Source organism: Cryptomeria japonica, chromosome 8 (assembly GCF_030272615.1).
Source record: "Cryptomeria japonica chromosome 8, Sugi_1.0, whole genome shotgun sequence".
In the NCBI taxonomy this organism is placed as follows: domain Eukaryota; kingdom Viridiplantae; phylum Streptophyta; class Pinopsida; order Cupressales; family Cupressaceae; genus Cryptomeria; species Cryptomeria japonica.
Window position 1 is genome coordinate 506,213,184 of NC_081412.1, and position 144,179 is coordinate 506,357,362.

The window sequence follows — 144,179 nt, forward strand, 5'->3', positions numbered from 1 at the left end:
CCATAGCTCATTATCAACTAATTCAAAAAATCCTAAATCTACCTTGTGCCTAGATCCTTTCACTTAGATTTGTGATTGAGCCAAGAGGGTACATTCCTCTCTTTAAATGTAATCATTATGGAAATAAACTTGAGAACCCTATTTTCAACATTACAAACTAGCTAAGACCTTGTCTACTTTCATTGAGCCTAGAGAATTGCCACAAAAGTTAAACTAAATTTTCATTATAGCCATCTATTTCACACTAGATCCCCAAATCTCAACTATTCACATGAGGATATACCCCAATGTTGCTTTAATCAAATCCCAAACCTATCCTTTATCTTTCATGTGACTATAAATTTGAGCCAAACCCTAATCCTCAATCAATCCTAGTCATTAATTGTAATGCACCTCTCATTTGTAGCTTTGAAATGTATAGATCTGAATTACATATTTTGACCATGTGTGTAGGGATGTGTCAGTTGTGATTGTGTTTTTTTTTACTATATTTTGTCTTCGTGTGTTTGGTGCCTTTATGAATCATGATGTGTATGCACCACTTTCATGTTCGAGATGGAGATCCCCTAAGGTGTCAGTCATTGATGTTATTGCATTGATATTTATGAATGTGTATTATTGTACTTGGTTCTTTGTGAGGATCTAATGTGTTATTTTGTGATGATACTTCATGTGATGTGCAAGAAATCGTATTTGACTTGATTTTGCATGTTTAAATTTAATGATGATTCGAGAAATTGGCTAAATATGATTATGGCAGTAGTATTTGTGTTGAGATGAAATAATAATGTGATTTTGGTTTACTGTGTTTGAGATACTAATATTGATGTTGGATTTAAATGACAATGTTTTATAAATCAATTAAATGAAGTGAGACGATGTGTGTGATATTTGACCACATTCAAAGAAATTGGATGTTCTTTGATTATTATATGTATATTCAAGAGTACCCTTGATGTGTGTTGAATGGTTGAAAGTATAGGGTATTAACTTCACCTTGTTACATGATTCTAAGTGTAGCTCGATGAGGGTTATGAGGAGATATCTTATTGGCCAATGTTAACTATGCCTTACCCATCGTACTTAGTCGGGTATGATTTCCCATGTGATTGTCAGTTTTATACGTTGAATATTGTGATTGGTAACATTCCAAAACCCTAATCCCCTATGTGATTAATCCATCAAGAGTGTCTATATGTTTACATTAAAGTGTGTTTTTTTGTAATATTTAATGTGGAAATGAGTTCTATAGTTTGATTTAGTAATTTAATATTTGAATGAAAATTGTACCTTATTTATATTTATTTTTATATCATTGCATAATTGGGTTTAACTTTGAATATTTGGTAATTTAAAATATTATTTATTTATTTTATTTTAAAAGTGAAGTCGGTTTTATAAAGGGAATTGGTTTATTTTTTTCTCACTTAGTCTTTTTTTGGTGTTTTTGGAGAACATCAAACACTCTTTGTTCTTGAATTTTGGAATTTGGGTTGGGGAGCCATTTTTACATGGATTTGGTTGAGAAATGGGATAAGAATATGAAGGAGTTTGTGTTGCTCCATGGATCTAGGCTCTTGTTTGGCATGCTTGGAGTATTTGCATTTTCATATTTGGAGTAAATTGAAGGTAGGAACCTCATTTGTCTCTCTTTTTGTTTATAATTGGATGAAAATGATTTGTTTTATGAAAGGAATCATTTCCTTTGTTTATATAATTTCATTTGAGTTGGTATTTTATTTGTTATGAAGAATATTTATGGAATTTGAATTTTGTACACTTATCATGCCCATTTTTTTGTAGAAGGATTGAATGGGTGATTTTTTTATGGGAATGGTTTGTTGGGCACCTGATGACCAAAAGAGTTTTCTTAGTGTGTTGAATTTTGAATTTTCATTTTTTAACCAGTTTTCAAGCTATTTTAATGGAGGTTGTCACTACTCACTTTTTTTAGTGAAATTTGGAAAAGAATGAAAAAGTGGAATCTTTATCAAATTTTTATAGACTCTATAATGGATTTCCCATGATAATTTTCTATTTGGATCAATTTGGATCCTATTTCAAGTGTTTATTACATTTTAAGCAATTGTGTCTATTTAATGAAAAGTTGAACTCTTGAGAGACTTGAATTATTGATTTTGGATTTTGATTTCCATGTTTGTTGGAACATGGTGAGCCTAGGGTAGGTATTTGATAGGAGTGTCTCCCAACGTCCTTGACCCATAGTGGCTTGTAGGCTTGACCACGGTGTGGGGATTTAATCAAGTAATAACTAATGAAACATGGATAATAAAAATTAACTTATATAAAGAATATCTCTCACATGCCTTGAGTGCTTGTATAGACTAAGGATTTCTTGGGAATGCATGCCCACTCCTTGAGGATAAGAGCTTGACTTGTATGATTAGGTCTCCTCATCTATTTGAGAGGAATACTTTGTTTTGTTTGAGCCATCCTTTTGAGCTACACGATAATACTCTCCTCTCTTATTCTCTAATATCTAGCCCTACAATTTAGTGGCAACTAAAAGATGCTCATGCCTTCCCTATTGGTGTTGAGTTAAGGATGTTTATATCATTACCATGTGTGATTGGATCTATATGTCATGTGATACACCATGCTTGGATGTCACATATTCCTATGATTTGATGATATGTATTTTGCATAATTGGATGAGTGTTTTGTCTCTCCTATTGCCTTGCACATGTGAGTGTTTGTGGCCTTTGTGACTATATCCTAGAATGGAGGGAATAGATCATTTATATTTGAAAGGAAGCTAGGTAGTGGAAATAACCTCCAAACACTAATCTAAGCAAGTTAGGGATGCAAAAAATTATTATAAATATATAAATTGTTATAATTTAGATACACAATCATCTAAAACACATAAAAAAGAGAACACCAAAAAACACAGATTTACATGGAAAAACCCACATAAAAAAACACAGATATATTATATTATGAGGAACAATATCAGTTACAATACAATATCGAAGTTTATACTCTTTCATGTGTCTTCACGATGTAAATATGGAGTAATTTTGGGTAGCATAATTTAGTGTCTTAGAGAATCTTAAAATCCTTGAATGCAAAATTATCTATAATATCGTGTATTAATAAACCTCTAAGATGGGCACCCAAGACTTCCATATGTCATCTCCATAGTCTCTACATGCATAAAAACCGAAACCGACAACATGCACAAGTCCAAACAAACCTATATAGCAACATGCAAATTGTCGTGCCCAAACTTTTGGGCTAAAAACGGAACAATTTTTTTTTTTTTTAAACACCTAAACTCTCAAAACAAACTACATTTAAAATGGAATCAAATAAGTCTTGTCTTAACTAGGATGTAAATAGAATTGTTTTCTAAAGTTGGATTAATTAACCAACTCAAATAAGCGACATTAATTATTGGAGATTAATTAATCCCAAGAGGGTTGTCGCAATTTAGCTAGTTAATTTAATTATCTTAATTAAGTTGCCGCTAATTAAAGTCGAGGCATATTCAGATATCTCAAATGCATTTAAAATTATGTTAGGCTAATTGAATGATGATGAGGATATCTTAAATTAAAGATTTAATTAATCAAGCGCACGTAAATTCATTATTTAAACCTAACCAATAAGGGTTCAAATTCCACAATGTCATTTGTCAAATAAATCCAATTTTATGCTATAGTAAATTTTAATTTTCCCCTAACCCTTCAAATTTGACGATATAATTAATTTGGCCAACATTGGTCTCAAAGGCTAAAAATTCGTAAAAATAATTAATAATTTTCAATTATAATTTTTTTTTCCTAATTTAAAATATAACTTAGCGTCCATATTTAATCGAATATATCAAATAACTATATAGTTTCCTTAGTTGAATAATTTAAATCAACTATGCGATTAATGTATCCATATAACATTAATTCTTCATTTTAAATTATATAAAGTAACTATATTAAAATTAATCTTCCCCCAATTCGGATAAGGAGTTTTAAACTATTAAGCCATGTGGCTAGAATTATACAGGGGGAATCATTTTCAAAATTTGGAAAGTATTTCCCCCTCTTCTTATTTTAATTTATTCTTCTTCTTTTTTTTAAATCTCAAACCCTAACTAGGGTTGAGTAATTTTCTTATATTTTATTTAAATCCACTTAATAATCCCTTTCTTTTATTTTTATATTATTAGCTAACCCTAATATTCTTTTATCTTTTATTTGTATGCAAACCCTAATCCGGATCTAGATTAGGGTTGCATATTTTAGCCAAAGACAAATCCTAAACTTAATGTATTTCCTTTACCCTAACCCAAACTAGGTTAGGGTTTATCTCTTTTTTTTGTGTTGTGTGTGTGTGTTATGCAGGGCTGAACTAGGGCAAGGCAGCGGCCGAGATAGGGTAGGGCGGCGGTCGAGTTTGGGCGGAGGCCGAAGGGAGGTTTGGTTGCACAGCACGAGGCTCCCCCGGACGCCACTGTGTGTACACACAGTGGCGGCGGCGTCGTCCACTGTGTGCACCCACAGTGGCGGTCGGTGTCATCCACTGTGCGGACACACAGTGGCGGCCAGTGTCGTCCACTGTGTGTAAGCACAGTGGCGGCACCTCCCGTGCCGCCCACTGTGTGTAAACATAGTGGCTCAACCCGCGAGCCGTCCTTTGTTTTTATACACAGTGGTTCGGCCCTAAGGAAATGTCCTTTTTTTTTTGTTTATTTTTTTTTTTTTAATTTAAAATATATATATTTATATATATAATCAAGTTTAAACATATTCTAATGTTTTCATTTATGTGAATTTTTAAATATATATATATGCATATCAGGTTCTTAGGGTTAGGATTTTTTTTGAATAAATTTATACATTAGCATGCAATTCTTCTTTTTTTTTTACAGCAATATATATTTTTTTGACAGTTATACTAACAGCAAGCTAAAGACTATAAATAGGTTTTATTTTTATTTCTTTTATTTATAGGTTAATTTTCTACTATGTATAAACAGAAGTAAAAATGACAGAAATAAAATAGGACTGTAAGGGCATTTTTAACTTCAGTTAGATATCTTATAGGAAAAGTAGATTTACATGGTTCTAAAAGCTTTCTGCTTTCTTTTTTTTTGTTCTAAGTAAAATAAAATGACAGTAAGCAATTCAGCATGTAAATATTGCAAGAAAATACATAAATACATATTGCATGTCTTTTCCGCATCCTTCATTTCTTTACAAAAATTGCAGAGATAAATAACAACAAATTCATAAATACACACTGCATTTCTTTTCTGCATCTTTCATTTCTTTACAAAAATTACAAAGATAAATAACAACAGGTTCCATTTTAACACAGAATTAAATAAGATTAACAGCAGCATTATATTTTACAGAATTTAAATAAAATGCTTTTCTGATAAAAAAATGTGTGACTCAAGTTGTCAACTTTTACAAATGGGGAAAGACACCCAATTAGTCTCTCATCCCTAATAGATGAGGACTTAAATAAAATAATACATTTCTTTATATAGAAGTAAAAACAACATAGAGCTCCTTATTTACATTTATGCAACTAAAACATAATATTACATTTCCTATTCCTTTTCTGCAACTAAAGTAAAATCTGCATCTCCTAGCTTTCCTTTCCAAGCAACCTGCATTTAAAAAATTTAAGGTTGTGACCATGGGGTGCTCACCTCCCAACCTAGGCTTACTAGAAGCCACCCCCGAGCTTGGAGAACCAAGTCCTAGACGGGTTACACTCAAGCAAACACAAACACGCAAAAGGGGAAAAAAACATAACAAACACATTCCCTTCCCAAGCTAAAACTTCATCACATAATGTGATGTTTTACTAGGGTGGAAGTGGACCAAGTACCCTAGATGAGATCTTCTAGATAGTAACTCATAGCCAACTCATGGCATCCAAGAAACACAACAAAACTCATCTTAACCCCCATATCCTTATGACCCCCAAAGGCATACATGCCATATTTGTTCCCCTTATGACCCCCGAATGCATAAACAGAACTATGCAGCAAGGGTCACATGGACAAACCCTTGAGATCACTCTCATGATGAGAGTCTCTCACTCTAAGGTTGTCAAACTCCTTCCACCCCCAAGACCATTTTGCCCTCCCAAGGGTAAGATAGTCTTGGATACTCCCAAACACAACAAAATGCATAAACAGAAATAGGAAAAGAATCACATAAAGCTTTCACAAATACAATGCAAGGAAGGATACAACATATACATTCAAGCATCCTACATACAGATTTTCAAATAAACAAGTAAGAAAACACCAACCTTGAATCTGCCAAGGGTATTCTAGGGAAAGCTTGAAGAAGAGCAGCCCAATCCACAAGACTTTTCTGCAACACTTAGCCAAATTTTCCTATTCTCAAACTAGTTTTCCTTCAAAAATTGTCCAAAATCTCCAAAGATGGAGAGTGAGTGATTACCTCACTAAGCTTCAATCTCTAGCCTAAGAAGGCTTCTCTCACTCCTTCCAACCTCTTGGACACAGTGAGGGACTCCCATTGGTTGGTCTTCCCTAGGTCTTACATACTCCCTAACCAAGGCACCTCAAGAAGAGGAATGAAATGGGGAAGAGGAATTACACCTATCAAGAAAGTTATCTAACCAAGGATGGCACTCCTATAGATGGAATTCGTCCATCTTGGGAAAACCACTTTTTTGGGTGGTTAAACAAGCCCTAGGGGAAGGACACATGGCCAAATTTGGCCTTCACCCATAGGTACCCCATGAGGCCTAATAAAAATGCTCTAAAACTGACTCTAGGAGTTGATTTAACCCTTAGAAAGTCCACCTAAAGTTAACCTACGGGTCAACTCTGAGTTGACCCTCCTTGTGGCTCACTAACCTAGATTTCTTGGTTCCTTCAAGGATAATAAGGTAATATAACAATTAAACAAAAATGAATCTTTCCAAAAAGGTGGCATGACAATTGCCAACACAACATACAACATAGGTGTCAAGTGACACTACAAAATAATTCCACATCACAAATACACACATGGCAATTGTCCCTTGGATGATTTAAACAATTCAATAAATACAATTTACACTCATGCAAACATTTTACGTTTACAAATAAAATACAATACATATGGGGTGTTGTCTCTCCAAATAGACAACCCTTGGTTTTACGAACATACATAGGCCTAGGCTTGATTCTCCATAATATTTCCATGGTCACATGGATAATTTCTTGTGCATCTCAATTTAAATATTAGTACTTTCAAATAGCCTCATATAATATAAAACACATAATTAAGAATACAATTCAATCACTTTGCATAGAATTGACATTATACAATACAATTTGCCACATATCAAAGCAATTCACATAAGCAATTCATCATAACCCTCATAATTTAATCCATTCATAAGATATGCAACCATATTTCTAGCATCATAATAAAGTCCTGCAAATCAAATAATAACATACATCATCTCAATGTTACCCTATTCTAGGATCATATAAATTCTATATCCACAAAGCATAGAAATGAAGCATCCATATATCAATGTTATTAAATTCGTGGGATCATATAAATATCTATATCCATAATGCATAAAAATAAAGCATCCATAATAGTTCCAACATGAAAATCACTGAGAAGCTAGGATGGGTCGGGGTAGGGCCTCACACAAATCATGCAACAACATGCAACCACATGCAAGGCATCCAAATCCATATTTTATGAAAATAATAAGTCATGTTGACATGCATGGTTTCCCCACAAGATAAAATAATGCAAACTACCAATTTAGAACTACATTTGATTCCTAGTCACCCCAAGTGGTTGTTATAGTCCCATTTTAGCAACATTTCCATTCAAGTGATAACTCCAAAAGAAATTTTGCATGTCACTATAGTGCACCTTTGAGAGGTTTTCACAAACTCACCTCTCCAAATTAGTTCCCAAGTGACAAATGGCTCATTCTCATGCTCTTCACCTTGTATGTAGGAAGCCAACTCATAGTCAGGTTCCACAGAGTGTTATTGTAATTAGAAACATATCACTTTGGATTTAATTAATAAAATATGGAGAAAAGGGACTAATAAATTAATTAAATAATCTTGGGACTCTCTAATTTTGGGACACCTTAATCACAACGATATCCATGTGGTCAGTTTTGAATACATCACAGGACTTCACCAGGGGTGAATCGGTCTAGACCTCAAAAATACTTAATTTCTTATCTTCAAACCTTAAACCTCAACCATATAATCACAGCAGTACAATAAATCATGAAAGCACAAAGCACAACAAACACATGAACACCATATTTATGTGGAAAACCCAAGCAGGGAAAAACCACAGTGAGAATCACACTCACAATATGAATATGATTTATTAAAATGTTTCCTCTAGAACCCACAGCTCATAAGAGGACTTAGAGAACTAATGTGCACAACCTTAGGGAAAGATACAAATGACTTGTAATACCAAAACACATTATTTCAAGGAAAGATATAGAATGTTGCCAACAGACTCACTTTCTCCTAATAGAGAATGGAATAACTTAATTGAAAAGAATAAGATCTCTTGATCATGAAATTATCCTTGAACAACTATGTCAAGCAACCAAGATCATGGAAAACACATTTGACTTCAAACACTATCTCACAACACTGCCATACTAAAGATATCATCATAAAATCTCTTCACAATTGATTTTCTCACAACTCCAACATCAAATCTACTTGCAAAACATTAACATCCACTACTTGTCAATTTGCACTCCTCTACATACAATATTTATCATTAAAACCCTTAACTAGGTTGGTCATGGACAAAATAACTAATATTACATAAATCAGGCCACCCAAACCAAAAATATCAAATGTGGTCCACTCCAAGAGATAGAGGAACCAAATACATCACAACACATTATTTTTAAATGATTCCAATGAACTGCACATGCTAACACATCCTCCAAGGTCGATATCAAAAGAAATATGTAGCTAAATATTAAAGCACGTTAACTAGTCGATCCAAAACCATCCTTGAATGCAAATTACACAACGTGGATCTCCACATTCCATAATGAGACCCATATCAATCATCAAACTTATCCACAAAATCATATCTGAACCAAAAAGGACATGATCCAAATAGGATACATCACCACAGTCAACTTAAAACCAGACCAACTAATAGCACTAAACTCATAATATCCTAACTCCACTTGCCAATCAAATCATCACCTTAAAGATGAATTGGAACACTACACAAACCACATAAATATTTCCTCCAAACTACAACACTTGAATCCAAATATCCAGAATCCACCAAGCATTCTCCAGACTTGTTCTAGTAGATAACCTTACTATCAAAAATAGCAACAACCAACTCTACCATTTGAGCAACAAAGAACATACAAATCTGATAGCATGATATATAGATAATATAAATATTATATCCCAAACCATAACCCATAATCTTCACTTATCGAAGGAATGCAATGCATTCTTCCATAGGGAAATTAATAACTATCTCCAGCATATTGAAACTTCCACTCCATTGTCCTTCCAGAAACACCTCAACATCTTCATCAAACCATCTGCAACACATAGTGACATCAATTACAACACAAGACAAGTTGACATCAATAACAACATAGTATAACAACTCAAGCTTCCAACAAGGTGGTGTGTATGCCACCATTAGGGCCCAGAGGATAGCAAACCAAGCATGCTCTTTAGATTCTCTCATGGTTCTTTTTATACTTTATAGTTAGTTCTACAAAATGTTGTTGTGTATATGAAAGGACATTTGAGTCCTCGTGTGATATAATATATTCATTGGAACTATTGTTGAGAGGATATGTAATCTTAATTGAACTATGTATTTGGTTGAGTATATATATGTGTGTTTCGGTGTTGAAATTGAGCATGATTTCTCATGGATTACTCAGTTTATTATGTTGCAAAGAGGATATAATATTTGTAGGAATATTATTTTGGGTTAAATTAAACCTAGTATATGTTATAGATGTCTTAGATGGTAATGTAGATCCCTCATGTCCTCATCCTATCTTCTAGTGGTGAACTATAGGTCCTTTGTAGACCTTTCAAAGTGTCTTGTAAGTGTTGTAGATGTATTTTGGTGTTGTAATGTTGTGTTCTTGTATTCCCTTTCTTAGAGAAAAAGTTTAGGATGTTGGCGAGATCAATACGCATCTCCCCATCCTTTCCTTCATTCATTGGAGGCATCTAGTGTTGGAGGGAGTCGATTCCTTTCCTTCTCCCCTAAATCTTTTTGAATTTTTCATGTTCTTGTGTCTTCTTGGGCACCTTTTGTATATTCCAATGTATTTGTGATTTCCTAGTGGCCAATCCCTACTTTTGGGTTTTTCATTGGTCAATATAGATGTGCATCCAAAGCATGACAATGTGGGCACCATTCGGCTAGGGATACTAGGACCTAGATTAGACACTAGCACACCAAGAGGATAGGAGCTCACCTAGAGTACACTAATACACTATTCTAGAGCTCATTTGGCATGCTAGTTTCCTAGTTAGGTACCCAAGTCCATATAGGAACCAATGCCCTCAGTTTTGTTTTAGCAAGATTTTTGGAGGCCTCAAATGGGCATATTCATGAAGGTTTCATGTTGGGTCCTTAATTGTCTAGGGAACCTCTAAAGGGTGCATTTGTGTATCTAGTTATAGGTTGTAAAGTTTATTAGTTTAGTTTGCATGCCTTTTTCGTGGGAGGTGGATCATCATACCTAGGACTTAGGTGATTGTCAAGATTGTATGAACCAAGTCCAAAGTAATGCTAAAGGTTAATGAAGAAGTGGGAGATGAAGGCAAGAAAGGAAAAAATAATGGAGAGAAAAAAGTAAATGGAATAACAACCTAAATCAAAACTTCCCATTGAGACCTATGTTTAATAGGGAACTAGAAGGAAAAGAAGAAGGGAAAATTTGTACATAGGGCATGGGAGTATACATAGATCTATAACTTGAGGTTTCAATTCCAAAGAGGAACCTAAATCCTGTCAAGACCAAATAAAAACCCATATACTTAGCTATCTTTGGATTTTGGCAACTTAGAGGAATGAATAATGTATAAATGGGGAAATTATACAAAAGGAAGAAAACTCTCAAACATAGGGGCTCACTTAAGATCTCTTTAATTATTCATAAACAATAAGTGACAAATGGACAAGACACGCATAAAAAAAGGAATAGATTCAACAAAAAAAGGCAATACAAATGTGAGTTTGAACACTAAGTATATAGTTTGCATTCTTGTTCTCTTCGGACATGGGTTCTATTGTCATCATATCATTTAAATAATTATTGCATTCATAAATTTCACATTATAATCATACCAAAAAGTGTGGTAAGAGAAATGCTAACTAAGTACAATTCCCTAAATATTTACAAACATCCACGAAGATATTTGAATAAATATGTCATATAAAGCATTCATACATAACTCTCAAGAACATGAAATCCCACTCAAAATTTTCTAGAGTGGAAAACATTGTCCCTTAGAAAGATCTAGTAGCCACTCAAACACCTAAATACAACAAAAGAACCAATCCCTCCTTAAAAATAAAAAAAATATATACTTTAACAACAGTAGGGTGTCAAACCTAATATGTGGCATTGTATAAGCAATAAAATATATGTCTAAGGAATGTTTTTCTCAAAATGGATACCTTAGATTAAAATATAGCTAGCAAATTGATTTATAATAGTTGGGAAAACATTTTCATTGATGATGAATAGTTGGGCACAAACTTTGAGTTGTTATTTTAACAACAAAAACTATTTTAAAAAACCCACATTTTATTATGCATTCTTTGTAGGGATCAAGATTCAAGTGGAATCTAAAAATAAGAACCAAGTAGTTTCCATGTGGGTCTCAAGTTTTGAGGGGAACTTGAAAAGTAGCACATTAAAAACAAGATACTACTTAGTAGGATTTGAGTTTTTGAAGGAACCTAGAACTACGAACTAAGAAACAAACTATGAGCATCAAGCTCATAGAGGAAACTAGAAACAAGACCTAGGATTAATATAATTTGAGCTTTGGAGTGAGGAATGCATTAATATTAGAACCAAATGGGTCACAAGAGTCAATCTTTCGAATGGAAAGCAAACTATGAGAATTATGGATGGAAAGGAAATTAGAACCAAATCCTAAAGTTCTAGGTTCCAATCATGGTCTAAGGTCTAGGGAAGAAGGGTGCATTGAGGGTTAGGAGAAGAAAAAGACTTAGAATGGAAACCTAAGTTTCCTTAGTTCCAAGTCCCTTTTAGCACTCGAATCCAAAATACTTGAATATGGACACAAGGTAGCATGGGAGGAAACATAGACCTAGAACTTGGGGTTCCAAGTTTGAAGAGGAACTTATATCTTGTCAGAACAAAGAAAAACCCTTATACTCAGCTAGTTTTAAATTTTGGCAACTTAGAGGAATGAATAATGTATAAGGGGGAAAATGATACAAAAGGAAGAGAGACTCTCAAATATATGGGCTCACTTAATATCTCTTTGATTAGTCATAAACAATGAGTCACAAACGACCAAGACACAAAAAAATGAAGAGATTCGAGAAAAAAAAAAGACAATACAAATTTGAGTTTGAAAACTAAGCATATAGTTTGCATCCTAGTTTTCATTGAACATAAGTTCTATTGTTATCATATCATTTAAACAATTAAAAATTGTTTGATTTCTCTTACATAATCATTGATTATATTTATAAAATGTACATAACAAAAGAGCTTATAGGAGCTTGTATATAAAAATTATATAAATCTTCTAATTTGTATTCATTGGGCAATTTTTTCTTGGTTACATTGATTGGTCAGTAAATATGTTATCATCATAAAAACACATAAATATTAAAAAAAGTAGAAAACTCAAAATTATTGGTTATTTTATCAATCCATTCCCACATATTCATATTCCTTGACATTTAATTAGAAACTGCCAAGAATTGTAAGAAGAAGGTATTTTTCCTTCCTCATTCACCTTATCCTATATCCTTCTTAATGATATCAAAAGTAATCCTAGAGCTCTTATTACACTACTAGGACTAAGGTGTGATCATCTACCTCAAACTATACATGAACACTTTCTAATAGTGCTTCCTAAAATCACATTCTTGTTGTCTGCTCTCAATTGCCTAGAGAAACTTTTTGATCAAGGTTCTTCTACTTGACTTTATTTGACCACAAGGCATGATGTAACAATCAAACGAGCCTAGTAAATGATAATGCTTTAGGAAATCAAATATGACTTATTTTATTCACCAAGCCAACTCAACTTGTGCAAGCCATGTTTAGTTCCTTCTCTTGGATTTTGTGACTTTCTCTAGAATAACCCTAAGAAGTTGTGCAATGTAAGGAATCCCTCAAAACACTTCTTGCATACGCATAGACACAAGCCTAAAAAGTCATGCAGTTTATGTGCTTCCTCAAAATAGTTATATCATACACATAACTACAATCATAAAGTTGATACCATTTTGAGGGTTGATTTAGGAGAACTTGTCCCCTAGATATTCTGCACCACTCTAAAGATATTAATAAACACTGTCAATCTATATAACAAAAGAAGAGACAAAAAAAAAAGTGAAAAATGAATGAACACTACACATTATACTAGATCATTTTCATGGGTAAAGATTAGATCCACTTTCCTAAAAGTGAACCGAATCTACAAATTCAATTCCTTCTCAAGTTGATCGACTAGCTCAATTATATGACAAATCACAAGACGAAATATTTTATTTTATATCCCAAGACACCCAACATTAATATAATATCAAAATATTCTTATCCACCAAACATTAAACTAAATACTCTTATTTTATTTTTTCAACTTTTTATACATAACTATTAATTTAATTTATAGTTATGTGGATACATCTTATTTAATTACCTAAACTAAAAGTAGGGAAGTGCTATTTTCCCCTACAAAATTGTAGATGTCAAACAGGATGAATATCGGGCTTTAACTCTTTTAGTTTAACCTTTCTTTTAAGAGTTTTTGTTGATAGATAAAACAGTCGCCCTTTTAGGGGAAAGAATATTGAATATCAATTATATAAAGTGTAGAAAGAATTTGATTGGGTGTAGTAAAACAATAAATTTAATCTAAAAAAAAATGTATGTATGTATGAAAATAGTTTAAGAAGAATGAAGTAAGGCACACGTTACTTCAACATCAAAAACATGTTGTACTTCACCTCCCCCACTATCATAGTATTCCAATGTACTTGTTCATGCTTTATTTTCATTGACCAAAATAATTCTTCAATCCGCCCTTGTTTCCTTCTCCCATTGGAAATTGGGATAACTTCTATTTTTGTCTTTTGCAAGTAAAACATATATTCCATTAGTAATCATTTACAAGACACTCTTTATTATTATTTAATGATAGACATGAATGAAGTGATTGTCATGTCAAATCATTAGAAAAAAAAAAATCTCCAATGAATGAGTGGAAAATATCCATTCTTGTAGGCTAATTAAATAATCGAAGTAATTAGTTAACTAAATAATATAGATAAAAGAGTTGTTTTTTAAGTATTGGGTAAAAATTTTAACATGATTGGTGACATTGATAAGACACGCCCTTCAGCTCCACGTGAAACACTCTTGACTCAGAGCTATGAACCGATGAGGTTAGAAACAGGGGCCTCATCCCCATATAACAATGTTAGGCTCAAATTTGCGAGCACAATAGATCAGCAAAGGCCTGGCGGGGGTTTGAACTTTGGTGGTCACAACAACACCACCACTTAACCAACACACTATGGGAAGAATCCACAGATAAAAGAGTCAATATTAAAATTAAAAACTAAATGTGTAATTTGATTATATTTTGAATTAAGAAAATGATGTTAAAGATTCTGGGAATTGATTTTTTGTTATGCTAGAATTTTAAGATTTGATCAAATGATTGTATCAAACTCTAAAAATTAACTATGCATTGTTGAGGTTTAGATCTATATTTGCAAAAGTGAACTAACATGCAAACTTGAACCTACACTACAAAACAAAATCTAGTGGCAAACTAGATGTTAGAATGTGCTTTCCTCAAATTTTTAAAATCTAAATCTCAGTGAGAAGTGATGGTTTTCACTAATAGCTTTAGAGAATATGTTGAATTGAAAGGTTTGTGTTATCTTTACTCAAAACCCTAATGGGCCTACTTTATGGCTCTAAGAAAAAGATTGAAGACAAGCAATTGTGCAATAGACTTAAGATGATGTCACAAGTAAAAAATTTATACAATTGATTCTTCTTTAAGCTATTTAACCTTTTGTATTCTAGTATTCTTGGATGATCCTAAAATAAATACAATTTTCACCATTACATTTTACCCCCATTTTGATGTGCATGTTAACTATTAAAAAGATGCATAATAAAGTAAAAGAGGCAAGCAACATGAAAATTAAATTGTTTTGTATATACTCAAAAAAGATATAGGTATACTTAAATTATGCAAATCATTCTTGAACTATTTTTGCAATGAGTGCTCTATTTGAAACCTATGGAAAACATTAAGTATCATTTTTCACACATATAAAAAAGGCATTGACTGCAACTTGCATGAAAGGAAAGCAACATCAATAAAAATAGTAAAAGTAAAAAGGATATCCAAGTGGAAATTGATAAAGCCTTGACTATGTAGATATGTGTAAAAGAACTATAACCACATGGATAAGGTGCTAAAGGACTCTAACCAATGAAAACTTTAGTGGCTAATATTGTCAATTGGCTATTTTTTGAAATTTGGGAGTCTGAATTTGGCTAATAATTTCAACTTTTAAGGTGACTCAAATCGCCACATTTTTATAAATTTTTATTTTAATATTATTTAAAATGCCAGAGAATTTATTTTATTAATTTTTTAACTCAGATTCGCCACAATAGGCAATACATGATTGGATCAGATTCACCAACATTTTATAATTTATTGTAGAAATTCACCAATAATATATCATAATTATTAGTTACTTTGGAGTTATATCAACAATCTTTAGTTACCACCATTAAAATATAATCTAATGACCTTCATTGTATTCCATGAGGTAAAATGTACCTACAAGTTGTAATGCTCGTGGGGTTTGAAATTACTTTTGAATTGTTGACCTCAATGAAAACCAATGCTCTAAAAGCAATTTTTGGCCCCAAGAGTATTACAATTTGTTGGTACATTTTATCTCACAAAATACAAGGAGGGCTATTAGATTATTTTAAGTTAACGGTAGAAACCAAATAAGGTATAGTCTACCCCTTAAACGCATTAATGATTTCAACCTTCATGCCTTTACTTTTTTATAAAAGATTATTTTTTTAAATGAAAGAATTTGCAACAGTAATTAATGCATAAACTTATTATTTTCCAAGATTCGCCAATATTTTCTACCAAAAAAAATTGATATAAATAAATTTGCCAATAAAATTAATATTTTTCTTAAAAAAAAGGAAAGATTCGCCAATAAAAATTATTATTATTTATAGAAAAAATTAAATATTCGCCAAGATTTTATACATTTTTTTGATGGGGTCTTTCTTAAAGTTATCACTGACTCTAACCGCATGGAAAGATTGGTAAAAATATCTCTTTAGCATCTAAATGAATATAATCAATTCATTATGAAATATAATCCACAAATTTAAATGTTAATGACATATATGACCCCCTCCAATTGGTTGCATGCATAGGATGTAAGTAATTGAAAGAAATTAGAAAATGATATAATCATAATAAAGCATGCAAACATGGTAAGATGTATCATCATGTAAAGACATAGGCAAGATGTGATCATCAAAGTACATATTAAAAGAGAAAGGCAAGATGCTCTGAATGAATCAAATGCCAATAATAGCCATAAATGCTAGATAAGGATCAGATAAGAGCAAATAAGATGTAAGAGATATGAGCATGACAAGGATCATAACATGGACTCATAAGATAAGAACATGATGAGGATCACATATGTAAGCATAATAGTATGTATGTAAGTTTAAAAATATAAGATAAGATCATGATAGTTTTTTGTTTTTTTTAGCGAAAGGCCATGGCCTATAATATATTAATAATAATTGAAGATTTACATATACTTAATAAAAATAATATGACACTACCTCCTTCCCCCTACTAGATACATTTCTGAAAGAGCAGAACCCATTTATTGGATCATGGGGTCTTTGAAAAAAGCCCTGAACAAAGACTGAATGAGACAAAACCTTTCTTGATATGAACAACAACAAAACTAAACTTGTACAAACGATGAAGCAAGATTATCAAAAACAAAGAGACTACAAGGTTGAAAATGCCATGCTCAGATCTACCCTAATTCTACCAACATTAACCCGCCACCCCAGCTAGAGAAACTTTCATATTGCAATTCCTGATTCTTGAGATGAAGCGACCTCCATTGGAGTTGGAAAAGACGAATGATACCCATGAGGATCAACTTGAGCATGTTCACAAATTCCCCACACAACCCTAAATTTAGCCATTACAATTGAAGCCAATGGCTCTCCTATTTAAAATGCAAACTGTTGAACCCAGAGGAGAAAAGTGTGAGGAGATGCATAGCCCAAGCCATAGATGAAGGAGATGAAAACCGATCTTGGCACTGAGTCAAATACAAAGAGATCTCTATTTAAAAAACCTCCCCACCACACCTCCCCTGTAAACAAATCATATTTTTCCAACTGCAGGTTCAATTCCTCCCAAGTAAACAGCGTTGGATGTACAAAAGCCCCCACCACTATCTTTGTATAGTCCTGAGACTGTGTGAGGTCCATCACCATAGACACCAATCTGGAAGCCACCGGGTTTGGAGAAGCCATCGGGTTAGCTACAATCCATTCTTTCCCAAGGATAGTCCTCACCGCCCACTCACAAATTTCACACGGGATTGCCAAAGAGTCCACTAATCTCAAAGGATGAGAAATAGCATTCTATCTCTAGCCATGACGACCTCCCACCAAATAAATTCAAAGGGCCATAACTATCGCGTGAGCACAACCAGCAAGGAAAGCTTGTACTTGGTCGAGCGAAGTCCAAACCTGAAATTCTGGTGAAACATGCTACCAATGGCCAAAATATAGAGAAACCGATGAGGAAGTGATGTGATGGATTATTTGTAGCTCGTGTAAACCATCGCAGTTGCATTCATTCCTTGTCCTTGAGCTTTCATGCAAGTCCTCTGCAATGACCATAAATGATCGCATTTATTGTAAGAAATGATGTGCAAGCTTGCAGATATGTGGGAGCCCTGATATTTCCTAAAATTGAGATCCTCTGCAGGTATGAAAGGATTGGGAATGCGACAGAGAGAGAACATGTGTCATGTATGTGAGTTCCACATGCTTGAAGTACCTCTATATATCCCAAGCCAAAGGATACTCATCGTTACCCCATGTGTGAGGATATTGGAATGGTACCCAGAGCGTGTGAAATTCCAATGTCGACGGGCTGATCTCATCACGTACTACATGCCACTAAAAAAGAATGCTTAATTGACAAACCCCTTCTACTTCGCATAAAAGCCTTGCCAGGATGGAAACGTCCTTGCAGTACGATCAGCAATGACATGGCTAACCATGACACAAAGATCTTCCCACCTTTCAAGCCACAAGGCGATTATGAAAAAAAAAACCATTTAAATTTAAACCTCAAACAATTTCATAACTTGGGGCTTTGGGAGAAATTTTGAGATACTCCAATGCTACGAAGAGTAAGGAGCCCTACATCCACAACAAACCAAACATTAGTCTAATCAATCTCAATGGGACCATGTGTCACATCAGAAGTCATTTGTGCTCTGAGACACTCGTCTTCCTGAACCTATGTGGGAGAAAGGAAAAAACCTTCCTCATTTGAATCACATCCCATGTTAGCTAATAAGTCTGCTAACTGATTTGCTTCCCTATAACAATGAGTAATGTTATATCCTTGAAAACCTGAAATCTTCTCTCTAGTTTCTTGAATAATATAATCTATTTTCCAATTGGGAGCTTGGAATTTTTTTAAGGCTGATATGATGTTCAAGGAATCCCCTTCAATCTCTAAGTATTCAACCTGCTCCTTAATGGCTAAGTTAATCCCAAATAGCAAGGCTCTAGCCTCTGCTATGTTATTTGTGTCATCTGGAATTTTTGCATAACCTACTCTCAATACTTGGCCTAATTGATCCCTGAGAACACTTTCAATTCTGAACACTCCAGGATTACCCCTCGCAGCCCCATCAAAATTTAGTTTCACAAAGTTCTTCAAAGGGGATCTCCATCTAATTCCTTTTTCTATTGATTTTCTTATGAGCATTTACCATCAAACTTCCTTTAAATGGGATTTGCAGGAGTTTCCAACCTATCATTAGCTCGTTATCCCACAAGGTGAAAGGGGAGTCCGGCTTCTTAAATTTAGTTGTGTGAGCATTAACTGATACTAAAATTGTTAATTCTAATTTGATAAGCATATCCTGCACACTGTGAAATTCCTTCCTAAATATGCGCCTATTCTTTTCCCACCAAATGTTCCATATGAGAATGGTAGGAGCCATATCCCAAGTAACTGCAAAAAAAGAGTTTACAAAGAGCTTTGGCCATGATTCAAATGCTTCTAGTAAAGTAGCTTGTAATGGAGAGTTCCATTGTAGTTTGTTAAGTAGCCACTTCCAACAATCTTGTGCCACTGCACATTCTAAAAGAAGGTGATTAGTTGTTTCAATGGACTTATTACACAACACACAATCAAAGGGTTGCACAATCTTAAGTAGAGCTAACCTATCACTAGTTAGGATTCTACCCTTTAAGGCCAGCCAAGCAAAGGATCCTACCTTTGTAATCCGCATCCCTTCCAGCAAAATGAGAACTTTTTGGGTGGATTATCTATCCCCTGAGATGCCAGCTGCTTAAAACCCTCTTTTACTGAATATACCCCTAATTTAGAAGGAAGCCAAATCAGTTTGTCTCGTTTCCCTTTGTAAAAAATTAATCTATTTCTTAATTCCATCATTAACACCTATTTTTGCCGAAGAGGGGCAGGTATATTATCCAAGTCTTTCCATTTCACTTCCCAAAAGCCATTAACCAGAACCGGATGGAAATAGCCTGTAAAACTTCCTTGATGACATCCGGATTTGGAATACTATCTAAAGACGGATAGTTGTTCCATGAGTCCTCTGAAAATCTTATTGACCTACCATCATGCACAATCCAAGTTATATTATGCCGCAAGATCATGATAGTTATATGGAATAAGTAAATGTCATGAATATATAACTTGTATTATAAGATGGAAACGAGATAAGAATGAAACTAGAGCATGATAAATTTGTATCATGTAACATAAGCATGTGCAATAGTTTGGAGAACAAAAATAAAATAAAATTGAGCATAGAATATAGATATCATAAGAACTAGAGGCAACATGATCTGAAACATAGGAATCATACAAGCATAATCAATGGAACATGGTAGAACATAGCTACAATTATCATAGGAATAAATAAAACATATGCAAGCCAAAAATAGAAAAAGAGAAAGTATGACGATGAACAAGGGACATAGGAATATCATGAACATGGAATATAGGAATATACAAGTGAATAAAGAAGATGTGAAAATATAAGTGTTAGTTAGGATGTGACATAAGAGGGAATAAAACATATGGGAAAATTGTAGGATCTAACATGGAACACACCGATGATAAACATGACGAATTAATATGAAAGGTATTTGTTAGAGGGGGAATAAGCTACAAGAATATATATGCAAACAATATGGTATAACATACGGAAAAAAGTATTGAGCAAAAAAAACATACGGAAAAAAGTGTAAGGACATATAAGGTAAACGGAAGAATAAGCAAGGAGGATCACAACATACATAGTATATGTGAAATTCCAAAGTATAAAATGACATGAAACATAAAGAAGAAGTGGTATGAATGACAACAAAAAATTGAACCCACTTGTATCAACATGCACCACTAAAGATGTATTTGCATTATCCACATGTTAACTAAGAACATGGAAAAAACACAATAAAACATTATGCAAATAAATTCGGTAAGTAATAAGAAATATAAATGATGATATATAATTAATGAGATCATCCCCATTATATGTTTTTATAATACTTTTAAAATGTATTCTTGAAACTAAATTCACTATTAGACTATCAATGTCACTATAAAAGTATGCCTCGTGAACAAAATTATGATGTAAATATGCCAAGTGTCATATATACTTTGAAGGGCTAGCTAAGATGCTATACCATGTAGTTTTTCATTTTGGTGTATATATGTTTATAAAATAAGAAGCCTCATCATACAATGATACAATGATATACAATTAGTCTTAAGCCATATTATTTTGTTTTGTTTTGTTTATAAGACAATTAATTCAATTATTTAATGCAATGGAACTATTAATGGTGTATGTAAAAAATAATAGCACACAATATTCAACCAATTGTGGTGTACAAGCTTACACATGGTCATTGTCTTAATTATAGATAAAGTGATAAAATTGTATGTTTAAAAAGATGATCAAATACAATATTCATAAAGTCTCCTATAATATAATGAATTCTCTTAATATCTTTGGTTTGGTATCTATATGATTATCTTAGTTAGGTACATTCACATTTCTCTCAGTATCTAAATGTGGCAATGATATTAACTCATGAACACAGCGGAAAGGGCTACAAATACAGTCCTATAAAAAAGGATTCACTAGTAAAGAATAGTCGTATTTACATACACTAGCATATAGATCTAAAAATAAATAATAAGTCTTGTAATTCATTTGGCATTTGAAGAATGAAAGTAAACCATTGATAAATATATGTTTTCAATTTGTTTTATATAATGTAGGCTTCGAATTAGTAGTCAAAACTTGAAAACTCATTATATAGACCTTTATTGGCTCATGTTCTTTTTGCTTTCATTGCATAATCTTTCTTCAACATTTATATAAGTTGAAATTTCCCGTCCCATAATGAAAAACTAAAATTAACAATCAAGTCTCAATAAATTATGATACACTCCTAAAATGGCTTATGTTATTTTGCTTGCATTGCATATTTTGTAAAATAGATGGCTTAGGATTGACATTGTAATGAAAATGATTCATCAAAGCATTAGATAAATCCTCAAATGAAGTGATAAAAGCATGATAAAATGAATAAACCATGCAAGCACATTATTAATCAATCTTGTTGGGGCTAACTTATCAAGCAACATGTTCTAATGAGAATAATTAAAACATGTATTTTAGAAAAAAAATTCACAATGAATAAATGGATTACTTTTGCCATTATAATTTATAAGTTGCTACCAATAACTAGGTGAAAGAAAAATCAAAATATTGTCTACCAAAAGATTATTCCCTATCTCACTAATATCATATTTTTGCTTAGATATTTGCTCATAACCAATAACATTCCTATCTAGATAGATAATCCTACTAATGAGGAAGCTAAATAAATATTTTCAACATGTCTTGTACCATATATGCACACATAATGTATAATATTGGGAGAAAATGGGAATATATATCATCAACAAGTGGCACACTATTAACAAATACACCAAGTAAGAACTATAAAAGATCCCCATGTGCATATTAAACCTTTTTTTTCAATAGGAGGTGTATAAGAATGTAATCCAAAATAAACAAAGATGCATCATAATAAAGAATGAAAGGATCTAAATGAGGGCCTATATCTAAAAGTGGTATATCACCATAATGCATAGAAAAATCAACATGATCTAATAGAAGAGGAATAATGAAAATTATGAGTAACACATGTTCTAATTTTAAAAATAAAGTGATCAATATCAATAAAATTATTCTCATTTAAAATAATGGAAGGATGTATAATAAGTATGGCATGTATTAAACCATTTTTTATATCTATCAACCAAAGTAGCACCAAATACATGCATTAAATATGATCATTATGTAAATGAGAATAATACGAGCATAAAAATATTTAACATGTACATTTTCATTTTCATTTTCATTTTCATTACCACTAATAGCTCTATTAGAAGTGTCTCATAACCAAAACATCATGCATGTGAAAGATTCATCTACCTCGTCATGAGAAGATATATAAGTCCTACTATTCTCATAACTAAACATATCACTAATAGACCAAGAAATACTTTAGAAGGAAGAAGTACTAGAAAACAAAATTCGAGTTGAAACATTTATATTTATGTCACTAGGATCTTTAGGTCAAGATGAAACAAAAGAAGCATAAATAGAAAAATGCATGTCTGAACCTACAAAGCTATCATGAGATGTACACATGAAATATGTATAATATCATCACATGATGGAAGATCCGTAGATTTCTATTGTGATAAATGAGTAATAAAGTATCATCAATATGAATTGCAACATGAGGAAAGGTAGTCAAAGGTAAAACATTGCTAGATGCTTATGTACACTACTATCACTATTTATAAGAGATATGGAGGTAACATGATCTATAAAGGAGGAAAAATCACACATGATAAAATATCAACTCCATAGAAAAGACATCTAAATCCATAGGATAAAAATATATATGAGTATCACAAATGGAGGAGTCATATGCAACAAATTGTAGAAAGATATCACTTGTAACATAGATAGGGATAAAGGCTAAGGAAAATGAGCTATGAGAATATATGAAAAAGATGTAGATCAATTACTACCAAACAAGGGTGGGTAGGTTCAAATCAAAGAGAGGATCAAGCAATACAAGCCCAAATCCTAATAAAGCTAAATCAATTATAGATAAATAGATGTGAATCCAAACTTGAGTAGATCTTATATAAGAAAAATACAATTAGAAAATCAAATTTACAAACTTTAATAAAAAAAATGAATAAAAAACCTAAGGATATAAATATAAGGGGTGTAAGAAAATTAGGTGTACCCATAATTATAAAAAAATAGACTACTTACATAAATAACTAGTCTAACTAAATGTTAAAGAGATTGACTAAATAATAAACATAGATAAAAGTATACGAATTTCTACCAAAATTAAATGAATCTATATGTGATTCTTAGTTAGAATTTAGATATGGGTAAATAATGTTGAATATCGTAGGAATTGATCTATAATTGTGTTAGAATATTAGGGCTTGATAAAACTATTGCAAGGTGTGCGCCCTTGGTCTCCTTGTGTTGTGCAGCGCACCGCTCAAGTTCGTGACATGGCTTAACCGCCTCATGTGGATTCTATAAGTCTAGTGGCTGTATTGGGCATTAACAGATCGATCTTTTGGTGCAACAACAACCGCACTTGTAACAAGTGGTATCAAAGCTTGATCACAGGTTCAAACCCTTGCTCACGTTGGGGGGGATTGTTGCAATGTGTGCACCCTTGGTCGCCTTGTGTTGTGCAACGCAGCGCTCGGTTTTGTGACATGGCTTAACTACCTCCTATGGATTCTATAAGTCTAGTGGTTGTATCGAGCATTTACATGTCGATCTTTTGGTGCAACGGCAACCACACTTGTAATGAAAACAACTACCTTAGACTTTAGAAATTGAGTTCACTATTGGAGTTTAGATCCACATCTACAAGGACTTGATCTCTACATCTATGGAAGCAAATTGGAATGTGGACTTGAAGTTGAAGTTGCACATGTAGAATTGAACTAGAAGAAGATTGACTATTGGAATTCACTTACTTTGGTTTTTAAATGTTTGTACCCTAGTAAGGACTAGTGGTGTTTGCAAACACTTTTAGGAAGTCTATTGAATTGTAAGGGTTGTGTTCTCCTTAGTCAAATCCCTAGTGGAATGACTTTACAATACTAAGTGAAAATTAAGACAACAAGCAAGCATGCATTGGGCCTAGGATGATGTCACAAGCTTATATAATATATAACTATTTTTTTTTTAAGCTCTTGAACTCAAGTGTTCTTTCACATTCCAACAGTTGTGGAGATCTTAAAATGAATAAATGAATGTCTTCAAATACAACAAACTAGTACATAAATTTACACAAACTTTTAATATATCAACTCACAATAACTAACAGGTAGAAGTCCTAAATTTTATCTTGAATGGAATTTATCAAAGTTTAGGATTCATATATCTATCTACAAAGATGACCTAGGTCAAATCTACACTAACAGACAAATCATTGATGAAAAATGATGATGTGATTTTGATATAATGAAATTATGAACCAAACTCACATTAGAATATACCACTTAAAATTTTGTTATTATAATAAAAATACCTTAATCAAAATTTTTAAAAAAAAATGTACAATTATCACCATTACACAATTACAATAGGAAAAAGGGACCATCACATGCCTAAATAACCAGAGTCATATTTGTTAATTTTTCTAATTAAATATAATTAAAACCTTCCAAAACTTGTAGAGGCAAAAGAGAGATGGAATGAACTTCCCTAATTTAAAATCATAGATGGTGAGAAAATAATTAGAACATGGTTTTTTCTTATTTTTAATTATGATGTTTTATTTTAATATACAATTTCCAAAAGAAATAGTATTATTCGGTTTCATGTCCCAATAAAGTGTACTATGGTGGTAAATATGTACTTTATATTCTTCTTTCAAGATTTGCAGCGGGAAAACCCATGCAAAAAGTGGAAACACAAGATTTGCACACTTCCCAACTATTCCAATTTCAATATGCCTAAAAAAAAGCTTTGGGATATTATTTGAGTAATATTCAAGTTAAGGTGCAGCACGTTACGGAAAATTACGTAGCTGTAAAGCAACCGGCCTACGCTTTTTCGGAGCTGCTCAATGTTTAAAAATTTGGATACCCATGCAAATTGCCATTTAGTTTTGGTCCCATTTTGATGGAATGTCATATGATATTTTAGTATTTTTGGTATTGAGTGAAGTCGTTTTTTAATTCATTTATTATTTTTGGATTTGATTGTGTATGAAATTTTTATCATTAATGTTTTTAAACACATTTTTTATGAACCATCACCAAAATGAAAATGAGATATAAGATAGTTGCTAGACTCAATAAAAAAAGGGATGAAAAGATGGGAGGAGAGAGGAAGGAGTAACCACAAGGAACAAGGATAAAATGATGAAAATAATAAAACTAAAATTACATTAAAATCCAATGAAAATAATGTTTTATTATTTTTATCAATTGTTGGGAGTTGATTTGGTATACAATTGTATAATTGTTTGTTATGATTTGGTACTTAAAAATATTCATTTTGAGCATCTATGTGTCATAGCCAATAAGATAGTTCAAGTTTGTAACGCCCCGCTATGAGGCCCAGAGGACATAAACATAATAAGCAACAAAAAAAGTGAATATGTTTTTTTTTAATTTTTTTTAAAAGAAATTAAACCATACAAATGCAATGAATGTCATGATGATACAAGATAAAGATAAAATGAACATATAATTTTCAACAGGAGTCCTCAGGGCCCCACAACGATGTTACTCAAAATAACACAACCAAACATACATGAATAAATGAAACTTTTACAAATAAGATTATACTGTCCTTTACAAGGTACATGGTTCATAATACATAGCCATGAGAATATACATATGATCATTGTTTACATTACAAAGTATCCCTAAGGATATATCTCCATGAGTGCAATAATGAAGTGAGTACAAAATCTGGAACATAATGTAGGTCTTCAATCTCCTTGTGAGCTATTACGATCAAGATGCAAGTCGAACCAAAACCCAATGGGTGCGAATAGCACTCCACCCAACCATGTGGTACCATCAGGTCCACCCCCATGCTAGGAGCTATCAGCTAGACCCAAGAATTGAAAGGAAGAAACAAGATGAAACAAGGACTCACACAAAGCTCACAAGACTACTATCACAAGAGACCCACAAGACAAGATCAAAGGAACTCACAAGTACCACAACCAACTTCCAAAGGCCCAAGCAATACACAGAGGGACAAAACCAAGAGAACCCACTAGGTATTCAATTGGGAAGAGTGTCATCACTAGGTTGTCATGAATTACCCTGATAGGCCTTCACTAGGTCACGGCCCCCATCCTGGGTTATGCTAGTGACCTCTCCCAACCCCCGACCCCCATACAAACTCTAGTGGACCACACCAACCTTTTGTAGGGACAAGATTGGTGGACGCCATTCCAGGCCTTCTCAACTTACCCCGATCCTATATGAGTGTTCGGAAGTAAAAGAGGCAACAAATTAATCATAATTAATGTGAGCTAGCTACCCACCCCAATTCATTATGTTATGTTTTCACTTGATTACAAACTTTCAATGAGTTACCCTAGCGACCACTTTGGGTCTTGGCCCCCAATGAAAGCCACTCCCCCAAGATTTGCACGTAGGAATCCAAACAACACAAAAATGGCAACCGAAAATCACAAGATTGTAAACACCAAAATACCATAGCAAGGCTTGATTCTCTTGCTAGAAAAAAATTACATATAGGAGGTATCAAAGGTAGGCTAGGAAACAACATCTAGCTTCAAACACATGCAAGGCTTGAACTTTAGTCCAACAAAGAGAAACATGGCTATACAATAAAGAAACCATAAACTCCCTCCCATAGCCTCCGGAATTCCATAACATAGATCAACTCATCTGAAAATCCCCACGAGAACAGAAAAGATCCAATGTATCACAAATATCTTACCTCTTTTAAACTTTCATTTATTCACAAGTAACTAATCTTTAAGATGAAAACATGCAAATGATGAAATCAATCACACACAAAACATAACACCAAAATATACATGGAAAACCCCCAAGATGGGAAAAACCATGGTGAGAAATTGCTACTTGGAACTATTGTCCAAATCCAGCCTCACAAATAAGTCAAATGTTTAGAATTAGTTTTAAGACTCCAATCTTCTGGAGAAATTGATCCCCTTTACAATAATATCAAATTTAGGACACCAATCTAAAGAGAACCCCAATTCCCATATTACATTCAAATAGGGCACCAACCCAAATTTAGATTACAAGGCTACAACCCTAATGACTACTGGCATATCTCTGATTGAAAATTAATAAGGTTCCTAAGTGAACCTTTGCAATTTTGCTTTATCATTTATATACTCATCATACTATCTTGCACCTCTACAATTCTCCTTCTTTGTTTTTGATAAATAAAGCAGCGATAACCAAGGCGTTGACCCTTTACAAAGCTCACAGGCTAACTGAAATAAACGGACCAAGCAGGGGTGTAAACCCCAAACAAACAAAGTTAGACAGGCCAAACAAACCCACCTGTCAAACCATCAACAAACCAACCCAACTCAAGAGTGGGGAGAATCCACAACTTGATGAAGGGGGGGGGCTGGGGAAGGGGGGTAGATTTTCCTTTCCGCCTGCAACAAACAACCGTCCAAGCAACACTATCATTAGGAATATTCAAAGACAAATCAAGTGAGGGAGACCCCGCAGAGACACTGTCAGACTGCTGCAACAGAACACCAGCAGACTGTTGTTGCAGAAACACAGCAGACTACTGCTGAAGAAGAACAGAATTGCCAAGAGAAGAGCGAAGCTGAGGATTAGGAGCAACGAATGTAGGAGCCAAGGGGTAGATTCTCCTTCTTTGTTGCTTTGATTAATATTTTAAAATATGCTCATGCTCTACTCTATTACTACTTAGCCTCTCATGTTTCTTCAACACTAGACTACTATCTCCTAACATGGTGCATTGTTACTTACATATTCTTTGTATCCACCTCTGAAAAGGTTGGCCAAAATAAAAAATCTTGATTCATGTCAAAACAAGTCTACCTACCTTTCCCATACATCATCACAAATCAGACAAGTTTGTTACATCGAAATCATGCATTGTTGTGTTCTGATTTGTCAATCACTATGGCTTGCATTTAGATTTGTTCATTGTGTCGGTCTGCAATCCGTTCACATCATCACAACTCAATGAATCCACACTTCCTCAGAACTCATCATGATTTGTCCAATCATCTTCAAAAGACAATTGTCTATATCGACCTATGCATGTTCCTATACTACTTTATCTTCGCAACAAAATGAAATATTCATATACTTAGTTATTTAATTATTTTGAACCTGATTCATTGATCTTTTCATTTTAAATCTAAGCCATTGATTGATCTAGGTGTGACCAAAATTCTCCATCGTATGTGGTGGTTGTGCACGCCACGTCATCCTTTCTCATTTTCCTCCTTCGATCAATAGTGGCCAAACCTTCTTTTTAATCTCAGTAAGCATGCATGTTTGGTAGGACCCATAATGGTTTCATTATAGGGCCCCAAGGTCCTTATTAACCTCCCCCACTATCTCGCGAGTCATCATTGGATAACGTTATGTATGGTGCAAGGACGTGGGGTCTCAATCCTCTTAACCTCTTACTTGACCCACAAAGCACTTAGCAAACATTTCATCATTATTTCATTTACGGTCGGGCCCACATTGTCATGTGGCGGCTCATCTCACTTACAATTCATCATCTGGTAGGGCCCACATTGCTCTTCCCTACATACATGCGATGTCTTCTAACATCAACTCACCATACTCACAGGGGCGCAGGGTATGCTATTATTGACCTCTCCTAGCTCGCGCACATTCGCTCACCTCGACTTTTCAACTATGGGGGCATGGGGTGCATACCCATCGAGCTTGAGTGGCAAAAGACTTGAGCAACAAAACACATGAGCATTTGCTCACATTTCAACAACTCTGGGATAATACTTGTGGTATTGTTGGCCCATATAACCTTTGACATCAACGACAAAACTAATGGCTAAGATTAACAAGAGGCATCCCACTTTATAGACATCTTCTCTTCATAAAAAATTTGTTGGGTCTAGAAGATGTTAACATAGGTGGAATTATTCCTACAGTATTCAGTTTTCTAATAAGGCCTAAAACCTTTCAAATGCGTTTTTGATTTCACAAATTCTCCTTTGTATTTAGGATCACTTAATTTTCTCATCTCTTCTATCATTATACTGCCCACATTCTCTCCTTACATCTCTTTAAGCCTTGCTAAGGCAATTCTTCATTATCTCTCTTTCAAAATGCACACTTTCAAAACTTGACTCTCCTACATTCTTCCCCATGTTGTCAATGACACCCTTATGTTATGTAAAAGGGGAAAACTTGATTTGGCAATTTGCGACATAGGAAGGAGAAATCACCAAATCAATTTTCACTTGGACATTCACATTCAAAAGAGGGTTAAAATCCACTAGATTTAGTCACAAACCAAATAAGGACTAAATACTAAATGGATTGGATTGATTTGGGTTTCCTCTCTTTTGTAAGTTGAAATGCTGAAATAGGTAAAGTGCTGAAAAATGAAAGAAAATGTGTGGAAAAAGTGAGCTACATATGCAAGATTGAGTTAGGTACCTGGAATTGAGCAGTATAAGCCGAGTCAGATCTCCCTCGAAGAAGCTCCCAAAAAGTTGAGACCAGGACGCGGCACCACGGTCCTCCAAACTTTTTGCGCACCGAAAAGGGTTGATTTGCCTCTGTGAATGAAGCTCATTCTGAAGAATACATCTCCATACTTGTTTCGTGCACACAAAAAGAAGGGGAAAAAGATTGGGAATAAGGGTTTACCTAAGTCAAACCCCTGTTTGGAATCAACCTTGAATGAAATATTGCAAATGCTTGAAATAAATGATGGAAAGGTATACATCAAATCTGCAATGACTGATAATGATGCTTTGCTTCTTGAATGTAATCACATATGTTGTATGAAATGGCATGAACATGACATGTAATGTTGCTCCACAATGGATAAATGAAGGATATGCAACCTTGAAGACCTCTAGAAATGTTTGATGATGAAAACTTCAATGCTTGAACGCTTGATCGCTTCCAATTTCACCATATATCTAAAATGAGAGGGGAAGACCTCCTTATATACTTGCTCGTCGTCAATTACGTTAATTTTTCGACACAAGCTGACACAGAGGGGATTCCCATCCAAATTTTGGATAGGGCAAAAGGTTTGAAATGGGCCCCAATTAGGGAGGACCATGGTGTGGCGCCATGGTCCTAGTGAGGACCAAGGCGCCACGCCCTAGTCCTACCCCATATTTGGGCTAGGGTCAAGCTGCAATGCAAAGTATAATGTGATAATATGACATTTATTGCATGGTACAAGCATAAATGTGTCCAAATCAAGCATGAGGACGAGAACACTAAGTCTATGGCCCCAAATGTGGTCAAAATTGCAAAGGGTGCAATTTTAGGATGCTACAGGTTCATAGTTTCTATTACTGTCAACCTCCATCATATATATTTGATAATCCTTCCCAAAATGTCATATCGTTCTCTCTCGAGAATGGTGAAATTTCCCATTTTGTGTTTCTTGAAGTGGGACTTATCTAATTTTTAAAATAGCCACATAGTTTCCAAAACGACAAACCTATTAGATACAAACATGAGTAACTCATTGGGTGTTGCTAGAACACTATACACCCTTATAATAATAAATTTTTTCATAGTATAGCCATCACCCCAATTATGATTTACTTGATTTACGTGATATTTTTGAAAAAATACAAGGAATTTTAAAAAATTAATGAATTGATTAGTTAATCCTTCTATGGCTCCCAATCTTTTCAAAGAAAGAGTGACAAAGAAGTCTTTAAACATACAATAGTTATTAGAAGAACAATGCATGTACAAGTGCACAATTCACATTTGAACTAGAAATATATGTTTCTTAGGAACCAACTTTGACACAAATTTCTAACCTAATGCCTTATCACATTTTCTAGAAAAACATATAACAATATATAGGACAAAATTGAATAATCCTTTTGAAACTTACCGTTTCTTTGACCATGTGCTTTGCTATAAATGACTAGGAGTAAAATAACTTGTTCGCATGAGAATTCTATATGTCTAATATAAAAATCATCATGCCTATACTGATTTGTATTTCGTAATGAATAATTAGGACTTGACATAATTCTTGGTATGTTATCTTAAAATATTCATTAAATTGGTTAAAATAAAAGGTCTTTAATCCATCCTTTTTAATGGGTTCGAAGAGACTAACGTTTTTTTTTCTTTAAATAAATCATTTGGGAGCCATTTTACTCTATAGCTATGCCTATCTTTGTTGTATTTTCTACTAACTTGCTCATCTAGTTTATATTAGAGTTCAAGTTGAAAGTAAATTTGATCAATTCTTCATTGAATTTAAACTAAATCCTTACATAAACAACCCCAACTTCTCTAGTATTAGGGGCATAATGTTTACAAAGATACTCTAATAGGTCTTAGTTTAAGAAAAATATAGCCACTATCAATTTTGCCAATTCAAATTTCCAAAGATTATTCATAGGAATATCTTGGAAGTCTTATTAAGGAAGTATTCAAATAAAACCCATGTTGTGCTAAGAATACCAATTTCTCTAAAGTATGATATTGCATCTTCCAAGTGATTAATTAAACCCCTTTTCTCAAAATTATTAGACATTGAAAGGAATTGTTCTATTAAATCCAAGGAAACTGGCCTATTCAAAAATTTGGAAAACATTATAATTGTAGACTAGGGTTTCTCTACAATCATCAATTATCAAGTCAAAGGAAGATTACAAAGCAAAAGGCCACAAGCCCACCAAAGAACAAACAACAAAAAGAATTCCCAATTGAGACCAGCTACATATTCATCTCCTCCGTAACTAACTAAATTCCAAAGCTTGAAAATACTCTAGGAACCCAAGTCACCAACATTCCGCCTCTCTAAATTCTTAGAAGCCCATTTAGCCAAGCAATATGCCACTCTATTCCACTCTCTAGGAATATGACAAAAGAAAATAGATTCCAAAGAGCATTTCAGACTCGGAATATGTTTAACCACCAAGGCACGTTACCAATTAACTCCATCCAACATTTGGATATTCAACATATCCACCATAATCTATGAATGGGATTCACAAGTAATCTTTTTCCACCCAAGGTAGCAACCTCTTTCCACCGCATAATAATAAAAAGGGCCTCCATAAGGTTATTACTATGCTGCCCTTTACAGATAGAAAAGAAAAACACAACATATCAAGCACTATCCTTGCTAATGCCACCAATTCTTGCATGTCCAAGCTTCCCCTAGAGCCATCAATATTTACCTTCATAACTCCTTGAGGAAGCTACTTACCCTAACATTGAATATTTTTTTGGCATGTCAAGCTCTTCTACCTATAAAGGAGCCAAAACTATTTGTCAGTAATATTCAAATTCCTTATAATAGCTAAATCACTAGGATCCACTGTAACTAAAAGGTCAAATTTTGTTGAAATGGTTTCCTCAATCCAATTGATAATCTTTCACCACAAATGAACAACCATCATTTTCATATCCTAAAAGATCTTTTGATCCCTTTCTAACCAAAGATGACAAATCATGAAAGTAGGGCCAATAGCCCAAGCTACTTGAAGAAAAGAGGTCTTAGTTGTTAGCCTACTCAAAACTTTCCCAAAACCAAAGATGTGGCATGAACACAATCTTGATTCCATTGCCCTCCACCAAAGGTGCCAAATCTCCGTCGAGTAAGTATTCTAGAAGAAGAGATGTGGAGCACATTCTTCATTATTATTACAAAGAACATAGATAGAAGGACTGTCAACACCTCTTCCATAAATTCTCCTAGGTAAGGCACTTATTTTAGACCACCATCCAAAAATAAAACACATTTTTCCCAAGGAAAATTGTCTACACTTGCTTCCACTAAGGAATGCCAACCCTTCCATACAACTGTACATCCAACTCTAAATAACTTGAAGCAACCAAGAATTTGGCCTTTGAATGAAGACCCCAAGCCAAAGTACGCAGGTCTTTAAGAGAGTTACACAATGTACTAGCCAAAATCTTAGCTATCTCTTATCGAGCCTCCTCAATACCTCTCAATGGCCACTCCCAAGGATCCTTCCAACAAATTACCTCCACCTAACCCATCTTAATAGTTTTGAAGTCTTCCACCTTACTACAAACAACTTCAAGTAGATTGTTACAAAGAGGTTGTAAATGAGGAAATTTTGATATGATAGGTTGATAACCATCCCAAAGTATCATACTAAAAAAGCGCTTCAGAACCCTTATTACAAATCCAAAAAAAAAACCTCTAATAGATTAGCCCCTCTTTTAAGAGTATCCCAAATCATAGATCCCTTCCCCATAAGGCTATACCAAGGCACATTAAAGTTATTCACTCCCCAAGGTACTTGTTAGTAAGAATTATAACCCAATCTTAATCCTGGCATGTACACCATTGCCAATATAATTTGACAACTAAAGCCTTACCATTCAAACCCTCAAGCTTGAGCGTGAGACCTTCCTACTTTGGCCTACAAACAGATTCCCACTTTAATAAGCTCCACTTTAACAAAAGAAAATTGTCTGCCCATTAGAATTTATGGGCAAGGGCATCAAACTCCTCAACAAAGCTCAAAGGGGCTACCTACACAAAGAACCTGTAAATAGGGAGGGCCTAAACAATCAACTTCAAAATAGTCACTTGTCTAATAGACAAAAGCCATCTACAAGTCTCATGGCTAACCCTCCTACAAAACTTATCTAGAACATTCTACTAAAATTCTCTAAGTTGAGATCCTACAGCAAGAGGAATCCCAAGATAAACTAGAAGGAGGAAGCCCATATGAAATCTAAGAATCTAAGCAATCCTACTTTGAATAAGCTGAGCAATATTGAAGAAAAAAATAGATGACTTGTCCTCATTAATCTTTTGTCCAAAGGTAACCAAGTCTCCAAAGTTTTTACATTCATAGCTTCATTGATTTTGGCCATACCCATCAAAGCAATATCATCCACAAACTAAAGGTGAAAATGAGGAGACAACCTATTGCTCCAACTCCATCACTGAATCAAACCTTGTCATACCCATCAAAGCAATATCATTCACAAACTAAAGGTGAAAATGAGGAGACAACCTATTGCTCCAACTCCATCACTGAATCAAACCTTGTTTAACACAACTTGATAAATCTTCCTAGACCTTTGGCCATAATAATAAACGAATAAGGAGATAGAGGATCCCCTTGTTGAAGACCCCTATAAACTCCAAATAACTAAAATAACTCAGATGGATCATTATTGATAAGAAAGAAAAAAAAAAGTAAAAGTTAACACAACTCATGATCTAAATAACCCAATCATTGCCAAATCCAAAATCCAAAATCCAAAATCCAAAAGAATTTTTTGCAAAAAGGACCATTTGAACCTATCATAGGATTTTGCCATGTCAAAGTTTGATGAAGATGGCCTTCTCATTAGAGGTCTCCATAGAATGAATGGCCTCGGTAGCAATCACAATCCCATCAAGAATTTACCTACCATAAACAAATCCACCCTACTCAAAAATCAGAGGAATTCAGCCAAGGCTTAAACCTCTCTACAATCAATGAAGGGGGGAAAATGAATTTCAAACTACAAAAGAAGAAAAACCAGAGGAGCAAAGCAGCCCTCATGTCCTATCAAATTTCTTTTAATTTTGTAAAAACGAAAGTAGTTTGTGTGCCTGCAGCTATATTCTCTGAAGCTTCTTTGGATTTGATTTCAAAATATTCCTTTCATCATTTAGCTTTTTAGTTGGCAGGAAAAGCAAAATCATCTTCCAAAATTATACGACCCCCATTGATTGACGTTAAAGACAATGTTTAGAGTTCGAAAAATGCCAAGAGAAGTCTCCCGAATTGTAGGCAAGGCATCTCATCAATAGCACCTCGTCCGAAGCTAAAGCCACGAAGGCAAGAGCTAAGAATGGGTTCTAAAACAAAAGAACCCGGATTTCCCATATGTTTTTTAATTTTGTAACAAGGTTCGAGTTACCAGTTTGTACCTTGTCGACATTTGACTTGGGCTTTTGGTGCCGTTTCTTTGAAAATGTCCATGCTCATGGCAGTAATTACACTTGAATAGAATTTGCTCATAATCAATATTTTGGGGTAAAACCTTCTCTTTCAAATTCAGATCAATGGACTCTGAGAAGCTTTTAATGGGATCCACTTCCACACAAATTTTGGCTACTGGAAAAAAATGATCTTTGGATGGAACCTAAGTTGTATTTGTACTAATAGCATTACTTATTACTTTCAGAACTTCCTCATTCCAAAAAGCAGTTGTATTTGTACCAATAGCTTTACTTATTACTTGAAGAAACCCCTCCAACATAAGGTGACATCGATTTTTCCATTGACCATCTTTTATTCTCTATCAGCCCATTGTTGCAGAGTTATGAAATAGGTCAAAGCACCAATCCACCTGCCCACCAACGTGTTTTCAGAAAGCCTTAACAATCATTCCATTAATTCTTCATCAAACAAATTGACCAAGGGAATTTCTTCCCATGGTTTAACCATGCAAGATTAATTCCTAGCCTGCCCAGCAAAATGCAGTGGCAGACTTTCATAATCTAATAGGGCATAAACCCTGCTCGCACCCCAGCATGAGCATATCCCTCTAAGAACCAGAGGGCCATATAAGCAAAAATCCTACAACAAACAAGTGCAAGCAAACCACAAGCCAAAAAAATTGAACAGAAGAAAAACAACAAGATTCGCCATGAAACCAGGGATGCAAAGCATTAGAAGGATGGCTGGAGGATTTAGCAAGTGGGGCGGCTGCCTGGCAGTGGCGAAACACTAAGCACCCACAACTACCCAGAATAAGACGAGCTACTAGACTCCATCAAGACTCAACAGCTTCACCTATTTTCAACCTCAAGAGATAAGGATTTAGCAAGTGGGGCGGCTGCCTGGCAGTGGCAAAACACTAAGCACCCACAACTACCCAGAATAGGACGAGCTACTAGACTCCATCAAGACTCAGCAGCTTCATCTATTTTTCAACCTCGAGATATTTAATTATTAATCCACCATAACTTCTTTTTTTCAATCTGCAAATAACAGAATGAAAGTTAAAGGTCCATGGAAAAATCGATGTCATCTTATGTTGGAGAGGTTTCTTTATTGCAACATTTATTGATAAAGAGGAGAAAGATCTTATTTTCTGAAATGCCCCTAGTTCATGGAATAATTTAGTAAATGCCCTGGAATTAATTGGAAGCATGCTAGTTCAAGCAGTTATATGGGCAATAATCATAGGGATCAAGGACCCACAAAACACTTAGTGACCTCCAAATGTTCTTAGCTACAAAGATGAGAGCTCTCAGACATCATTGTATGTACTTGCACACGAAAATACGCTTCCAATTAGGCAGAGCTGTATAGTATCATATAAGTGTGCCTCATGTCATAATCATTATCAATGTATGAACATCTTACAGTTTCACTTTTTACACCTTAATTTAATGAATAGATAGATATTTATTGGTATATCAATTTCTCATAATTTGTAGAGCAACATTTACACTGACAATAATCACAAAGCAGTGAAACCCATAAAGCACACCCACACCTCCATTAACTGAAGCAGACAATGCAAATTCTTCAACCGAAAACTGTCAACAAGAAGTTCAGTTTCAAATTACCAAAGCTTTTGGTGCATGTACTGCTTAACAAGCTTCCTTTTCACCAATCCAGAGCAATATACCATAGCCAGGTTTCCATTCAGTGGACATGTCTTTTTCTAATAATTACACAGATGTTTCCCTTGCTCCAATCAGTGAATATTTCTTCTTGGGATAATTATACAGATGTTTTCCACACTCCATGTAAAGAGAAAGCACAATTATGTATGCATGCATCCGCTAAAACTGTTGCTTGACATTTTACCTAAACAAATTTGAATCTTTTTGACACAGCTCAAAACACTGAAGCATTACCACCATAATAAAAATCTCCTTCCTCCACTTCCCGCTAGAAAAAAACTTACTAATTGTATTCAATATTTTGAGAAGAAAAAAAAAATTAAAAGTGTCAACAGGGAAATAAAACAGAAACCAATGCACATGAATATTTGAATAAACCATTACAATTGTCCATTAGTTTGTAGGAGAGCATGAAATGTTCAAGAGGCAAAACTTATCACATATTGTCATCACTACGCTTTTATAATAAAATTCAATAAGGAAATCTATGGTAGCAGCAATTGGTTAATAATGAATTTAAAAGAGGAAAGCCTATCAGCAACTCCAAAGAAAAATTCAAGGGATGCTAAAGTAGCAGCAACAAGCTAATGATAATTCAGATCAGGAGAAAGTATGTCCATGCCACACAATATTTTCTCTAATAACAACAAAATATAAAATTGAAACCACACACCAATATCACTAGAGCCTAGCAGCTTCAGATTTTGATAGTCAAACTGAACTATAGACATCTAAAATTTACCGCCAATGCACCATACTAATCCTATCATATTCCCATAATTAACTAAATTAATCATTATTTAATTAATTATCCATTATCATTAATTTGAAATTTCCACTTCTTCACTAAGGTTAATCAATTAAACCAATTTAATCAATTAGCCTTAGTCCCCAATTCCTCCAGCTTAATAAATTAATTAATCTTTAATTAATTGATTGATTAAAACTAAGCAATTCATATTACCATTTCTTATAATATTTAAATCTACATAATCATCTATCCTTGTCATTTAATCCTAGTCATTAGATCCATCTACGTGGATTAAAATCTAAACTTGCCATCATCTCCCATGTGTCCCCTCTCCTCCTATGCTCCCACAAGTGTGAGCATGCCACCTTATCTCACTCCCTACTCACATGGGTGAGAATGCACTCTTGGAAGCACCTTTGACTTCCACCTCAACCCTCCTATGCTCCCACGTGTCAGCTTGCCAACCTTACCACACCTTGCTCGCACGTGTAAGCATGCTATCTTGGAGGCATGCTAAGCCTCCATTTCACCCATGGACTTGACTTATCAATCATTTGCTCACATGTGTGAAAATATCTTCCACACATGCCATCTTGCTCACATATATGTGAGCATGCCTAGCTCTTACACCTCATGTGACATTTGTCATATAATTACAACTTCAATCCATGCCTCTGGCTCCATCTTCCTCAAATCCTAGCCTTCCATCAACAATGCATTTTGGCCTTCCATTTCTCTCTTGGAAAATCTATAAATTAGAGGCCTTTCATCCCATTTGAACATCTTCTATTTTTATATCTATCCATTTGATCTCTCATCATTCACCCCTACTATCATGCTGCTGGTCTACTAAGTAACCACATTCCACCATTAGTCCATCATTCAAAAGAACACATCAAGCGGGGCATTGGGTCCACTCTATGTCAGCTCAATCGAAAGAGCAACAAAAAACAAGGTAAAGGGTTCCACGTGTTGCACTTGAATCCTTCATGTTTTCATCCTTAATATTTTCCGTGTCTTCATGAACAACAGATATATTTTAAAAATTAATTATTGAAGCCATTTAATAACACACAACTTGACAAAAAATTCAGTAAGCCCTCCAATATCAAGAAGAGGAGTTATCAGAGAGAAGGCAAATGCAAACAATGAAATTGGTTTCCAACATGCTGTTTTATCTGTTTACCCTTTAGAACTGATCTGTTTGTATTTTTTTCATACCTACCAACATAAGAAATGAAAATCAATTATTACTGTCCATGGCAGTGTAGTTGACACCAACCCTTTAAATGTCAAGTTTTACATGCTCCTGATTGGATAGAAATGTATTTGGACAGAAATCACTAGAACAAAGCCAAGTTCAGTAGAAGATGCAGTGGAAAAGTTATCCTGTGATGAAAATAAGACAACCGCACCACCGTCAGAAAATGTCATCATATGACAAAGATCATCTTTGCAAATGGCCATTGCCAGAGTTTTAAAAACCTGCAAAATAAGCCTGCCGCTTAACTCACATGCCTGAGGTTCCGTGATGGTCATATTCATATTTATTCATTGATAGAACTGATAGAGCTATAGTTCTTGATTTTCCAAAATCTGAGCTTTAGAACATACCCATTTTGCCCATTGGCTGTGCTTTGGACTATCACCACTGTTAAGTATGGTTTGACCATCAGAGAGATTCACAAATAGTGAGAAATTCGAACCAATTCTGACTTCTTGGAACAGAAATACATGCAAATAGAATAAATTAAGAGCAAAGTGCCAATCTTTGAAAAATTCAATACTAGACATGAGCATATAGCATGATCTAATTAAGAAGGAAAAGAGATTAAAGAACAGAGTGTAATAATAGGCTTGTACTTCATATTATATACTATATACACATCTTGTTAGAGCACAAACTATATTAGTTGTAAGACTGAATAGGCTGGAAATTAATCTCAACAAGTAACAGAATTAAGACCTCTCCATCAACAGTTGCACATCAATTCTGACAATGTGAATTTCTGTAATATATTCATGCTTCTTCTCCTTGCCTAGCATACAAAATTTGACTTAATATCAAGAATTTATTACCCCAAGTCTCCATCTGGCATTTGTCCACATTCAAGGTTTCAAAATAATGAACTGTAACATGTGATAGCCATATACTAACCACATATTTACATGATTCAACCACAGATTTTGCTAAAGAGTTACCTGTTTTCAGAAACACCGTGGAGAATTCTACAGTAAAATGAAATTACTGCCTCCATCCTAAAATCCTGACATAGGCAACCAACTGTTTCATATAAAAGGCTTGCATTGCCAGATTTCATTTACACGTAAAAAAAGCTTCTGCATTATGCAGAAAAAATTCCCTCAAAGTCCAATTTTTATGGTACAGAAGAAAATTCAAACGTCTGAGAACCATGACTTATGAGAACTATACAGACACAAACTCTGAAAGCTTAATACTATAAAAATCTGTTGGTCCAGACATGATCTCACCCGCAGGCATGCTGAAACAAAAGCATAAAAGCATAAATACACCCTTATCCACCAGATGCCTTGACAAATCTATTCTTGAGTTGAAAGCTATCATTTAGTTAAAAATAAAGACAAAAAGGCTTGAATAAAAGTACCATTCAGATGGGGTAGTCTGAATTGATCCCTAGAATGCGAACTTTGTGCATATTTGGAAACTTTGCAATAACCAGGACAAACACAGCCACCGTGTTCAAGAAAAGCCAGGGATTTTTGTAATCAGTTGTGTGAGATGCAATTAAGTATCTAGCAAAAAGAAAATTGAAACTGTTAGAATCACTGCTAGCACTTATTTCACCAACAAAATTCAACCTTAGTCATGAAGCATTTCAAAATAGGGGAAACTTGACATTCTTTTATATACAAAATAATAAATAAGAAATACAGCATTTTCCATCCTTATCAAAAATGCCTAGAGATTTATGTCAAGCATATATCCATTCATATTTTATGTCAAGCACAAATTAAAACATAAGGAAAACATATCCTTCTTTAGCAGCACCTCAAAATATATGAATCCAACTGTAAAATAACTAGACATGGTAAAAATGAGTGGGGAAACGTGTGATCTGCATTTGTACAAGTGAGTCAGCATCAACCAACAACCATTATGATGGATTTAACCCTCTTTTACAATACCAATTTATCTTTAGGTTACAATTATTCTGCTCTAACTCTGATGTGATTGCCAAACAACAGACCTATGTTTAGTTATCAACTTTGTACATTATCTGTGAATCTGAATTTGCACAAATGAGTCAGCATCAACCACCAAAAATTACGATGGATTTAGCTCTCATTTCCACTATCAATTTATCTTTAGGTTACAATCATCTGTTCTAACTCTGCTGTGTTTAATATACAACAAACCCATGTTTAATTACCAGCTTTGATTGAAAAATTGACATATTTATTCATTCAGATATAGAAGCAGCAGCCCAGATATGCAGGCCTAGCAAAGACCTACATATCTGCAACTTTGTTTCCATGCTGTTATTCTGTGCACAGAACAATTTCTTGGGAGGAAAAATTAAGGACAAAATACATCAAATTTAAAGCTCTTAAACAAAGAGACCAGCTCTGACTGACTCTTTCGTTTCATCATGCAGCACTTCTCTTGGCATTTCCATCAACATCATCAAATAACTCAGACCATACAACAACTCCAACACAATAAAAATCAAAATAGAATTCTTATGCTGCTTCAAAAGAAAAATGAAGATATAACATGTCATGTCCCCATGCTAATTGTACATAATATGTTTGCATATATGTATTTAAATTTCTGATATTCATTTAATACTTATGTCGCTACTCAGAAAACAGTTCAAACCTTATTGTGTTAGATTAATTAGTGAATATTAATTAATATGAAATCATAAGTATTGCGTTGAACATTAACAATTATTGTTGAATTTAAATTAATATACTTAACATACCTATAATTATTAATGTAAATATTGCATACGATGTGTAATAAATATAATATTAAATAAATGCACTGGGTATGCGTCTGAAGAGAGACACAACCCAAACAAATACAAACAGAAGGGCAGCGAACTATAAAGTAATCACGTCTCTTCTAAAAAGAGACGTGACCCTCAGTTTGACCCGCCACATACTATAAGACAAACACATCAAAGGGGGACAAGGGATCACGGAGGAATATATGGAAAGGAAATCGACTACAGCCAGGAGACCGACTGCCAGGTATGCCATCATACTCAGATTCTAAAGGATATGAAATTATTGGTACGTTAAAATAGTAGCCCTACAAATACGTCTGTAGAATGATATTTCTGTCGATGTTTAAACCAATTTCCAAACTGTATAAAATATACTCCATCACGGTGAACTTTAAGCGATTCTAACAGATCTTATAATTCTGATTAAAAGACTGAAAATAAGCATCTTTTACAACTTGCACCAGTATAATAAATAAGGTAATGATAAAGTCTGAACAAAGAACACAATAACATCATATGTAATAACTTATCATTATATGGCTGCTCTTTGAGAGGAGGGGGATCTGTAGTGGGGTCGATTGCCCACCTAAATAGCCCACATGCTGTGTGAAGATGAACCAGTAGGCCAGGAGGGCAAGTGACCGCTCCTGGGTTTGGGTCTGGCATGATGAACCACCATTACCATCCATCGTCCTTTGGAAAGATGCAGGTCATTTATAAGATAAAGTATAAATCTGTTTGGGAGAATAATTAGGAGACTGAATCTATGTGATTACCCCACTCAATTCTCAATGCGTTAAAGTGAATTGAGTATGAACAATAAACTGATGTTTACTAATTCTGGAATGGCAATTGTTCAATATTATTTCTGTTTCTTGTATTTGTAATCGATGTATTTTGTGGATACTTTCGTACGACTTCCGCTGTGTTAATTAATACAAATATAGTCTTTTATGATGAATAATTAAATCCAGTTGTTCCGTAAACCTAATTCCCAATTGTATGTCCTAGTTTCTGACCTGTCTCCTTATAATTTCTGCCAGGCAAACTTATCAGTAATAGTAATCTAAGAAGGGGACATCACAAGTGGTATCAAAGCTTACTTTCCTGCCATCCTGTAGGAATTATTAAATGCATAGACGGGGTAATAAGATGGGTGATCAAGTAGTGAGTTCCGAACATTCATGGAGCAGAGTGAGAAAACCAATCAATTGATCTTACAAACACTCCAAAACCTAAGCAACAATAATAATAACAACGCAAGATTTACTCAAAATAATGGAAGGGACACCAACTCCCATCATTCTGAAAATAATCAAAGTAATAACAGTGCTAACCCCAGGCCCACCAAACCCAATTTTTTACCCAGTATTGAACCGGGGGAAGAAGAAGCTAATTCACCCTTGGTTGATGTGGATGAGGTACTAAGAGCCTATTCAAATTTAGATCCTGAACTCAAAGCAAATGTATCTTTCAGGGATTATCATGAAGCTAAGCTAAAATCCATTCCCCAAGTAAAAAGAAAAAGATTCAGTGACAAGGACCTTAGGGAGAGGATAAGCAAAATTACCATTCCCAACTTTGATGGCTCGGGAAAAATTTCAGCCAGGTCATGGGTTCAAAAACTCGACACTTACCTGTCCCTCAGCCCAATGACGGAAGAGAATGCAATCAAATTTGCAGTCCTAAATCTTGCGGGGGCCGCCCATGATTGGTGGCACCATGGTCTCATAACCTTAGGCCACCAAAATATCACCTCCTATGAAGAGTTTACTAAGAAAATTATCAAAAGGTTTGATCAAAAGCACCCACAGTCCTATTTTAAAGAACTGGCTCACCTAAAACATGAGGGGACAGTGGAAGAGTATGCCACCGAGTATCAAATATTAGCAGTGATGGTACCTGAAGTTTCACAAGAGAGACTTACTTACCTCTTTGTGGATGGACTAAAAGACTCAATCCGTAGTGTGGTGAGTGCCATGGAGCCCGACAACCTAGAAGAAGCTATTTTAAAGGCAAGGAAATTTGACACCCCCTCATCAAAGGAGAAATCAAAAACCTTTCCATCAAATACTCAACCAAAATATCCACATAAGGGGGACAAATATAAGAAAGAGTACCACCATACAAATCCGTGCCAGTATTGTAAAGCACCCTGGGAGAGGGGTCACGTGTGTAATGAATATCAAAAACAACAGGAGGAGCTTAGAAGTAAACGATTATGTTTCAAATGTAAGGAACCATGGGAAAGAAAACATCAATGCAAAAACATGCAACTAAATTGTTTGGAAAGAGAATTGAACGAGGAAGTAGAAGAAAGCCCAACTAAGAAGGCAAGATATGATAGTGTTGAACGGGTCACCCTTGCTACCATCTCTCAGGATTCTAAGCATAAACCCCTTAGACTGAAAGGCACGCTTAAGGGACAAAGGGTAATTGCTTTGGTTGATAGTGGGGCATCCCACAGATCAGCAAGGAGCTAACAAACAGAAGAAAACTAAAAACTCAAGGATTTGAGGGATTCAATGTGGCATTAGCAAATGGGTCCATAGCCCCTTGCAACACCCATATTCCACAATTAGAGATCAAAGTGGGGGACCATACAATCAAAGGAAATTTCTATGTGGTAACACTTGATAATGATGTCATTTTAGGTACGCCGTGGATTCATTCTCTAGGCAGATTTGCTATGGATCTTCCGAATATGGAAGTTTGTTTTAAGCACAAGGGTAAGGAGGTTACACTCAAGGGAATACCTAACGGAGCAGCTAAGTTGGTTAATTGTAAGAAAATGAGTAAAATTCTCAAGCATGGTCAAGGAGAATGGATTGCTAGATGTATGGTCTTGGACCATTCAGTTCCCAATGATAAGACCATCCACATTGACATTCAACCCATCCTAAGGAAACACAAAAGAGTGTTTGAAGATATTCCACCAGGCCTACCTCCCAGCCGAGGGTTTGAGCATACGATTGAGTTGGAGGAAGGGGCAAACCCGGTTATTACTACCCCCTATAGACACCCCCATAAATTCAAGGAGGAAATTGAGAAGACCATCAAAGAATTGATGGAGATGGGACACATTCGGCCCAGCTCGAGTCCATTCGCGTCATCGGTGGTCCTAGTGAAAAAGAAGGATGGAACAATGAGAATGTGTGTTGACTACCGAGCACTAAACAAAAAGACTATAAAAAATAGATACCCAATCCCAAGAATCAATGAACTATTGGATGAACTTCATGGGGCCAAATATTTCTCAAAAATTGACCTGAGGTCAGGGTATCATCAAATCAGAATGAGGAAAGAAGATGTTCCCAAAACAGGTTTCAGATGTCATTACGGCCATTTTGAATTTCTAGTTTTACCGTTTGGCCTTACCAATGCACCGGCCACATTCCAATCATGTATGAACCATATTTTCCGCAAACACCTCCGAACTTGTTTACTTGTATTCTTTGATGACCTCCTAATCTACAGCAAAACATGGGAGGAACATCTCCAACACATTGATGACATACTAAGTGTCCTCAAATCAGAATCTTTGTTTGCTAAGGCTTCTAAGCGTGAATTTGGCTTGGAAGAGATTCTTTACCTTGGACACAAAATCAAGTCTCAGGGAGTCAGTGTGGATGTTGAGAAAATCAAAGCCATAAGAGAATGGCCAAAACCAAAGACCTTGACCCAGTTAAGGGGCTTTGTAGGATTGTGCAGTTATTATAGGCGGTTTGTCCAGGGGTTTTCAAAAATAGAAGCCCCCCTCACAGATTTGACTAAGAAGGGAGCTTTCATGTGGAATGATATAGCACAACAAGCCTTCGAAAAACTAAAGGAGGCAATGAGTTCATGTCCAGTCCTTGCCATTCCCGATTTTACACGACCCTTTGAACTACAATGTGATGCTTCAGGTGATGGAATAGGGGCCGTACTCATGCGAGACAAGCACCCTACAGAGGGAGAAAAACATTACTCCATCTACGATAAGGAAATGTTGGCTATTATGCATGCATTTGCAAAATTCAGACAATACTTAGTGGGTGGCAAATTTAATGTAAAGACAGATCACAATAGTCTTAGATTTTTTATGAATCAGAAGGACCTTAATGAACGCCAACAGAAGTGGGTAAGCAAGATTCAGGCATATGATTTTGATATAGAATATGTGAAAGGAACAAATAATGTGGTAGCAGATGCCTCGTCCCGATGGTGTTATGTAAACACTCTCACTTGTATTGAGGGAGATTGGAAGACTCAAATCACAACAGAATATACCAAGGATCCTTTAGCCACTGAAATAATGGAAGGGAATTTACCAAATGAGGATTACAAGCTAGTGGAGGAATTGATTCTATATAAGGAGAGGATTTTTCTTATACCTAGCTCCAAATTCAAGAATACCATTCTGAAGGAATATCATGATAACCCCATGGCTGGACATCAGGGGTACTATAAAACTTACAAACAAATAAGAGAGAAGTTTTCATGGAAAGGACTCAAAAAAGATGTTCTTAAATATGTTCAGGAATGTATGACTTGTCAGAAAAATAAAATTGAACAGACACATCCGGCAGGACTATTACAACCTCTACCCATTCCTGATCAAAAATGGGAAAGTATTTCTATGGATTTTATCACAGGCCTACCTAAGGTGCAGGGCAAAGATTGTATCTATGTTGTAGTGGATCGCCTCACTAAATATGCTCACTTCTTTGCGATTTCCACTGAGTACAAAGCATACCAGGTGGCAGAAGTTTTCTTCAATGAAGTGTTTCGGTTACATGGACTACCAAAGAACATTGTCAGTGACAGGGATAGCCGTTTCCTTAGCCAGTTTTGGCAGGAATTGTTCAGATTAGCAGGCACAAACCTTACTCCCAGCACCAGCTATCACCCACAGACTAATGGGCAGACAGAAATAGTAAATAAGTGGTTGGAAGGATATTTGAGAAATTATGTTACGAACCAGCAGAATGCTTGGATTAAGTGGCTACACTTGGGAGAGTATTGCTACAATACAACTCACCACATGTCTATTGGATTAAGTGGCTACACTTGGGAGAGTATTGCTACAATACAACTCACCACATGTCTATTGGTATGAGTCCCTTTAAGGCTCTCTATGGGTATGATGCCATGACTTTTGGAGGAGTAGCCATACAAGAAAGCAAAGTGCCAAGTGCTAAAGATTTTATGCAACGAAATATTGATATTCTGAATTCTCTCAAAGATGACTTACATCACGCGCAGAATCAGCAAAAGATGTATGCTGACCGGCATAGAGAGGAAAGAACCTTTGTGGAAGGAAACTGGGTCTTTTTAAGGCTTCAGCCTTATAGACAGTCATCATTGAAGTCTAATGGTGCGGAAAAGCTAAAACCCCGATTTTATGGACCTTACAAGGTATTGCGGAAAATAGGGGAAGTGGCCTATGAGATAGAGCTTCCAGAGAACAGTCGGATCCATAACACCTTTCATGTATCTCGACTCAAAAAGGTCTTGGGGCAGCATATTGTTCCTTGCTCAGAATTGCCACCTCTAGATGATGAGGGTAAACTGATTCTGGAACCAGAGACCATACTGAATATGAGAGAAAAGAGACTGAGGAATAAAACTATTCCGGAATTCCTAGTGAAATGGTAAGGATTGCCTGAAGAAGATGCTACTTGGGAAGGAGAGGAAATATTTAATCATCCCCAACTCAAATTGCTTGAGGGCAAGCAAATTCGGGAGGGGAGGACTGTCATGTCCCTATGCTAATTGTACATAATATGTTTGCATATATGTATTTAAATTTCTGATATTCATTTAATACTTATGTCGCTACTCAGAACACAGTTCAAACCTTATTGTGTTAGATTAATTAGTGAATATTAATTAATATGAAATCATAAGTATTGCGTTGATCATTAACAATTATTGTTGAATTTAAATTAATATACTTAACATACCTATAATTATTAATGTAAATATTGCATACGATGTGTAATAAATATAATATTAAATAAATGCACTGGGTATGCGTCTGAAGAGAGACACGACCCAAACAAATACAAACAAAAGGGCAGCGAACTATAAAGTAATCACGTCTCTTCTAAAAAGAGACGTGACCCTCAGTTTGACCCGCCACATACTATAAGACAAACACATCAAAGGGGGACAAGGGATCACGGAGGAATATATGGAAAGGAAATCGACTACAGCCAGGAGACCGACTGCCAGGTATGCCATCATACTCAGATTCTAAAGGACATGAAATTATTGGTACGTTAAAATCGTAGCCCTACAAATACGTCTGTAGAATGATATTTCTATCGATGTTTAAACCAATTTCCAAACTGTATAAAATATACTCCATCACGGTGAACTTTAAGTGATTCTAACAGATCTTATAATTCTGATTAAAAGACTGAAAATAAGCATCTTTTACAACTTGCACCAGTATAATGAATAAGGTAATGATAAAGTCTGAACAAAGAACACAATAACATCATATGTAATAACTTATCATTATATGGCTGCTCTTTGAGAGGAGGGGGATCTGTAGTGGGGTCGATTGCCCACCTAAATAGCCCACCTGCTGTGTGAAGATGAACCAGTAGGCCAGGAGGGCAAGTGACCGCTCCTGGGTTTGGATCTAACATGATGAACCACCATTACCATCCATCATCCTTTGGAAAGATGCAGGTCATTTATAAGATAAAGTATAAATCTGTTCGGGAGAATAATTAGGAGACTGAATCTATGTGATTACCCCACTCAATTCTCAATGCGTTAAAGTGAATTGAGTATGAACAATAAACTGATGTTTACTAATTCTGGAATGGCAATTGTTCAATATTATTTCTGTTTCTTGTATTTGTAATCGATGTATTTTGTGGATACTTTCGTACGACTTCCGCTGTGTTAATTAATACAAATATAGTCTTTTATGATGAATAATTAAATTCAGTTGTTCCGTAAACCTAATTCCCAATTGTATGTCCTAGTTTCTGACCTGTCTCCTTATAATTTCTGCCAGGCAAACTTATCAGTAATAGTAATCTAAGAAGGAGACATCACATAACACACAAAAATCTACAATGAAATTTAAATATTCAATACTCTAAAATTTAAATCAATGACTCATATTCCAGTACAGCTACTACTTGACCTTCCCCCTTGATGTTGATAGGCCTTCATCATCACACAAGAAGGGTTGAACCATTAATACTGCTAGCCATACCTGAGGCCTAATAAGTGGTCTGATTCATTAAAAGGCTAATCTGCTTCATCTACACCACCTAGATCCTCTAGGATCCATTCACCTGACCCATTTAGTCTGGGATGCTGAAATCAATCTCTTTACTGGAATCTCAACTTCTATGCCCAGTTGTTACAACTAAAGAGATTGCAGATATGGCTCCTGATCCAAGTTACTGAATATGCCTCTATAGCCCAATAATGTGTACATCCCATGTATCTAGTATACTGCAAGTATAGATACAGCTGGTATGCATATCCTAAAAGGCTGTCACAACCAAATAAGTGGATGAAAAGCGCTGTCAAATCCGAAACTTATTTGGATAATATGCATAGCCATATCTAGAACACATACAAGCCATAACATGCTACATAGAGGATACAATAGCATATGGCAGAACAGAAAACAGGAAAAATTCAGAAAGAAAAATAAAATCTAAAGCTTACTCTATCCTATCCCACACAATAATACAAACCAAACCTAAAAGTAAATTCAACGTCAACCTCTGTTGCATGGTGTTACAGGGATGGTGGGACAGCAAGGGGTGCATTTTGGGGATGACATAATTCTGACAATGAGTTGCCCTATGCACAGAGGTATATTGATGCAGCTTTAATACCAACAGCTGTGATACTATTACTATTGGTATGCCTATGAAACTTTGTTGAGTCAATTTTGTAGTTATTAATAAGGCTATATATATAAGGAGAGATAATACCTTATATGACATAACTCTGACAATGAGTTGCAATATGGACGGAGGTACATCAATGCAGCTTTAATACCAACGGCAACAGCTATAATACATATTACTATTGGTATGCCTACGAAGCTTTGTTCTGAGTCAAGTTTGTAGTTACTAATAAGGGTATATATATAAAGAGAGAAAATAGTAATATCTTATATGACATAATTCCGATAATGAGTTGCCCTATGGACACAGGTATATTGATGAGGCTTTAATACCAACAACTATAACACTTATTAGTTATTTCTATTTGTATGCCTACGAAGCTTTGTTCTGAGTCACATTTGTTATTAGTAAGGGCAGTCTTCTTGTGTTGTCTGTTGTACCCTATAAGAAATTTTAACAAAAGCAAGTTAAATTCAAATTTTGGGCCAACCTATTTTTCAGGCCCAAACAGAACTGGCCTGAGTTGATTTAAAACACTGTAATATTAATGTGTTTCGGCATTAGACTTGTGTTTCTTCTCACAAATCATCCGCAGCAGTCTTCTAGAACAGGATTATGGAAGCAGAAGAGCAAGGAATAAAGAAAGATTCAATATTCAAACAGCAGAGATATAGGCATTTACTACCCACAACAGAAACGCAAATGAGCAGCAGCTTCAAGGGCAGAATTTAGATTATTTTAGTTATGATTCAAGGGGAGATGAAATCAAGTAACTCAAAGAATAATTCTAATAATTTTCTTTTTAAACCAAGCAACTGTTTATTTTATTAAATCATTATGAAAGTTTGATTGTCATCAGGGACATCTGCCAGTTTGATTCAACGGGAGATGAAATCATGATTAACCAAGTAACTCGGGAAAATTGTTTTAAAAACCTTTTTTTAAACCAAGCAACTATTTTTTTTAAACATTATTAAAGTTTGGATTGTCATCAGCAAAATCTGACCACCCCCAGGGCGGTTGAGGGACATCTCAAACATCCCCAGCTGCCTGGGGAATGGCCAGACGTCTCTTGAACATTTCCTACTGCTAGGGCCTGTTTCTGAAAAGTTTCCAAGTTCATAGATTTTTGGGGATGGCCAGGGGGCATCCCCTTCTGTCCTATCATTCACAAAACACCAATGGGTACAGGGATGGGAGTTTGATGGCTAGGGATGCATCCCCGTGGAAACAGACCTCAAGACAAATACATGAAATAACATTTCATTCAAAATTTTGATTTTAGTAGATTAAGGGAGAGGGATTCTTGCTGCGATGAGGTGATTCTGAAAAGCACTTTTTGTGCCCTACATCTGATTTTAAGGCTCGAATTCAAGACTGCAGTGGGTTGCAGCATTTGAAGCTTATTATCTGGATACATCCATCATAGTAACCAGACTCAGACTCAGACTAAGCACAGACAACTCAAGCTGATTTTAGACTCAACCTAAGACTCAGTTGACTTGGCAAATTGAAAAATACATCAGATATAGATATTTCTTTAAGGAATTAAGGGTTTTCCTATGCACTTTTCTTTAAATCAACTTATAATATATATAAAGGTTGAAAACTATTCAATTACAAGCTAGTTTGACCACATACACATGTATATATCAAACGAGTACAAAAACAGATTTGTGCTAGAGGAAACAAGATTTTTAAATATTTAATATCCTATGAGTTTTTGGTGTACAAAACTGATGGATTACAATATCTATGGCATCAAAAATAAAAATCACAACATGGAGTCATGAACTTGGAGAGAGGAGCTTTTATCACTCGGCCCAGCATCAGTAGCTCTAAAGTGCAGCCCATACTCATCCCATAGATAGGTCCTTGATACTGTTGCAGTTATAGTAGCATTACTCATGATCAGAATTGACTCGGGAATCAAAAAAATTCAAATGCATGGGATTTTATTGGGAAATTAAAAATGCTGCTTTTGCATCGAGCACAGCACAAAACAATTTTTATTGTTTGCTTTTTAAAACCAGAATAGTGGTCTGGGTGTGGCAGCCCCAAGAAGGTCAGGATCAAAGGGCAAAGCCCTCACCCAAAAGGCCAGATAAAGCCTTCGAGGCCATAGGGACCTTCATGGCAGATACCATTTTCATCTTTTTGGCTGTTAACCAAGCTCCAAACCTATAAGTTGCCAGTTCTGGCTCGGATCTTGGTTTGGGTTCGTGGATCCAACAAAAAAATTATTTTCGAGGTTGGATATGTTTTGGGTTCATCCATACAAAAACATGCAAAAATCATAAATTTATACATTTCAGTGATCTAAAAACCAAGAATATTTGAACCAATATACATTTTCCCAATATTTTTAATATACAAAAATATTTATAAGCCTTATGTACTATTAATGAAGTTTATATATACTATCTTAATAAAATTATAAATAAAATTAATATTAATATTGATATAGTTAATTTTTAAATATTATTTTAATACTAATTTTATTAATAACTTTAATAAAACATAGTTTGTGACCTGTATATTTGAGCAGAGTAAGGATACAACATAGTTTAAAAGTTAATTTTAAACTTACCTTTAAGAATTGATATCTCTTTGTGTTTCAAAGCTCTGCCTTATTTGTTGAGATTGGACCATCTATCCTAAGCCACTTTCAGCACAGACCTTGGTGGGGTCTGTATTAGAATATTTAATTATATTTTAGTCACCTATATTTAGTTCCTTGTTTGATGGTCATTTAGCTTTTTAGTTAATTAGCTTTTAAGCTTTATTTAGCATTTAGCTTTTTCTTTTTAGTTAATTAGCTTTTAAGCTTTATTTAGCGTTTAGCTTTTTGGTAGTTCACTTTAAACAACTTGTTCTTAATTTAAAAATTCGCCAAACTTTAAAGAATCCCATCGACCCTTCTGATACCATGAAAAAATCGTGGGAGGGTTTTGCTTGATTTTTCCTCAAAAATCAAGGAGTGTTGTTTTACCACGTGATGTCTGCTATTTTGCCACATGAGGTTTGCTGTTTACCACATGATGTCTGGTATTTTACCACGTGATGTTGTCTGGTGTTTTCCTACATGATGTTTGATGTTTTACTGCGTGATGTTTGGTGTCTTACCACGTGGTGTTTTGGGTCTTGCCATGCAAAGTTTCAAGGTTTTGTTCGATTTTTTCCACAAAAATCATTTCAAGGGTTACCATTTTTTTCCACAAAAATGATGATTTGTATCTTCAGTTTTGGAGGGTTTGCCGATTTTTCCTCAAAATCATGGTTTCAGGTTTCAGTTTGGTTACTGTTGACATGTATTTTGTACACCATCATACACAGAATAAAATACCAATAGGCATCTTATCCTCTCTTGAGAAAATAGTCTCTAACTGCTGAAGATCTGCATAAAGGATCAGTTAGGTAGACTCCAAGGTTCTTTTAGTAGGGTCTCTACGTGTGGACAAGCTTCCAGCGGTATGATGTGATTTGCTGTTTCCTCCAAGGGGCCTTACGTATTCCGAAAGTTCAAGATTTTCTAAACTAAAGGAACTTTCAAAAAATAGCAAAAGGAGTAGGGTTTAAAAGAGGTCTAATCTAGCCTAACCCTATGAACGACTTAGTATGGATGAGACTTGGCAAGATTCAACCAACTTCAATTTTGCCATAAGATAACAACTCAATTGAAATTAGTGTGATCTTCTAAGGTAATAAAATGATACTCAATACATCAAAGATCAAGGACACTACTACGAAGGTACATATCCAAGATTCAATAATGATTGAAGATTAAAGGACTCAATGTATTCTCCAGTCGACCACGCAAGGCGTTCCTACAATCAGCAAGAAGCTAGTGGTTTGGATTACGAATCCTACCAAATATCAAATCTCACACTTAGTCTTTCAAATTAACAAACTACTTTGATTGAGCACGATTCAAGTAGATCAAACAACCATGAAGATAACTCAAGAAATTTGCAACAAAACACCATAACTTCAATATTTTATTGATTTCCAAGTCATCATGTACAACAATTGCTTGAATTTCTCTCTTCAAAGCTCAATCTTACTACAAAATGAAATTGCTTCTAACTCTAATCTCTCTTACATCAACTATTAACTCTCACACTATTCCACTATATCTCTATTATAATGAAAAATGGGGGGTACAAATAGCATCCCCAATTACAATGAAAGGTCCAGATTGAAAGTAAATCAATGGACAAGATCATGACACCTAAACCCTAATTAGGGTTTGTTACAAATGGCCTCCTTTTTACTGAACAATATTAAATACATAGCCAAATATTAAATTTGGCACAAAAACCTAGGAGGCATAAACCAATGAGAAATAAGATGTCATGTCATCTGTAACAACCTTTCATCTAGAATCTTATTCCCTTTCCAATTCTCTTTCTTAGCATATGCAATGAATTTTGTCACAATTCCTTCGATTTCTGCGATTGGAATCTCGGGAAGATTCTTCATACTCTCTTCTAAGTGGATGACCTGATCGAATGCATCTAGAAGAGCTAAGTCCCAAGTAGATTCAAGTTCCTTCGTCCTCTCAATCAGGAGCATGATGGCGAACATCTGATCATACTGCTCATCTGTAACATTTGCGTCCTTGCAAAAGATGACCTTGATTCTATCCTCTAGTTCCTGCATTTCCACATCTGTCTCGACCTCGATCCTTCTGCCAAGGATGGTACGAAGTACCTCAAATACTCTGTCCTGGATCGGATTGATCACCTCCTCAACTTGGCTACATCTAGTACTGATGTCCTCAAAGAAAACATTCTTCATATGGAGTAAGGTTGACCAATGAAACAAACTGTGAGGTTCTCCATCCAAGATCCTCTCCTGCGCTAAAATCTTCCTTGATGTGTGTCTAATAACTTTCAAGACAGGAATGATAACGTCCTTGGTATGGGCGAATGCAGCTACTGTTATCATCAAATTGTGGATCATCTCAAGAACCTGGATAGCTTGATGAATAAACTTCATCATCCTTGTTACAAACTCTACAGCCACTGTATGAGATCTATCCATCCAATTACTTGTACGTTGGACCATGTTCCTGAATCTTTCTGCTTCATTGATTGATTGAAGCGGCAATGCTTGTACTAGTGATCTAACTGGATCCTGACGTCCCAAAGGGTCATTGATGTGACTGAAATATGTCCTCCATGCACCGACCTCTCTCTCAAGCTTTCTGTTCTTCTCCATTTCTTCTCTAAGCTTGTCTTTCAATGCCTCAAATGAGTCGGTAGCATCATCTAAAGTCTGCTCTGCTGTGGATGGTCCTAACTCAAAAGTCTGTATATCATATTCCTCTGCTAGGATCTCACCTTCATATTTGTCTACTGCCGGTGTAGCTATCTGCAGTTTTCTGGATCCAGTCTCATCTCGAATCATCTTGGACATCTTGGTAGCCTTCTTCTTTTCTGTTACTTCGTGTGAACGTCCAACAAGGCTCTCTAAATCAATTGCATTGTCTTCGTCCTCTATTACGATCACCTTGGTTAATCTTTCCTTCAACCAATCTGGGATAATCGATCTTGTTTCTTGAACTTGAATCTCTTTATGCACTATTTCTTCTTGTCTGGGAGGAGATGTTATTTCATTGTCTTCTTTGTCTTCATCTAACTCATAGTCTTGGAGAGATCCATCTGGTGAACCATGTTGTGCCTGTCCTTCCTCCTGTCTATCGTTCTGTACCATCGACTCCATGGATTCTTCCACTTGAATTGTTCTCTTCTCAGGTCTAGAAGAAGTACCGGATGATCGATCTCTGTTAGCCTCTTGTTTCTTCTTGGAAGACTCTCTCTTTCCAGGTCTCTCTTTCCTCTTCGAACCTCTTGAATGGAGATTGCCCTCACTGGCACATCGAAGGTTACCTTCACCTGTATTTCTAGGATTAGGATTGCCTTCACTCACACTAGCTCCACCTTCGGCAGGTTTCTCTTCCAAAGTGAAAGACATAGCTATGCCTTGTTCTCTTAACTTCTGATGCTGAATGTCAACCCATCTGCGAGTACAAGACAAGACTGGTGCCATCAAAGTATCTAAATCCACGACCTCGGGCTCATTCCAATCTAACCCTACTGTTTTGCTTTCTCGATCATAGGAAGACTGGATATGTCTACCACTGTCCTGAGCTTGGTCGGCCACTCTGTAAATCCTGCATTTCCTGATGAAATCCAAAGGCAATCTAGAATGCATTTTTCGTTTCACTTCAAGATCATCTAAGAGATTCATCATAAAATCTTCAATCTGATACTCATGCCTAAACCTTCTACCGACCATCTCCTCTAAATGTCCATGTGGATCAAAGCTTTCTCTCAAAGCAAAAGATGAAAAAGAATACAAGGCTAACTCCTTCTCTGCGTCATCCATGGCTAAAGCATTAGGACATACCTCAACTGAATTACCCAAAATAATGGGTACTGGAACTCCATTCTGATGTCTGTGTCTGAATGCCTTCACATATGCTGCCAACTGTCTTGTTACTTCAAGTAACACAATTTTGTCTGTCGGATATCTCGGCAACATGTATGGTGGTAAAGGACATCCATGTACTCTAATATAAGTGAACTTGGGAAACTGAATGAACCAAGCACCGTACCTCTTTATGAATTCCTGGGCATCCTGAGATAACCTGTTGTGAATTCCACCTTGCAACGTCCTGGTGATGTTCATCGTGAAAGTATCATTAACCAACTTATAGTTGCTCCCTGGCGGATGATGCAAGTAGGCATAGGAATCACAAGCTCTGACCTCGCCGGGTCCTCTTCCAATCACTTCTCTGTGAGGTAGTCCTGCGTATTCAACACTCCTGATCAAGGCATAGATGACATATGAACTCATGTGGAAGGACTTAGTAGCCTTGAGTCTCCTCAACTGTACGTCTAAGCAATGGCTAATCATCCTAGCCCAATGTATTGTACCTTTCCCTTGAACAATCACCTGGATGAAGTAAAACATCCACTTCTCGAAATAGAAGGCATGAGGGGCTCCTGTAACTCGGTTGAGCATGGTAATTAAATCTCTGTACTCCTCCTGGAAATCAATCCTGTGCGGTGTGTTCGGGACCTTGCTCAAACGGGGACAACTTTTGAGTAGCCAGTTCTTATTGATAATACTTAGACAAGCATCTGGATCATCTTCGTACATTGATCTGGCTCCTTCTATGCTCTTGTATATCATGTCCCTGTGCTCTGGAAGATGGAAAGCTTCACTTATAGCTTCCTCTGAAAGGTATGCCAAAGTGTTTCCCTCATTGGACACGATCGTTCTGGACTGTGGATCATAGTGACGGACACACTCGATCATCAATTCATGGCACTGAATAGCTGGAGGAAAGCCTGCCGCCTTAATGATACCACTCTCGATTATTCTCCGGGCGACAGGTGATGGCTTACCAATGTAAGGGACCTCTCGAAACTTCTTCGTGCTAAAGTTCCCCAAGTTTGTATCTCCAATGTTGCTCCACTTCGACACGATCTTGGTCTCCACCTCTTCGGTCTTCTGATCTTCTTTCATGAGAGCTGAGCGACTGGTGGATGCTCCCGCCTTCGGGGTCGCCATACCTACACAACATTTCATTATGAGAATAGATTTTGCAATGAATAACATAGATTAGAGGAGAAATTTTAGGAAACTTCATGATAAGTCTTTGAGTTATCACTTCCTAAAATAAAACGATTGAGCTAGGAATTCAAAATTCAAAATATTAAAATATGACGATCAACAAATAAAACAATAAAAATCAAATCGCCATACCTCAATAGAGAGCTAACTCTAGAATGCAAAAGAAAAGGATCGCCTAGGCAAAATTGAGGTATAAATAATCTTCAACGTTATCTCCTCAAAGAAAATCAATTTCGCCACCTTTGTCTTTGACGTGATCTTTCAAGTTCGCCTTTGGCGTGACCTTCAAATCTTGGCAAATTCGCTCAATATAGATCTTCAAATATCGCACCACCTTGGAAGTATTAGCGCCACCTTTGGATGATATTCGCACTTCTTCAAACACACTTCGCACTTTCTTCGTCTTCCTCAATATCGCATGTAAGATAAGTAAAATGATTATGTGAAAATGACAATTTCACCCTCCATATATAGCGCTTGCACCTCTCCATTTATCAAGGCCGACTTGGAAAATATAGCAATTTAAAATGATTTTTTAATTAAATAATAAGACCGACCTCCATATCAAAGCGCCCCAATCGATTTTTTTTTATGATTAATTAATAATTAATTAAATGCCTTTCATTCTTTAATTAATAAATTTCGATTTTTAAACCAAGGCAAAATAATTAATAAATGCGAAACGCCATATTAAATGCCAATTAAATAGGATTTTAAAGCTTATCGAACTTTAGCATTAAAATGAATTCAAAGAGGTTAATTTGGCGCCAAAATTTTGAAAATGAAGTGGACGTACCTCATCGCCCTGGTCCCTTGGAGAGGGACAGGAGCGATTCACCATTTTTGTCATGATTCTTGCGTTTTCAACGTTCAACTCCTTCATTTCCACGTTCCAAATCGATCATCTTATTGGGTTCTTCGAATTAGATTGCCCTGCATGTGCGCATGAGTGTCTTTAGATGTATCATCGCCCTTGTCCCTTGGAGAGGGACAGGAGCGATCCTAAGGTTTTCGCTTGAAATTCTCCATTTTGATACGGATTTTTTCTTGTATCATCTTCCAAATGCCATTTAAAACCTTGTGCGTCTTTATCTTAACGTGATTGTCAAAGGATATCATGTGTTTTGCCTAACATCGCCCTTGTCCCTTGGAGAGGGACAGGAACGATCTCCATGTTTTCACGTTCATCTTGCATCTTCGATCTTCCATTGCTAGGCGAATAACATCATTGCTAGTCCATTCCACGCACGTCCCTCTTGCTTTCATGAGGTGTTTGGATGTTATAAGGATCATCACCCTTGTCCCTTGGAGAGGGACAGGAGCGATCCATGTTTTTTTCTCCGTTTTGAGCTCAAGTTGGTAACATTTAACCTTAGTTCATCATTTATTGCCTTCGAACAGCGTCCTTTACCTTGTCCATCCCCGCCTTGCCTTGACTTTGAAGGAGTATGAGTGTTTTTAATGAAATCGCTTTGGTCCTTGTCCAAAGGACAGGAGCGATATGAGCTCTTTAGCTTATTTGGCAACATTCGGACGTTCAAAACCTTAATATATCACCTTCAAAAGACGCCTTGAACCTTGTATGACCTTGTGAAGCCTTGTCTTAACGTCATTCTTGCATGAGTTGGCCAATATACCTAATATCGCTCTGGTCCCTTCCTGGAGGACAGGAGCGAACTGGGTCTTAGAGTGCAAATTTCTTCAATGTGATGACCTTGGTAACTTGTGCTCGATGAAAATGCCTTGAAACGTTCTTGCCACCCTTCGTCTTGACTTGGATCGGTTTTAAACTTGAGTGAGAAGCAATATAACCACTGTATCGCCCTGGTCCCTTGGAGAGGGACAGGAGCGATCTTGTTCTTGTGGTCTTCATTTCACCTTGTCACCTTCAAAACTTATATTCAACGGGTTCGTAATGCGTCCTTCCATTCATTCATGCCTTGGGATCGATTGAAACTTGGCAAGGAAATCATTTATAACAAAAATCGCTCTGGTCCCTTCTTGAAGGACAGGAGCGAACTAGGCATTTTGGGACCCTTGTTGACATTTTAAAATATTCAATTTATATTCAATGAGTTCATTTCACCGTCTTCCTCGCCACCAAACATGAACTTGACTTGATCTTGGCCTGGATTTTACTCTATGAAGAATATCGCTCTGGTCCCTGGGAGAGGGACGGGAGCTATAATGTACTTCGCCCTGGTCCCTTGGAGAGGAACAGGAGCGATTTTAGCATTCTGGGTCATTTTCCTTCATATTTGCACTTCAAATTATATTCATCTGATAAAACATCTTCCCTTGGACCTCTTCGAATCGTCAAGTCGTCAAAATCTTGCAAGGACAAGGCAAAATTTGATTTGTAGCTCCGGTCCTTCACTGAGGGACAGGAGCGATTTTGCTCTTGGAGGCATTTCTGTGTTCATGAAAATCTTCAATTTATATTCAATGGAAAGATCTCGCCTTTCTCTATCACTTCCAACTCGAAATTCATCTTGACTCTGCAGGGACAGTAAGATATTCGAAAACGAGCTCCCGTCCTTCACTGAGGGACAGGAGCGATTTTGCTCCTACAGGCCAAAATAACATGATTTTACAAGTTTAATCAATTCACGAGGCGAAAACAAACCATTCTCAATGCCCAGGATCAAAAATCAAAAAAGTCAAAATTTGGTCAAAATATTCAATTGGACAAAAATTCACATTTCATCATCAACACTTAGAAAAAAAATTAAGCTCTGCATTCAAAATTCCAATTGAAGAAAAATAGACCAAATAGGCGAAATCATTGCATTCAAAATTGCATCCTAGAAAAGAAGCTCAAAGCTCTCAAAACTGACTGGATTCTGGCTTGAAAAGACGTTAATTAAAACCCTAAGGCTTAACCCTAAATCCAGACAACTGACTGACTAACAAAATCCTAAAAAACGAAGCAAAAGGCGAGCAAAAAGAGGGGGTCCCCATTTTCAATGGGGCGATGTGTGAAATGGTCACAACAGTTACCCAACATCATGTTGGATGGATTCTGGTATTCTTGGTCATTAACACTTTTCAGATCCAAGGAGGGTCTCCATCGCAGCAAAGCGTTCTTTTCATTTGTGATCAAAAGACCTGCAATGTCTTCTGTAGGGTAGTTAGTTGATAGAATGACCATTAAGGGAGGGTATTAGAATATTTAATTATATTTTAGTCACCTATATTTAGTTCCTTGTTTAATAGTCATTTAGCTTTTTAGTTAATTAGCTTTTAAGCTTTATTTAGCATTTAGCTTTTTCTTTTTAGTTAATTAGCTTTTAAGCTTTATTTAGCGTTTAGCTTTTTGGTAGTTCACTTTAAACGACTTGTTCTTAATTTAGAACGTTGTCTTGTAATCTCTATATATACGCTTGTATATTGTTGAATACATTATCCAATTATTGAATCATTCATTCAATTTATTTTTCAGTCTGCCCCCAATAGAGTCAAGAGACAGCACCCCCAGTGAAGTTGAGAGGCAGCCTAAATGAAGAGCTTGGAAACCACACGGACCTTCATGGTGCACACCATTTTCATAATTTTTCAAAAAGCAAAAACCAATGCTTGTAAAGCCAAAAAAACAGTGTTTTGGAGCACTTAATGCACATTTTTCACAAACAGTGCAAGTGAAGGGCTCAAAGTAGCTGAGTACCCAACAAGTACACACCAAAAATTGTCAAAAAACTTGCCATGCCTGCTAACTAGCTAGAAATTATTTAGAAAGCGAAGAAATAAAAAAGCAAATTACAGCCAAGAAAAAAGCATTTTATGTTGGCATTGCCAAAACTGCCCAGGTTCTACCTAGGTTCATCCAGAACAAATCCAAAGTCACATTTCTGCACCACCAGGATCAGAAACTGCATTGTACCAGAGTCCGGATCCAGTACAGATCAGACCCAGATCCAAGGTCAAAATGGATGGATCCAGTAACATAGCTCTTAACACTTCAAAACATAGGCATCAAGGCCATAGAGCAATAATTAGAAGCTAACCAAATGAGAATGAAATGGATATTCATCGAAAGAACGAATGCCCTTATTAATCCAGTGTTTGGTTACTTCAGTAAAATCCAGTCTGATCACTTATTTGTGTGTGTGTCCCCCTTATCAATCCAATGTTTGGTTACTTTAGTAAAATCCAAAGTCTGGTCACTTATTTGTCTGTGTGCCCAACATCTGATCATGTGTGTGTGTGTCCGTGCATGCGTGTCTGGCTGTGTGTGGATGTGTGCGTGTGCACATGTGCGTGCATTCGTGCGTGCGGGCGGGCTTGTGTGGATGTGTGTGTGGGTGTGTGTGGGTGTGTGTGGGTGTATGGGTGTGTGCCATGGGACTCATGAGTCCAGCAAGTCTGACCAGTGCTCACCAGCAAGTCTGCAGGCCTCATTTGACTTGCCTCACCTTGACACTCAGCAATTTAACCCTGATCCCAGCGAGTTTTGTAACACTGATCTCCACCATACAGCCCTGCCATATTCAAAACTTATTTGGATATGCATAGCTATATCTAGGATGTATACAATCTGTAATCAGACACATAAAGAATACAATAGCATATAGAAGACCAAAAAAGGAATGACCACAAACAAAAACTAAAGCGCTCCTCACAGGAAAAGAGACAAAATACTCATTTCAGTTGTTGATTTTGATTTCAGCAGGTTGAGGATGAGGACTTCTTGCTGGGATCAAATGATTCTGAAAAGGGAGTTTTGTGCCCTACATCAGTATTTAAGGCTCAAATTCAAAACAGCAATGGGTTCGCAGCATTTGGGGCTCATTATTGCAGCTTTCAAAAAGAGCAGAGGATATTCAAAAGAAAATGACCTAGCAGGTAAAATCTGCTATATTTAAGTAAGGAGCATGCTAAAACATATTAATTAAGCCAAACGAGATCAGGCTTTTAACAATTGTTTCTTCATCGCACAGATTTGGGTAACAATATTATTTCTACTAAGCTATTCAATTTATAGCACTCTTATAATACAATCAATTTCAACAATGAAAATTTAAACAAAGAAATAAAGTGGAATTCCAGAGTTGCTTTTGCATAAAAAATCTAATGCTACTCCATCATGACAAATTGAAAGCAGCTTTCAAGGAAAATCGGATGGTAACAGGGATGACTGGACCACATCTAGCAACTTTCAAATAACTGTTTTGATATATCAATTTCTTTGCAGTTATTGTTTACCCCTGCCAGTTATGCAATGCATTTATCTCCCAATGTTAAAAAGGAATCCCAAAATCAATCTAGCAATAAGAACATAGAAGTATACTTACAATACTAGAGGAACTGCTGTAAGAAATTTCCTGTTACGAGTCAGCTGCTTGCCATTATCCATCTGTTCCCACCATGTTAACTTGTTGTATATTCCCTGATCTTCCGAAAAAGGAGTACCCTTCTTCCAATGGAAAAAGTGATAGGTCACCTAGAATAAGTTATGAGAAAAGCTAGTCAATATACAAGCAATTGACATTCCAAAACCTTTTGCATTATAATTTCGGGATCACAGAGCATGTGCTCAAGCATATTTAATACAAAACAGTAGAAAGGAAAATAGTTATTCATAGCAGATTGAATATATTGTTAGACCAAGTCCAAAATTTTCATTAGAGATAACGACCAAAACAGTCCCTTATTTCCAAAACTAAGGATAGATATTTTGAAGTTTTGAACAGAACATATAGAGAGTGCATATTATTACCAAAATTAAAGAGAGATATTCTATATATGACATACAAGGAGGACTTGTTTTCAAAACTAGGGATAACATGAAATATTACAAACATAGTCTTCATCAATGTACCCTAGTGATGCATCCCTGAGGTTTTCAAGCCAAGGGGCATCCACTCAATTCAGAGGGTGTTCCTAGGAACATCTTCTCAATTTGGGGGATATTCCTCGGAACATCACCCAAAATAGAAACTATAGGGGAACACCCTCACATTCTAATACAAGAACATCTAGGTGCATGAGTGATCAGCATCAACCATAAATATTTCAGGTACTTTCAATTTTGGCTCAGTTTTATAGTGTTTATGTTAGTTTTGTTTTTGTCTCAAGAGGATTTGCTCAACTCAAAATTGTCTAAGTGGAGAAGAAGTTTAAAGTCTTTGGGAAAAAGTTAAACACTTAGTTTTGACACCTTTTCAGGTTTGCGAACCTGAAGGTTCATCAAAAAGGTTATAAAGTTGGCATTTAAAGTTTTGAAAGTTTGCAAGTTGGCCGAAAAGCTTGGTTCACGAACTCCTCAGTGTTGTGATGTTTTCACACATCGTCCCATTGCAAATGGGGACCCCCCACTTTTGTCCTGCTTTCTAGGTTAGTTGTCTTTGCTTGGTCGTCTAATAATGTCTTTTGCTATTAACCTTTTACTTGAGGTAGCGTAGCTCTCGGGTTGTCAAGAAATGATCAAGTAATGTCTCTCTCTTTGAGTTGAAGTGAGGTCAATTAGCTCTCAGGGCTTAGGAGATGAGCGATTTGGGATGATCATTTCATTTGATCATCAACGTCATATGCCTCCAAAATCAGAGATAAATTGAATCTAAGCATGCATGACTGTCAAAGAAAAGTTCAAGGATGTTTGAGATGAGGACAGTCACAGCATAGGCAATCAGGATGAGGACGTGTTGATGACAAAGGGCCCTAAGATTGATGAAGTAAGTGTCTCTATCAGTGAAATTGCATAAGTGAGGTCACAGTCAGTGACCCCCTAAAAGTCCGACCTGCTTCATCCCACAGTCAGTGACCCCCAAAAAGTCCGATCTTATTTAGTCAGTGGGGTGTCCAAAGTCCAACCTCTTTCTTCCACAGTTAGTGACCCCCTGAAAGTCCGATCTAGACGAAGAACCCTTTTTGCTTAGCAAGATAGACATTTCTAAGAGTAAATGCTTGATGTTTGATGAGAATGAGGTAAATTAGCAAGCATAGGTAACATCTTTTGCTCATAGTCAGTGAGGGGTCAAAACCCCAACCTTGCTCAGTCAGTGCCCCCTCAAATCCACGACCTCCTTCAATGACTGCCAATGCTTGGTAAAATCCCCGCCCAAGGATAGAAGAATTTATTTAGATCAATGATCATGTTAGTGGTGAAGGAAAGATCAATTCAATGTGTTAAGTATGAAGGAAAGAGCAAGTTAGATTATCAAGCAAGAATTGAAGGCATTGTCAATGACCTACCAAATCCCCGATCAGCTTGCACTCACAGTCAATGCCTTATGAAAACCCCGACCTAATCTAGGCGATGCCTACCCAAATGTCCGATCTCCTTTTGATGATTGCCAATGCCTTGTGAAAAGTCTGAACTATCACAGTCAACAACCCCTTGGATCTCCAGCCTGCTTGACACCTCAATCAGTGCCCTATTGAAACCCCAAACTTTCTCAGTCAATGCTCATTGAAAAGTCCGAACTTTTTGGGAAGTTACTTCTAATCTATGGCTTGGAAGGCTAATGAGGAAGGGCAGGTCTCAGACCTGAAATCGAGTAAAATCAGACAAACCAGACCTGAAAGAAAGTTCAAATCAGAATCAGGCACAAAATAAGAGATTAAAACACTTAGGATGCATTTCAGATTAAAAGATTTGAGAAACATGTCTATATCAGGCATATTTGATGCTTCCTTTGTTGGTTTTGCAGGCAGGTCTAACTGGAAGGAGATCAGAGCAGCATATTTAAGTTGGCAAAGCATATGAAAAGAAAGGTGAAGGCTCATCAGCTCACCTACAACATCAAGATCACACCATCCGAGACATTGCAACACTCCAAGACTCAAGCATCATAACAAGGAGATCGAATCATGCAAGAAGAAGAAATGCTAAGGACAAGATCCATACATTCAAGGTGATTGCAATAGATGAGAGGTTAAGATGAAGAAAGTATAGAATGGAGATGAAAGCAAGAGCAAGCATCGGAGTGCATGTGCTAAAGGAAGAAGAATTTTCATAATCTTGAATTTCCTCCGGAAATCCAAGAATCATTGCCAGTACATCAAGGAGATAGTTCCAGAAGAGTTAATCAAAATTAAAAAGATTGATCCCTAGGAAGATGATGCAATTTGGGAGTATCTCCCACCATCATCCCATTCTTCACTACAGCATTCTTCACCACAGGCGCTTGGAAATGTTGAGTATCAAGAGATATGCCTAAATCACCTACCTTTGTGATGAGTTACAAGGATCAGCTAGCTGAGGTGGCAACTAGTCATTGCCAACTCATCTTTACACATCACTTCAAGTTGAGGCGTCCAAATTCAATGCACCTGGCTTATCCCACAAGGCAAATAACTACCACATGTGTGGGCACAAAGATTGATGCACCTACCTATTGTGAGGTATTCACACATCGCCCCATCACAAATGGGTACCCCCACTTTTTTCTTACTTTCTAGGATAGTGTTAGAGTCCTTAGCTATTAGCCTTTACATTGAAGAGGCATAAATGGTCAAGAAGTCGGGAGTCAGGAGGATAGCTCTTCTTTTGGGGATGAAATGAAGTCAAAATGAACATAAAGAGAAAGAGGTGTGATAGAGAGAAACATCAAGTGGGTCAAGCACCAACGAGCCTAGTTTTAACAAGCTTGAATGAATGAAATGAAGGAGAGTGAACAAGAAAACACTAAGTGTCTAGTTTCACTTCACTTCATGGCCATTGCTTTTGGAGCGAATTCCCCTTTAAAAGCCTTGTTTGAGTATGAATTGGAGCGTTTGAATGAAGATAGTGAGTAAGATTTCAATTTGAGAACATCTCAAGAGCTTCTTCTTTAGACCAAAGTCAACTTCATGTTTAAGCCCACAGGAGCGAACTTCATCTTCAAGGGGAGGAGAGCGAACTTCACCTTCAAGCACACAAGAGCAAACTTCATGAATTGAAGGAGGGGAGCGAACTTCATAAACTGAAGGAGGGGAGCGAACTTCATAAATTGAGAGAGGGGAGCGAACTTCATAAAACTGAGCAAGGGGAGCGAACTTCATAAACTGGGAGAGGTGAGTGAACTTCATAAACGGAGCAAGGGGAGTGAACTTCATAACTGAGCAGGGGGAGCAAACTTCATAAACTGAGCAGGGCGAGCAAACTTCATGAATCCAAGGAGGGGAGCGAACTTCATGTGGAAGCTAAGTGTAGAGAATTTCATAAGCCCCTAATTGAAGGCGAACCTGCAAGATTACAAACAAGACCACTACCTTGAGCTGATTTGATGTTCAAAAAGAGTAATTTTTGTGTTAAGTAGATTAAAGGCAAGATTTAAGAATTACTTCATGTGCTTGCCTTGGAGAGCAAACTCTATATCTAAACTTCATGTTTAAGCCCATGGGAGTGAACTTCAGGAATCAGAGGGGAGCGAACTTCATGAATCCAAGGAGGGGAGTGAACTTCATGTCTAAGCCTAGGGGAGCAAATTTGTATCATTTGCCCAAAATAAGATTCAAAACTCCTAATAGGTCATTTCCTTAAGCTGATTTGATGCCTTAACATGCTTAGGAGAGAATAATTTTGAATTTAAGATGATGAAAGGTAAGTTGGAGGGCTACTTCATGAACTGAAGGAGGAGAGCGAACTTCACCTTCAAGCCCAGTAGAGCAAAATTCATGTGCTCCACTCTCAGAGTAAAATTCCTATAGAGGCCTTCCCTAAGGACAGCTTATCATGATTGCATCAATAAATGGTGGAAAGGCTCAATGTTAGAACCCATATAATGAAGAGAAATGAATGAAAATGAGTTCAAAGGCAAGTTAAGGGTAACTTCATGAACATCAGGGGTGGAGTGAACTTCAAGTGCTCTTCTCTAGGAGCGAAAAACAACTTCAAGTGCTCCTTCATGAAGGCGAATTCCTCTCTAAATGCTCTTATTAAACCTGCAAACCACATGAAATCACATAATTACATCAAATTAGGAGGTTATATAGAAGGTATATATCATGTGTGTTTGATGCTTGTTTGTTTGTTTTGCAAGAGATGAAGAAAGAAATCAAGGGATCACATTGGAGGAGGATTGAAACAAGTCTCTCAAGGATCAAATTTCAACATCAAGATTAAGATACAAGGAAGGTACCCTCAAGGGAACTTCATAGACAAGCACAAGAAGGTGATTACACAAGAAGCATTCACTTACACAAAGACATGATCCACAAAACCAATAACATGAAAGGAGCCACAGAGAAAGAACTCCAAAGCAAAGAAGCAGTTGTGCCATCAAGAATTCGTTCCGAGGCAACATCAATACTTCAAAACTAAGAGGAAGCCAAGATCTATACCTTGCACATCCATGATTGAAGCCCTCACGAGGATAGTTTCAAAAGAGTTAATCAAAGTTAGAAGATCATCATCATCACCGCCGAAGTATTCCTTCATGATGATCTATCAAGCCTACAAGTGCAAGTTAAAGGTGGAATCCTAGTCACCACTCACCAATCAGAGAAGTTCCACATCAACATGTCTAGATGCAATGTACTTGACTCACCTGTGATGGCACAAAATTCGAGGCACCTACCCTTACTATCTATTGGTCATGACAAAGTGTGTAATTATTTCATTGGCCCGGATTGAGTTTGTTGTAACAAACCCTAATTAGGGTTTTTCATTAGCCATTGAATTGTATTGAGAGCATTATATTAAGCTCAAGCTCTTCATTTGTAAAGGTTAATAGTTAATAAATGGTGAGTAGTGAATAGTTAGTAGCAGGAGAAGAATAGAATAGCAATTAGAATAGAAGATAGATTAGGAGAAGGCAAAGATTGTTGTCAAACCCTTGTTGTAGAGAACAATTGATTTCATTTAAGTTATGGTGAATTTGATTTGCTGCTTCAACAACTTACATGATCTTTACTTCTCAATTTGTTTTTTTGTTGATTAGATTGAATGGAGGAAATTGTTGAATGCATTTATGTGGAGTCCATTTAGTCCATACCACTAGCCTCTTGCTGATTGTAAGTGTGCCTTGCATGGTCAACTAGAGTGATATGAGCTTAACTTCAAATTATTATGCGTCCATAGTTTATGCATTAACTTGAATGGTGATCAATGTTTGATGATAATGATTTGAACGTCTTTGAAATGTCCTTAGATTGCACTGAGCTTGTGTCAAATTATTCAAGTTGATGGTGAGACCTCGCCCAATAGGATTCCATCTAATCATTCATCCATCTTCTTACATTCTAGGCCTTAGAATTGATTTTCTCAATCCTTCATCTTTTGCTCTTTTTTTCAAACTCAAGCTAGTTTAGGAAAGAAAGCATCACAAGATTGCAACATCAGATGATCTAAGTTCCAACAATTCAAGCATTCAACAATTCAACATAAGTCCCCTTGTGATTTGTTGTGATGTATTCACACATCGCCCCATTGCAAATGGGGACCCCCACTTTTTCGCTTTCTAGGTTAGTTGTCTTAGCTTAGTTAGTTGTTGTTGAATCTTTGCTATTAACCTTTTGTTCGTAGTTGCTCAGGAGCTGGCCAAGTCTTTCTCTTTGAGATGAAGTGAGGTTTAACATTCCCTTTTCCCAGCCAAGGCATAATCCCTTCCACTTCTCCCGATCCTGTCAGTGGGTGCCCAAAACCCAATCACTCCCATTTTCATTTCCTTCCATTTCTACCTCCCCTAACACTCTTCACTTCCATTTACCATACCTTGTAACCAGTGTTCCACGGGGACGTGTCCCCCCCCTTTTTGGGCGCGTCCCCCCGTCAGAAACGTCTCGGGGATGGGGGGACGGGGACGCGACATCCCCCGCCATCCCGCCACCGCCACCCAAGCGCCGCCGAGACGCGGAGACGTCCCCGCATCCCCGCGTCTCCCAGGGAGACGTGGAGACGTGGAGACGTCTCCTTGGGAGACATTTGGGCGTCTCCCAAAGAGACATGGAGACGCCTCCACGTCTCCTTGGGAGACGTTTGGGCGTCTCCCCGTCCTTCAAGAGACGTGCAGACGTCTCTCCAAGGACGGGGAGATGCCCAAACGTCTCCTGTCGCCCCCACTTATATGCAATGTTTAAAATTAAAATTTTTAAAAAAAGTGAGTTTTTAAGTTTTTTGAGGGTTAAGGGGTAACTCTAATTGGACGTGGGCCAATAGGAAAATAACACCCAACGCCTTTAGAAAATAATAAAAGTATTTTTGGCCTCGCGGGGCGCTGCCCCTCGACCCCGCCCTGTATCGCGACAGGGAACGCGCAAGGGGCGCTGCCCCTTGACCCCAACTTGGGGGCGCTGCCCCCAAACCCCCGTTGAAAAATATAGGGGGAAACCGCGCCGATAGAAGTAGGGAAAATCTAACCTCCGAGTTTTGATTAGGCTCCATATAACAACACAACTTAGAAATCTTGGTATTTAGATTTAGTATTTCAAATTTCCTATAGTCTCATTTGAAATGTAATTCTTACACTGTAATACTGTCATACATCTTTTCAAAACTAGTTTTTCAAGTACTATGTGTATATGTACAAGTATATGAGCACCACCACCCCGCCACCCCCCCCGCCGCCGTCCCCAAATTTAGGCCCTTGGTCCCCCCGTCCCGAAAACGCGTCCCCCCCGTCCCCTCGTCCCCAACGCCCGTGGAACACTGCTTGTAACTCACCTACCCTCCATCCACCTTTCATACCCCACGCCTTAACCTCCTTCACATCTCTACATAACCTACCACTTCCATGTCCCTTACCTTACATCTTATCTTCTAACCTATACCTTTACCTACCTAACCCTCTCCCCATCCTAGTATACTCATCTACTACCCTTCATCTACATTTACACCTACCTTTGCCCATACCTACATCTCCCACCCTCCTATCTCCATACCCCTTGGCCTACAACATCCTAACCTTCTTACCTACTTAATTATTCCCATTTCCCACCTTTATTCCTAATTACCTTCTTCCTACCCACACCTTTCCACCTTATCACCTGCCCCCATCCTAGCCTACCCATATCCTATCCCATTATAACCTACATCCCCTTTACCCTTTCATTACCCCCTTATACCTCCCACTCCACTTTATTCCCAACATATCCTAACTCCCTCCAACCCCTTTTACCTCCCACATCCTAAACCTCATTCCCCCCACATATCTCCTACTTCCATCATTTATATCCCTTATGTCCCCCTTTCCTCACACATCCCATTCCCCCCTCTTTCTCCACGTAGCAGCTACCCTTAACATTTCCTACCACTTCCCCCCTCATATTTCTCTCCACCGTATCATATCATCCTTTTGGGCCCCACACACAAAAATGGAGAATCAAATAAGATTTTTAAGGACCTTCCTTGCTGGGACCCACCGAGCTTTAGCCTGGGGATTTTAAGTGTTTTTAATTACCATGCCACATATTGTTTGGGCCCCACAAAATCTGAAATGGAGATTCTAAAAGCTTGTTTTAAGGCATAGTATTTCCTTTGACTTCCTTTACCACCGTAGCCTTGATTGGGCCCCACCAAACTCTAAGGTGAAGGAAAAAGTTTTTAAGACATTTTATTTTTATTTGTTTAAAAGGAAAGCAGACACCTCATCATTTCTTTGACCCCTAATATCCCCAGCATGAGCCACGATGAAACACAATGTAAGGTGTGGCACTTAGGAAATAAACAAGCTGGCCTTTGAAGGGAAAGATGTGTCACATGAACAAAACCATTTGGGGGATTTAAATTCAAAATCAGATCATAAGGAGAGCATAAGTAAATGACAAGGCAAAGATACGAATTCATATTTGAATTGAGGTAATCAGATTTTAAGGAGAATTCAAGAGGTGCAGATTTAAGTGAATAATCTGACAGACGTGGATTTCAATCTACATCGAAGTCTGGAAACAAGTATATGCAGTCCTGATATGAATTCAAGCAGAGATTAATGCAATCTAGTGAAGAAGATCAAACTTAAGCCAAATCAGAGAATAAGGGAAGTAATTCTTAAAGACAAACAAGCTGTTCATATTCAAATCTAGGTGTTTTCCTCCCTAATTTTTGTGCAGGTCCAGATCTGATATGTCATTGATAGGACTAAAATGCAATTGCAGATTTGAATTGTTATGTGCAGAGCCCATTGATGCTATTTCCAGATATTGAAGAATTTCATGAAGTGAATCCCGTGAATTATCTCACATTTACTTAACCGGGTGTTTGTTCACAATTTTGATCCAAGTGTTTTCTTGGTCTTTCAGGTTTGATGGAAAGATGAGCATTCAAGGAAGCATAGAAGACCAGTCACGTGGAGAAGTCAAGAAGATCAAATTCACAATAAGCAACTCATATTTCAAGACAACATCAAGCTGGAAGATAGCTATCCAAAGATGACTTCTGTTGCCACTCCAAAAAACGTGAATCTACTTCCATCGCTCTTCAAAAGCCCGAATTACTCCCTTTGCAAGAGATCATCCTGATCCTTCAAAGCACCGATCTGGTCTAAAAGCATACTTCTTTTGATCCCTTGGTGACTGATCTGTACACAAAAGGCTGTTTGAAGGTTAATGGTTAATAATGTTTTGATAATCTTGTAGCAGCGAAAAGAGCTTAGGTGAATGGAACAAGACTCTTGAAGATTTCTTTAACTTGATGCTAATACAACCTTTTCTTTGATAATGATAGATTGGCATGAAGATTGACTGAGTTAAAGAAGATTGGTAAACAGTGAGCTGGAAATGGTGATCCTGAGAGCTACTTCCTTTGCTCCAAGTTAAAGTGAAAATGTGAATTTCGCTCATGTACCTCTCAGGAGGACAAGAGCGACTTTCCCTAGACCCCCCTTCTTGCTTCTCATTTGGATCAAACTTGTGTTTCCGGGCTTTGATGGGAGAGAAATGGACTTGAATACACCTTAAAAGATGCACTAAATGAACTTTGATCATCATAAGATGAAGAATTTGATTCCAAATATCAAATTCGCTCCTGTACCTCTCAGGAGGACAGGAGCGAATTTTCCTAAAGCTCCCTTTTGCTGCTTACTTGGATCAAAATCCTCACTCTAGGGCATGGATTGGGAAGAAATTAGCTTGAACTTGCCCTTAAGAATGAATTTGAGCAAGTTTAAACTTAGAAATTTGGAGGAAAGTTAAGAATTTGAGCTCAAGAGCCAAATTCGCTCCTATACCTCTCAGAGGGACAGGACCGAATTTCCCTAAAACCCTCTCTTGCTTCTAACATGGATTAAAGTTTTTGATTCTACGCCTTGATTGAATGAAAATCCATGCCTTCGTAGTAAGTTGAAACAAAGTTGAATGAAGAAATGTGAGGAATTTGAGCCATAAAACCAAATTCGCTCATGTCCCTTCCAAGGGTACAGAAGCGAATTCTCTTGAAGCCTCCATTTTGCCTCTAATTTGCATCAACTTATGCTCCAAGGGTCCAACGCATTGATTGAGGTGGAAATAACTTAGATACGCCCTTGGACAAAGCATTTAAATGAAGTTGAATGGCAAAAGGCTAAGGATTTGAGCTATCAAGCAAATTTCGCTCCTGACCCTTCCAAAGGTACAGGAGCGAATTTTCCTAAGGGTACCGTACCTCTCTAAGGTACACAAGCGAAATTCTTGAAAGAGCTTCATTTTTCACCTAAGGAGTTGAATGGATCTCATTCTAAGCAAAATTGAAGACAAATCGACTTGATCATGATGGAAGAAGGATTCAAAAGCTAAGTTCAAGGTAAAGTATTAAGGAATGGTGAAAGAATTGAATCAAAAGAAGAATTTCGCTCCTGACCCTTCCAAAGGTACAGGAGCGAGCCTCTTAGAAGGACCCCCTATCTCACCTAATGCACTAAGGAGATCTTGTTTTAAGCTAGGATGAAGGCAAATTGACTTGATCAAGATGAGAGGAGAATTAAGAAATCAAGCTAAGAAGGGGAATTGAGTGTGAATTGAGCAAGGAGCATAAAATTCGCTCCTAACCCTTCCAAGGGTACAGGAGCGAAATCTCTTGAAGAGGAGTGTTTTGCTATCTAGACAAGCCTCCGAAATCTCTTGAAGAGGAGTGTTTTGCTATCTAGACAAGCCTCCTTGAAGGTGATTTGGGCTTTTGCTACATCATGAACCGTGCAAACACACTAAGCATCTTGGAAAACACACTAAGCATCTTGGAAAACATGAGTATTGAGAGTGCTTTCATTTGAAAAGTGAGAAATCTAGAGACATCACCTAATTCACTCATGTACCTTCCAAATGTACAGGAGCAAATTTTCCTAAAGCATGTGCCTTGCCCTTTGGTTGGGTCAAATTCTTAATTTAAGGCTTTGTCTAATAAGGTATCATCTTGACCACACCTTTGAACCCGCACAAATGTGAAGATTGAGCCAGCGAATTTGAAAAAATGATGGAAGTTTGAGTGCAAATGAGGATTTCGCTCATGTACCTTCCAAAGGTACAGGAGCGAATTCTCTTTAGAAGCTCTATACCTTGCTATGAAACCTAAACTTAACCCTTTTAGAGATCAAATTGGTTAGGAGAAGGGTTGAGAATCAAGGAGCAAAGCAATGAGGATCAAGTTTAAGCATGAATTGAGATAAGAAGGCCAATTCGCTCATGTCCCTTCCAAGGGTACAAGAGCGAATTTTCTTTAGGCCATGTACCTTACAAGGGGTCCAGAGCAAGATTGTCTCAAGAACCTTCTAAGTGAAGTAAAACGATGTGAACATTCAAAGAATAAGTAAATAGACTAAGTTTATGCTAAAGCAAAGCCTCTCTTCTAAATTCGCTCATGTACTCCACTTGAGGACCAAGGCAAATTTCAATAATGGCGTGTACCTTGCTACACTTTTGGAGTGAATTTCCTTAAAATCTTGTCTCCTGTTCTCACAAGGGGTTCTTTTATGTTAATTCAATTATCCAAAGATGCAAACTTCATGTATACTTAATACCATCTTTTGTTTGTTTTGCAGGAAGCAAGGACCAAGAGGACATCTTCAAGCTTCATCATCATCAAGGACACTTCAAATACATGGAAGAAAGAATTAGCTACATCAATACTTCCCAACACCACTACTTTGAGCGAGTTAGATAATGTTGAGTATCAAGAGATATTGCTCAACGTTCTTTAACCAAGCACAAGTGCCAAACAAGGTGGCATCCCAATCACTATTCCTCCAGTCAGAAAGTTCCACATCAGCATGTCCAAATTCAGTGAACCACGCTTATAAATGAAGGCACAAATTCCGATGTACCTACCCCAGTTTCCTATTGGTTCACAAACATTGAATGTAATTTTCTCATTGGCTAAGAGAGTTTGTTGTAACAAACCCTAATTGGGGTTTCCATCTTGTAATCCTAGCCATTGATTGTAAATCAATCTGATCCATTGAATTGTAATTAGCTCTCTATATAAAGTTCAAGCTCTTCATTTGTAAAGATTAATAGTCAATAGTTGATAGGCGATGAATAGCCAGTAGAAAAGAAATAGTGAATAGAATAACAATTAGAGTAGAGTAGGAGGAGAAGGCAAGAGATTGTTGCCCAGAATTGTAAATAAACCTCATTTTTCATTGAAGTTATGGTGAAATGTGTTGTTTTTTGCAATATGCATGGTTTCTTGTTGGATCTTCATATTAGATGGTAGATAATTCGATTGATGGAGAAAATTGTTGAATACACTCGTGTGGAATCTATTAGAATATTTAATTATATTTTAGTCACCTATATTTAGTTCCTTGTTTAATGGTCATTTAGCTTTTTAGTTAATTAGCTTTTAAGCTTTATTTAGTATTTAGCTTTTTCTTTTTAGTTAATTAGCTTTTAAGCTTTATTTAGCTTTTAAGCTTAATTTAACTTTCACGCTTAATTTAGCGTTTAGCTCTTTAATCTTTTACTTTAACGTTATGTTCTATTATAGAACATTGTCTTGTATCCTCTATATATACGTGTGTATATCGTTCAATGTAATCATTCGATTATTGAATCATTCATTCAATTTATTTTTCATGATATCAGAGCGGGTCGATGGGATTCTTTAAAGTTTGGCGAATTTTTTAATAAAAATTCATGGCCTTCTTTCTGGAATATTTTCCAAATTTTTTTTATTGTTTTTTAATAAAAATACGATCTTGCTTTTTTGAAGGCTTTTTGAGGGTTTCGAGTTCGTGGGCAAATTCCTTTGTGCTGGGCAGCAGTTCATGTTTTTTTTAGGGTTTTGGAGATTTTCGGGCCTGCAACATGGAGGTTTTTTTTTAAGATTGAAAATTTTCCTAAGGTTTCTGCAATTTTCAACTAGGGTTTTGACCCTTCAGTTCAAGTCGAAAAAAATTTCCGGTTGCAGATTCTTGGTGGGTTTTTCGAGACCTCAATTGGGTTGTCGACAGATTTTTCTGGGTGCATTGTTTTTCGTGCCTCGATTTTTGAGCCATCGAAATTGCATTTTGATTTCAGATTCTTGGTGGGTTTTTCGAAAGATTTTCTGGGTTGGTCTCAGATTTTTTTGTCTTCTAGGCACTGTTTATGCTGTTTTAAGTTTGCAGAAAATTTTAGTTTATAGGTTTCTTCCAAACCTCAAAATTCGTGCCAGAATTCTTCTCTAGGGTTTCAGTTTTTTCAACAGTTGCTTCTATTCTAATTTTTGAATCAGATTCTTCTGTCTCATGCTTTCATTAGGTTGACCTCGTACAACCTCCATTTTCGTGATGGCATCTTTGACCAACATCATGTTGGAACACAGTCAGAAGTTCAGAGGCCTCAACCACAACACCTGGAAACAGTGCATGTTCACGATATCTGAATATTATTACCTTTATCAGATTGATTTAGGCCAAACCTCGTCTTACAGGTCCCAGGGTTTTTACGATTTTTTCCTGAAAAATTGTTTATCAGTTTTCTGATTTTTTTCCACAAAAAATCATGGGAAGGTTTTCACGATTTTTTTCCTGAAAAATTGCCTATCGGTTTTCTGATTTTTTCCACCAAAAAATCATGGGAGGGTTTTCATGATTTTTTCCTCAAAAATTGTTCGCAGGGTTTATAATTTTCCCTTAAAATTATCTAATCTGTAATCCGCGATATTCGTGTAAGATTTTAGCTATCTGGGTTTTACCCTTCTTTTCCACAAAAACGATGATTTGTAACCTCAGATTTCTTGGGTTTTCGATTTTCTCCTCAAAATCGTAAATTCTCTTTTCAAGGGTTCCCATTTCAGGGTTTGACGGCTTTTTCCTCAAAAATCGTGCTTTGTTGCTGTCAGTTTGGGTCGCACGTGCCAAGGCGAACATCTACAACCGTGGTATCTTGCAGTCAGTTTTGGAGTTGGTCTTCTTCTGCAAAAGGGTTTGCCGATTTTTCCTCAAAATCATGGTTTCAGGTTTCAGTTTGGTTACCCAACGTCAGGTTGGATGGATTCTGGTAATCTTGGTGATTAACACTTTTCAGAAGGGTCTCCACCGCAACAAAGTGTTCTTTTCATTTGTGATCAAAAGACCTGCAGTGTCTTCTATAGGGTAGTTAGTAGATAGAATGACCATTAAGGGAGGGTATTAGAATATTTAATTATATTTTAGTCACCTATATTTGGTTCCTTGTTTAATGGTCATTTAGCTTTTTAGTTAATTAGCTTTTAAGCTTTATTTAGTATTTAGCTTTTTCTTTTTAGTTAATTAGCTTTTAAGCTTTATTTAGCTTTTAAGCTTTATTTAACTTTCACGCTTAATTTAGCATTTAGCTCTTTAATCTTTTACTTTAACATTATGTTCTAATTATATAACATTGTCTTGTAACCTCTATATATACGTGTGTATATCGTTCAATGTAATCATCCGATTATTGAATCATTCATTCAATTAATTTTTCAGAATCTGCCTAGTCCATACCACTAGCCTCTTACTGATTGTAAATGCGCCCTGCATGGTCAACTAGCATTGAATGAGCTTAACTTCAAATTGTTATGCGTCCATTGTTTATGCATTAACTTGAATGGTGACCAGTGTTTGATGGTAATGATTTGAACATCTTTAAAACGTCCTTAGAAGATTGCACCGAGCTGGTGTCGAATTGTTCGGTCTAATGGTGAGACCTAGCTCAGTAGGACTCCACCTAGTCATTCATCTATCTTCTTGCATTCTAGGTCTTAGAGTAGACTTCCTAAACCCTCAATCTTTTGCCATTTCTTTATCTCCCAGTGAGTAGTTAGGACTCAAGTTCCAGCTAATCAAGCATTCAGGCATTCAAATGTAAGTCCCCTTGTGAATCCAGCAAAATCACATCACACCAACAGAGCTTATCCACACATAGAGACCCTACATATATGAACCTTGGAGTTATTTCGATTGATCCTTAGGCAAATCTTCAGCATTCGAATAACTTTGTTCAAGAGAGGATAAGATACTTATGGTATTTTATTATGTGTTCACATGTGCATGAAAAACACATCAACATGATTCCAGCATAATCACATCAACCACTGTGCCTATCCACACATCGTGACTCAACATAAATGAACCTCGGAGTTGTCTCGAGTGATCCTTAAGCCAATCTTCAGCATTTGAGAAGCTTTATTCAAGAGAGGATAAGATACTTTTGGGTATTTTATTCTATGTTCGCATGTGCGTAAAAAACACATCAACACTACCCTCATCATCTATTGGTCAATTATTCAAAGGACATGTGTCCCATAAAATGTAATTATATCATTGCTCAAGTATTAAATGCTTTGTAATGGGTGTAACAAACCCTAATTAGGGTTTCAATCTTGGCCATTGGTTGTGAATCAATTTGAGCCGCTCATTGTAATGAGAGCACTATATAAGGGTCCACTCTTTCATTTGTAAAGGTTAATAGTTAGCAAGTAACAAGCAGATTGCTAGAGTAGAGTAGGGGAAAAGGGAGATTGTTGTCAAGACATTGTTGTACGAAGCATGTTAATTTCATTGAAGATATGGTGAACTTCATATGTTGATTCAACAATTTGCATGGTCTCTACTTTTCATTTATTTTCATGTTGGTTAGATGAATGGAAGCTATTGTGAATGTTTAATGGTGGAATTATTATGTTCATACTACTAGTATTTCATTGATTGTGAAATATCTTGTGTGGTCAACCGAACTCTTTATAAGCTTAACTTCAATTACTACTTGCTCATTTATATGCATCATCTTGATGGTGTCTATGTCCTTGGTAGTGATTTGAACATCATTTCACTCTCCTTAGAAGATCGCACCAGCTTTGCCTAGTTGTTCCTTGCATAGCGAAGCAAAGCATGGTTAAATCTCACCAAGTCATTCATAGTCTCTTGCATTCTTAGAGTTAGATTAGCCTTCTAAACCCTATCCCTTTTGCTATTTTTTAAAGTTAAGTAAAACTCTACATTCCAGCGACATTCAAGCATTCAAGATTCAACGTAAGTCCCCCTTGTGATTCTAGCAAAACCACATCATACACACTGAGTCTATCCAAGAGCACATCAAGACCTAACATTCGAAACATTTGAGTCCTCACATTTGATCACGTTGTTTAGCATTTGGGAGGAATTTGTTCGAAAGAGGATATAGAATACTTAGTATTTTATTTTGTGTTGCATAGTGCATAAAAAATACATCAACACTCGGTTCACCAAAAGAAGAGATCACCAGAAAAAAAAAGCTAATGGGGCACGAGAAAGAATAGTTTGTGGAAAAGTGAGTTCGCCGAAGGCCATTTTTGTCAAAAGAAGATTGTTTTGGCACTTTCACCAACTCGTGAGTGAACTCCTATAGACACTAAAAGAGGTTCACATAAGATCAATTTCGCTGAAAAGGAGAAAATGAAGAGTCTTTGCTTCACAGAGGACATGTTTATGGAAGGTGTGTCAAAATGATAGCATATGGTGGTCAAATTTCCTTGTACAGAATAAGGCTAATCATATTCTTGGAAGTTGAGACAATATGAAAGACATTGCATTTTCCCTAAACACCAATTATTGATAACAATTTAACTTCCAACACAAACAATATATATGGAAACCATTGTATTTTGAAGAGAGTTCACGAGGGTGAGAGCAAAGGATGCCACTGCTGAGAAGCAACTCCCTTTTGTCGATATTGTGAAGGAGGTTTTGTCATTAGAGGAGGGATGAGATGGTACGCCATTAGAGAAAGGGTGATGGGAAGGGAGGGAGGGAGGGAGGAAGAGAGAGGGCGGGGGGATTACAAGGTGCTTTTGTGAAAGGGAGGTGGATTACAAATGGCATGGCCATGGTTCATTAACTATTATACTCTCTTAAAGCCAGTAATATAAAAGGTGTACTCATCAAACTAGATATAGCTAAAGCTTATGATAGAGTCAATCGGGTTTTAGTTTTTTACCGAATACAATTTTGGAGAAATTTGGCTTTAGTCGTGAATGGAGGGATTGGATTTTATCATTCGTTAGCTTACTCCTCAATTCTTGTTGATGGTTATCTACAACTAAGGGTCTCTATACCCATATCTCTCTATCATTATGGCAAAAGCTTTGGGTAGGTATATTGGCTTTCTCAAATATAGGACTCTAAAAGGGCTGAAAGCTTCCTCCATTCGGATAGCATTAACACATCAGCAATTTGTGGATGTCACTATGTATTTCTTTGCTCCATCAATTTTAAAAAATTATTGGAATTTCTTGGGAGATTATGAACAATCTTCAAGTTGAAAAGTGAATAATGAGAAATCCAAGATTTTTTTCTTTATATTAGTGGGTTGGAATAAGGTTTCCTAGGTTGATGCCTCTCATTTGGGAAGGAAATATACTAGACTCCTACTTGAATTTCTCTATCTTCCTAGGAGTAAATAAAAAACTATCTTTGGAATGCTACGGTGAACAAATTCAGGAAGGTTTTCAAAAATTGGAAAAGCAAATGGCTCTCCTCAGCTAGGAGATTGGTTCTTTTGAAATCATTCCTCTATAGGCCATCCCAATCTACCTCTTGTATTTTCTGATTGCCCCCAAGGTCTTTATCTCCAAAATTAATACCATCACATGTAAATTCCTTTAGAAAGGCACAAATAAGCACTTCTAGTACCCCTTATTCTCCTTGGAAAGATTTATTCTTCTAGCAATGGAGGTATTGGCACCAAGGATCTTGGCCTTTTCAATCAATCTCTTGTGGCTAGGATAGCATGGGAGATCATCACTAATAAGCAAAACTCATTGATCAATATCTTCAAGAAAAAGTACCTTCTTGGGGGCAATCCTATAATGTCGTTTCCTGTAATGATCATCCCAAGGGTTTTGCAATATGGGAAGGAATGAAGAATACAAAAAATCTCATCGCTAGACATGGTTTCTAGTATATCCAAAATGATAGACTTACCTTGTTTTAGGATGACAATTGGCTTATGAATAAACCACTTTATGATAATCCAATATTTTGAAGAATATCTACCTATCTCAATGAAAGGTGGGAACCAAGGTCAAAGATTGCTAGGAAGAAAAAGTAGAGATTCATAGAAGATCCAAGACATGGAGAACTCTCACAAAGCTCCCTAATAGTATGACTGAAGCTTATTCTAGCATCTCTTCTTTGTTACAAAGCTTTAGATTGGTCTGCAGTAACAAAGATGACTTGTTTGGGTGGTTAAGAAGTGGGAGAGATTTCTATTCTATGAATAAGGGACACTACAATCTAGCGAAATTCAGGAATATTAATGTGTCTACCTCTTCTTAGGGTAGGACATGTATCTCTAAAGCTTAGCCTAAGGCTAGATTCTTTGTGTGGCTGGTATGTCACAAAACGATTTTCACCTTGGAACATCTCAATAGAAAAAAAATTATCTAGTCCTGGCATCCACTTTGTCTAGTTAAGGAAGAGGAAAGTAATCACTTAGATCTTCATTCTGAATATATAAGAGATAGTTGGAACTACTTTGACAATTTCAGTCTTAAATAGATTATGGAAATTCTTTCAAAGATCACTTTCAATCATGGCGGTGCCCAATTAAACTAAACATTCTCTAAGATATTTGGTATTTGTTGCCAAGTATAACTGAGTAGAAGATTAAGGATGGGAGAAATGGTTGTTGCTTGCTCTCAGAGCTGCAATCTTCAAAAAATGGTCAAAAACAAAAGAAGCTAACACAACGGAGGTGTCCATTCTTAGAATTTAGCCGAGTGTCAGAAAGTATTATGATCAAATTTTCCCCAAAGATAAGAGAGAAAAGGAGTCCAACCCTTGGTGTCCCCCTCCATTGGGATGGATTAAATTGAATTTTGATGAAGCTACTAAGAATCCTTGATCTTTTACGAGGAAGAGCTCTCTTCAAAAATCACAAAGGAGAAGCAATAATCCTCAACACTTGCTTCACTGAAATCAACCCCGATAATATCACAAAAACTAAAGGTCAAGTTCTTGGGGTTACACTAGGAATTTAAATTAAAGCTTACAATCTAACTATGGAAGGCAATTCAAGTACTATAATTAATGATTTGAAAGGCAGAAAAATTACTCATTGGAGGCTCCAAAATCTTCTCTCAAAGGCTAAGTCTCTTCTTGGAAGATTTGAAAACTTCCACCTTTTGCATTCGAGAAAGGAAGGAAATCAGGCATCTGAGTGGTTGGCCTATCTCAGTCTTAAGAAAGGTTTTCATTCTTTATCTCACGATGGCAACAGAATTATTAAAGAAGCCTTTAGCGATTTTCTAAAAATCACTAAAGACAATAATATCAAACAAGGACCTTTGTGATGTTTCCTCCTCAGAGGGTTGGAGGTTTCAATTCCAATTGATCTTCTTATAGAAAGGCTATAGGAAATTACTACATACAAGGTGAAAAGCCAAATTTTAATAAAGTTATCTTTGTCTAAGACATGTATGGAAAAACCACAAACTCTTGCATGTGTATATTTTGGTTTAGGTCATCCTTTTAGAAGGTAATTCCCTTCTTATTTTCATGTTTTCCACTTGTTACATGTCACTTACTGTAATTTTGAGACTTGTTCTCCCTTTTTTTGATAATTAAACTTTTTGAACTTTAAAAAACATGGTTGAAAAGGTTTTCCTTGAATTGACTTGTGTGCTTATTTCCTAGTAAAGGTAGAATGTTTTCGTGTTTGTTTCCATCTGGAGAGGTAGGAAAGTTTGAAGCAGCTTAATTTAACTCCATATTTTTCAATGACTGGAGATAAATATCATGGTTAAAGGTTGATCCAGTGGAATTTGAATATGGGAAATTCCCAGCTAGTTAAGATTAGGTGATGCTCTGCCCTGAAGTGGATGTAAAAAAGGTATTTTACGGCTAAGTAAAACTCTGGACCTGATCTACAGATGGCATTTAATTTGCCCAATTCATGTAAAAGAACTTATTATCGTATGAGAAAGGTTATAAGATACTATCCCTTTTCATATCCATCTAATTAATTAATGAAAGTCTTCAGGGATGACCAAAACTTCCTTCTAGTTACTACTTGTTCCATTAAAGCATGCTAGTTAGGATTTTCTCCATGGTTGATAAGTTGGATAACAAATAGTTAGCATTTATTGATAAAAATTGTGTTTAGTGTAGAAGGTTTCTGTGCAGGTTTGACCTTCTATAAATCCTAGAAATTCTTGCTCTGCATAGATAGTCGTTTGGAACAATTAATCTTGGCCAGAGCAGGCATGGTTTTACACCTGGTACCATTTGTCAGATATCTAAATGTTTGTACCATATATTTTCTAAATGCAAAAACATTCAAATTGTTTGAAAAGGAGCTCTACCTTATAGACTATATTTTTAGATGAATTAGATAATTTCAAGAGGAGATAATGACTGGATTCGGGGAAGGAGTTTTTGTGACTCTTATCATCTATGACATCAGTGTGGCTTGTGCATTGTACTGAGATTCAGTGGAGCATTTGGATGGCAAAAATGACAAAACATAGGAATGAATTGTTAAATAACTGATTTAGTTGGAGTGACATTTGATTGTGAATTGTCTCAATTAATCCTTTCAAATACAAACCCAAAGGAATCACTTTAAATGAAAAAATGAGTTATGGAATCAGAACAAGAGTACTGAAAAGGAGTGACATTTGATTGTGAATTGTCTCAATTATCCTTTCAAGTCCAAACCCAAAAGAATCACTTTCAATGAAAAAATGAGTCATGGAATCAGAACAAGAGTACTACAAATCAAATCGGGAAAGTGGTTTTCTCAGAAATGATTACACACTGGTGCTTCTTTATTAGAATATGATGATAATGGCTGGCCAAGCTTCTTGCGTCTGGAATGGAGCATTCTAATGTTCAGGCTACTAATGTAAACAGTTTAGATAGACAGGCCGAGTTGTGTAACAACATATAGCTTGTACTCTATAGGTTATGTTCGCAGAGCAAATCTGTGAGGTAATTTTCTGGATCCAACTGGTTAGAACGGATTATTTCCAATGTTTCAAGTCTCACTAACAGATTCATCATCCCAGAGTAGCCTTGGCTTGGAAGTGGAATAGAGGGTAATTATTTCATAACCATGCCATGCCAGGAAGGAAGAGCTAGAGAAGGTTAAATATACAAATCTTTTTTAATTGTATAATTTAATTCTCCAGGTTTCTTAACTTATTAAAATAAAATAAAACTTTTAATACCAAAAGGAAGGAAATAAAACTCATCAAAATAAAAACAACAATAACAGTAACGAGACTAAAGCAAATATAGCACTCAAACCAATGGTCCTAAGTTTTTACCTAGTTCATCTAGAATGGATTTCCACATCTAGAATGGATTTCCACATCTAGAATGGATTTCCAACTAATCATCTCTATCAGGTTGATAGACTATTCTTATATGCCAGTTGATTACCAAACTTTTATATCAACCAGTGAACTACAGGGACACGTCCCCCCCCCCAAAATCCAGTTGTTACAGAGGCAGGGATGTCCGCGAGACGTCGGGATGCAGAAAAAACATCCCCCTGCAGACGAGACAACTAGGACACTGTCAGGATGTCTCTAGGATGCCCAGGCATCCCTTGATCGTCTAAGGGATACCCAGTGTCTCCCATGGTGACCAAACCAAGAAGTGAAAAAAAAAATCTTAATTTTTTCTTTGAAACCAAGGCTCAAAGCTGAACTCTAATGACCAATGGGCCCCACCAATGCCTCGAAAACTCTATAAAACGTTCTAAAATCTTCATTTTTACTCACAAACTCATTTCAATGGCAAGGTTGAAGAGGAGCAAAAGAGTGAGTGGAGTGAAAGAGTGTGATTGCAGTGTTGCAAGTGCAAGAGGGATGAGAAGGAGCAAGAATAAGAGGAAGAAGAGGGATTCTACAAAATGTTGGAAGGATTTTTCAACCATAAGGTAGGATTCTGACTATTTTTTGAATTTTTTATTATTTTCTTAATTAGTTGCATATTCAAATTTTGATTTTATTCATAATTTCAAAGACATGGCTGCAAGTGCATATTCAATGATTCATTGCTCATTGTTCATTGTTCATATCATCATCAATATTCAACATTGAAATTTATTTTCAACTTTGTCAAACTAGGCTAAAACTTTTGTGTATCCTCTTCTTCTACACTTCGTGCGACCTGAGTAAGAAAAAAAAAATGAAATCCTTGGTTGACAAAGATTAAGAATATTAATTGACAAAAATTAAGAATAACGATATTTAGTTGTGTATCTTTTATTTCTACACTTTGTGTGATTTGAAGTAAGAAAAACAAGAAGAAAATATTTGAGTATTAATCCTTTGCATTATGTTGCAAACGTAGTTTGAATTTTAATTTTAGAATTATAAATTTATGAACTTATAATTTTATATTGTTTATTGCGGTGTCAAAATGAGTTCTCATGGCATGAGTGAAGACGAAGTTGAGGTTCAAAGTGAAAGTATCAAATCCGATTATGCATTTGAGGTTAGGGCTGAGAGGGGTGATCATGACGGTGAAACCCAATCCACTGGTTCCATGGCAAGTGTAGCTGCAAGTATAAATTACCCCTCCGCATTACTGGTAGAATTTGCTAAGGGTTCTTTTGATCATAAGTCTCCTTTGAAACAACTTGCAACAAAATTGCCAAGAAAGTTTAGAAAATCTAGGGGCACAAGGTTGTGGAAGTGCCACTTTTGTGCACTAGAATGGCAGCATTACTAGAGTTAATGCCCACCTTCTTCATATCCGAAGAAAAGGTGCGGAAGCATGTGAATTTTGGAGGAGATCGGCAAACCTGAAATACAAAGCTGAGATATATAAGCTATGGGGTGTCACTAAAGGCAATGTAGTTGCAACTATATCTGCTTCTTCGTCTCATAGGCTAAAAAGTCATCACTATCAAAGCCAACCACACAATTCTAAATCTACTTTGCAAAGGCAAGTTGTGCATATGCCCAGTTCTTCTTTAGGGGCCCATGCAATAGAGGCCAAGGGGAAATGCAAGCTGACAAGTGATGCTCGTAACCCAGTAGTTGAATTATTCAATGTCAAGTTAAAGGATGATACAAATGATGCCATTGGCAAATTTTGCTTTGCCGATGGCATTTCATTCCATGTATCTCAATCTCCTTATTATAAGGAGGCAATGGTGTTCGTAGCAATGGCAGGTCTATCATCAATGCCACCAAGGGAGACAAAATTGAAGACCACAATCTTGGATAAGAATTATTCCAAGATAAATGTGTTAATGGAGAAAATGAAGGAATGTTGGGTGGCAAGTGGATGCAGTATAGTCATGAATGGTTGGACAAACATTAGGCATCATCCACTCATCAATATCATGTTTACATGACCCATATTTTCTTAAGGCAGTTGTTTGTTCAGGGCATCGCAAAGATGTCAATTTTCAGTTTCAGATCATCAAGGATGCTATTGGGGAGGTTGGGCCACAAACTGTGGTCCAAGTAGTGACAAATGTGGCCCATGTATGCAAAGCTGCAAGGAAATAAATTGAGGCAGCTTATAGACATATTTGGTGGACTCTTTGTTGTGTGCATGCCATGAATAATGGACTCAAGGACATGGGAAAGATTGATTAGATCAAAGCAGTGGTTAATGATGCTAGAGAATGTGCAAATGTTTATCTACAACCACCACACTTCACATCCACTCTTGAGGAGCTTCTCTAAGTAGTTCTTGAAACGTGTCAAAACAAAAATATGCATCCTATTTCATTCTTTTGGAGAGAATGCTTAAGTTGCAAGAAGCATTGCAACTAATGGTTGTGACACCATAATGGAATCAATGACCTGAGTCCAAGACAAAGAAGGGGAAGAGGGTTAAGGATGTAGTGAAGAGTGATGGTTTTTGAGGTGATGCAAAATATAGTCTTCGTCATTACTCCACTTTCCAGGTCATTAGATATGGGGATGCCAATGCACCTAACCTTGGAGAGTTGTATGAGTGCATTGATACTAAGCTTGACAAAAAGTGGGTTGACGTGCAAGAAAAGGACCCCACATTAGCATTCTATAATGAGCACATTCAGCCAATCATTCATTGGAGATGAGAGAAACTCAACACTCCCTTGCACATGGTTGCCTATGCATTGAACCCCAAGTGGTACAAGCAAAAGTTTGGTAGAGTTACACCCATACAAGTAGTTGAGGTGAAGGTAGGGTTCTTTAGGGCCATCAAAAAGATGTATGATCTTGTAGAGGCTCGCATCATTCGCACTGAGTGGACAAAATTTGTCACTCTTAGGATTATTTTGAGGCAGCCAAGATGGATATGGCAACTATGGCATGGGAGGACCCAATTTTGTGGTGGAATTGCCAAGGATTGATATCTTTGCCTACAAATCTAGCCATTTGATTGCTATCTCATGTTTCTAGTTCTTCAACTATTGAGAGGAACTAGTCTGCTTATAGCTTCATCTACTCTCTTAAGAGGAATAGACTTACCTCTAGAAACGCAGAGAAGCTTATGGTTGTAAATAGTGCTTTGAGTCTCATTGACCACAAGAAACTTCTGTACAAAGAGAATCCAGCAACACAATGGAATGTAGAGCCAAAGGAGCTAGCACAAATTGATGAGGATTCTACAATTACAAAGGCAAGGCTAGTTGGCATTAGTTTTGTGGAGCTCAACCATGTGGAGTCCAGTAGTTTTGGTCGTTTGGGGATGATTAGAGGCCTCACTTCACTCCATTTTCTTATTTTGACACTGTCACCATTGTACTTATTGAAATCATCATTATAAAATCTTGAATATATAAATTCAAATTCAAAATGTTAAGTTGTTAATGTTCACTTCAAAGTTTAGTAGTATTTTAGTATTTTACTAATTTGCCAAAGCTTCATTTGTAAATTCAAAATTGTGCTTCTTATGCATATTTTTATAACTATTTTTATAAGTACTATATGTATATCAGCACCGCCCCCCAACCACCGCTCTGTCGTCATCCCCAAACTTAGGCTCTTGGTCCCCTCATCCCCAAAACCCATCCCCCCGTTAGAAAACTACATGAAACTATGCTATCAACCAACCAACTTTCCATGGATAGAAATTTAGTGTTCTAGATGTTTGATGACATGATTGGTTCTACTTTCATATCCAGCTAGGGCTGATTCTTTCATCCTACCATGTTCTAGATCCACACAATGTTCATTGATTCTAGTTTGGAGTGCACAACCAGTTTGACCATGTTTGTTGTGGGTCCTTAATAGAAGGACCCTCAACGGACACGGGCACCCAAGTGGTACTCTGGGCATACCTATAGCTGGGGACACCAAAAAGTGGGTTTTTGCAACCAAAAGAAAATTTATCTTTGCACTCCCCCCAATCCATCCATTCCCCCAAAAATGACGGCATTTGGAGTTTGCAACTCATTTGACAAGCACCAAAGACCAAGAAGAGCATTATTTTTCCTCTAAGCTAACATTGTTGGGTTTTGAAGGTTGCTTCATTTTTTTCCAAGGTAAGGGCTACAAGGGAGTAAGAACTATACCAAAAGGTTAGGAATTGCTACACAAGGAAAATTTAGCCATCAAAGGTAAGTAATTATTTTTTTCAGGTTTTCAAAAAAAAATTCAAGATTTTTCAATTTTATTTTTATTTTTTTTAAGTTTTGAACTTTTTCGTTTAACATTTTATGCATAATAAGGGGTTATAAGGGGTTATATGAAAAAACCAACAACAAAAAATCTCTAATTATATTTATCAAATCTGGATATGACTTTACAATATTGCTTCACTCCTTGAAGCTATATGAACATATCAATTCAACATACACGGCTGTATATGCAGTCAGAACTGCTCTAGAGTATCCAAACTGTGCAATCTGCTGATGCAATGATCTGATCTATTGTAGAAAGGATTCACTATGCTGAGGAATGAATTCGCTATGCTAAAGGATAAATTCGCTCTGCTGGAGTACGGATCCATATAAATCGGACCTATAATTGTCTAAGGACGATAGGCCAATTAGACAATTATGTTAGCTATGTCGGCCATAGAAGGAATCCGACCATAGCTATAAACATCAACACTCCCTCTTAGCTAGGGAGGAATCCTTCTCGATATCTAAGTCACATAGTGACATCCACCATGGCTACTCCCATGTATGCAAATGAACACAAGTGCCCATCATGGAATCACTCAACGTGATGTCATCATCTCATCATGACATTCACCATGGCTACTCCCAAAGGGTGAATAAACACAAGTGCTAAGTCATGGAGTCTCACATGACATCCACCATGGCTACTCCTAGAGGGTGGAACAAGGGCTTTCACCCCAAACTTCTCTCACAAAGAAGAATGCATTAACAAGGGCTTGCACCTCAAACTTCTCTCATAAAGAAGAATGCATTATAGTACATCTCAAGAAATCACTGATGCTGAGACTCCCTCACAGCAAGTGCTTCATTCTCCACAACTCCAAGCTTGTCTCGAAAATGCGCAAACTTCACTTTGGCAAGTGGCTTGGTGAGAATGTCAGTCGTATGTTCATCAATACAAATATATCTCAACTGGACAGCTTTCCTCTGTACCATATCTCTGATGAAGTGATATTGGATCTTAACATGTTTTGTTCTGTCATGGAACACTGGATTGACAGATAGCTTCACACAGCTTTGGTTATCACAATGAATAACTGTAGGCTCCAACGATTGTCCAAACAATCCTGCAAGGAGCTTTCGAAGCCACATTGCTTCGCGAGTTGCCACACATGCTACAATGTATTATGCCTCTGCAATGCTCAGTGCCACTGAAGACTGCTTCCTGCTACACCAAGAAATCATAGCAGATCCCAAACTAAAGCAACAACCAGAGGTGCTCTTCCGATCAGTAACACTCCCTGCCCAAAGAGGTCTTTTTCGATTCACAATAATATCTCTAGGCCCATCAGTAGAATCCAAAGACTCAACTGGATCATCATCCACTTCAAGTTTTCATGATAATGTGGCTCCCTCTGAAACTTCAAGACTTGCATCAACCTACAAACCTCCTTGTCCAAGTTTGCCTCTAATGGATTGTCAGACTCCCTCTGAATGTTAATTCTTCCTCTTCAAAGAAACGTCTCCAGCCACCAATTCAGTTCCATGGCTGCAAGCATCGAGTTCTTCCTCCCTTGATTGCAATCTCTTATGCTTTTTGGTCCGTCCTGAAAGCATTTCAAAGAGATTAATAATAGTTCATCCAAATGCAAATGAAGCATACATGATTCACTATCCCAATGTTATAGCATGAGTTAATAACTACATAAAAAATCATGAATATTAATCAACACGGAATAATTATCTCTTTACTAATGGTTCTCAAAACCTATGTCCACTTCCACTACAGGAGGGAATGGATTGGAGCAATCAGGCCAAGCTTTCAGCTCCGGCCGACACAAAGTCATCTCCATCATCTTTTCCCTGCTATCAGCATTGTAATAATCTCTTAACCTAGGGGTAAAAGCCTCTTGGTCAGTTCCACATCTACTACTCAGAAGTCTATCTGTAGTCTCATGTTCTCAAATTCATGAATATTTGATAATGGAGAAAGCCATCTAGCTAGGCGGAGATCTCAGAGCTTTGACAGAAATCCACAGAATTAAAGGAAGCCTAACGGTGAAAGATCTTCCCCAAAGGCCTTATACTCTCCACATAAGAACCTGAACATGCTCATACAGCAAGCACCATGCACGATGGAGATGCCATTTTAACAATTAGATCTCCCATACGATGGCCTGCCTATTTTCTTCCTTAACAGAGCATTAGAAACTCTTCACACAGTCTGTTCCTGAAGACTAACCTTTCCCAACTAATCACTATACACAGTCTGCGTCTAGAAGAAAGATGGCAGTGGCATCTTAAGACACCCAACATTACACAATGCGATCAGGAACAAGTGCCCATTGAAATTTAAATGCCACGAAGGCATCACAAATCGTATCCACCAGTAGCATGATGGTGGATGCATCCATGAACTCTCTAAAACATTCACGTCTCCAAGATTGATATAACGATTTCGGGCTTGCCCTTGCAATGGCATCGCTCTTACACGATATCACTACCAAATTGCTTGGTAAAGGACGATATGTGATGAGAGTGTATGTCATTTCCAAGTGTGTGCGCCTTGTCCCTATGATTCATTTGCAACATGAAAAGATTGGCGCTACTACCCCCGACCCTATGCTTGTGATCATTGGGTATCCCGCAAGTAATCGCACATGATCTCATCCTCTTAAAGATGTTCCATGACGCACTGATTCTTCTTGACCGAATGAAGGGATGCAAAGGCCTTATGTTCTCCATGATAATTTTATTGGACACATGATGAAGATTTTCCGTCATGGTCACTCTTCATTGTATAACACCTGAATGCAGCTCACGGTGAACACTTGGTGACAATTCAATAATATATTCATTGTTCATAATAAATCTTCCGACCCCTTGAAATTTGCTTAAATATGATCGGATTTCAGAACCTGGCTCTGATACCATGTTTTTTTATGATCAGATTAAAAGCAATTAAGTAAAATTAACACAGTGAACAAATAACACACCAAGAAACCCTAGGAAAACCTTCCACTTGAAGATGAAAAAACCAGCAACAAAAAATCTCTGATTATATTTATCAAATCTGGATATGACTTTACATTATTGCTTCACTCCTTGAAGCTATATGAACAGATCAATTCAACATACATGGCTGTATATGCAGTCAGAACTGCTCTAGAGTATCCAAACTGTGCAATCTGCTGATGCAATAATCTGATCTGCTGAGGGATGGATTCGCTATGCTGAGGGATAAATTCGCTATGCTGAAGGATAAATTCGCTCTGCTGGAGTACGAATTCACTCTGCTTATTCGATGATTGAATGGGTCATGAATGGAGGAGATCGCACCATGTGTGTGTGTGTGTGTGTGTGTGTGTGTGGCACCCTATCACAAAGGGTTGGCCCTCAACAATATAACCTTTCATAAAGAGGGTGGCGGACTTCATAAGTCAGCCTCATAAGATAACCGATTACAATTAATGCAAAATGCTAATCGCATATGTTAAATCCTTAATTTTGCTTCACATAAAAGTATATAAATCGGACCTATAATTGTCTAAGGCCGATAGGCCAATTAGACAATTATATTAGCTATGTCGGCCATAGAAGATATCCTACCATAGCTACAAACATCAACAGATTCAACAAATTCTTGGCGATGGGGGTTTACTCTAGCATTGTAACCAATGTGGAAAAGAATATAAGAGCTCATATTTTCAAGTGAAATCACACTCATGCCCCATCCCTGTTAAGGAATAAAAGTTTGTCTCAGGCCAAATAAAAAAGGGTTGCCAAAGGAACAAAAAATGGGTTATATTAAAGAACAAAAGGATGTCGATATGGAAAGTAATAGATCAAAGGCTCTCGCACATCCTCTTGCCAAGAGAAGCTCGCAAAAACCTCCCTGTGGCTTCTCACAACTAACTGGCCCACATCCTTTCATGCCAGTGCCACCATCTTTTGAAGAAGAAAATGTTTCAATTTTGCAAAAAAGAGCCCCATTGGGCAAGGCCTTCAAAAATGAAGTGAGGAAGGTTTAGATCAAAGCATTGTGTGTCGCATTTATGGCAATGGGCTTCCTTTCAAAATTGTTAGATTACCTTTTTGGCAAGATATGGTGAAGATCCTTTGCAATACGCATAATTATGTTAGTCATGGGTACGAAAAGGTGTAAAACACCTTATCGGCAAAGGAGAAAATTTCAATATAGACATCATTGGGAGTAATTAAGGATACATGGCTCGAAATTGGTGTGTCCATCATTTCTGATGGATGGAACGATTGCAAAAATAGACAATTGATCAATGTTATAGCAATGTCCCCTATAGGGACAATGTAGTGAATTGTGAGGAGCAAGAGAAAGATGCAAGTTTCATTGCCAATATCCACACAAAATCCACTGTGGTGGGGTCTGAAAATGTTGTCCAAGTCATAATGAACAATGCTAAAAATTATAAGGCAGATGGATCTATAGTGGAGGGTACATATCGTCACATATTTTGGACACCATTTGCAGTCCACTCAATTTAATGTTACAAAAGATTGGCACACAAATTGAGTGGTTCTAACAAGTCTACACAAAGGGCAAGGAGATCCAAATGTTTGTGACAAATCATCACGTCACAAGGCATCTTTAAGACCTTCTCCACATTGGACTTGTTGAAGATAATTTCAATTTTATTTTTTAACATTTTTAATTTTATCTTTTATTGTTGATATGTGACATGTCTTTTTGAAAAACTTATAGCGTCGTCTATTATTTCTCGACCTAACCGGCCACCTGCTTCTCTCTCTTCATTAAGCTTGTTACTTCTTCATGAAGCTTGTTACTTCTTCATTAAGCTCGTTACTTCAATATTTCTTATCAGCATACTTGGTTCAGAATCATATAGCAATTGGTTCATTAGAATGCATGGAATCACATATAGAATTGATAGGAGCGTGCATCACCATTATTATGCAAAGAGTGCATCATGCTTTTGTCTCCATCAAACAGAGAGGAAATACCATGTTAGGTTGTCGGAACTTGATTTGCATCTCACACAATCATCTTAGGACCGACTTGAGAACATGCGAGAGGCCTTGAGTTTTAGGTCATCAACGGCCTATGGAGTGTATGGAAGCAATCAAACACAAAAAGAACCCAAAAAGTAAAAACAATGATCGCAGATGATGAGTGGAGGGCTCAGGTGGAAAATGTTTTGAATTTCACTAAGCCCATCATGAACATGATTAAGTATGTCAATATGCCCATGTTTGGAGAAAATAAAAAACAACGATAGAAGCATTTTGCAAAATTGTGCAAAATATTATCATTGATCATTGGAACAAAATGACTGCCCTCTTACATCTCTTATCATTTGCTTTGTCACCAAAGTATTATAGCATAAAGGTACTTTAATTGTCAAGGAAGGTGCCACCATATAGGGATGGAGAGGTTGCTACTAGCTATAAGGCTGCAATTAGAAAGATATTTTCAGATAGAGATATCCAAAATATTGTCTTGAGCGAGTTTGACCACTTCATATCTTCAAAAAATCAAGATATTTCCTCTCTTCTAGACAAATATAGGAAAAGTGCTAATGAGTGGTGGTATCTACAAGGTCAAGGCTCCAAGTACTTGCAGACTGTTGCAATTAAAATACTCTCCCAAGTATGTATCTTTTTATTTTTTATTTTTCTCGTTTTTCATTCAATATTATTAGCTATTATATTTTATAACTTATGTTTCAAGTTTTGAATTTCTAAAATTAAATACTAAATGTTGTATGTAATGTCCCTTTTGGGATTACCCAATATTTTGCCCTAGAATCACAAGTTCAATAAAAACAAGGAACATAATATGGTTAGAGATATAACTTTACCCAAAGAGTATAAAAATAAGATAGATCTTGGTTGAGATCCTACAATCAAGTTAGACAATTATTGGAGATACAATTCATAAAATCAATTATTACTACTAGGCTTGAAGTACATATATTCACAATCATCTTAATCATATAGTATAAATAATTCATTATTTGGGTTCAACCATAATGGGGCTTGGATAAGGAGACATGAAAGGGTGCCTGAAGTGACCCTTGCGCAAGGCCCACGGGCAGATATACCATCCTTCTTAGCCTCATGTGGCCTTCTGCCATCCATCCTTCATGAGGGGGTGTACCTAGTGAGGAAGCTTGTAACTGCCCTCCCAATTCATGCCACCTTATTTGTCCTCTTATGATTGAGACTCCTTGAATTCATTCCAACAATCAACCATTGTAGAGGTTGGAAGGGAAACTACAATAGGGTGCCCAGAGCATCCTTCCCATCTAAGTCCAAGGGTGGGATACACCTTGCCTATACCTTGGCCTCATATGACAGGCCGCCAGCCATCCACCATGAGGTGATGTACATAGAAGAGGATCTCATATCAGTTTCTCCCTCCTTGTATTTCCTCCCTCAACTCGCCATGATTGATTGCTGCAATTTGATGAATAGACTAGAAATTTATATATTCCACATCATTGCTTATATCTAATATATAAGATGTTATTTATCAACAAAATTATTTGTTGTATACATATCATGGCCTATGTCAGTATGTAAGGAGTTATGCACTAAACATTATCATGCTGCATACATCAAGCATACATATTAAACATATATCCCTGCATACCAGAATGTTTACTAGATCAGGTAAAGCTATATTCTGAATTGCAGAGTTCCTTAGTTTACCAGTCTATTCTTATCTTCTTGTTATTCGATCCTCCTGCTTGATTGCTGATTGAACACTTATTTCTGTCTTGTTCAATGCCTTCTTAATTACTGGTTTTCACCTTTGGTAGATACAGATGTAGTTCTAATTCAATGCCCCTTTGAGTGATTCATCAACTGTTTATAGAACCTTTAATTTGGACTTATGGTTATGTCTCTTCCCACAGACATCACCCTTGTAGAGAGTGGCGACTCTTGATAATATATCCTTTCCCTTTTTAATTAATAATGCTGACATTATCACACCTCATCAAGGGTTATTAGTGATTCATATTACTGTAAACACAATCCTTAACTTCCTTAATTTATTCGCTGCCCAGTTAACCTGAATATGGATCCCTGTATACTGGTGCAGGTTTAGGAATCATCGCTGCTCTGCAATAATTAAATGTGCCATTTTCTATAGTGCTTGTTGTGACCAAATCGTACTATGCATCGGCCTTTTATATGCCTTTGTTTAAAGTTGGAGTATGGAGACAGCCAGCATTTGAATTGGTCCTTAATTAATTGATTTTATCTTGCTTTCAAACTACTTCGCCTCCTTAACTATTTTAAAACAAGGCTAGGTTGGCTCTTAGTCGGTTTAATCACTTGTCTTTGTTCCCATAAAGGTCGGCCAGCCTTTTACCTACTTTTTTGATCAAACTCAAGTGCTTACATAAGGGAGTCGGCTAGATATTAGAAAATTGTAATGTCTTATAAACAAGAAAATTTTAAATTCAGATATGTATATCATATTTAAAAAGGTATCAGGGCAGGGGCATGACATTGTATGCAAACTCAACAAGTTGAAAGTTCTTCTTCAGCTGTGCGGAATTGGAATCCATACTCCATCCACTCAGCAAAGCACAACCATTTGGAGCAAAAAAAGTACAGGATTTCATCTAAATACACTCCAACCTTCGCCTTTTGTCACATAAGAAACCTGAATACAATGAGGTTGTACTTGTGACAAAGAATTGGGATCCAACCCCTTAGTGTACTGATTTAGATGCTACAGTTGAACAGTTTGCCGAAGTCTCTATAGATGAGGCAGCCTCTACACTTGACACACCTAGTGAGAGTGGCTATCCAATTATTTGTGGTTCAAATGAAATTGAACCAAATGTTCACCTTGATGCTTTTGATGAAGAAGAATATGAAGACTATTAAATATTGATTGTAATTTGGAATTTCAAAGTGTAATGACATTGTGAGACTTGAGTATTTTCCTTTTTGCAAATTATGAATATGAGGTATTTAAATATTCTATTTATAATTTTATTGGCAATTATGACTATCACTGTTTTATTGGTACTTAAATGCATACCAGTACTTGTACCCAAAGAAAAAAAAAATTGTCATACTGTCGTACCAGGCTCCGATACCTGTACCCGCACCTGCAGCTGAACTGGCAACTTAGAGAAAAGGATAAACAAATAAAAACAACACAAAAATCACAACTAACTAAATTGCTGCTAGTCCTACTGCATGTGATTCTAATGTGCCAATCACAGATTTGGCTGCTCTCCATGCAGTTCTTACTACAACTATGACCATTGACTATTTGTTTATTTTGAAAAGATAGGAAAATATCATATGTCATGACTCATTTAATATATTTTTATCTATGTTACCAGGTTCAGCGGAATTGGGCAACATACTTCAGCGGAATTGGGCAACATACTGCATGTGTTCCGTTCGAATCCAGGTATGGGGCTAGGGCAGGCCAGGGTTAGCCCAGGGTCTGGCCCTGGCAACCTGGGTTCCCCGTGGATCTGTGACATGACTATTTCCTTGTAAACACAGAGAAAAAAACATGATATGGTAACGAAGCAGAGCTTCTCGCAACAACAACAAATGAAGCAAGTGGCACTCTAAGCAACATACCAGCAAACCTGAACCCCAAACTTGTACCCAACCCCATAACCAAATCAACAACATAGTATTTAATCATCAATATTAGTGGTGTTTGGTTACTCTTTTATTATTTTATGAATGTCATATTGGCATCAACGTAAATTTTCTTTATTTTATCTATAATTTTTATACTTTTTTACATGTGTCTTGTATGGATATACCCAAGACATACCATATCCATGGTCTCAGAAAAAAGTGACTGGATAATACCTGTATGCAAACATGTACCAATAACTTAGGTCTCAAAGGCACTCTTTGTTCGTGTGTTTCAGAACCCTGTGCTTATGATAATTGCTTAGCAATGATCCTTGAAGTGTTCACGCCTCTTTTATCACCTTATTCAATGGGTCTTTTTGTACTTATTTGTAGATACTGGACAGGTGGTCTGCCATCCTCTCTACATCCTCCACATAGTTTAGAACTACTGTCGAATTTCCCACATACAGCATTTTGAGGGATAAGGATTCATGGTCATCTTCAAAATAGGTTGTTGGCTAGAGTTATCCAGTTATCATACAGACTATTCATATGGTAATAATCATTGCACTCAACACCTAGCTTACAATTAAGGAGTTGCAATTAATAGAGATGAAGGAAATAATTTGCAGGCCCTGCTTAAGGAATATGCTTTTGAGTTGCAGGATGAAGAACTGATGATTATGACAAACATGTGGCTGGGGAGAATTGATGCATATATAATTTGCATGAAAACGATAATTTTGTTTGTCTTGATATAATGGATGGGAGTATAAATCCAGAAGCTTTCTAGTACAATGTCGATTCTGTTTAGAATGTTGACCTCTCTAGTTAAAGTTCTGGACATGGTCACTTTAACTGATTTTCTTCCTCCTCCACTTGTTGACATTCAAGTGATTGCTCCTCTTTTAAGTTGCCCGTAGAAATGTTAAGGGCAAAATTTGACTGATGGTATGCATGAGATCCTCCTCCAAATGCTATTGTTGTTGGTTATGCTGCTACAGCTCCTGCTCTCGTACATAAGCTTTGAAATTAGCATGGAGATCATCATCCAATTATAGTAATATTGCTATATTTATCAGTAATGGTCATCCAGTTTCTTTTTCATAAATTTCTTTTCTATCTTTAGTTCTCAATACCTTCCGTTATGGAAAGATCTTGTAATCTCTTTATAAGGAGCCTCTGTCTCCTTTGTAATTAACATATCAAATTATCATTTCATGGTATTAGAGGACAGGTTGCTCTTAAGTTTTTTCGGCAATTTTTGTGTAATAAAAATTCATGTGAATCTTGGGAAGTTAGTGGATTTTTCATAAGTTTTTTCAATTTTTTTTAATGAAAAAAATCACATGGTTTTTTGAAATAAAAGTTCCAGGGTTTTCTGATTTTTTTCCACAAAAATTCATGGTGGGTTTTCTGATTTTTTCCACAAAAAATCATGGAAGGGTTTTGTACGATTTTTTCCATAAAAATCTGGGAGGGTTTTGCATGACTTTTTTCTAAAAATCATGGTTATAGGGTTTTACCATTTTTTTCCACAAAAATGAAGGTGTGATATTTCAGCATCGCAGCAAGGATTTGACGATTTTTGTGGCAAAAATCATGGTTTCTTGCAGCTTGCGTGTTCTGCTGCAAAAGTTTTTGACAGTTTTTTGGACAAAATCGTGTTCTTTCAGAACTGTGAAGTTTTTAAAGCTGATCTCAAGATGGCTTTGTTACCCAACATCAGGTTGGACAGATTGTGGTAGTCAAATTGTGGTAATCTTGGTCATATCTAGAAATTCTGCAGAACCAGGGAGTGTCTCAGAAGCAGGCTCATGTCGCAGAGCATTCTAAGAGAAGAGGCAGCCTTCTTTGCATTCATGGCCAAAAGTCCTGCAGATTATGTCAAGTCTTCTATAGGGTAGTTAGTATGACCATTGAGGGAGAATATTATAGTAATATTGCTATATTTATCTGTAATGGTCATCCAGTTTCTTTTTAGTAAGTTTCTTTTCTACCTTTAGTTCTCAATTGTTTCCGTTATGGAAAGATCATCTTGTAATCTCTTCATAAGGAGCCTTCGTCCCCTTTGTAATTAACATATCAAATTATCATTTCACATCCAATGTTTATAGCTGTTGGTTATTTGGTTACAGCTCCTGCCAACAAGTTGAAGAGAGAGAGTCCTGTGAAAAAACTTTAACCTCCTATCTAGACTAGTTGTATGGAACTTCACCCTTGCATGTTATGGTGGGCCTGCAGTCATAGCTCCTGATGGCGGATGTGATTCCAGCTATCTGAATACTTCCAAAGTTCAAAAGTAACATCCAGAGTACCGATCTGACTTATCTTTGAAATTTTTTGTCATGTAAGAATAGTCCTTAAATTCTCTTTCTTAGACAGTTATCTTTAAAACTATGTATTTATTTGGATGGTATAGTTATATCTAAACTGTACTGATATTCTTGCAGGTGGATAATATGCCCTCATCAAGACTTAATTTTGTACTTTTCCATATTGATACTGTTGAGAACCAGATAGGGATTAAGAAAAGCCTTTGTTCACTTAACAAGGCTCATTCATATATTTTATTATTTTAGCATGACACAACAGAACCATCAAACCTTGCTTATCAAATATGCCCAGACAAAAACTTTTAGAGCTTAAGCTTCACAACAAAAACCAAATATATAAAGATCCATTAGTGCCTTTTCTTTGAAATGCAACATAACATACAATATGTTCTGTTTCATGTTATAAATAGGAATATTACTATTTTGTAATATCCCTTTTACCAAGCTTGAAGTTTCTGCCCAAATCCTTAAGGGTTCTTTCAACAGCATTACTTTCTGAAATGGGGCATACCCAAATCATGAATAACTCGACTATTAAATTAATTACCTCCTTCTACCTATTCCAGCTTTTGGAGTCATTGGCCTCCTTTGGAAGCTAGACCCACACAGAGATCAGTGACAGCATGTCTGCCTACATGAGAAGCTTCTAGGGAACTTCATTCTCCTCATGTTCTCGCACACGATCTGGTGAGTCCAATTTTCTTCAGTGAGGAGGGTCTGTATCCCCTCTTCCACATCCAATGAGAATCAGACAGACGTGTAGCACCAGCCTCCTCAAATTCCCATATAGTTATCGTAAGTTAAAGCCTAAGGATAAATTGGCACTCTAAGACAATCATATCAAAACAAACATCCTAGGATAATTTATATATTTTATAGATGCACCACAAACAAATGATTCAAAGACGTCTAGAAAGACAGGAAAATACAACGGCTGACAAAATATACGTCGACTCGCATTCACATTGATCAGAATAATCTGAATAAATTGATGAGACAAAGCTGGCCTACAGTAGTCTGAAATAATATTCTATACTTTGAGATATCTTTAAGTTGAAAAATTAATGGTACTTGACTAAAAAGAGGCAATTATATTATTGCCCAGATAATTTTATTTCCAACCACACACAGAACAACCATATGATCGGTTTTGACCAAAGTTCCCAGACTCAGACTCGGCTCGGACTCGGCAGTGCCGACTCGACTCGTGACTCGGCTATGACTCGGCAACGACTCGGCAATGACTCGGCAAAATTAAAAAAACCTTGAAATTAAGAGATTTTTAACAATTTAAAACTTGTTTCATGCACCCATTATTGAATAAAGCCCAATTATAATGTGTGCTAGCTTGTTATGCCATGAAAGGCATGCTGGTAGAGTATCTACTTGTTTGGGGCTTCTGTTTAGTATTTTCTTTGGCCAAATTGAAATTTTGGGAGCACCAACATGAGACATCATGAACATCTTCACTTGGAAACTGTAAGGAATGCTTGTGTATGGTAGTATTAAATAGTGTGCTTTTTGAACTTAGGTTTTACCTTGGGACTATAGTTGACCTTGGTCTTTCTTGGACCTCTTAGTTTTTAGGCTATATATATGTTGGATGGAAGGGGGAATTGTGAGGCCAGAAGGGTTTGAAATATGCTCCTCAGAGACATGTCCCTTGCCAAAAATAACCTTGTGCCCCATGGGGGGATTTATTGGGATGTGGGGATAGGTAGGAAATATCCCCAACTCACCCCCTTTTTTCAAAATTTTAAGAAACATCCCTGTTGTGAGGTACTCACACATTGCCCCATTGCAAATGAAGACCCCCACTTTTTGCTTTCTAGGGTTAGCTCTTTTAGTTTTGTTGTTGGTCATTTTAGTGTCTTAGCCTTTGCATTGAAGGGATTGAGTTTCTCAAAGGTCATCAAATCAGGTGGATTTCCTCAAGGTGGAGTGAAGGAGGTTAGGTCAGTTGAGTGATTAGGGGCTATTTAGATCATTCCTAGGGTTTTTGTGTACTATCTGGTCACGCTTCAAGTTGCTAAATCAAACCTTGGTTGAATGCATAGTGTCCTCCTAGGTCCCATCCCTTACATCAAGGTCAGAGTGAACTCGCCTTAAAAGTCTGGAATGTCATCCTGATCCTGAAATGGCCTGAAATTTGACTAAGTCTGGAAATTTGAAGGATCCTCCAAAAACTAGATTTTGCATTATAACTCATGGAGGTCCGAAACCACTCTCAAACATCCTGACAATATATATGGAATATAACTTTCTCTTTCTTATACTTGAATGTTATATTCCATATATGAATCCTCGCGAAGATACTAACTTGTCAAACAAGTCAAAACATTGACCTGTGGTGGCCGAGTTTTGGAGCTTGGACTCGGCGAGTTTTGCCATAACTCGCCTGACTCGCGAGTCAGGCGAGTTATGGTCAAAACTCGCCGAGTCCGAGTCCCGAGTCAGCAAAACTCGCCGAGCTTGGCTCGACTCGCCAACTCGGCGAACTCGCCTGACTTGCGGCGAGTTTGGGAACTCTGGTTTTGACATTTTAAAAATCAGCATCCTCATATCGCTCTTCTCTTCAAAGCAGAACTAAAGAAGTTACTGGACGTGGGATTCATCAAACCTGTAGCATATCCTCAGTGGGTATCAAACATCGTTCCTATTTCCAAACCAGATAAAAGTATCAAAATATGCACAGACTTCAGAGATCTTAATAATGCATGTCCAAAGGATGACTTTCTTTTGCCTAACATTGACATCATTGTGGATTTAACTGCTGGACACTCCATGTTTTCTCTAATGGATGGTTTCTCCGGATACAATCAGATTAAAATAGCACCTGAAGATCAAGAAAAGACAGCTTTCACATGTCCATGGGGTACTTTCCGTTGGAACGTCGTGCCTTTTGGACTAAAGAACGCAAGTGCTACATATCAGAGAACTATGACAACGATATTCCATGACATGATGCATACATTCATGGAAGATTATGTGCATGACATATTGGCCAAATCATACAACAGAGAAGACCATATAGGAATACTGGAAAAGATCTTTGACCAGTTAGAACAGTATAAGCTACAGCTCAATCCCAAGAAATGTGCCTTTGGTGTTACTTTCAGCAAGCTATTGGGATACATTGTTTCAGCTAGGGGTATCGAAGTAGATCCAGCTAAGGTCAAAGCAATCATGGAAATGGCATCTCCCCGAAATATCAGTCAACTCATATCACTCCAAGGAAGACTACAGTCAATCAGAAGATTTGTTGCTCAGCTAGTAGATAAATGCGAACCATTTACTCATCTATTGCACAAAAATGTTAATTTCAAGTGGGACCATCAATGTGAGGACGCATTCAATAAGATCAAGGCCTATCTCATGCAACCACCCGTCCTAATGTCACCAATTCCAGGAAAGCCATTGTTACTATATGTATCAACCACCGAAGTATCATTAGGAGTTCTGCTTGCACAACAAGATAATGAAGGAAAAGAACGAGCCATCTACTACATCAGCAGAACATTAGTGGGATACGAGATCAACTATTCACCAACAAAAAAAGCATGCTTGGTGGTAGTTTTTGCTTCTCAAAAATTAAGACACTATCTACTATCTCACTCCATCAAGTTGATTGCTAAAATCGATCCATTGAAGTATTTGCTCAGCAAGGTGACATTGATAGGAAGACTAGCAAAATGGGTCATGATCCTAAGCGAGTTTGATATTGAATATGTAGACAGAAAAGCTATCAAGGGTCAAGTCATTGCCGACCAACTAGCAGAGGCACCACTTCAAGATGATTGTCCTTTACATGTTGAATTCCTCGATGCTGATATCCTAACGGTCACCACAAAAACATGGCAATTGTACTTTGACGGTTCATATACACAGCATGGATCAAGAGCAAGCATTTTATTCATCACACCACAAGGTCATACAATTCCAAAGGCATACAAATTAAGCTTTCCATGCACCAATAACATAGCAGAATATGAAGCTTTGGTCACAGGAATAAAGATGGCCATAGAATGGAACATTACACAACTTCAGGTCTTCAAAGACTCTAAGCTCATCATCAATCAAATCAATGACAAGTATCAAACAAAGGATGAAAAACTAATGCCTTATAAGAAGATGGTTGATGATGTCAAGAAATACTTTGTCGAAATAACTTTTCAGCAGATTCCGAGGAATAACAACAAAGCAACAGACGCCATGGAAACACTTGCTTCTCTATTGCAGACACAGGAAAATCAAGAGCGTTACGAATTCCTGGTGGAAGAGTTGTTTTACCCTGCACATAATTGTCCTAATTCCCAAACTATCTGTCACCTTGTTGGGCATGATTCCTCTCGCTATGGCCAAACTTACACATACCTGAAAGATAATATCCTCCCTCCTGACTTGTCAAAGAACCAAAAGAGAAACTTTATTCGCCAATCCTCCCATTATACTCTTGTCGCGGATACCCTTTTTAAACGAGATTTCGACGATACTCTTTTAAGATGTCTCGAGCAAGAAGAATCTGAGAAGGCCTTAAATGAAGTCCATAATGGCATTTGTGGCACTCATTCAAGTGGTCTTACCCTTTCGAAAAAACTCATACGCTTGGGCTATTATTGACCAACTATGGAACGAGATTCTTTTCAAATAGCTAAAACATGCAAACAATGTCAGATCCATGGGAATTTGATTCATGCACCAGCACAAGAACTTCATGCTTTGGCAACATCTTGGCCTTTCTGCCAATGGGGTCTTGATCTAGTAGGAAAGATAAATCCTCCTTCATCCAATGGTCACAAATTCATCCTTGTAGCTACAAAATATTTTACAAAATGGATTGAGGCAATACCTCTCATCAATATCACAAGAAAACAAATTGCTGCATTTATCTTTAACTACATCATATGTCGCTATGGCATACCCATGACCATTATCACTGATAATGATAATGGGCGACCATTCAAGAACTAGGATGTACAAGAGCTATGTGAGAAATTCAAGATCCAACACAGATTCTCCACACCCTACTATACACAAGGGAATGGACAAGCAGAAGCATCAAACAAAAACTATTCTGAAAATCTTCAAAAAGACAATGAATGATGCTGGTAGAGATTGGTATATTCAATTGAACCCTGCTCTATGGACCTACCGTACCAGTATCCGCACACCAACTGGGGCCACACCTTTCTCTCTTATCTATGGATCAGAAGCAATACTGCCAATAGAAGTAGAGATACCTTCTCTCAAGTATCATTAAAAGACCTTATCCCAGATGAAGAACGAGTATCTAAATTGCAGGAGTTAGAATTGATCCATGAACGACGACAAAATGTCTTTGATCATTTAAAGGTATATCAGCAAAGAATATGCCGAAATTATAATCACAAGGTCAAACCACAAGCTTTTCAAGTTGGTGAACTAGTACTAAAAGAAAATCCACGCAACCAGGCAGATCGAGAAAAGAAAGGGAAGTTTGAACCAAACTGGTTGGGTCCATTTGTGGTCACAGCAATATTTGGATCAGGAACATATCAACTATCAACACAGGACAAGGATCTGCTCGAAGAATCCATCAATAGCATGCATTTGAAAAAGTTTTATGTCTAAAAAAGCAAAAAAATCAGAAGCAGTGAAAAAGTAGAAAAAATCCAAAAATAGTAAAAAAAAGGGAAAAATCAAAAACAGTGAACAAGCAGAAAAATGAAAAACAGTGAAAAAGCAGAAAAATCAAAAAACAATGGAAAATCAAAAAATACAAAAACAGCGAAAACAGAGAAAAAAAAATCAAATATGAGAAAAAGTGCAATAAAAAACAGATGGTGAAAACCTGGCAACAGGCGCTATCTATCAGCTAGCTCTTCCATCTATTAGTTCATGCATCCTTCTGCTTGCATTCATTTTCCATCAGCGCCATTCATATCCATAATAAAGCCTTTGTACATACGCAGGCATCATAGCTAGTTTCTCACCATGGTTTGGATCATTGGGTATATCATAATGAATTTGTTTCTAGGCTTGGTCCAAAATCCTGCACCTAGCTGGGGGCAAAATTTTCGATCATTTTAAGCTTAATCAAACAGGTAGAACAATAGTTAGGCAGCTCTTGTCAAGCGAAAACTGAGACACATCCAACCTTGAACACGAGATCAAATTGTCATCCATCAACCTATCACATGTCAGTCTAAGCACATCACACACTTTTCGATGGATGATATCTTTTGGATAATGCTTTTAACACTTGGGTTCAACTTTTATATCTTGATTGTCGCTATCATGATTTCTGAGTGCCTCCAGGATGTCTCTGACTAGAGGAACAAGGAACATGATATTTTTCTTGTCTGTTGTCTGTAAATTACTCATTAATATGTGCAAATTTGTCTCAAGACATGATCATCGGAGTATCATTGAAGACATTTTCAATTTGAGTATAGAAATGGTTAATACTGCCTGTTTTACGCAAGCAACACTCAGGTCATCTTGGTTTAATTATATCTCGATGCTTGTGCTAACTTGCAATATCAAAATCCAAGAAAGAAGTGCTCAAGTCATCATGGTTTAATTATACCATCGATGTTTGCACTCACTTCCCACATTTTAAAAAGCTCAATGATGACAAAATGCAATAACCCAGTGATTGGTCCAATCGTAGCTTTGCATTTCATTTGCAATTGCATTTGCATTTAGCTTGCATTTCATTCTTGCATGGGATCACAAAAGCTCATCTTATCCAAGGCCAAATCTATCACAGGAATCATCAATGTATTATCATAGGTGTATACACAATCAGAATGATGACTCATCTCTCTCCAGAGGTTATCAACCCAACGCGAATCTTACGCTCCTCCCTCAAATATGCCCACATCGGCATATCTGAATCTTCCTGCAACATGATATCAACAAACGGTCAGTTCTTTATCCAATCAATCTTATCAATTCTATCAATTTCTCTCATCTGATCTATTCTATCATGTCTTATATAGATGTATCTTTCCTGGAACCAGATGTTCTGATCAACTCTTATACAGGATATATCGTTCCTGAAACCAGACACTTTGATCATCTTTGTCTTATACAAGAGGTGTCATTCCTGAAACCAGACTAAATCTCGATCTTATTAATCTAATCAATCTTGTCGAATTCAATCAAACTTTATGAATCATCACATCAAGAATCACATCATCGTGATTGAAGAACTCGCACTTTCATCAATCCATGTTGCAGACATCAAATCATTTCTAATCAAGAAATCAATTTTGCAAAGATTCAACCACTCCACAAGTCAATTACCTCAATTGATCTCCCGAGGGGGCATCATCATACCGCATTTTATCGATCAATGTCTGGGGCATCCTATCGAACCAATATCTTCATCAAAATGAGATCATTCTTTGAATCAACATGTCATCACACCTCGCTTCAAAGAGAGGCAAAATGTATACACCTAAAAATGGTCTGAAGATATTTAATTAAATAAGCAATTATTTAATTAATCCCCCTTCCCAATTTAATTGAATTCATTAGCAATTTGATTAAATTCTTGCATTCATCTAACTTATTAATAAATCTAAGGATTTATTAAATAGGTTCATTTCAATAGTCCCCTTTGATTAATTTGCCAAATTAATTAATCCTCCCCCATCTAATTCATTTCTTCTAATCCCCTAATTAATTAAAAAAAATCAATTTATGAGTTGTTGAAAGTTAATTAGCCTTTTCCTATTATTTGAATTTTTAAATTCAAATTAACCACATGCCTCCTAACTTCTAACCACCTAACCTAACCATCCCCTAACCTAACCCATTCCACCTAACCTTGGTTTAACTAACCCTATCTTACTTGCACATCCTAACCTCCTATGGGTTGGATATCCCCTCCTTGAGACACATGGCACTTTGGCCACATGTCTCCTCTCTTGCACACTTGTGCCCTCTTATGAGCAAGGCTCCTTGACACTTGTCACCACAGAGATGACAAGTGTCCCTCCCTCCAACCTCTTCTCCAACCTCCTCCAATTTCACCCTTGATATCTTCAGACTCAATCTCGATCGTTGATTCCTGCCACCTCACCCCTGGCCTTGGAAATCCTATAAATATCCCCCATTTTGGAGCACAAAGGATCCCATCTCATATCAATTTAGGCATTGTTACTATAGGCATATCCATTTTAGCATATCATTTAAGCATTGTTATTATAGGCAATTGCATCTTAGATCTAGCTTAATTTGATCGTTTTCTAGCATAATTGTTGAATCCTGTAGCTTAATCAATCTCTATTCTAGCTTAATTGCATCATCATCATTTTAAATCTTCCGTCTAGGTGTAGTCAAGTCACTGGGATTGCTTATCCAGATCTGAGAGCAAATCCACACTCGCATCTCTTAGGAGGCGATAGGTTGCTTTGTCATGGTTTATCTTTCGTTTAATTTCAATTTGATAATCATGCTTGTAATGATCTATTGAGTGTTTGTGTTGCAGCTGCAGGTACCCTACTTCACACACACGACACTTACTATAGGGACTTTCCATCTAGCAGTTTGTTTCTAATGTCATATATAAAAGTTAAAACACATCTAAAGCCTAAAGTCAAATATGCTCCATTTCACATTCATAGTAAATGTAAAATAAAATTACTAGAAATCGTCAGTTCTAAAAGGATTCATTGTGGTTCGTAGAAGTAGATTTAAAGAAAGTTTGTTAAGTAACTCAAAATCTAATTTATTTGCTTTGAGTAACCCTAATCTAACTTGCAACATAAAAACGCTCTAAATAATGATTCATTAACAGATAATTTAGCAGTCTATTTAAGTAGCTTATGGTCAGCATTAACACATTTAATTAGCAGTCCTTTCATAGGTTACTGCAGGAAATTACTTAATTCTTTACAAGAGTTTTGAAGACAAATTGTCAGCATGTGCCGTAAGGTTTTTGTACCATTACAACTAATCCACACCACAGATTAATACTGATCAATAAAATATAATATTTATTCTAGAACATGTATACTGGGAATCAGAGAGTGGATCATGGGGTAATCTAGAATAATGTGCTTTTATTCACATATGTGCATGCTATATAGTATGTACAATGTAGTTAAGACATCAAATATGGAAAAATCTGTGATAAGCATGTAAGATGGAAATGCTCAATTAAGCGTAATATAATGAAAAATTTACAAAAGTTGCTGAGCTTGCCTCCCAAATATCTAAGGCTCTAAGCATGTACATCATATATGTACAAGAACTCAGGAATTTAATTTTAGGTGTTAAGTCAGAAATTGCATACTTTTTTTTGAATTGAATATCAGTTACAAATATCTTGCTCATACGAGCCTCAACATTAGACCAATACAATCTCCTTACGAGCAAACACATTAGAAATCACCTATGGAAGACCAAGAGTCGCTACTAGGAAATCCATTTTTACTTAGAAACCACCTCCTATGGAAAACCAAGAGTCACAAATAAGAATTACATTTTAGATGTCCCTGTGGGGAATTGAACTTGGGTCTCCACAATGAGAACCCAATATTTTAACTAATTAAGCTCAACCTCTTGGACAAAATATCATACTTAACAATTTCTACTCTATGTATTGCACTCAGTTTAATAACCACAAAACAATGTGCTAAGGTTTGGAAGAGCTGCTTCTGGATTAGATTGTGTGGTAATTTTTTGCATCAATGTTTCGGATCATGCTCTATGATCCATCATCAAGATGAATAAGTGCTAGCAGAGAACAAAATGAGTGAGTAGTAGACTAGACCAACTTAAAAAGAGGAGAGAGGAAATGAAGGTGACAAAAGGAATGAGGTAAGAGGGAGAAAATAGTAAATAAAAATACCCCCTAGAGAGATTATTGATTAAATGGATGAAAGAACGTGCTCAGGTGTTATCTTAACCTCCCTCAGAAATTTTCCCTGTAATACAAATGCCAAGCAACCCCTTTTTCTGTTCCTGACCAATTTATTGTAATTTTACGGGTCTACCTCAACTCAGATGCCACTGTGTTTGCATTTGAATTCTTGAAACTCAAACCATATGCCATTACATAATCTGACTTCCCTAGCTTTTCTACTTTTCCAAATGGTTCACCAGTTCTAATTCTATTGAATCTTTTTTCTATTAATCCTCCCCTTCTACCCATTGATGGTAATCAAATTTCATCAGTCTTATCACATTCATTCTCTCTTACAGCTCTAGCTCTTCTGCCATTTTTTCTTTACAGATTCTATACTATATTCCACTTTGCTCACAGCCAGCTCTTTTCTTAAAGCTTGAAGCAGCATCTTCTTTGCCATTTTAAAACAGCATCCTAGCCTTCTGAGTATCACAGATTTCTTCACCATATCTATTGTTTTCTTTCTGTAGTGTCCTCATTTCCTATTTATGTCCTATAATCTTCCCACATAGTTACTTATTCTCTGCAGCTTCTTTATATGTTTTTGAAGCTTCTTCTATTAGTGTCAACAATAACTTCTCCTTAGATTCAATTCAGTAACTTCACTTGTAGCCTAAGTTACCGGTTCTCCTGAAAATGCACCAGGTCCGGGTCCTGGTTCGGCCCAGGTTCAACCTGGGTTCCGGTCCTTCCCAGGTGGTCAGGTTCCCTGTAGGACCCATAGGGAACCCAGCCACCTGGGAAGGACCCGGGTGGAACCCAGGTCGAACCCAGGAGGACCAGTGTGAACCCAGGCCCATGGGTTCCCAAAAACGGGGCCCAAGGGTCAAAAAAACAATTTTTGAAAAAAAAAAAAAGACTTTTTAAAATAGTTTTTAAACAATAAAACCCTAGTTCGCCCCTTTATGACTTTTTAAAAAAGACTTGAAACTTGAATATTATCTCTTTTGCAAATTATGAATATGATATTAGACTTTAGTTATTAGTTTACTGATTACATTTGCGATATATGAATATTTATTGGCATTGGCAATTATGGATTTATCATTTATCATTTATGTATGGAAAGTCACATTGTATATTTTATTTTTGTATGGATTGTATATATTGAACATGTATATAATATATGTGTATATATATATAATTAATATATATGTGTGCGTGTGTGTGTGTGTACGGACGAACCCGTACCTGTACCCAAGATTTTTTTTTTTTGCCAAATCCGCAAATCCGTACCCGAACCGGTAACTTAGCTTGTAGCCTTGGCATTTCAATTTTATATTGCCTCCAATATCCTTTTTCTAATCCAAACACATATTACTGCACACTATAGAAAGCTTCCTAGGTTTTTGTTGCTTTTTGCAAATATAAATTTATTATTCCTCGCACAGAGTACATTAGAATACTATCACACTTTATTTTCTTCTATCTAACTACACATAGGGTTAAAATATATCACACAGGGACCTGAGAGAAGCAGACTCCCTAACAGATCCAGCTACAAGTACAGGTTGTTGTTTCTCTTTCTATTCTGTTTGGATTTCTGCATGCACCACAGATTTCTGTTCTATGTCAACAGTTGATTTCTGCAAGCTGAGGCATATCTTCTCTGAAAATCTTAAGGCAATATATACAAGGATGTGACCTCAATTGTTCAGTCTCTACTACAAAAACAGAGGCATCTTCTGTTCCTGAACTCTGTAAGACTCTAATTTCTGGTTCTCCGGTCTGGACAGCTTCTTCTTGAGCTTCAACTTTATCAAACTTCGAATCAAGGACGTTCTCTTCACCTTCTCTTATCGTTTAAGAATTTTCCTTTCCTTGCCTACTTTTATTCTAAAACAGTTTCTTTGCAGTGAAGCAAAACTTAAGTACTAGATGAGACTCTTTTCAGCATAATTGCTTTTCTTTTCCTTTCTCAAAAGAATGTTATCTGAATTTTTTAGTTGAATTAGGACAAATTAGATAGGACTAAGAGAACAAATAATCATTTCTGCTCTTCATTAGATAACCTTGAAGCTGAAAGCAATTAACCTGCAAACATTATGGCTCAACCATACTGTATACATATAACTTGAGTATGTTCATGTGGAATAGTAGTAAAGAGGGTTAGCTCTATTGGGAATGATCCAAGTATAATTCCCTTGGTGGGCATAAAATAGTAGTTTAACTGTCCCAACATCAAAGTAGTGTTTTTCAATTCAAGAAAAGAATTGTGAATATCAATGTAAATAATGTTTTTCTATCCAGAAAATTATTTGTCACATCTTATAGAACATTCGATCTTATGATCCTATTGATCCTAAAGGATCTCACATGGACGTTAACTGAAACAATCATTTAATTTAATTAAAGTGTTCACTATGCATGAAACCCCAAAAAAACTTTGTGCAAAGTCGATTTAGCTATTATCATGATTAAAATTTCTGTGCAAAGTGTCCCTCAGCTCAAATCCAGTATTTAAGAAAAACAGCTGCTTCTATGCATCTATTGTCTACAATGACTTGTGCTTAAGTGCTAGATTCTATTTCAATCTGACTAATTTATCTGAAAAAAATAAATTGTGGATTTTACCCATGTGTTTTTAAGTCATGACAAGACCTACATGAGTAGTCATTTACTCTAATGACAATTTTTTTCATGTATGTTGTTAAATTTTAAACTCAAATTGTTCTAGGTAAATTATCTAGGCACCCTAAGTCTGGGCTACCAATCAAACTTGAAGTTAAGACAAGGGAAACGCTTACCTATCAGATCACAGCCAAAGCAGATGCCAGTAAGGACTCGGCTACTATTCAAACTCAACTTATAATTATAAAGCTAGAAGAAAAATGAATTTTGGAATCTTGGATCATGGCCTAGCCAATCACCAATTAGACCTATAAGACCCCTCCAGGAGATTCTTTCCATTTACCTAATATGATTTCCAAATTTTGTAACTCTGAGTTTTGACCTCGTGACCAACATTGAAAGAAAACAATGCATTGCCACCCCTTACTCAAAGTACCTAATCAATAAGCCTCTAAGCTTAAGAAATGGTGCAGGTACTCGTCCTTTAACATAAATATAAGCCTCACTGTATTGCAGTAGGTGTTCTGAACAAACTGCATAGAAGCTCTTGAAGCTTTTGTCCAACACCTAGTGTGAGATATCTCATTTATCTTTAGGGAAACAAAGTTTGCAGAGAAAGCATGGACTTAATAAGCCAATTTACTAAAGCTTTGAAATTTCCAAAGGTAAAACATTTCATTATACATATATGGAGCCAAATGTGTTTTATCCTCTTTAATTGCCAACATCTATGGTCTAACTTCTAGAACCCTCTTCGGGAGTTTTGATCTATTGATAGGTTATCCTCCTTAAGGTCCAATATTTTGGGTCTAACTTCAAAACACCTCTTCATAAATTTAGATCTATTCACAAGCATGCAAATTGTGGTCTCTTTTAAATAAAGTCTAGCTGCAAATGGGCTTTTGATCTGCTGGTGAAGTTGAATGGTTCTGATCAAGTCTTGTAGAGTGCAAGACCCCAACATCACAAGGGATGAAACCAAGATCATGCCCCAAACAAATTTGTTTGAATGGGTACCCTCCTTGGCTTTCAGTCAAAGATGTTTCAATCTAAGGCTTGTGCTCCCATATCAGATTACTAAAATGATCTTGTGGATGATACAAAATCCTCCATCAAAACAAATAAATAAATTCATCCTAATTATTTTGCGTTACAGACTAAACATGGTAGAAACAAAAACCTAACAACTGGAATACTAACTTAGGCTATTTGTCAAACACAACGAGCTCAAGTAGCAAATCATCAGGGTTTTCAAAGTTAAACCAATGTTAAAATCTCCAAGAGAAATGTTACATGTTTATATGTACAAATGTGAAATGTTTAATGAATAAATTACCACGACCGAGACATGCTAAATGTTTATTTGGTTACCGACCATGTACAATTCTGAGTCCTACATATCCCACTGGTCAAGGAGAATAAAATCGAAGAGACCCTAACCGAAGCCAAATGACACCCGGGACGGAGAACTTACTAGAATTTTATATGAAAAAATTGAAAGAAAAACTAAGGGTATTCAACAACAGAGAGCCAAAATTGTAAAATACCTAAATTAGAAAAATCCTGCAATTGTCCTGCATCTAAGGTCCACCTAGAACTTCAGACCCATTATTAGATGTGAATTTCGCAGTCCAGGGTTCAATTTTAAGAGCAATTTGGCTCAAAGCAAAGAAATATAAAGAACAGATCCGTCTTACCACAGAATGAACGAGGTGTACGATTGTCCAGGCCATTCCGGCGGTACAGGAGAAGAACGAGAGCACGATAAGCCATGAGAAGAAAAGGATGAGAATATATGTCGTCCACACCCCGGGGTACTGAAACCACGATGTATTCTTATTCAAATCCACCGGCAGCACTGCCTCCACGTACAGATTCTTCATTATTTGCAAATCCTCAGCGATCTCACTGGGTTTCACTGCATAAAATTGCTTCAATTCAAGGCGATACAATGGGAATTACTTCTATAATATTTCAGCGTTGTCTCAGCGCCAACATAGAACAATACAGAGTCTTTGTCTAATGGAGGTCCGTTATGGGTAAACCAGGTCATGCGGTCGAAACCTGATATTTTGAGAATTAAAAGCGTGATGGGTAGTCGTGTGGGGTAGTGTGTTTGACAGGGACTCCTGTCTTCGTTTAATTAATTAATTCATAATTAATAATAATAATAATAATATTTGACTCCACGAGCTAAGGCAAGTCGCATCAGTTTCCCCTTGGGGAATTATATTCCTAAGCTAGACGGTTTTTTGCCTTTTTTTTTTTTTTTTTAAATTACTTTTTACATGATTCTCTTTTTTGGATTGTATTTATTTTAAATCGAGTGAACATTTTAATGGCAAACCGACAGATATAACATTGATGGGAAATTGTTTATTCTTAGAAAGCAGACAAATCTTAGTACGGAGAGAGGGATCAACTTGTCATATCAAGTTAGTTTATTGATTCACAAGAGTATAACCAATGAGATTGCTGTATGTGTTTTTAGATTTGATTGGTTAGTGTTTTTTACATTAACGTTTCGGATCAATCTGAATGTTTTTTGCATCAACATTTGGGATCAAATTCTGTAATACATCATAGGATGATAAAAAACATTCACATTTTTCTCATCTTGAGTGGCTTTTGCATCATTGGAATGATAAGATTTATTTATTAAAGTAGATTTCTATAATCTATGAGATTATTGTATGTGTTTTTAGATTTGATTCGTTAGTGTTTTTTACATTAACATTTCGGACAATATTTTGTGATTCAAGAATATGAGTGTTTTTTACATCAACGTTTTGGATCACACTCTGTAATACATCATAGGATGATAAGAAACACTCACGTTCTTATCATCCTAGGTGGCTTTTACATCATCGGGATGATAAGAATGTGAGTGTTTCTTATCATCTCTCACATTCTTATCATCTTGAGTGTTTTTTGCATCATTGGTATGATAAGAACACGATAAGAATGTAAGTGTTTATTATCATCAGGATGATAAGAACATGAGTGTTTATTATCATCCTAATGATGGATCATGGAGTGTGATCTGAAATGTTGATGTAAAAAATACTCACGTTCTTATCATCCCGTCGATGGATCATGGAGTGTGATCTGAAATGTTGATGTAAAAAATACTCACGTTCTTATCATCTTGTCGATGGATCACGGAGTGTGATCTGAAACATTGATGCAAAAAACACTCATGCAATCAAATCCAGAAGAACGTACAAGCAAAATTATTCTTACTTAATTTTATATTTAAATTGAAGGGAGGGAAGGGAAGGGAACATTTATAGTTTATAATATTAAGTAATTTATTTTTAGGGTTTATAGATGGTTTATAGTACATGGGACTATTTCATAGTAGTATTAAAATTGAAAATGGATCAGTAGAGAAAGTTTTTAAATTTATAAAAAAAAAATGTGACTCAAAGTAATAACAAAAGACGTTGTTGTATTTAATTTTGTTGTTCATTAGTTTGTGTATTTAGTGGAGATAAATATTGTGAAATAGTAACTATTTTTGGTCAATCAAGACAATATAATTGTTAGAATACATTCAATTGTGAACTTAAATAGCTCCAAATTAAAGTCATGGCAACATGATTTTTGGATCAATAATGTGCTTGATCACGTTGTAACCGGTTTGCGTTGTTGATTCAAGTTGAAATTGTAGATGGGGTGAAGGTTAGTGGCTAGTAGACTATATAAATAGTGCACTATTGTAGTAATTCGTAGATAACTTAATTTTTGCACTTAAGTAATAAAATGATATTGGATAATAAGAAATAAGTGGGAATCAATTTTTCCAAACATATAATTGCGTATATTTTGTGCATAATCATATTTAGTGTAACTATTTTTTTTCAAAAAAAAAAACAAATAATTTAATAGTCAACAATGCAATTTTATAGAAGGGGATTTTATTGAAGGTGTAATTTTTTTTATGTTAATTTATCCTACCACCTCACAATAAAATAAGACTATTATGATGGTTATAATAGTGTTCAATGTACTTAAGCAATAACAAAACATTGATAGAGTTGAAATTGGAGCTTCAAATTAGTATTTGAATAAGACTTACATTATTGATATAGCTGAAATTTTATCACAACAAATTTAATGCATTGAAAATGTAATAAATTTAAATAACAATTTGATTTACACACTAACTATTCCCAACATAAACCAATAGAAAGTAAATAAATAACTTTTTTTCATCATTAAATAAAAAAATTAATTATACTCTATAGAATTGTTGCTCAATTTTTAAAATTTATATGATGATTGATTAAAAGTAAAAGAAATTGCATTTAATGGATGTGATGCTCTGCAAAAAGGATTAGAAAATCTGTTTGATGGCAACACAAACAAGAGCACAAGAAACAAACATTAATGTTAGCAACAAAAGATTATCCTAAACAGGCATATCAAGAGATATATTAAGCATGAAATAGAAAGCATATAAACATAAAATAAAATAGCTAATCAAGATGCTCATAGTTGCTCCTCCCTTGTTCCTCTCCTCTCCAAGTCTCAAATGAGTGTAGCTCTCAGCTTTTAGCACTAGCCATGGATGCCATATTGAGATTCAAGATAGTTGAATATGATAAGCAAATGCTATGCAAGTGTAGATAGTGATGCTATGAGAAAGCTCTATGCTAATGCCAGTATAACAACAATACTCTAATGCTTCTCTTTTTTGCTTGAGGAGAAGGGTTCTATTTATAGAAGAAATGGGGAAATGAAGGGTTAAGATTGAATGGTTTAATCAAGGGCCAAGTTTGAAAGTTGGGGATCTATGTGCACAATTGGCACCAATAAAATGGTGACAAGTGTCAACATAGGATTGGGTTGAGAGAAGAGGTTGGAGGCATTAAAGGCCTGAGAAGACCTCATGGTTATCTAGAGGCTAAGGGTCAAGTCCAAATTAAGATTACCCACTGGATTAAGAGTTAATCCAAGGATAAATCTTTGTGCAAATGTTTAAGAGATAATCATGGTCAAAGCATTAATGGCCTGATGAGACCTTTGGGTTGGGTAGAGGTTGAGTCAAAACAAATGTTTTAACCATGTGGGAGGGTTTGAGGTAACCATTAATGGTTATTGGAGACTTTGGGGATTAAGTGGTTGAAGGTTGAAAGCCTTCAATGGTTATCAAAGACTTTGAGCCATTTAGTGGTTGAAGGTTGAAAGCCTTCAATGGTTATCAAAAAGTTTGAGGGTTTGAGAAGTGACTTCCCTTTTGCTTAGGAATGTGACAAAGTTTAGAGAAGGGGTTAGGTTATTTAGAAGTGATTAGAAAATTCTAGAAGGGGTTTAGGCATGCAAGTGGATTTTGTAGGAAAATGCAAGTGGGAGAAATTTTGGTATTTTCAATTAAAATAAAATCATTTATTTCAATTAAATGGTGTAATTTGCATTTGGATAAATATTCAAATAAATATTAATTTATTTAAATGAGAAAAAAGAAGATAAAGCATTAAAATGCTTGAAGACTTTGAGGGAAACCATTAAAGGCTTGAAGACTTTAAGGAAAACCATTAAAGTCTTAAGAAGACTATAGAAGGAAACCATCAAGTTTGAAGACTTTAAAGCCATCAAGTTTGAATACTTTAAGGGAAACCATTAAAGGTTTCAAGTGGGTGAGGATAAATAAGATTTTAAATAAATAATTTATTTAAAATAGTTGTGCAACTTGCTTTTGTAGGAAAATACAAGTGGGTGGAGGATAAAAGTGATTTAAATAAATTATTTATTTAAAATAATTGTGCAACTTGCTTTTGTAGGAAAATACAAGTGGGTGGAGGATACAGGTGATTTAAATAAATTATTTATTTAAAATAATTGTGCAACTTGCATTTGTAGAAAAATACAAGTGGGTAGAGGATAAAGGTGATTTAAATAAATGTTAATTTATTTAAATGTGAGAGGTGGGATTTTGGGGGATTTAAATAAATATTAATTTATTTAAATGTGAGAGAGTATTTAATTAAATAAATATGATTTATTTATTTAATTAATGGTCTGAATTTGGTTAAGTGAATTAAATCAAATAAATTGAATAATTTATTTAATTAATAGGAGAAGAGGGTTAAGATGAATTAATTAAATATTAATTTAATTAATTATTAATTGATGGTTAAATAATCAAATAAATACTAAGTATTCATTTAATTAAGTGGACAGATTTATGTGACTACAGGATGCATAATTACTATTCATATATTTGGTAAGAATTAATAATATTAGATTTGTTGTTAAAGACATGGTGCATTGGTTAAATTTTAATATTGTTGTTGTTATTATCGAGATTCAAACTCATGTTGTTGGGCTCATGGGTTTTGTGATGTTAATGGTCACTGAACTTGTAGGGTTTGAACCTCTTGTATCAATGAAATTGATAAAATCATCCTTATGTAATTTCAACTAACTCAAGTCAACCTAAAAATTCACGAGACTTTTCAATAAAATGATAAAAAGATTCAAATAATAATGAAAAAATGTTAATGTAATAGTGATAATAGTGAAATTTGTGTATTATTTTAAGATCATTTAAATGAGTAGCTTGCAACTATCAAGAACTATGCAACAAGTATGAACATGGTAAAGAAAGGCTCGAGGCTAAAAAGAGCAATTAAATGGATTTCTAAACTAACAAAAAAAAAAGAGGAAAAGAATATATAATTAGAAATAATAGAGTATTACATGTATTCATCGTTGAGGAGTGGGAGGCTACAAAAGCAACGAGTATCTTGGACTCCCCTTCATTTTATTTTGGTTGTTACTCAGTTGTTTTTTAGTTGCAATTTGTTGTTATGTTATCCTCCACGATTTTGTGTAAGGATGATTGTGGGTCAAGGCCTAATCTCTTTGTTTCTTTTTACTCTAAAATTCTAATGCCTTCATTTGGATAATGATTTGCAATATGTTTGAGAACCTTTCAAAACCCCATTTTTACCCTTTAATCAAATAAATTTATATACCCTCCCATTTTCTCTATGTTTATTTTGAGGAAATGACAAGTTATAAATGTGTGTGTATTGATTTCACTCACTTAATCTTAACATATCGCTATAGATTATTATTCACACGTACTTAGCACCTACCTTTGTCCTTGTAAGCGCATCTTCAATATATTCTCTTATACCCATACATACACATTTTGTAATGCCTCTTGTGATTGCATTCTGATAGTCTTGTTTGGACTTGGACTCATGCATCAATACTTGATTATTTCAATTTGAGATGTTTTGGCCTTATCTTTTTGTATAGGCACCAAGATCTTATTGCACATTTTGAGAAACTTGTGTTATCACTATGCTTATGTGTATTCTTAGACGATACTTTTACTCATTTTAATTAATTTATATATGTGTATGTATGGATGTTAGTAATGTGATTTATGTTGTGTATGGGTACTTTCATGGATGCATGTTTTTTAGATACATTGCTTGTATGATGTACGATGTTGCACATATTGTTTTGTGCTTCAAGTATCATCTACATGTAACAAGTATCGTTGACATAAGAATTGAGTGTGTAGGTACAAAGTATTTCTCCACCCAATTTTGTTAGTCTAAATTATCCCCAACAATGGTTATTATAGAGATGTCAGAGTAGGCTTTTTCATTGATTATATCTAATTATACTCAATTTGTATACGAAATGTGTTGTGTTTGATCTATGCTAACTTGAATATGAATTCAAGGTGATTTCAAAATTTATTATTGTTGTGAAATACCAGTTTATGCATGAGTTAAAAAATCATTTAAATTCCATGTTGGTTGTAAATAGAATTTTATGAGTTAAAAGATTGCATTTTTATCTAGTGTTTTATTTCTACAAAAGTGGAAAAAATAAGTAAGTTAATTAAGTTGAAAAAAAAATCATTAAGATGTGATTGCATACATGTGATTTACTCATAACTTAAATGTGGCAATTAAATCAGGTTGATTATTTATTTGAATTAAAATTGCTTGGTAGAGAAATAATTAGGAAAAACAATTAAAGTGAAAATAAAGAAATAGAATGAAGGGAAAAATACTTAATGAGTTTTACATCATTTACATTTTGATTCTGACTTTGCCTTTGGTTTTTCTTTCGGTTTTGTTCCCATCACTACTTATGTCCCTGCCACCTCCAGTCAAGCCTCCTGCTATCTAGAAAACTCTCTCCATAAAAAAATTAAATTTAGAGAAATTAGGATTTTTTTTAATTAGAAAAATTTGGGATTTGGATTTCTATCATTTGGGAAATTATAAGCTTTTCCTTATTTTTTGTGTGTCTACAGAATTGAGGTAATCTTTTCATTTCACCTCCCTTTTGTCTATGTTTTTGTATAAATGGATGTCATTATCACCCTTATAGGAGCATAGAACTTCCCTGATAGCTTCCAATTCATGCAATTAGAGTACATTTAAATTAAAAATTGATTTTTATTTTTTTTTCCAATTTTTGTTGTCATAATGTCTGGATTTTTTTAATTTTCCAAAAAAAATTTACTTCATAGAATAGATGTTGTATGCATTTAGAGCCAAAAGGGCACTTTTTCTAAAAATTTTGAAATTTAAGAAATAAAATTTAAGGTATTGTCAAAGGAGTTTCTTAAAAATTTATTGGTCTTTATTGAAAAGAAATTGGTAAAATTTGAATTTTTTATGTGATTTTAGATATCTTGAAACAGTGGTATTCATGACTCTTCTATGGTTTTTTAGAGATAACATTTTAAGACTATTGAAAATGTTGTCAAGCCAAGCCCTTGCCTTGTTTTTTGTGTCACACTCAAGTGTCATGTGTTATGATGAGCCTGGGATGTAGGTGTAAGAGAGAAGTATGGGAGTGGCTTCTGACATTCACTAGGCCCCAAAGTGGCTCAAGGAAGTCCCATGTAGTAGTCTCTTAATAAATGGATAGCTAAACTTTCAAGGGTAATTAAAATTAACAAATACAGTAATTCCTATGAAGTGCTTGGAGTGCTTGTATAGGCTTCGTATAGGTGTAGAAGACATGATCACTTGAGGAGTGTTAAGTCTTATAGGTTGAGTAACCTCGTCTCTTATGAGAAGCACATTTAGGCTGTTATGATGAAATGCCCTATGCCCTATTCAAGGTCTTATTCCCATGACCAATGATTTGTACCCTAAGATATATTGTACCTCATCTTGTTATGTTGTTAATGATTGACTTTTGTATTATATGTATACTTTGTGATTGGTGTGAGTGTAAGCCTATCCCTTTATATTTTTATAAGTTTTTCTTTGTCCCATGTGATCATCTCCTAGCATGGTGGGGTGTACCTAAGAGTTTCACAAGGTCATGAGGCATGAAACCATCATTTGAGGACTAGAAGATCTGGGAGAACAATTGGTAGGTCATGAGAAAGGAGAGGGTAGAGAGAGGGGGGAGAGAGATTAAGGATCGAGAGGTTGACTGAAGGGGATGAGGAGAGGTGTTTAGAGATAGATGTTAGGTGGGAGGGAGAGACAAAGTCCGAGAGGAGAGTAGGAGGGGAGGGATCTAAAGAAAAATATATTTATAGAGGTAGAGAGAGAAAGAGACGTAGGTGACTGAGACTTGAGAGAAGTATAAAGCAAGGGAGGGAGGGAGACAAAGAGAGTTATCTAGGTGGGTAGGGGGATAGAGGGATAGAGAGATGTATAGAGGGAAGGTGAGAGAGAAAGAAGTAGGTAAGGTGAGAGGGATAAAGTGAGATATAGGTAGAGAGAGAGGGAATGAGGGATAGAGCTGAGAGAGAGAGAGAGAGAAGAGAGAGAGAGTGAGAGAGAGAGAGAGGGGGGGGAGGGAGAGGGGGAGAGATATCTAGGTAGGGTGGGAGGGATCTAGGGAGAAGGAGACACTAGAGATAGAGAGAGATAGTGAAATAAATGCTGGAGGTCGATATTAGGAGAAGGAGAGAAAGTTCAATAAGAATAAAGGTGCAAACTAGAAAGAGTGACCAAGACTTAAGAGAGAGAACTATAGAGGGAAGGGGAGAGAGAGGCATAGGTAAGGTGGGAGGAATAAAGGGAGGATCATAGAGAGAAAGAGAGCGAGAAGCATTAGACTCTATTGTCATGTACTTTTGAGAGCAGAGAAAACGTGCGGGGTTCTTGGATGAATTGCTTGTAAAAAATTCACTTGATTTCTTGTCCTAATTTAACTCTAGAACTCCCTCTCCTACTTTATTGGACCTTGCAACACCATATGATCATCTTTCTCGTTTATGAACTGTGAAATAAATGTTGGAGGTCTAGACTAGGAGAAGGTGAGAAAAAAAAAAGAATCAACACAAACTAGAAAGGGTGATTGAGACTTGAGAGATAAGTACATAGGGAAGGGGATAGATAGGAATTAGTAAGGTGGGAGGGATAGAGGGAGGGGAAAAGAGAGAGAAAGAGAAAGGAGCAGTAGACTTTATTGTCATGTGATTTTAAGAGGAGAAAATGTGTAGGTTTCTTGGATGAATTTCTTGCAACAAAATTCACTTTATTGTTTATCCTAATTTAACTTTGGACCTCCCACTCCTGCTCATTTGATCCTTGCTACACCATATGATCATCTTTCTCATTTATGAACTGTGAAATAAATGTTAGAGATTGAGACTAGGAGAAGGTGAGAAATAAATTAGAATCAATGCAAACTAGAACTTGGGTGAATGAGACTTGAGAGAGAGAGAGAGAGAGAGAGAGAGAGAGAGAGAGAGAGAGAGAGAGAGAGAGAGAGAGAGAGAGAGAGAGAGAGCTCAAGGAGTAGTAGAATCCATTGTCATGTGCTTCTGAGAGGAGAAACAATGTGTAGGGTTCTTGGATGAATTTCGTGCAACAAAATTTATTTTATTGTATGTCATAATTTAACATTGGACCTTTGAATCTTTCCCGAATGAGCCTTGTAACACCTTATGATCATCTCTCTCATTTATGAACTATGAAATAAGTGTTGGAGGTCAAAACTAGGAGTATGTGAGAAAGAAATAAGAATCAATGCAAACTAGAAAGTGTGACAGAGACCTAAGAAGGAATTACAAAGGGAAGGGGAGAGAGAGAGAGAGAGAGAGAGAGAGAGAGAGAGAGAGAGAGAGAGAGAGAGAGAGAGAGAGAGAGAGAGAGAGAGAGAGAGAGAGAGAGAGAGAGAGCTTGGGGAGTAGTAATGTGCTTCTAAGAGGAGAAACAATATGTAGGGTTCTTATGTAATGCCCGCCAAAATACCCTAGAGAAATACAACCAACTAACATACAACTAGAGATAATATATATTTTTATGTAACATCTACTAACACAACACAGTAAACTATCATTACATCAAAAGAATTAATTAACATCTACAAGATTATATAAAATATCTTTAACTTCATAATTACACAAGTGGAATACATCACAACATCTACACTTCAATGTCGTCACGTAAATAACTCTAACACATAAACACATATGCATCTATGATACCATTCAACATTCATTAAATTCATTTCCTAATTGACTACTTTCCTTCTTAGCATGAGAATCATTATTCAACAAATGCATATCCTATCATATCCCATTATCCATTTGATTCATTTTAAAACACCAAACCAAATGTTCCTAATCCCTTTCCAAACCTTCTAACATGTCATGTTATCATGAATTATCAATTAGGCATCAACTAACACAATCTAGTACATTTCCTTAAGTATAACCATACATCCTACAAGCTACTCATTCTTATTCATATTCCAGAGATATCCATGAACCGAGAATAACACCATTTCCATTGAAACATTCATATAGTTTCTTCCAATCTAGAATTGCATCCACAATGAATATACTTTTACAACATAGTCATTTACAATGAGTTCAACAATCATGTTATGTTACAATACATGAAGATCTCAATCCACTACAATTCCTATTACATGTGTTTTCAAGATATTGTTACATATTCTTCCTTTATAATTATGCCTTCCTCATGATACAAGATACATAATCTCAATTCCACTACATATAATATACTCCATAAATCCATCTACATGAAGAGAAGATATGAATCCACATCCATGCACAAGAGCATCCAATGAAGAACATCCCGATGGAAGAAGTCATCTAACCACCCGACCATGTGGAACCATAAGGAACCGCCCCTCGTGCTAGGAGATGACACAAGATCCCACTCACACTCTAGATCTAGGCCGACACCTAGCTACCAAAGAGATGAAACAACTCCAAGACCATAATCATGACATGATCCACCATACATGACATCCAAAGGCACCACAATACAAGCATAAGGAACTAGGATCAACATGTAGGGTAGAGTGTCATCACATGCTATCAGAGGATATCCTAGAACTATGTCTTGATATTCATGATATACATGCAGAACCATCTCAACCTTTGAGGAATCAATGGAGTTCAGTTTATTTGGTTACCAGATCTTCCCATATCTCACTCCAATTTACTGCAAGCCATGAGATGGGACATCATCACAACACATTTATTTTTTTACTTAGATGAGTTACTACTACCCAACCTACCTAAGATTGGTTATTATATTATCACTTGATTAATACAATAAACCTCCAATGAGTTATCCAGACAGTCTAGAACTTGACTCCAACCAACAAAGAATCCTAGCAGTCTATTCCTCGTGACCTCGACAGACTCATTGAAGCCCACTCTCCCTAATCATGTACCTAGACCTTTGGGTAACAACATACTCAAATACAAGAACAAGGGCTCTTAGATGCATCATAACCCGGATAACCAAGGTTATCCATCAAATAATAATCTCCAAGAACATGATCAACATATGTCAATATCACAGCCTTACAAAGGCAACAAAAAATCCTTAAACATAAAGAATCTCATTATAAAAAATATTCAACATGAGCCCAAAGAATATAAGCAAGGCATTTCTCATCTTGCTTAGTCCAATAGTGAAATCAATCATCTCAAATCAATAAATCAAGTGTACAACATCACAGGGATAGACTCATTCATGACAATGCACAAGCACGTGAGTCTAAATACCAAAATTTCCAATAACCAAAATCAAGAATAAAATCTCAACGAATACATTAAACATATTTTTTTTATAGACACGAAGAATACAATCTTTTCAAATCAAATTACATAAGAAGGATTTAAAATCCCCAACCTGGAAAATAGAAGTTATGGAATGCAAAATTGTTGCAGAAGAGACAAGCCAAATCTTTAATCCACCAACAAAACTCACAACCTCAAGCAAATCCAAGCCAAGCTCCAAAACCCAAATGAATAATTCTCAAAAAATTCTCCAGCCAAGCCACACACACAATAGACTCAAATCTCCCAATAAATAAAAATTGATCCAAAAACTATACAACTTCTCCAACCAATAATATCTCATACCAACCATGCCAAATATTGAGGTAGAACAATATAAAATAATATTATTTAACTTACCCAAATATCTCAAGCAATAATAAAATAGGGTAGGTAGGGTAAATAATTAAATAATAGATAAATAATTAAACCAAAATAATAAATTTCTTATCAACCATCTCGAAAATTAAAACAATAATAATATAAAATAATATTATTACAATATCCAAACTTACAGCCAACAATGGGAGAGGGTACGTGAGATAAATAATAAATAAATAAATGGGTAGGAAAAATAAACAATAATAAATAATAAATAATCCCATTGACCAATAAATAAAATAGAAATGGGTAATATAAAATAAATAAATCAAATGCCCAATAAATGTTAAACCATAAAATAATATAAATAAATAAATAAATAAATAAGCAATTAAATAATAATATCTTCACAACCACAACTCCCAAGAGGGCCAATCATATCAAGGGGTAAAGAAATAATAACAAATAAATAAATAGATAGATAATAAACAATAAAGCAAATAAATAAATAAATAAAACAATAAATAATTAAATAAGTAATAAATAACCCAACAATAAATAAATAAATAAAATAATAAACAAATAATTAAATGTATGAATACATATAAATGCTCGAGCCAATAATAATTTAAACTCAATGCCATTAATATCTCCTACATACGTATAAACTATAATAGTAAATAAATAATGTTTCATGTATAATTATAAATGCCAAATATTATGATCCACAAAATAACATTAATAAATAATAACCTTCAATAATTAAATCGGCAATTATATTTAAATATTAATGCCATCCACTAATTTAATTTAATATTAATAAATTATATAAACCAATTAATTAATTTATAATTTAATTAATAATCACGCATTAATATTAAATATTTATATCAACTATTTATTTAAATTTTTTTATATACTATGTAAATCCATTAATTTAATTTAACATTATTAAACTATATAAATCAATTAGTTAATTAATAATTTAATTAATAAATAATCATAACACTACAAAGCAATCCGACATAGAATAACTCAAGAAACCACTTGACACTAAACAACCACTCACACCAAGACTCTAAACTGACAAGGGTAATCAACTTGAACCTAGAGTGTAGAATGGGTTTTCATGTCATCTCCGATCAACTTACCATTGGGATAAAGGCACGCTCAGTCTTGTAAAGCTAGGTGGAGTCGATGTCTGGTACCTGCAAACCTGTCACCGGCAATACATATACAACAACATATGCAATATATATAACGTAAATACACAAGCAAGTGAAGAGAATCACAACATCATATTCTGCTCGCAATGAGTGATACGACATTGTCTCTATCATGAATACACTTAGAAGACAGTCACGACAACCAAGAACTATCATAAACATCATCATATCCAATATAATCATGAATTAGGGTTAGTACATGATCATATACCATCAAATCATCATAAAGTAAACTAAGTTATATCAATATGATCTATTAATGCACAAAAGACAAGATGAATCAGGGAGGAGCACTACATCTTAGATTAATTGTCTGCAACAAAATTCACTTTATTATTTGTCCTAATTTAACTTTGGACCTCCCACCCCTGCTAGCTTGAATCCTTTCAACACCATGTAATCATATTACTCATTTATGAACCGTAAAATAAATGTTGGAGCTTGAGACTAGGACAAGTTGAGAAAGAAATAAGAATCAACACAAACTAGAAAGGGTGACTAAGGCCTAAGAGATAAGTAAAGAGTGAGTGAGTGAGTGTGTGGGAGAGAGAGAGAGAGAGAGAGAGAGAGAGAGAGAGAGAGAGAGAGAGAGAGAGAGAGGCGTAGGTAAGGTGGGAGGGATAGACTGAGATATAGGTAAAGAGAGGGTGTGATGGAGAGACCCAAGAGATAGATAAAGAGATCGAGGAGAAACAATGTGTAGGGTTCTTGGATGAATTGCCAGCAACAAAATTCACTTTATTGTTCTACTAATTCTCATAAAAATAGAATTTAAATTCTAACTCCATAAGATAGCTATGGAACTTGTAAATTTAACAAGTTTTATCTATATTTTTTTATTAAAAAAATTGCTTGTGCCATGTGATGAGTATTTCCCTTTTCTTTGATTTTCAACCACTGCTTCAGACTTGAGGGTATTTTCCTCATCAGAAATGGATGGTATAAAAATCTCCCCCATTTCTTCATTGTCTATGGAAAACACAAATGCAAAAGCCTCTAAAAATCAAGTGAGACTGGGAGAAGGTGAGCAAGAAATAAGAATCAAGGAAAACTAAAAAGGGTGACTGAGATCTAAGCAGTCATACCCCAAGTAGTGAAGGAGGGAGGAAGGGAGTGACAGAGTTATCTAGGTAGGGTGGGAAGGATAGAGAGAGGGTGTAAGGCATATAGGGAAGGAAGGAGAGAGTGAGATCTAGATATATATCCAGGAGAGAGAGAGAGAGAGAGAGAGAGAGAGAGAGGTTGGCTAAAGGGGACGAGGATAGGTTGTTAGAGATAGATGTAAGGTGGGGGGAGAGAGATTCGGGAGAGTGGGAGGGGAGGGATCTAGAGGAAGATGTGAGTATAGAGATCTTGAGTGAGGGGAGAGAGAGGGAATGAGGAGAACATTGATAAACATCTAAGTAGAGAGGAAAGAGGAGAGAGAGGGAGAGAAAAGGATAGTAGTAGAGGAGTGAGGGAGTTTGAGATAGAGGTACTAGAGAGAGAGAGAGGTGGATAGAGATAGACACAAGCTAGAAGGGAGAGAGACCAAGAGGGAGAGTGGAAAGGTGGGGATAGATGGAGATGTATGTATAGAGGTCACATGTAAAGGGAGAGAGAGATATAGGTAAGGTGGGATGGATAAAGTGAGAAATAGGTATCTAGAGAGGCCATGAGGGGAGATAAAGATCTAAGAACAACGGTAAGGGGAGAGAGGTAGAGAGAAAGGGAAAGGGGGAGTAAGATAGTAGGGGAGGGAGGGAGATCAAGATAGAGGTACTAGGTGCATAAAGAGAGAGAGGTGATTAGAGATAGACCTGAGATGGAAGGGAGAGAGACCAAGAGGGAGAGAGACCAAAAGGGAGAGCGGGAAGGTGGGGATAGGGGGAGATGTATGTATAGAGGTCACATGTAAGAGGAGAGAGAGATGTAGGTAAGGTGGGATGGATAAAGTGAGATATAGGTATCTAGAGAGGGCACAAGGGGAGATAGAGATCTAAGAATAAAGGGAAGGAGAGAGAGAGGTAGAGAGAAAGGGAAAGGGTAAGATAGGAGGAGAGGAGGGAGGTTGGGAGGGAGGGACCTCAAGATGGAGGTACTAGGTACAGAGAGAGAGAGAGAGAGAGAGAGAGAGAGAGAGAGAGAGAGAGAGAGAGTAGTGTCCCTCCTAGATTTACATTATGATTTATGCTATAATAGACTTGTTTAGGCTCATGGTTGATGTTTTGATGTTATTTGATCAACACTTATGATCTTATTTAGACTATAGATTATCGACGATGATGGATATTTGATATGACTCATGGTATTGGATGACTTATATGAGTGATGTTACATTCTGGATTACTTGATGGATAGATTTACATTGGATGGATTATATGCAGTTGATATTCCTATGTGGACTATATGATTATGATGTTATGATAGTTCTAACCCTTATTTCGTGATTATGGTTTCATGTGATGCGTTGATGTTGTTATTGTGTGGCTATCTTTGTGAAAGGGACAATGCCTTGTCACTCATTGCAAGCATGATATGGTGTTGTGATTCTCTTTTCACTTGCCTGTTGATCATGATGTATATATGTTGTATATGTATCATATTGCATTCAGTGGTGTATGTAGGGTTATAGGTACCATACATCGACTCCACCTGGTCTCACAGGTGTGAGTGTGTCCTATCCCATTGGCAAGTTGTCGAAGATGGCATGTGTTTCCCTCTCATACTCTAGGCTTGGTTGTTCACCTTGACGGTCATGATGTGGCGTAAGTTGGTGGTTAGAGTCTCATGTCGATGTTGGCCCTTTAGTTGGTTTGTTTGAGGTGATGTAAGTATGTGTATATTATTTAATTAATAATTGGATGAATGTGGTTTATTAATGTTATATTGATTTATTTAATTTATTATATAGTATGGGTATTTAATTATTTGGATTATTTAGCGAGGCTTGACTAATGTTATTGAGTTTGATTTATTAATTTATTGTTGAGATTAATTTAATAGATTTATTGTTTAATTGTTTTGTATTAATTATTTATTGTTTTATTATTTATTAGTTTATTAATTATTTAATGTTGATGTTTTATTGTTGGTATGATTTTTTATATTTATTTATTAGTTTCTATTTATACAAGCCTTTGGTTTATTTACTTATTATTGGGATTTGATTTCTTATTATCATCCCATTCATATGTATATTACTACATTAATATTATTGCATTACCGGATATAATATAAAGTTTAGCTACCCTCTTTCCTAATTGGTTGATTTTATAGAGGTAAGTAAATAATACTATTAAATAATATTACCTCGGTACTATACAAGGTAGGTATAATATATAGTTTATCCGAATTTTCTAATTGGCCAAGAGATTTCTATAGTTTGGAGTTTAATTTTTATTTACTGAGTTTTCTATGTATGTTGTCGGGTTAGCTTCTAGGAGATTTTGGATTGCATTTTGGATTTCGAATTCGCTGGAGCTTAGATCGAAGGTTGTTTGCTTGGATTGCTAGATTGAAATTGTTCTTCATAAAAAAAAATCCTTTGTTTGGATTGCGATTTCTAGGTTGGAGCTTCAAACTCTGTTTTCTGCATTTTATTTTCTGGAAAAGATTGCCTACTCTGCGATTGTCGAAAGATTGATCGTGGGATGGAATTTTATGTTTAAAGAATTCAATTTGGTTTTGGGGAGAGATTTTAGGAAATATGGAATTTGTAATTGATTAATTGCAAAATTTGGAAATGTGTCTGTGTATTCCTTTTACCTGTGATTTTGTTGAGCTTTAACAAGCTCCTAAGTCATTATTGAATTCTCCTATGTATTTTTTTGCATTTCCCTTAAGATATTATGTTCATTTCCATTTGGGAGTGACTGTGATTTTGTCGGGAGATGTTTTATGGGAGTCTTTGAAGTTGCATTTCCTTCTTTGTCTATGTTGTAGATGGCAGATTTTCCTTTGGAATGTTGTTTTGGAATCCTTTTAGTTTAAATGTATTCCTTTGAGTTACTATGCAAGTATTGATGAGTTTTGGTGCATTTTGAGCATGTATGTGGCTTGATTTTGATGTCGCATTCCTTCCATATGTTTATAATATGCCAATTTTATATTTTTTTGCATTTTAAGACCCAACCCAAAACCCAAAATGCCATTTTCCAGACCCAAAATGCTAATGTTAATATCAGGAGTGCTAAAAGATGTACTAGGAGCACTAATCTAGCTCCTGAGAGCACTGAACTGCTTCACGGGTGCAAGAATTAACAGCTTTGATTGGTATGATTAGTTTTCCTATTTTTTGTGCATTTTCCAAAGGCAATTTTGGATTGCATTGAATTTCTCAGGGATGTCTATGATGTCATGTGATCTTTGCATGATGATTTTGTGCTCCGGTAAGGGGTTTTGTGCCTTACCATTGAGGTTATTGTACTTGTGTGCTCCAGCGAGAGGAAGGAGTCCACGTTGTTGAGGAATGTTATCAGAGCTCTACTGGGATGTATAATGCCTCACTGTTGAGGGTTGAGATTTGTTAGATTAGTTCTTGAATCATGTTTCTAAATGCTCTTGCCTTGTATGTGGCCATAAGTGTCCTTAATCTCAATATGTTCTCAAAGATGTTGTGACTGATTTTATGTTATTTGTGAGCCTTCATGATGTGACTATGATGTTATTTTGATGTATGTTTCACCCTAATGTATTGGCATATGGTTAGGGGGAGTGGGATTTCATGTGATGACTGGGATTGAGTGAGACAGGCTGCTAAGTGATTCCTTGTTGGATGCTAAGAGTCTAGACCGTCAAGGCACATTGAAAGTTTTCTTGACATAAACAAGTGATAACATTAATAATTAATTGATTGGTTTGGGATTCACTTAATAAGATAATAATTAGTTGATTGGTTTGGGATTCACTTAATAAGATAATAATTAATTTGAGGCCATTGAGATGGCAAGATAATCTCCCTTGTACTCACATAGGTTGAGATGGCTCCACATGTCTATCAGGGGATTGGTATTACCCTTCTATGTGAGGGTAGCATGCATGCATATCAGGAGTATGGTTTTTTTCTTCTTTGTGAGGATATCATGCATGACTACCATGGGTATGGATTGACCTTCTTTGTGAGGATAGCACGTAGTGGCATGTCTATCAAGGTTTGGCATTGTTCCCTTCTTCATGAGGATAACATGCGATGACACTCCACTCCTACATGTGACCTTGATCCTTATGCTTTGATTTGTTATTAATGCCTCTGGGAGTTTGTTGTTATATTTCAGCCTTGTGATGTGGTTTGGTTATCGTATTATTGTCCTTTGTCTTGTGGTTGTTGAGTCCCTTGGTTGTTAGGTGTCAGCCTAGGTCTTGAGTGTGATTTGGAACCCTATGTCATCTCCTAGCACGGGGGTGGTACCTATTTGGTTCCACATGGTCAGGTGGTTTGATGCCTTCTTTCATTAGGATGTTCTTCATTGGAGTAAGCGTGTGTGGCTATGGATTCTATGATTCTTCCCTATGTGAATGGATGTGCAATTGATTTCTACGTATCGAGATTGTATAATGTATTCACATGATGTTGTAAATGTAAGAGGACTAAATACTTGTATCATGATCTCTTATGTAATAAGATATGTTGTTGTAAAGACTTTGATCTTGAAATGTAATAAGATGATGTATTATCACATGGTCAATATTGTAGAAATGTGCATTATGTATAGTAATGAGATCTTATGATGAATTGGAGTAAGAAATTGGATGTTTGGATTATGTTAATTCTTGATATATCATATGATTCTTATTTGGTAATGGCATGATATCCTAATTGGGAAATATAATAGTATTTGTTGTTATAACTCTTGCATATGTGAATGGAAAGATATGGGAACTAGGAACATTTGAGTTGGCGTTTTAAAATAATCTTAGGTAATTAATGGGGTTATAAGAATATGCTTGATAGTTCATAATCTCATGATAAGGAAGTAATGAGTAGAACTTAAATGTATTGAATGCTATTATTTTCATGATGTGGATATGTTATTAAGATGTTGTTAGTAAGCAGTGATGTTAAGATACCCTAGGGAATGGATGTATGAATGAAATGAGAATCAAGATGTTAGATGTTATGTTAGCATTAATTTCACTTGTGTTATGTGTTACTATGATCATTTTCATGATTTTATATGCATTATTGTAGATAGTAAATGATACATTTGATATGTATATGGAACTTGATCTTAGTTGCATATGTTGTATTAGTAGATGATTTTAAAAAAAATCTATGTTTGTGGTTAGATTATGTATATTTCTCTAGGGTATTTTGGCGGGCATTAGAGAGAAAGAGAGAGAGAGAGAGAGAGAGGTATAAGTAGCTATAAGGTAGGAGGGATAACAGGAGAGGTAGACCTACAGAGAGAGCGAGAGAGTGTCCAAGAGGGAGAGTAAAAGAGGGATACATTTATAATATTAAATGTTATATCAAACATACACACACACACATATGCATACATATACATATAGATAATAAAATACATTATGTATACTAATATTAAATATTATATGTTGATATTATAATATATACAATTATATAAGAGATTATAATATATTATATATTATAGACTAACAAATTAATTATCAAAATATATAGTTGAAATAAAAAATTAATTACAATAAATAAACTAACAAACAATTATAAAACACACAAAAGTAACATACATTTGTCCAAAATGGAAATTAGTTACTAATGGATATCCATTCATATCCATTTTTTCTTGCAAAATTTGTAGCCTTGGGATTTTCCTCAGGATTGCTTTGGGATTTGGCTTGGGGGTATCAAACCTTAAAATTCAACAACAAAAACATGTTTAGAAGTTTTCCTTGGTTTTCCAAACTTTGCCCTTATGGCTAACAACTTCTTTTATCCGAATTTGATGAAATGAAAAGGGTTTATGAGGGAAATTTTCAGCTCTCCACTAATATATTTTGAATTTAATAAACAATTATTAATGATTTTCTACATGCAAATTATGACTAAAGTTATGATTGATAAGCTAATCGAAAAACATCTATAACTTTTAATTGGTTTAACATTTTTTGAATCCAAAAGATGCCCCACATTCATAAAGTTTTGTATTTCATAAATTTTTAACCAGGTTATGGTGATCATACATACGAGTTTTTTTTTTTTTAAATATTCTAATAAAAAATTTATAACTAATTATTTACTTAGAAAAAAATATATTAAAAAATATGCGAAATATTCGAGCATGTGTCCTCTACTATTATTTAAAGTATCATAAAAAAATATTATGAATTTTTTATACTTAGGTTGGTTAGAAATACATTTGTTTTTTATCTTTTTCTTGAAAATTAGTATTACTGTATTGAAAATTCAAATTTTCACCAAATATATATATATATATATTTTAGAAAATAACTAGTATCTTAGAAACTACATTCAATTTGCTACAAATTAGATTTTTACATAATTTTTAAATTATGTTGAGAACCCATTCAAATTTTTACGTCAAGTTGCCTAACTCTATTTTTCTAAATTTTCATTACCACTTAAGGGCCTAATTTGACCCACGATGATCCTACACATACCCCTATAGAGATATAAATGCAACCACTAGGAAGGATCATTTCCAAAGCTCTCCCTTTCAATGATCAGACATCAAATTCATTGGCAAGGAATATATACTTTTCTTCCCTATATGGGTTTAGTGGTCACAAATAGATCAAAATAGCTTATGAATACAAAGACAAAACAAATTTTACATGTGCATGGGGCACCTATGCCTATTCAGTCCTACCATTCAGATTATGTAATTCTCCTCCAACATTCCAAAGGGATATTTTGAGCATATCTTCAAATTTTGTCCATGATTCTATGGAAAAACATATGGAATTTCACAACCTGTAGAATTATTATGAAGGAGCATTAGCAAACCTAGAGAAAATCATCCAAATATGCCAATATCACAATATCTCTCTTAGACATAAGAAACATTTCATGATAATGGAAGCGAGGGTAGTGTCAGACAAGGGAATTGAGGTGGACCCCATTTAAATAGAAGTAATCTTCACTCTACACGTACCATAAAAGAAAAAAGATGTAAGAAGTTTTCTTAGCCATGTAGCTTGATATTACAAAAGAATCATTAATGAGTCCAATAAGATATAAACACAACTCTCACATATGCACCTATCTTGAGAGGACCTCACTACACAGTTCATTTTCACATTCATACAAATGCCTCTAATTTTGCTATAGGAGTTGTTTTAGGCAAAGAAAGAAGAGAATTTGGAACATGTTATTTACTACATCACTAAAAAATTGCAAGCTACTAAACTTGATTACACTATTATAGAAAAAATGATATTAGTTGTAGTATATGCAATTAATAAATTAAGATACTATATCACTGGTTATCTTATTTTTGTTTATATTGATCATACAAAACTTCAATACTTGATGAACAAACTAGTGGTTACTGGACATCTTGTTAGATGGCTATCATTGCTATAGGATTTTGATATCACAATTATAGGTAACCCAGACAAGGCTAATTTAATAGCTATTTTTTTCTCAACAAGAGAAGACGTCATTCGGTTGAATAAAACTTTTTATATTCATGGGTGGTTAGCTACCTATTCAACATAAGAATCAATAATATTATCTGTAGGTGTATATTAAGAGAAAATGAAGTCTATGCTATTCTTAGGGCCTATTATGATGAGCCTTGTGGAGGGTACATTGCAACAGAAAAAAAAACACCCGAGATACTCAACATGGATTACTATTAGCCAATCCTACACAAATATACAACTCAATATACAAGAAGATATGATCATTGTCAAAGGATGGGTAGACCTACATGAAGTGATGAAATGACCTTACAAAACCATAATTGGTAATTGCACCGTTTGATAAGTGGGGCTTTTACTTGACTGGCCCAACAAAACCAACTTCCAAGAATACTAAGTGTATACTAGTATGCATTGATTATCTAAACAAGTGGATATCTAAGTTAGAGCCTTGTATTCTTCTAGAGATAGAAGAGTAGAAACATTCTTATATGACTTGATATCTTCACAAGATATGGTGTGCCTAGGGAGATAGCTATAGATCAAGGGCCAAAATTTACTTCAAAATTGGTTTCTCATTTGGTCAAGGAATATAAAATTAGACATAAAAATTCAACATCTTACCACTAACAAAGTCATCTCGACCAAGACAATTCAGCTACATTGAAAGGATTGGGTAGCAAGGTAACTAGAAGTTGTCTGAACACAGAGGACAACCTAGAAAATTACTACAATATTTACACCATATGAGTTAGTGTAATAGTGTAATTTGGAATTAGGGTCAATCAAGATAACAAATCCACTAATAATCCAAATTAACTAAAACAAGGTGGAAAGAGGGATGATCCTAATAGATCTAGCCTTAATCCAAAAAAGGAAAGGGCTAAATCTCTTATTAGACCCACATGGTGTTAGGATTTCCTCTTTCCAAGGGTTGATGTGGATTGGAATTGATAATTGTAAATTAGGGGAAAATGAGGAAATTGAATTAAATTGACGGATATAGAATGCCACAAATGTCCCATGGAGCCATAGACTAGGATCTAGGCAAAAGAATAGATTCAGAATCTATTCCTAGAAGTTCAACCTAATTTTTTGAGACCAGGTAGTACAAATCCATCTTGGTCCTCCGAATTTTCCTCCATTGAAAGATAAACCTATTAGTCACTATCGGCTTTGGGCCAAAATTCCTGAATATAGCTCCTGCACACCAAAAGAGAGGGAAAGATGTTTTGGTTGGGGGTTTTCCTGGGTCAAACCCCAGTTTAGGAATTAACCTTGAATGAAATAAAGAAAAAAAAATGTTAAGTAGATATATCGCAGATCTACAATTGTTGATGATGATGCAATGCTCTTTGAATGTAATCATAAATGTTGAATGTACTAGCCCATGACAAACACATGAAAATGAGATACCCTAATCATGCACACATGCTTACATGAAGATTGATGCAACTTTGCTCCACAATGCTTGAAGGATGAAATTCAATCTTGAATCTTTGAAAATGCTTGATGATGAATGCTTCATTGATGCATGAATAATAGGGTATAGAGACTTTATTGCTTCTAGGTGAAAATGAATTGATAGGATGTCATTATATAGGGTTCCCTCTATTAAATTATCGATTAGGTCGACCTCCAACGATCATGTGTAGCCATGGGGATTAGAAGCCATTAGGGAGATAAAGGGCCTACACCATTTCAAATTGGGGGGCCTGTTTAAGGGGGACTGGGGCATTTTGGGGTGCCATGGTCCAAGCCAGGGCATTCCACACCCTGGTCCTCCTACAAACAAGATCAACACTAAGGGAAACGGGGAAGTTACCTCTAAGATGAGGTCCACTAAATGGTGTTCATGACATCAAGGTTGGATAATAGGACCAAAATGGACCTAGAGAGAGGATGGAGATAGGACACGCTAAATTAGGAGCACCAACATGAGGTGTAAATTATACAGGTTACAATTTACAATGCTACAATTAGTATATGGGATAAATATTTTTCTCCACATTGCATTTGAATAAAAAACACTACAAATAGTAGTACAATTGGAAATGAATCTCAGTCAAGCTCAAAAAGATAGATTACACTAACTTAATTTACAGTTGGAAGCAATCCATCACATAGAAACGGTGCAAACACAAAGGATACAATGACATGACCAGTTCATCAAAACTAAAGAATTTCATGAAGGATATTAGACATCACTCTACGATTCCAGATATAAGGACCACAAGGGTAAACTACAAACAAGGTGGTTGGGTTGTTATGAAATAAAACATTTTTTTCTAAATGGATTTGTATAACTTACACCAATTGATCTAATTATATTTTCTTTGATGGTAAATGGACACTGCTTGGAGCTCTACAAGAAGCCATTGAATAAAGATGAGTTTTTATAAAATTTGTAGCAATAATTTGTGCCACCATCCATATCAATAGATTTTGCATTTATTGCCTCACTTGAAGAAACCACTCAATCATCCATTTCCACATATGTAGAGGAGTTTGTTAGCTCATCTTCTAATATTTTGTAGGTATGATTACCTTGATAAAAAACTCATACCTTTGGATACATGTATTGAAGGTACTTTCAACATTGTCAACAAACATGTCCTATAACACTAGCCTTAAGGATATTTTAGATGGGACCTAATTTGCTACAAACTACAATCACTACATCCATCCACTTCAACAACCTGCTTGTAACCACCATCACTCTCTCTCAACATGCAACTATATTTCTTTTGATGCTTATCATACCCAACACACAACACTTCACTTTATGTCACATTTGTACACATTACAACCTTTTCATTGTATTTGTCTCCTTTTAGATGCATGTCACCACTCAAAATGATTTTAAATTTTGAGGACTTCAATGTAGTCACTTCAATTACTTCTCTTCCCCACAAAATTTGCTTGAGCTATGGTTTATGGACTAACCAATTTATGTGAATTTGAGTGTGAATGAGTGTAGGAATGTGTCAAAGATGAGAACTTGCTTGAGGTAGAAGTGTCCTAGCCACCCAACAAGGATTAACATGATGGAAAGCGGATGCACACACATGCATGCACACACACACACACACACACACACACACACACACACACACACACACACACACACACACACACACACACCCACACCCACACTTACATAGTTGCATACAATCTACATTATAAATGAACATTTTAGTATTCCATTTAAGTTATTATGATGAATAGTTTAATTTTAATGCTATGTATAAATGATGTTTATGGACATGCATTTTGTTTACATCAAGTGTTTGTTTTAAAAGAATGGACATATACATATATATATGTGTGTGTTTGTGTGTGTGTGTGTGTGTGTACATATACATATATTTATATATATGTATGTATATGTATGTATATATATATATGTATATGTATATACATATACATATATGTATATACATTTACATATATGTACATGTACATGTACATACATGTACATATACATATGTATATACATATATGTACATATACATGTACATGTATATATACATGTATATGTACATGTATGTACATGTACATGTACATATATGTACATATACATGTACATGTATATATACATGTATATATACATATATGTACATGTACATGTACATACATGTATATATACATGTACATATATATGTACATGTACATACATGTATATATACATGTATATATACATATATGTACATGTATATGTACATATATGTATATACATATGTATATATACATGTACATATACATATCTGCATATATACATGTACATGTACATGTATACATATATATATATATGTATATATGTACATGTATATATATACATATATGTACATATATGTATACATGTACATGTACATGTATACATATATGTGCATATATGTATACATGTACATGTACATGTATACATATATGTATATGTACATGTATATATACATATATCTATATGTACATGTATATATATGTACATATATATATATACATATATCTATATGTATATATATATGTGTATATAAATATGTGTGTGTGTGTGTATATATATATATATGTATGTATGTATGTATATATATGTATGTGTATATGTATGTATATATATGTATGTGTATATAGACATACATATATATACATACATATACACACACACACATATATATGTGTGTGTGTGTGTGTGTGTGTGTGTGTGTGTGTGTGTGTGTCTATGTGTATGTGTATGTGTATGTGTATGTGTATATATGTATGTATGTGTATATGTGTATGTATATATGTATATGTATGTGTATATGTGTATGTATATATGTATATGTATATGCATATGTATATGTATATGTATATGCATATGTATGTATGTGTATGTATGTGTGTATGTATGTGTATGTATATGTATATGTATATGTATATATGTATGTGTGTATGTGTGTATATGTATGTATATGTATATATATGTATATATATGTGTGTATGTATATGTATGTGTGTATACATATATATGATGAATCAATAAGGATCCAGACAACTACTGAGAGGGCGGTGAATCTGTAGATAGAAAACTAACTTAACTTTCACCAAACTCAAAAATAATCTCACAAGTCAATCACCAAACAAACTAGTTCAAACACTGAGTAATAAACTACAATAGCACTTACAGTTTACTGGTTGACTGGCATACCAAAATAATAGTATAACAGTTTTGAAACTCCCAAACCATTTAAACAATACATCAAAATACTTTACTAACAATAATAAAAGCACGTTTCAGATTTATGTCGGTCACCTTAACACAACTAAGTGGATTTAACAGTTAAGCAAATTAACCATATCAAAACATAACCACAAAAACCATTCACCATTTGACACAATAATTTTTGACGTGGAAACCCAAATGGGAAAAACCACGGTGGGGATGAATACCCACAAGTATTCAGAACTCTTTTGAAGTTCGCCTTGTTAGGAGCCAAGCCTGTTAAAGCTTTACAAAATTTCTGGTTATGAACAGATCCTATTAAGGACCACCTGGTTAAGAGATTGACTATAATGCCATGTTAGAAGCAATACCCTGTTAGGAGTAACCTTGATAGAGGATTTGAAATCCAAGCTAATGGATCACCTGGTTAGAGGATTTAGATAGCACTAAGCTTGTTAAAGCTTACCTAGTTAAGGGATTTAACTTTTGTAATTGTTAGAGAACAATAGGGGTTTGTTGATCTGGTTAATAGCACTACTCTGCTTGATCAAATCCTTTTCATGCTCCTATCTGCCTTCACACATACTGCAAATACTCCTAGTTCGACAATCAATCACACTGACACTTAACCAAAATTTCCAACACTACAACAAAACAACTCATCGAACAATAGGTCGGTAACACATTACAAACCTAAGAGCTCATAGAGATTACAAACAAATCAGTTCAAGTATGACCATTAGATTACATAGCATTCATTGCACATTGTACAAGACGACCTCAACTACTCCTTGATCACCGCTTCATCAATTCCTGTAACTCATCACGTGGTTTCCTCTTCATGTTATGCACTCGCTCATTCCCAAGATAAAACAGTTATCTCTACGTGCCAAAAACCATTTGAAACTTATCACATACAATATGCATATGTGGCATAATCATTACCGATCACCATTTGATCATAAATTAATACAACTGATTCACCAAGCTCCTTCGGTTAGGGTTTGGCACATCAACAGGTAGGGTTACCGGTTGATCTCACTACTTCTAAAGTAATACTGGTTTCCTTCACTTGCTCAACTACCGGTTGCATAACAACATCATTACCAGTTACAATTGACATCAATGACAACATAATAGTTCATCAATGCAATCTTCAATCAAATACCAACAATCTCCCCCTTTGGCATTGATGGCAATACAAATATCAACACTCTTGATTGTGATGATTGAGAGTAATGCACATGCAAAGGTATATGAATCTTGGTTTACATTTTACCATGTATTTAGCTGGTAATTGGTTATAGTTCTACTCCCTATCAATCATACAATTCTTCTCATAATCATACAGTTCTTCTCCCCCTTTGACAACAATGTCAAAGTGAAAGTAAAACATGCAGTGTCATACTTCACTATTATGCATCAAGCTACCCCCCCCTATGGAGTAGCTCCACTCTACACCAATCCTACTTCAAGATTCTTCAATTTGCTCTGGGACTGATGTCTTCCACATCTGCTCAATTAACCTCATGTAGGGGCACAACCCCTAGCTAACCTCTAAGATACTCAAAAGTAGTCTTAGGTAGAGGTTTAGTAAAGATATCCACTAGCTTCTCCTTAGTAGCTACATGCTCCAGTAACACATTTTTACTCTGCACTTTCTCCCTCAAGAAATGATATTTTAGCTCAATATGCTTGGTTCTAGCATGCAACACCGAGTTCTTTGAAATATTTATTGCATTGGTGTTGTCACATAAAATATTTACCGGTTATGTGATCTTCAACTTGAATCCTTCCAGAATGTGTTTCATCTAGATTGCCTAGGTACAATTCATATACGCTGCAAAATATTCAGCTTTAGCAGTAGAGTGTGATATACAACTCTGCTTCTTGCTGCTCCAAGATACAAGTCTCCCACCAAGAAAGAATGCACCACTGGTTGTGCTCTTCCTGTCATCAACATTTTCTGCCCAATTTACATCTATATAAACCTTCAAATCAAAGTTACTTGCATATGGATACCATAATCCATAATCAATAGTACCTTTCAAATATCTGAATATCCTTTTAGTTGCAATCATGTGTGTCTCTTTTGGGTTCTTTTGAAATCTGGCAACTAATCCAACTGCATGACCAATATCCGGTTTGTTGTGAACAACATAATGCAGTTTCCCTATCATAGACCTATACTCCTTTTCATCAACAGATGCAACATCATCCTCCTTAGACAGTTTACAACCTACAACCATTGGTGTCCCAACTAGTTTACAGTCACCCATTCCAAATGTCTTCAATATTTCTTTCACATATTTAGACTGTGTGATAAAAATACCACTCTTCATCTGTTGAATTTGCAAACCTATGAAGAATTTTATCTCTCCTACCAGAGACATTTCAAACTCACTTTTCATCTCATTTGCAAAGTCATCACTCATGTCGTCATTGCCTCCAAAAATGATATCATCTACAAACACTTCACTAACCAATATCTTATCTCCTTCAGCCTTGAGATATATATTGTTGTCTTCACTGGTTCTCTAAAAACCTATCTTCATCAAGTGTAAATGTAGTCTTTCATACCATGCTCTTGGTGCTTGCTTCAAACCATATAGAGCCTTGTGTAGTTTACACACCATATCCTTTGTATCAGTCAAAGCATAACCATCTAGTTGTTCAATATATACTTCCTCTTCTAGTATTCCATTTAGAAATGTTGACTTCACATTCATCTGATATACTTTGAATCCCTTATATGCTGCAAATACAAGTAGAGTCCTAACACCTTCCAATCTAGCAACTAGTGCAAATGTCTCACCATAGTCTTCTCCTTCTTCCTATGCATAACATTTGCATACCAATCTAGCTTTATTTCTGATTACTACTCCATCTTCATTCAGTTTATTCCTGAATACCCATTTAGTACCTATCACATTTTTATTCACCAGTCTGGGTACTAGGGTCCATGTATTGTTCTTCTCAATCTGGTCAAGCTCCTCTTCCATAGCCTTGATCCAATGATCATCTCTAAGGGCTTCCTTAGCAGTTCTAGGCTCAATAGTGGATATCATACAAGAATTTTCTCTAATTCTTCTTCTGGTTAACACTCCAACATCTTTATCTCCAATAATTTGATTAGGATTATGATTGAGTCTCACATACCTTGGAATAACATGATCATTATCTTCAGGTTCTTCTTCCTCACAATCATCATCTTCTGTAGAATCTCATGTTCCGGTTGAACTGGTACTACAACATTCTCTTCATCACTTTTGGCTTCACCAGTTCTGGTTCCAAAATTAGAATGTAAGGTTCATCTGCCTTCTTCTCCTCGCTGGTTTCTCCTGAAACTTTAGGACACTCATCCACTCGGACATCAACACTTTCAATGATTCTCTTTGTCCGGTTGTTGTAACATTTGTAGGCTTTACTCTTGGTGGAGTAACCAAGAAACATGCCTTCATCACTCTTAGCATCAAACCTACCAACATAGTCACCTCTCTTGATAAAACATTTACTGCCAAAAATCTTAAAATAAATGAAATTAGGTGATCTAGCATACCAATATTCATAAGGGGTTTTATCTTTACCTCTCTTTACCAATATCTAGTTCATAGTGTATACAACTGTGCTGACAGCTTCTCTCCAGAAAGTTTTTGCTACACCTCCTTGTATTAGCATCATTATAGCAACTTCAACAACTGACCAGTTGTTCCTCTTTGCAATACCATTTTGCTGTGGTGTCCTAGGTGCATAAAGTTGCCTCTTAATTCCATTGTCTTCACAATATCTAGTGAATTCCTCCGAAGTAAATTCACCTCCTTGATCAGTCCTCAGACACTTTATCTTCTTACCACTTTCCTTTTCAGCTAAGGCCCTAAATGCCTTAAACTTACTAAAGGCTTATGTTTTGTCCTTTAATAATGTGACCCACATCATTCTTGAGCAATCATCAGTGAAGAGCATAAAATATCTATCACCTTGAATACTTTTAGTCCTTATTGGTCCACGAAGGTCTGTATGAACCAAATCTAACAAATGTTTTGCTGAGAAAGATTTGCTCTTAAAAGTTGAGGATGTCATCTTCCCTAACTGACATTCCTTACACAGAGCATTCACTGATTTGTCCAACTGAGGCAAACCTCTTATTGACTTGGACTTACTAACTTTGACAATGTTATCTAAATTTCTATGACAAAATCTCCGATGCCAAAGCCAACTATCATCTACTTTAGCAATTAA

At 35.9% G+C, this 144,179-nt stretch overlaps 1 protein-coding gene across 13 annotated transcripts; it reads right to left on the reverse strand.

Annotated features, from left to right (window-relative positions):
* Window positions 1–39,399: 39,399 nt before the first annotated feature.
* On the reverse strand, window positions 39,400–114,167 carry LOC131071141 (uncharacterized). 13 transcript variants are annotated; one of them, XR_009112476.2, is made up of 6 exons: window positions 113,779–114,166; window positions 63,115–63,263; window positions 40,938–41,085; window positions 40,513–40,577; window positions 39,925–39,961; window positions 39,400–39,699 (listed from the first exon to the last, which is right to left on the reverse strand). XR_009112476.2 is itself a non-coding variant. In XM_058006850.2 (5 exons), exons 1-3 carry the CDS (start codon window positions 113,962–113,964, stop codon window positions 40,941–40,943), a joined length of 480 nt encoding a protein of 159 aa, XP_057862833.2. In that variant the 5' UTR covers window positions 113,965–114,167; the 3' UTR covers window positions 39,400–39,699; window positions 39,925–39,961; window positions 40,938–40,940. The 13 variants fall into 13 exon arrangements, 4 of the variants coding, with proteins under 4 accessions (XP_057862833.2, XP_057862834.2, XP_057862836.2 ...); XR_009112474.2 differs by having other exon boundaries at window positions 39,400–39,795; XR_009112475.2 differs by having other exon boundaries at window positions 39,400–39,795; window positions 39,925–40,028.
* Between the last annotated feature and the right edge of the window lie 30,012 nt (window positions 114,168–144,179).

Coding starts and splice junctions, on each gene's coding strand:
- LOC131071141 (XM_058006850.2), bottom strand. CDS start 113,964: ATGAAGAATCTGTACGTGGAGGCAGTGCTGCCGGTGGATTTGAATAAG. Junction 63,264..113,778: donor TACACCTCGTTCATTCTGTG/GTAAGACGGATC, acceptor AACTTATTCTAG/GTGACCTATCACTTTTTCCA. Junction 41,086..63,114: donor ACAGCAGTTCCTCTAGTATT/GTAAGTATACTT, acceptor TCTTTTTGCTAG/ATACTTAATTGCATCTCACA.